Source organism: Numenius arquata, chromosome 7 (assembly GCF_964106895.1).
Source record: "Numenius arquata chromosome 7, bNumArq3.hap1.1, whole genome shotgun sequence".
NCBI lineage: Eukaryota > Metazoa > Chordata > Aves > Charadriiformes > Scolopacidae > Numenius > Numenius arquata.
This window is the reverse complement of record NC_133582.1, coordinates 56,864,070-57,008,248: the sequence shown is the minus strand read 5'-3', so window position 1 is coordinate 57,008,248 and position 144,179 is coordinate 56,864,070. Positions and strand designations below refer to the sequence as shown.

Genomic DNA, 144,179 nt, shown 5'->3' with positions numbered 1-144,179 from the left:
TCATGGGTGTATTTTTAAGTCATGTCCCAAAAGCATTGCTCATATGAAGGTGTGCAGGTGTGTAAGCATGACTGTAGCTTATACAATACAGTAATGACCTAGGTTTAAGGACTTTGCTGTTGGCAGAAGAAAAAAATCAACAGTTTCACAATTTAGTCCACAATTTAGGCACAGAAAATTTATAGCAGATGTTCCTTGTAAAAGCTTGGCTTTTTGGAGGGAGATAAGACTTTTGGATACATATTTCTACAAAATACCAACTAGCACCTTTTCAAGGCATTTGTTTGCTGCTACATCGGATGCTTTTCTTATCAGATACTTTTTCCTACATCAGATACTTTAATTGAAAGAGAGATGGAATTAGATAATTACTTGATTTAATCATTGACTCCTTGCAAAAGAATTGACTTATGTAACTTCTTGTGTTTTTCAAAACAATCTTCTTTTTAGGGCCTAGCCCCCAACAGTTGAGGTTGTTCTGAAGGGAATTCTCAAGCAGTGAGAAGCGAGGCACATGTTTTTCATACTTCTTTAACCCCAATTGCAGGCAGTTATTGCTTTATAAACTGTGCTGTCTCATTAGGCTGCAGATATACAGAGTAATTAAGGTAGCTATCTTATTACAAACATTTTATTTTTGTCTTAAAAATGGAAGTGAAATAGCTTGCTGATAAATTAATTGTGTAATAAGCGGCTTTATGGAAGCTCGGAATAGACCATCTTTGGAAGTGCTGAAGATTGAAAAGGCACGAAGAGTATATTCTTACCAGATGAAATGACATGGCTGAGGGACAAGGAGGTGACATGGCTGAGGTATGGCTATTCTCCATTTCTCACATGCCATCTGAAGCCTATGAGAAACAGAATATAATTTGAAGCAGTATAGATTTTACTCTAATTGAAATCAGAAACTCATTGGCTTGAAGGTGTCATAGTAGGAATTTGGGAGATGTGGTGTTGAATAATTTGATTACTCCTAGGAAACTTTCACAGACATTTTGAACTTGGGAAAACAGAATTTGCAGACACATTCAGAAAATATATAGAAGTGAATCAACAATAAGCAGTGCAGTCCAGCAAACTATTTTTATTTTCTGACTTGAGGTTTCATCTTCTGGTCCTAAGCAAAGTCTGCTTTCTCACTTTTGTTAAAATGGGAAGCCATTTTCTCTTGCTGTTTTTCAGAAGAGATTACTGGGCTTAATCATGAGTGTCTGGTGCCATCTTAGACCCTTCAGCACATCCCATCTTTTCCTGAAGGCTGGAGGTCTCCCAAGTTGTCCTTTGTCATATTGTAAGTCCTGGGTTGCTGAATCAGACGCTCAGGGATGTCTAAAATGATGCCATATGCCTATATTTAAGCACTTGAAAACTTCTGGATGTATTTGGTGATCTAGGACTAGCAGGAGGTTGTGAATCAGCTGTGATGTCTGATTGTACCAGGTCTGTAGAAACTGAGGACTCGTCTTTGCATCGGTGTTCAGTATTTTTAAACCCCATTTTGAAGCCCCATGGAAGGAATTTAAAGACACCGGGGAGAGTCTAACAATCCTTCTGTTCAGCTTAAGTTTTGAGTAGAGCAGAACACAAACTATGATTGCAGCTAGAAATCCATTTTTTCTTTCTCCAATCATCTGACTCTTTGTTAATGAAAAAGAAAAAGGGAAGTAATTTTCTCCTCTAAAATCAATAATCTATTACTCTGATGAAAATCGTGCTTCAGCTACCAGCCAGTTCCATAAATTGCGGATTCTGCTATGTAGTTTGCTACTAATTAGTGAGTAATACTCCATAAAAGCAATTGCGTGTGAACTCTTTCCTTTAAAAACACAACCCTCGATGGGAGTTGACTTCCTTACTCTCCTTTGAAAATTCCATCCCTGGTATTTATTATTATATTAGTAAGCAGTTATTATTCTGAAATTGTTACTGGCTAATTATATTAATTGGAGAAGGCAGATAAGGAGGAAACCTCGTGACGGACTAATTACAGTAAATAGTATGCATGTCTTCTTAATGGTGGGGATACAGTGAGTTCTGCAGGAAACTCTGCTCAGGAGCCGCAAAGGGTGCAGAAATTAGCAATTTCTTCTTCTGAAGACATGTACCCCGTTGAAAGAGCTTTTCATTTTTCACAGGTTTGCACTTGCATTTTGTACGCAGCTGATCACTCCCAAAGTCCCACACTATTGAGACAGTGTGGCTTCTGAGCCCATCGCTGCTCTGAGGCTGTCACAATGAACAAAACTACCTAATTTATACTCAGAATCGAGGTAAGAACAGGAAGAAACAGTACTGCTTATATTGCACAGACATTTATTGGAGAAAACACTTTTTTCTCCCAAAACAAATACAAGTAGTCAGAACTACAAGTCACTAAGGCATGGCAAATAGGCTCAGCCCAGTCAGGAAGGCTTGAAATGACTTTAAGAAGGTCACTGAGTCCCAGACAACATAACAAACGGGTGCAAATGTGCATTACGTACTCTCTGAATATGCTCTAATGTTGTTGCTCCAAATGCCTGCTTGGATATTTTTCTGATTGTTTTTGGCAATTTCTCTTGGCATGAGGCTATGATCTGTGTTGAAATGATAAAGGAGACATTGTTACAATGGAGTCAGTGGCTCTGAATCATAACCCCCTGCATAATTGTTCTCTCTTTTACTGGTAACCCACTAATACTGAGGATGCTTTTGGGTGTCTGTTCCCTGTTACTGAGGTATTTCCTATGCCCCGTGGTAAGCATTCTCATGGAACAAAGAGTCTGAGAAAACGGTCTCTTTAAAAGACTGATCTGTGGTATCTGGGGATGATACGGAAATAAATTAACTCGTATCCGCAAGTTGAAATACACCTACAAACCAGTTAAGTGCTGCCATTCTGTCTTAAAGAATAGTTCATTGCAGTATTAATGAATGTTGTATTAGAACGTAAGAGCCACCACAGTAGGTCAGAACCGAGGCTTTTGCAGCTCAACGTGCTCTTTCCTGTTGTGATCAATAGCAAATGACATCACTCAAGAGCGTACAAAAGGGAAAAGCATCAGATTTGAAAATCTAGTGGGCATTGCACTATTTTGTAATAGACAAAACTGAATGACATATTCTGTATAAAAAGCTTTCTGATCCAGATCATGTTGGAGCATGTGGTATCTTCAGCAAAGGCTGAAAAGGAAATAAACTCAACACGGTATCCCCGATCTGCACACCAAAAAAGTATGTCTGATGTGGATTTGGGTCATAAGGTCACATTTTGGGATTTTTTTCTCTTTAACTGTTTTTGAACCTGCCACAGGAATGTTAATGCCACAGAAGACTAAATTCAGAGCTTTAAATTTCCAGCCTCCTTTTCTAATATACGGATACTTTCGCTTCTCAGTGTAGCATTACTACTCTGGCAATTACATTAAAATAGGAGAAGGCATTAAACAACCAGGCTTGATGTAAATTTATTGAAGGTGCACCCTTCCGTGTCTTATATTTTTGATATGTATCTTTAAAAACATCTGGCTCATGCCAAAATTGTTTAAAAATAAACCAGAGAACACTCCCTTGCACAACTACCTTGTGCTCTTTGAAGGTATTCCCCAGTTGCTAAGAATAAAAAAACCATAATGGGAATTTGGATATGGATGGAAGCATAAACTGCATAAAGTTTATATTCGGTTTACACTAAGAAATAATAACTTGGGTTGTAAAAGATGTCAGCATTGTTGAACAAACAACTTAAAACCTGATGCTTCCAAGGAAAAACTAAAAATCCCCTACACAGAAGGAAATAATTCCTTGCAAAATGAATTTTGATACGAACATTCATAAACATTATGGCTACAGGATATTGTAGGAGAAGGCGAACACCACAGGCTTGCTACTCTAGTGATCAAAACATTTGCTCTAATACATAAAGTTCTTTATCTAAGTAGATTGCTTCTTATTTAAGGACTGATGCATATAAATAGGTCTTTATACCACCCACAGAAGTCTACTTTCTCCTACACGGAAAGTATAATTTATCCTATTTTTGATCTATAACCTACACAAGTCAGGTTATAGATCTTACACCTACAAAACAGTTGAGCTCCCAGTGGTATCAAAGGTGAGAATACTGTTTGCCTCAACGTAAGCTACACCGAAGATAATGAAAAGCACTTATCCTAAACAGTTAGTACCAAGCTTGGTGAAACTATATCAAGTAAAATTCTCACTTCATTTTCAGTAAGTAGGTACTGACCTATTTTAGTGGTGTCATTTGCTTGCTTATCTCCTAGTGTCTAACGATATATCATACACTGTGCACATCTGGAGAAATCATTTGATTTCTGCTAGTGCAGATTAAAGCAGAATTCGACCCACTGTGTTTTAGATATGTTGTAATACCTCTCCATTTGATCCAGAATTACTCAGCATTGAAGAAAATATTTGATGCAGCTAAAGTGAATTAATAGCATTCATGAGTGATTGTTTGATTCATAGTACCTTAAATGTGCAGGTTGATTTCACTCAATTAAACAAACACAAAACCAAAATTTAGAAATGCAGTTCTCAAGGTTCCTCTTGGGCTGAGGCAGACTGATCAAATTCAGACCAAATTGGTTTTTCTCCCTGCATCTGCTCTCAGTTTACATGCAAGTACATGAATTTGAAATCAGTGGAATTACGTATGTGTAACTGAGAACAGAATTTGGCCCTTCAGCTGTCTCTGCACCTCTCCTTTCTCATAAAATTTTATTTTTCTTAGCAAATGATTTAAATATGTTCAGTTACGTTGTTGTCCAACATAGATATCTGCTCGTTAGGCATCTGTGTTGTGGAGTAAGCTGTGGATCAGCAGTTAAACATGAGAGTTTAAGCAGATCCCTATAAACCCTGGTTTGTTTCAAGTCCAGCACAGATGTAGAGCTGTTCATCTTCATTTAATAGCTAGTATATCCCTGAGGTTTTGGTATTTAAATGGCATCATTTTCCCTTCTATGCCTCATAATCTTCATATTGCACCTCTTCATTAAATATTACTTCCAGGCCATGATACTCAGCTTACCGTTATTTTATTTTCCTTAAATTTTTTTCCCACTACAGCTCTTTCTTCAGAGCCAAAATTGGAGTGTTCTTACAGGCTGAAATCTTGGTGAAACTCCCACTGAAACTGATGTCCCCAATTTTTGGTGCTCTGTTTTCATTCAGACAGGCATCTTTTTGTGGCAGCTGGCTCACATTTAGGGAAGCTCAAGGCACCCTTGGCCCTTGTGTTAGTTCCACCGATTAAGACAAGGAAAGGAGCTCAGTGAGTATTTTGCTACTGCTCTTTTTGCTAAACCAGTCGCTCCCTAATGTCCCGGTTTGAAGTAAAACCGAACCAATTTTCTGTTCTGTAACTTTACATCCTAGCTAGGCCTCCTCTAACTCTCTGAAATTAACGGCATATTGTGGAGAAAACTGCTCGTTCTCAGAGTGATAAGACCAATGTTTGTGCTCCGTGCCAAGGAATGGTATGCAGGGAGGCCCTTGCTTATACTTATTGCTATAACAACCAAGGTCAGGCAATTTCGTTATTTGCCCCCTTAGAGGGTCGGAAACGGAAAAAACGTAGAGGGGTCACATCAGTGGGGAGGAGTGGACAGGACAGGTGACCCAAACCTGACCAACTGGGGTATTCCATCCCATCTGCCCCATGCTCAGTATAAAAGCTGAGGGATCAAAGGGTCAGCCCCCTTCCTGCGATGGCCGACGTCCAGAGAGGACTCTGTCTGTTCATCTGCCTTTGATCCTGATCCGTGTGTTCCTGACTCCAGAGCTGGAATCCAGTTCCCATTCGTCACTGAGTCCAGTCTGGGACTTCCCCAGTGCCTGCCGGTGATGTGACTGACATCCTGGGAACTTGATACGGTTTTGTATATATTGTATGTATTTCATTATTTTCTTCTTTATTTTTATTTTAATATTAATTTTTCATTAAAGTAGTTTAGTTCATTCTAAACTTCTGAATCTCCTTATCTCTTTCTCCTCCTCTCTCCTCTTTTGGGGGGGGAAGGAGGGGGAAGGGCCATCTGCCGGTCCGGTTTTGGTAAATTCAGCCAAAACCACGACACCTATGAAAATCTTTCTGCAAATGCTGTATCTGTTAGCACTCCATTCCCTCCTTATTGGTTCAAATCTGGTGACTGAGTTACTTCTCAGAGCACCTTAAGTACAATATAAACAGTGTTTACATTACATATTCGTAAAACAAGAATAAATTTCCATGACATTTATGCAAACTTCTGGTCTAGCTTGTGTAAATTGTACATTCACTGCGCAAAAAGAATGGACCTTATGATACCAGTGAAAATAGGCTGAGCAGTTTAAAGAAAGTATTACTTATTCCAACTCAATGTAAACATATAAGAAATCAAAATTAAAGATGATAATGTTTGGATCTTGGGGATTAGGTGGAGGGAAAAAACAAACAGCATTAATGTGAAAAAAAAAGAACAAGTTAATCTTAAATTCCCTGCTGGCGTCAGTTTGCACATGTGTTTGGCTATCGTGAAATACTTGAAATATGAGACCTGGCAGTGTCATGGTGCCAGACTTGGTTAACATTAAAAATATTCTTCCAAATTATTAAAAGGTGCTCTGAAACTGCTGCAAAAACAAAGAGTTCCTAATCCTAAAATATACTCCTTACATCTCACATATACGTGTTTTACTGTCCTTCAACATTAAAAGAAACTGAGGTACATTTACGCAGTTAGGATTGATTATCCTCCATCAAATGCAACTACAAGGTGGCTCCAGGTTGCAAAATCACTGGCAATTTGACTTTATAAAGCTTTCATTTTCCCCCACGATGCCATCATATAGACAGCTGCTACAGGCTGTGGTGGCCAAACAAAAGCTCTGTGTCGCTCAACAAGTCCTCCCTGCTTTCTCTTGCCAGAACTTCTCTTTTCTTACATTCATCATAAGAAAGTGAGTGGGGTCAGAATCCATTCAATTTTCATAATCTTATCAGGTTCTAAATGGCACTGATAAATAAGGTATATGTCTTAAGTGATTAAAGTACCGTAATTATTTTATTTCAAGTTTAGCTGATGTCAGTTCCTCTAGAATAAGTGTGTCCATCCAGAATGTGGTGATTACATGGAAGGCTGAAGGTCACTTAGAGGTAAAGTTTCCTATTTTTGCACAGGATTTATGCACATACACCATCCCATTTGCCTTCTACAAGTATTGTACGGTCTAAGAGGAACTGTTGCTTAAAAAAAATAAATCAAAAGGCTGGAGAACTGCAATGATTTGGATGAAAATTCACTTTGCTTTAAAAGCCATAAGTCAGGTAATTTGCAAGAGACCAAATAGCTTTTTTTTGGCAATATCAGAAACAAGCTTCTCTGACACCTTCATGGAATGATCCCTATTTCCTTTAAAATTACTTTTTTAATTAAGAAAACTCAGTTTTTAATATTGAGAGTGGAAACGTTTAAAATGTTCAAAACTGGAACATGGTGCTCTAATTTTTTTGAAATTAATTCCCTTAAAGTTATGGGTTTTGGGATTTTTCGTGGGGCATTCCTGCACTTTCAGTTTATATTCTCCTTCAGAAAGCAACAAAAGGGGAGTTTGCCAATGAAATGGGCAAGCTGGTTCCCTGGTTCCCAGCCAGCTTCATTAAAGTGTAACTAGAGATAGGCAAGCTAGATGACTTCCCAGCCTTTTACTGGTAATGTTCTACATGCACTTAAGGAATTCTACAGCCAAAACAGGGTGTAGAGAAAGACCCATAATATATTCTACAAGAAGGTAGTAAGAAGAGCACCAAACTAACAAAAACCTACGTTAAGCTGTACTGACAGTTTCCATAGTTATAACATCTTCTGTACAAAGAAATAACGTGAGTTCTGATATAAAGACTGTTCAATGTGAAATGGAAATACATTTATTTTGAAACGGAAATACATTTCTTTGGTGCTTTCCATAATTTCAACCTGCCCCTCCTTTGGCTCACTTCCTGGGCTTTCTTTGCCTGTGTTATGAATTCTCTCATGATTTTAATTTCCAGCCCTGCTCAGCTTGGTCACCCACTGACAGATGACTGCATCTGTAAATCTGTTTGCTCCCTGAAACGGAGGCTGAGGACTGTGCTAACTAAAGGCACTGCTACCTGTGTGACTGCACTATTATTATACGATAACACCGTATTTTTGTAAATCAAACTGTGAGTGTCCCTCGGGGATGTAACTCCTATAGCTTCAGGGAATACATAAGTAAATGTTCACCTGCTGAGGCTGAAACGATAGAATTTCGTGGGTCCTCTTCTGCAGTTAGGCTGCTGTGTTCTTGGCAACAGCATTCTCAGGTCAGTGGACCACTGGCTGGATGATTCTTCTTGTTCCCAGAAGTGTTTGTTATATCCTGAAGCTGTGTTATATCACGTGTCTGTACAAGTTCTTTTAACATTTCTACAGTCGTATGACCATCAGTACCTAACGCTTTGTGTTGTGGTGACATGTCACGTTTTCAGTTTCGTTGAGTAAGTTTCTGAATACTACAGTGGTCATTTACAGTTGTCAGCAAAGACAACTGCTCCTCACACTTGGTGTGTAGATGGAGTCAGGTTTTGAGGCAGAGTGTTGATCTCTAAAGACCAGGCACTTGCATTGTGCTGACATTTCTGAAGGAGGGAATGGGTAGATGCTTGACTGTTTCTTTTCCATGACTAGTATTTTATAAGCACGTATTTCACATACTGACTACAGCAACAGCTTGTTGAACTTGACCGAGGTAAACCTGCCTCCTGTCATCCCAACATTTTGCAATCTTTTCACAGCTTTTAGCGCTGATAGGTAGGAAGCTACAAGCTAACAACTTCCTACATACTGTTATTTTTTCTGGGGGTATATTGTAGGATGTTTTTTTGCTGTGGCCCAAGGCAGGAGATTTTATCCTATCATCACAAGAAACTCCACTTGCTCTGGAAGTTTCTTACCATCTATCATGCTAATTAGCTAAATTGTGCATGCCTACATTGCACAGTGCAACTCCATATAAAGATATTAAATGGGATCATGGAGGCAGTATAACTGTATGACTGTGTGATAGAAGCAGTATAACCATGGTCAACTGGATTGACTGCCCCAGTACCAAAATGTACTTGAAGTCATGCAGATCTATGGTAAAGAAGGTTAACAGCACTTTTGTAAAACAGTGCTCTATCATCTCCCATCTGCTCAGATCCTTTCCATCAGGTAGGTTGAACATGAGAAATGCTGGAGATTAGTGACCACCACTAAGACTTATAGCATATAAACCCGGGCACTGAAGAAATAACCCATGCTTTACCCATGCACTGCTGTCTAGCAAGGGCTAAGCGAAGACTATTGTGTGGTGCAATTCCTTTTGCCAAAAGCAAATTTCTGAAAATATCTGCTTATGCTTGCAAGGCATGTGGGCCTTCAGTCGTCTTTAAATCTGAAAAAGCAGTCCTAAGAGGCAGGCACTGTCTGCATGTTTAAAACATTTTTTTCCCCAGTATTTTCAAAAGAAGATGGGGGCAATGAACTATGGAAATACACTGTTTGTCCTCTGTCCCTTAAAGAAACTAAACATGCTCTAGGGAACAACAAATTTCTCTATTACATTAACAGCTATGGCTGTAACTCAGTAAATTCTTCCCTGTTAAATCCTCTTTCCCCCATGCCAGTAATAAATATGGTAGAAAGAATTTATCAGCTGAGAGCGTATTCCCTACCCTGACTTTTCTTCAGAAAACTACTCAAGGTTCTGGCTGTCACCTGTCACTCAATGTAGTGATCCTGGTCAGCAGTAGGTTAGTAAAGGGCCACTACACCCTGGTTTTGATCACTCTTTTTCCCTAACTATCTTATTTTTAGAAGATCAGTTTGAGCAAGGCATAGCAGGAGTAACTGTGCACAGCCTGTCTGGGATGGTGTACATGGAAAATAAAGATTAAAAATTTAGTTTAGTGATATAAAGCTTTTGAAGTATAGAGGAAGAGGGGGAATAGCAGTCAGAAGAAGTCCAGAGAAGTGCTGGAAGGAGGGAAGGAGACACAAGCCTGGTTAACACCATGCTACATCAACACTGCAGAGCTGTCAGCCTAGCCCACAGAAAGTGCCCACGCTTCCCAAATAAACTTATCTGCTCTACCCACTTCTGTGTACTTGTATAGCTGTGAGAACAGATGACAGACAGATGTGGTCACTGAATGCCAGAATCAACAAAACTTTAAGTATAGCCCAATTCTCAAGTACCCTCTCTGTTGAGAGACCAGTTTTCAAGTCTCCATCTATGACAGGGGGATATGCTACTGTCAGACTGCATGCAGGTTAAAGGAGGAGACATGATATTCATGACCACTATATTTGTGCACCTGGGGTCAATAATCAGCAATTATTCTATATGTAATTTATTATAAAGAGAATTAACTCTATAAAAAGACATACAAAATAGTATCTCAAATTCCCTGTACTGCATGTTTTGCATTTGTAAATCTCTCTAAGACTGTAAAGCATCTGTTATGTGGGTGTCTAAAATCTTGCTAATTTAACTGGCAAGAAGCCAGAACATAATCTGTGCAGAAAAAGTTGGTGGTCTCTTTAATTTAAAATTTCTTACACCCTCCTGCTGGTAATTTTTCCTGTACACCTTTCTCTTCTACTTCCTCAGAGCGTGATTTTCACCAGCCAGATTTTTAACTAACTCAGTCAGATTTAAAGTTGCTTGGGATAATGTGCGTGCTGAGAGTTGGAGGGAGGTTTAAGACCCTTTTATGCTTACCTAAGAACTTGGCACTGAGTTTTGAGGTCAGGTCCCCAACAAAGAGATCATGAAATACATCTACTGCTTCCTCTTAATTCAATGACAGACTCTCAGACTCTGTGGAAAATGTTAGCTTTTAAAGACCAGTCTGCCTTTAATTATGCCAATAAAGCCTGTATGTCTATCTGTCTATTAGGGAAAACATTGCTGGCATTTTTTTTAATACAATGTTTTTAATTTATTTAAAGGATAGGAAAATAGAGTTAAAACCATTGTCCTCCAAGCAGGACTTAGAAGAGAATAAAAAATAAGTGCTGGGTGGCTAAGAATGGATTTTCAGCAGCCTGACACAAATTTTTCCTTCTTTTCCTGCCAAAATAATGCAATGAAAAGTAGAAACACAAATGAAACACATGCTAAAAGTAGCAGGTCATAGGCCACATCCTAGAATTCCTATTAGTACTCAATAACTTCATAAAACTGGGAGCTGTGGTCATGGAGCACTCGGACAGGAGCTCACTGCAACCTTCAGGAAGTCACAGGGAGGGTTTGGGGCTCCAGAGCAGGGAAAAACGAGCGTGAGTGGCCCACCATCAATGAAACTGTAATCTGGGTCTCCACAGAAGCCAAAGAAGGAGGTTTGTGTCATGTCTGTCCCTGTTGTGTCATCGTTGAGGAGCCCCTGTTGGCTGGGCACGCACTCCGAGTTTTGGGAGCCTGGTTCCCTGCCTGCACTGAGGGAGGGATAGAGACCATTTTCCCAGCTGCCCACCTTGCTTTCCTGGTGAGGAACCTTCAGGACTGGCTCGGGGCTGATCCAGGCAGGGGGTGTGTGTGTGTTTTGCATGGGAGGGAGATGAAAATGAAAGAAGAGGAGGGAGCATGCACTTCCCAGGAATCCATTATGCCACTTATGGATAGACCTTGCCTGTCCCAGCATGGGACCATGCCCATGGGACTTCAGGCCAAGCCTTCTGCTGCCCAACCTGCCCATATCCTGGTCTTCATCCTGAAGAAATGAACATTTGTCTTTCAGTTTACTGAAGTTCATAAGCAACAGTGACCAGATGAGTCATACTTCCTTACAGGGCAGGAGGCTGAGTGTACCAAGCACTCAGTTCCCAGGCAGCTCAGGCATAGGTTAGGTTTTATTGCTTTTTCTTGTTCTTCCCCAGTGGACTGTTTTCTTTGTCATGTCTTCTCACGTTTCTGGTCTTTCTATTACATTGAAAATCTTTCACTCCATGGAAATTTCAGGATTTTTTTCTGTTCAAGAGCTGGTTTATCATTCAGTAATTAGTTCTCAAGACTTTATAGTTTTGTCTTAGCAGGGGCAGAGCATGCAAATGAAGTGTTGTACTAACATTTCAGCAAAGATAGTTACTGAAGGGAACCCCTGGAAAGTTGAGTCCCTTGGAAGCTTATTCTGTTTGACACTAGTAAAAGGCAAAAGTCCCAGTTAAAATAAAATGACAGTTGTTTATATAAGCAGATCTTAGTTACTTTAATTATTGCTTTTGGCAGGATCCTAGAAGTTTAATCTTTCTTAAATCCCACAGTAATGTCCGCTGGCTAAAGGATTTAGTTACCATGAAAAAATATTCAGCCACTACCTAACCTAAATGCAGCTATACACTAGGGCAATGTTACCCAAGATAGTTTCACTTGGATGAAATGGGAAGATTGTTCTCATTTACTAATTCAATTAGAAGCCTGAGGAACATGAGATACACATAAATCTAATTTCTTCAGCACAGCAATTTAAAAAGACTTTAGGTATTTGAAGTTAAAAGATCTTGTTTATATTTCCCAATGTAGGTCAGTCATTGCAGCGCAATTTGCACAGTCACTTTTTTTTGGGGAAGCCAGTTTTATAAGAACAAAAAATAATACATTCACAATATGGATACGATAGTAAAAATGGTCTGTCAGTTGGGAAGGAACTATCCCAGTATCCATCAAAGAAGATTTCACTGTAATTGCAGTTCCATGCCTTCAGCTGGGTCTTGAAAACACCACATAAAGTATGAAAAGCAGGGACGTGCAATGGACTGTGCTTTCTGGGGCTCCTGAGCTGCCCGGTGGGCGCAGCTTCATGATGAAGAAGGGAAAACCATCCTATTCAAGTTGACTCCAACCCCGATGGCCAAAAGGAAATTCCAGCTCACTTCAGTGAGATTTCTTTAGAGCTCTGATCTATTATTTTGAAATCTATTGTGACTACAGAATTAGCTGAAATATCTAATTAGTTCCTGTACAAGGGATGACTTAAAGCTATAATTTGACAGTACCTTTTCTTGCACCCCATCAGTACCGTCAGGTCTTAACAACCTTTCCTATTCTCCTGGCCTTCTGGTTCAATGCAGCCCCATTAATTTAAGAAAACCAGTGCTGTGACTCTTTTGGGTGGTAAAATTCCCTTTCATTTTTTATTGCAACTTAAAGTGGACTAATTCTCTTCTTGTAGTTCTCATAATCCAATTAAAATATTTCACTGAAAGTTTTAAGAAATAAAGATTATTTGCACATTTAATTTCTCTATTTTATTTCTTTTGCAATAATGTTTGGGTTTTGCAAAGATAATTGAAATGTGAAGTGCAACTCAAGGCATAGTTTCACTTATTGTTAAAAATAAAATAAACATTTACATTGGACTTAAAAATATTATATCAAAATAAAATATGAGATTAAAAAAACCTAAATATTTCTGGAAAGATAAAATTCTTTCTGGTGAAAAAATTCACTAATGGTAAGCCCTTACTTTTCAACTAAATGTTTCAGTCAAAAATAATCGATCAGATCTAGTCACCACACTATCAGATTATCCAATCATACAATCAGTGACTGCACGTGGCCAAGCCACATTCACATGACAATTCTGCTAGCAAGCAAAGCAGCTGGCCTGTATCCAGCCACGTTATGCTGAGATCATATATCACCACCAAATAAGCATTTTATTATTAGTTTAATACGAAGGAGGGTGACATCAGGAATAAATAAATGACTGCAAAACGTTTGACAGTGATCCTCTGTGAACAGCACTGTACTCCAAGAATGACTTAACCCCCTCCCTCAGTATTACAGTGCTTTGCATTCTTGGAGGAGCTCTTTTTAGTGTAAGGTATAAAACTCATGTACTCATCGCTTGTGGTAACTGAGGATTCCTTGATAACATATCTTTTTATAAAAAGGCAGAAAAACAGAGGAAAAAAAACAGATTTCTTCTTAGATTAGGTTTTCATGTTAAGAAAAAGTTTCCTTGAAAAAGATTATTTTGAAACAAAACAGTGGCTACCTACAGCTGTCTTCTAGAATGAGCAGGTGCAGTATATAGAAAAAAATATTTATTGTTATGTATACAACACATGGTACATTTTGCAAAAGCAGTTATTTCACCCACATCCAAGAAAAAATGTTTGCATCAAAACGTCAACTGACTTATAGCTACTGATATTATTTTTTTTACATTTTTCTATCATCTAGCATTGAGTAAAGCGGCCCATAAATATTACTTTTTTCCACTGTGTGTAGCTTTGAGTGGATGTTTTTGAATCATTTTAGAGAGCTCTGGCATAAGACAGTGAAGAAGTATAAAGAAAATATATTCAACACACAGTTCTATAACAGGAGTCAGAAATTATGACGGAGATAGCGCTGACAGTATTTTGGGTAATATAAGAGAGAAGGAGAATATGTATGGATGTTAAATGGAATTTAAAACAACAGACTAAGCTATTTCTTTCACATTAAAAATTAAATCTAACTTATCTCAAAATGCCTTTTGGGCTATTGGATATAGATCTCCTGACAGCCCCAGATGTAGTCACAGCAGTATTAGAAAAATAGAGATTTTTTTCTTCCAAAGTTCAAGACCTGAGCACTGCCTAAAAAGGGAGACATGCCTTCGAGCATTGAACTTTTGATATTTTTCTGACTTTAATGCATACCAACACTTGGAGTTCAAAGCATGGATTTAGTAACCCAAGGAAAAAAAAAACATTAATTTCAACCGTGATTACATAACAATGCACAATACAACATAACTTTTACTTGGGAAACCTTGAAAATGTTGGGCTGCTATTCTGTTTTTCTTTTCCTTTTGAGATGAAAGTGGAACAGGGAGATAAAAGAGTGTTATTCAGTGTCGCCTGAAACTTTTCTGATACGTGAAAAAGTGGAGATGTGTAGCAGGTAGCAACACGAATGCCTTCAACAACAATATTACGTGCTTCCATGCTGAGACGGATGCGTGTCCACCCAGCAATCCAGTCCATTTCTCTTGGGCCCCTGTAGTGATGCTTTGTGAAAAGCTGAAGCCAGAGGTGTTTTCTGGCTGGGTGGCGGGTTGGACCTCAGACTAAAGTTTCAGTTAACACCAACTCTACTATGATTGCAGCCGTACCGCTACTTTCACCCAGTCGCAGTGCAACCTGCTGAATTTGCTTTGGTTTTGCTTTCACGAGGTCACTTTTCAGGCAGACTGAATCCCCGATCTCATTCCCGGAGCAGTCACCGAAGACTAGAGTTGGCATGGAGAACGACATCAGCCCTCCTCTTTTCAGCGGTAGTGAAGATTGTCGTTGAATTGACAAGGCTGCGCAAGTGGACTCTAACTTTTCTTGCCAGCGGGGATTTGGGAAGATGACAAGGGACTAAGGAAGGGCCTCTTCTTTCAAGGAAAGAGTCAAGTGAAGGGCTGCTAGGTCTGACTGCAGCCACCAGGTATTTCTGCAGAAAAGAAAATGATAAGCACCAGCATTTTAATATTCTTTACCCAGTCTGACCACCAAAAAAAAATTAGATGTAGAGTAGAGTATTTCAAGATAATGATGGCACCTTAATGACAATCACGTTCTTAAAATTTCTTAAAAATATGAGCAGTTTACGGCATTGAGGCAAATGTCACCTCGTTAACATAGTATCTATAAATCGTCCTTAACTCAGAAAATTATCCTTAGCTCAGACTACAATAAATACATTACGTTGTATTTTTAAGATGAGCTTACAATAACTGATGCTTGGAAAGTGGAAAAAAAACCAAGGCATTCTTTGTAGCACTAACTGAAGGAAAGTTTCACAACAGGGATGTGCTGTTCAGCCTCCCTTCAGGGCATAAAAATATTATTGAGAAGACTCCGAAGACTGTGGTCTGCTCTCCCAGAAGTACCAGACCCAGTATTATCTTTTTTTCTATGGATGAAAATCCCTTTCTTCAGAAGAAATCAACAAGAAAACTTTACAAGTGACCTGAGACCAAATGGAGTCCTTTTCAAATGTAAGGAACATCCTCAGGTCCTGGATTACAGTGAAGTCCTGGTCTCACTGAAGTCAATAGAAGTTTTATTGTTGGTTTCAAGTGAACTAGCTAAAACTTAAAATTGTGTTAAGAAACAGTTACCATCTGAAAAATGCTTAACATTTGACACAGGGGAACTTCAAGGGAACTTGAACATGAAGAAAACAGAGCTTGGCTTCCAGCTGGACCACTGACCCTGCTGGCCACATTCACAGTTATAATTAGGTTCCTTTTTGCTTGTCTGGAAATGTAATGGGTATTTGAAGTCTATATTTCCTCCCTGCGTTTCTCTCCAACTCACTAAAGACACAGGGCTCTGATCCAGCCTTGCCTCCAGGTCTCTCACATAAGGCCATTGCTGGTGTGCCACATGCTCTCCTTCTCTGGTTGTCAGCACCCACCCAGCAGAGCCCCTGAGGTCCCAGACATGGCAGCCAAAAGCTGGCCAAGAGCCACTCGCTCTCCATTCTTCACACAGGTTCTTTTAATCTGCTCTGGGGCTGGGCAAATAATGTCTCTTTGCCTCGGTTTCCTCACAAGTTAAAGGAGGACGTTCATGTGTGCAGTAGACCATGGAAAGACAAGTTGTGGGGAGAAAGATGTTCTGCATCAGCACCTTGGAAGAGGACTCTGGCTTCAGTCATTGGCCCTTACCTAGCCAACTATGCATTGCAGTGAAACAAAACAGTAAAAAAATATTTTCTGGCCCCAGAAAGACACTATATTGTGCCCTGAAGAACATAACCTGATCTTCTTCTAATCCTTTCTCACGTTGCGGAGAGCCTAGCAACAAATGTTAAGCTTCAAAGAAATTTTTCTTGGTTATTATTCTATTAAACTATTCTTGCTTATTATCTTACTATTTACATACCTATCATTATTTATTATTCTTGTTTATTACACTTTTTATCTCAAGTGGATTTAAACTCCAAAAAAGAAAGGAGATTCATATTTTCTCAGATGAAAAACACTGAATGCACAAATAGGCATTTAAACCTTTTGTTGAAATCTTTTTTAGCGATTTCTGTGTATACATACGTATAAACATACATATGATTACAGGCAAATTTTATTCACACAGTTATGGGAAGAGAGAAATAAGTATCCCTCGTCTTCACATGGCCTTCATGTTTCTTTTATAAGTATTTAACAGTTAAAAATCTGTACAGCTTCTTATTAATATGCAAATAGCTTTTCTAAATACCATGTTTAGGTATATGTACTTTTCATATTGCAAAAAGCTATTGTATAATATGGTATTAAAAACATGCATAAAATGGGATTATACTTGGTTGCCATACTACTTGTATTGCAGAATTCTTCTTTCTAGAGGTACTCAGCTTTGATAGCAATTTAGGGAACTTTTAATTTTTAATTCTTGAGGAATGAGACGAACTATAAACAAAAAGTTTGAAAATATTTTCCCAATTATTTTCTAATTGTTTTTGACAAATTAAACAAAAACACTGTAACTTTAATGATTTCCTAGAACATGTTACTCATGGTTATTTTGAACCATAACAATGTGTTTGCCTCAGAAGGTATTCTCATTAAGTTCCCGTCTTATTACAGCCCTGATATTAAAGGAACACTCTACATAATTTCAAGTAGCTGGAACAACGAGAGCTAAGTCTTTGCTTAGAGTTAAAAATGTAAGTGCTTTGCTGGACCAAAGCCACCATATCTAATGTTGAATCTGGTTTGCCAAGACTTCTTTCTGCCAAAACACAACTTAGTAAAAACCAAAACATTTTGGTTTGGCAAAGAGAAATTAAAAAATGGTTAAAAAGAAGAAAAATTTCTAGTGAAAGTATGCCACAGAGCCTAGATTAGCCTGGGGAATAGGTTTTACTCTGTTGGTAGAAGATACAAATTTTAATTACTTTTGTGATTGTCCTGAAGCAAAGATTTTCTTTCAGGTCACTCTGAATTGAAAAAAGTGCAGATTTTCAGTGTAAAATTTCTAAACTCCAAGTTTGGCATAAGTGCTCTCCCAGTAGGGTGTGGAGCTTTCTTGCCCTCCCATGCTTTTCTTGAATTTATTCTATGCTGATACAAAAAGAGATTTCAAGACCAATTTTCTGTGTGCGATGAGGAAATGCTCCCACTGCAGATCTATCAAGCAGTTTTCAAAGCCCAGCCCTCAGTAAGCACAAGATCTCTAATAGGCAAACCACACAAGAAACCTTGCAATACTCTAAGGTAAATACTACGGTATGTAAAATAAACTTATTGTTTATTAAGAAACTATTTTTCTTAAGCCTTTCTTTCTCTTCTACAGTGATAGATGGAGATCTGTCTGAAGCCATCGAAGGAGATCACTCAGTGATTCCACAGGTCAGTTTGAAGAGTCCATGTGGGATTTCTATAAAGTTTTGAAATAATTTCAGGTGAACTGATTTTAAAGTCAGAAAGCATAGAACCAGTCTGAAATAGCTTTATCATACCAGGCTATAAAATCTTTAGCAAGATGTTTTCTTTGGAGACCAGTTGTTTGAGCCTAAAAAATGTCAGTTAAAATATGTTGGATGTCATTTCAGTTCCTTATTCTCATCTGGTGACAAGAATGCCAAGCTCACTGGCAAAGAATGAGATAAGGGAAGTGTTCAGTTAATTGAAAATATTGAAAAAGATTGATTTAATCTGTTTTGGATGTAAACCACATTAAAAATACAAACCCAAATGACCCAAAGCATTTTTTATAAACCAGAAAACCACTTTCAAGTACCTCCAATCTTACTTTATTTCTTGTTGAAATGGTTTCAGCAGTCAAGAAAACATTTCACTAAAAACCCATCAATCCCCTTGCACAATTAAGGATTAAGGGTTTACTATAGTTCAAATCACTTCGCAGAACCAATTTAACGGTTTTGCAGAAGACAGATTGGAAGCTGCAGATTATATCGTTCTTTTCCGGTGTGATTTCTAGCTGGCCACTGATAGCTCTCAGCCATAAAACTTAATGACGATATTAGGAAAACCAATTTTACACAGTTATTTTTTACATGAAGTTGGCATTTAGCAGTCATAAAGAACAGCAAAGCAATATTGTGGCTTGACACTGTTTTAGTTGTAGCGATGATGTGGTAGGAAGTGGGTGTCAAGTTCCCTTGGTAACAAATGGAGGATAAATGACACACTCTGAATCACCAATGAATCATTAAGAGAGTTCTGCTTCTGATTTTTGGCTGTTATTTCCAGATTCTGAAATAATGATAGTTTTAAGATGGTGGATGAAGGTGAACGCTTCACAGCATTCACAAGTGTGTGGTAAGGATTAGATTGTTACTAGACCTCTTAACGCCGTGAAAACAGGAAGCTTTAACAACCAGCATTTACTGTTTCTTTCAGATAATGTTATTTAGAGCTAAAGAGTGTCCAAGTTCTTTGTAGAATGACAGAGAGGATGAAGGTAGAAGCATGAACTCTCAGTGGTCAGCAGCAGAACCACTAAGTTCAGTGCAGTTCAGGGAGCTCTGGGTTTCACTCACAGACTTTACAAGAACTGTAAGCCCATGCTGAACTACACACTGTGCTGGAAAAGGAACCACAGTATCTTTTACTGTGAATAACTATACGGATTTTGATAACCAATCAAAACAAAGTGATAACATATGTTAATTTGAGCAGCTGGGATCTCCCTCAAACTTAAGACATGATGCCACAAGCGAAAGTAAGAAATGGCAAGCTGTTAAAGGGAACACAATTATCTACTTAGAGTATGTGTACACACGGGCATACATAGCTTCATTATGTGTGTGTATACTCATTATCATCAGTATGAGCGTTGAAATTGTTTTAAACAGAAGTTGCAAAAGCAATACCAGAGTTCAGACTGTCACTTTTGAATGGGTTTAATTACATAAATTAAAATATTTACTATAAAAAACCATAAAGTTTATTCTGCACTGATTCTTAATTCAATGGGACTTCATTCAATGAGACCTGGACCAGCTGAAGGTCTAGGGTCTGGTGTCTTGACACACTGGTTGGAATTGGACAGCAACCAGATCCACCCTGTCAGAAGCTTTACCCTCCCCTGCTTTTGTCTTGTTCAGTGCTATGTGACGAACTGCGCTCACCGGGTAGGGAGGACCAGAAAGAGCCTGGGAATGTTTCAGTACAGCAAGTGAAGAAATTTATCTTGCAGGTTTTCCATCTGAAGACTTCTGGATGTAAATATTTCCAGCAACATTTGGGTATCTATTGCTGAAAACTGTATTGGCTGTGGTTTTGTTTTCTGTTATTAAGTGATTGCATTGAGTTAGCAATAGTCTAGTAATATAATCTATACAGGCCTCTGTGGTGGTTATCACATACATTAAAACACTCCTGAGCTTATAGAATAGTTGAGTTACAATATGCAAATGATGCTGATTGATAGAAAATTGCTTTAAGATTATCTGGGGCTATGACAAAGTGACAGTGTAGGGGCTCTCATGAAAATGAAGTGTGCCTTATAGACTCACAACATTATGTGCTCTGTATTAACCTTTGCATTTCTACCGAGACAAGCTTTGCAGAAGAGAAGCACCATGCTGCATGTTGGACTGATTTATCTTTTTTATCATCTAAGCTCTAATAACCCCTTTGCGAAATGTTTAACTCTGGTTAAAAGAAAATTAACAAATTCAAAACTGGTTCTGGCTGCCATCCCAGGGCACAATAAAGAGTAGGATTAAATTAGTGTGTAGCTCATTATCTCGGGAAGGCCACCACCACTACTTTTCTTGACTTTTGACTTTTCTGGTGCATGTTTTAAATTACAGAAGCACATTCAACTGTGAAAGATCTTGTTGGGTTATTCCATACCCAGTTCTGTCTAAGTTGAATTCAATCATAAAGGTTTGCTTCCAGCAAAAGCTTTCAAAGCAAGGACACAATGTGCTTAACTATTACTCTCTTTCTGTCTTATGAAATTGTATATACATTCTCCCAACTTGGAAATCAATGGTTATTGATGTCTTTACTGGAGTTAAGTAGTTTCTTCTTCCATACCTATTCCATTGAATGGTGGTGAATGAATCTCTCTGCAGATGCAGGGATGAAAATTTAAGCCAAAATCTTCAAAAAATTTCTCAGTTTTCAAAAATTCATCGTGCAGCAAATGTATGTGCCTGTGTTGGTGGACTTCCCTTCCCTGTAAAGGTAAATAAAGCTATGGCAAGTCAGCACTAAAACGAGACCCTGAGTCAGGAGACTGATTCACCCTAAAGATTTTTGCTGAAGCTGGACACAGTATGAACGATTGGGACCTTCTGTCTCACCGTGCTGGTAGCCCATCTGAAGAAAGCTGGGGAGCACACAATTGCCCCATTCTGCACCAAAGTAAAGTTTCACTAACTCTGGATCAATGGTTCAATGGTGAGAAAATTTCTGTAAGTTTTGATGAACTAACCAAAACATATGTATTCAGCATTTACGTGTTTTCAAATATAGTAAGTGCTTATACTGACATTTACATTTCACAAGTACAAAGTTTCTGCTTTTACAGACTAATCTGATGTATCTCTAAAACAGACATAGTCTTTCCTTTGTGATATTGTGCAATATTTTTTCTCATTTTTTTGGCTTCTACTTCCTTAGTTAAGGAGCAAAATAAAAAGTATACCTTGGGAGTTTAGGAAGTTATTAAGAAAAGAAACTTATTCAGAAACGGAACTTCTTGTTTCTCAGAGATACCAGACTCAGACAGATGATGTCTCTTTTCTGTCTCTCTGTCTCTCTTTTTTTTTTTTTTCCCAGCTATAACATACACTCTGGTTATTTGTTTCATTATATTCCACCACAGAAATCGTAACTAAACATTGTCCTTGTGTTTACCTCCATCAATCAAAGTCCTATGTCTGAATATACAGCCTTCTCCAGACAGATGTGTTTATTTTACAGCTGCAACCTCTACAGTTTCACCTGGCCAGCTTCACCTCGGTATTTCATCAGTGTCACAGGTGGAGATCATTTGCAATGACTTCAAGGTTATTATTCTTTCTCTTTGCAGATGAGAGATAACAGATAAGGTATTATTGTCCCTGAGGGGAAATTATTTGTACTAGCAATGAGTCAGCAACGTTATGATGTACGCCATCATCTCACTGCATGAATTTTCAGGCAACTATACACAGGGTGTTAGCTTGTTTGCTGTACATTATCTGTTTCTTCTTGAAGTATTGCAGTCAGAGAATCTATCTGGGTTGAAACAACAACATAAATAAAATAGTATGAGAAAACAAAAAGAGCAGCTTTTATGCACAGCAGGAAATAGCATAATTCATTTTACCCAGACTCTGTCACATCTTTACCTTCTAAATTTGGGTTTTTGTAGATATAGGATGCATGTCTGCTGTGTGTTTGACTTCCACCACTTTTTTTTAATATCCTTGATACCTGGAACCACCTGGGTCCATGGAGGCGAGCAAAGCCTCCATTATCACCAGCATCACCAGAGAGCAATCCAGCGCAGAGGACGCTCCAGCTCTGGAGCCCATTGAGATCTATGAGGTACCTTTCCTTTTACTACTTGAAATTTTAGGGAAAATCAGAGAGGAGCATGGAAAATAGTGCCCAACTTTCAGATTTATCTCTGAAAACCAAATCAGGTGCTTTGCCATTCATATAATGTTACTGGATTTGGCTACAGTTACTCTGTCTTGTCATGACTGTCTCTTTACCTCCCTGTTTTTTCCTCTGTTTCATTTTGCACTTTGATTCTTACCCTCTTTCATTCAACATCCTCCCATACTTTTTTTTTCTATTTACTTTAGTCCTTTCTAGTCAATAAGGAAACCAGGAGTGATCAACATGGATTCACCAAGGGGAAATCATGCTTGACCAATCTGATAGCCTTCTACGATAGAATGACTGGCTGGGTAGATGAGGGGAGAGCAGTGAACGGTGTCTACCTCAACTTCAGCAAGGCTTTTGACACTGTCTCCCATAACATCCTCACAGGTAAGCGCAGGAAGTGTGGGTTAGATGAGTGGGCAGTGAGGTGGATTGAGAACTGTCTGAGTGACAGAGCTCAGAGGGTTGTGATCAGCGGCACAGGGTCCAGCTGGAGGCCTATAACTAGTCCTGAGGGGTCAGCACTGGGTTCAGTCTTATCCAGCATATTAATCAATGACCTGGATGAGGGGATAGAGTGTACCCTCAGCGAGTTTGCTGATGACACAAAACTGGGAGGGGTGGCTGACAAACCGGAAGGCTGTGCTGCCATTCAGTGAGACCTGGACAGGTTAAAGAATTGGGCGGAGAGGAACCTAATGAAGTTCAGTAAGGGCAAGTGTAAGGTCCTGCACTCAGGGAGAAATAACCCCACGCACCAGTTGGAGGCTGACCTGCTGGAGAGCAGCTCTGCAGAGACAGCCCTGGTGGACAACAAGTTGACCATGAGCCAGCAATGTGCCCTTGTGGCCAAGAAGGCCAATGGTATGTTGGGGTGCATTAAAAGGTGTGTGGCCAGCAGGTCAAGGGAAGTCATCCTCTCCCTCTGCTCTGCCCTGGTGAGGCCACATCTGGAGCACTGTGTCCAGTTCTGGGCTCCCCAGTTCAAGAAAGACAGGGAACTACTGGAGAGAGTCCAGCGGAGGATACGAAGATGATCAAGGGACTGGAGCACCTCTCTTGTGAGGAAAGGCTGAGAGACCCAGATCTGTTTAGCCTGGATTAGAGAAGACTGAAAGGGGATCTGATCAATGCTTATAAATATCTAAAGGGTATATGTCAAGAGGATCGGGACAGACTCTTTTCAGTGATGCCCAGTGACAGGACAAGGGGCAACAGGCACAAACTGGAACACAGGAAATTCCATCTAACATAAGGAAAAACTTCTTTACTTTGAGGGTGGTAGAGCACTAGAACAGGTTGCCCAGAGAGGGTGTGGAGTCTCCTCTGGAGATATTCAAAACCCACCTGGATGCATTCCTGTGCAACCTGCTCTAGGTAAACTTGCTTTGGCAGAGGGGTTGGACTAGATGATCTCTGAAGCTCCTTCCAACGCCTGCCACTCTGTGATTCTGAGATTCTGTGAAACTAACATGAAAATGCTGCCTTCGCACAGCTTAAATACATAATTATTTTACCACTTCCTCTGCCTTGGGTCTTCCCTTTCTATTTGCTTGATAAGCTTTACAGGAAACCTATGTGTCTATTTGTATAGGTGCTAGACAGAATCATGCAGGGCTCCATTTTATTGACCTTAAGGCACTACCAAATAACATCCTAATATATGTTCTTAAATTAAGATCTATGCTTTGCTGACAGAGAAACTCACCTGCAGAAGTGCTTCTTTCTTCTTTCTACTTTCCTCTCAGATCAACATGCAAACTTTTAAACTAAGGTTCTTCATCCGAAACCATGGAGTTATGTGTTTCACAGGCTAATCCTTAAACTCACATTTTGAAGCTGTTTTACTTTGTCCAGTTAATGACCAGAGGAGAGTCAGGCACGCGGTTTGATTATACCAGCATGCCAAAGCACTGCACAGCAGTGACACAGAGACAAAGCAGGTCTTAGCCTGTGACATGCATAAGGGAAAGCAACCTGGTGTAATTTCAGCACTGGTGAGCCCACACCTTGAATACTGTGTCGTTTTGTGCCCTTCACTACAGGACAGACACTGAGGTGCTGGAGCGGGTCCAGAGAAGGGCAACGAAGCTGGTGAGGGGTCTGGAGAATAAGTCTTGTGAGGAGAGGCTGAGGGAGCTGGGGGTTGTTCAGCCTGGAGAAAAGGAGGCTGAGGGGAGACCTTCTCGCTCTCTACAACTCCCTGAAAGGAGGGGGTAGAGAGAGGGGTGTCAGTCTCTTCTCCCAAGTAACAAGTGATAGGACAAGAGGAAATGGCCTCAAGTTGTGCCAGGGCAGATTTAGATTGGATATTAGGAAAAATTCCTTCACTGAAAGGGTTATCAAGCATTGGAACAGGCTGCCCAGGGAAGTGGTTGACTCACCATCCCTGAAGGTATTTAAAAGATGCGTAGATGTGGTGCTCAGGGTCATGGTTTAGTGGTAACTTGGCAGTGCTAAGTAAAAGGTTGGACTTAATCATCTTAAAGGTCTTTTCAACCATAATGATTCTATGACTCTATGATTTTAATTCTGTCAATGTTATGTTTTTCTTGCAAGTATTTGCTCTCACCTTTTAAATGCTTGATGATAGTAGGGTTTTTTTTGGGAAGATTCTGAGGGGTTTTTTTGGGAAGGCTGTTTTAGACAGCTCATGTAATAAACTAGAGCAGCTGTCATCAGCCTTATCTTCATTTTTATCATTATTCACTGAATAAAGAAGGCAATTAAGCTTAGCCAACACTGTTTGAAGTATGCTTATGTTCTGAAAAGTTGTGAATGCAATAAATCAACCTAGATGTCTGAGACGACTGTATTTCACATACCTGCCACAGGACTTGTCAGCAAAATAGCTAATAAGGGTTTGTTTTGTATAGTAAATGTAGCCCATGAACTACACTTATTTTTACTGCAACAGTCCACCGAGCCTTTAAAAAAACTGTAGGGCGTACTGGCAGCAGTGGAGGTTAGGGTGTAAGAAGAGACTGGAGAAGGAGACATAGCTGGAAGAAGAGCTAGGGGAAGGGGTGGAGGTGATCTCTGAGAAGTCTGATTGTACTGTGCAGACATTAGGTTGTCTGGCACTCTAAAATTAAAAGAAAAAAGGAAAAAAGAAAAAAAAAAAAAGCAGAGGAATGGCATTTCCTTCAATCCTATGAAACAGAATAAGCACAGCTATTAAGGCCATCCTTTAATCTGAGTTATTTCAATGTGAACAGAATTACCTGCATTGACTGCTTGTCTCTGGAATGAAAGGACGCAAAGGCAATAAAAAGTTGGGCAGCAGCTGGGCCCAGCTGGTGCCTGCTCTGAGCTGTCGGTGGGAACATCCCAGGCTTCACTAGGAGTTCCACTGAAAGTCTCAGACTGGTTTGCATAGTGAAACAGTAGCTTTTAGTTTCCGATATTTTTTTCTTTACCTACCTGTTCAGTTATACCTCAGGTTCCCTTCTGAGATGTGAAAGAAAACAGAGGAACTGGAAAGATTTTTCTTAAGTCAGAGGGGTTTGGGGGTTTATTGGGGAGGAGATTAAGTTAAAACGATGTCAGCTCTTACTGAGAGACTGTCATTGATGACAATTTAGAAATATCTGGAAATAATTTATTCTTTTCTTTTTTTTTCACTCCGTCCCTGAGGCACTGGGCTCTTGTGTCCCTTGGATACATTTGTAAAGCTTGTTGTCTTTTGTTATCAGTTCCCATTCTTTATATTTCCCCTTCAGGGAAGAAAACTTCTCTTCAAGTGAAGAGTCAGTCTTAAAACAACAGAAACAAAAAGTAGGTGGACAACTTATTTTAGATAAAAGGACATATTTTTGAAAGTAATTTTGTTTGTCTGTTTCTGTTGCCCATGTCAGACCTATTTACTTCACCTGCAGGAGTAATCTGACTTCAGGTATTTACAAACTTTGGGCTGAAATTCTATCAAAAGACAAGAGCACAGATGTGTCTACTACAACTCGTACCTCAGATTTGCAATAGGCTCAATAAAGCAGGTGTGCTCAGCTTTCAAAAAGTAAATGTTTAGCTCTTTGAGGACAAAAGTTTCAAATTTCATTCCTAGATTAGGAAGAATACATTTACAAAATAGCTAAGTAAACCAAAATATACTCATAGAGCTTCCTTTTAAGGATGAGGATTGATTGCTTCTACTCTGAATGACTGTAAAGACATGATCATTATTTTGGGGTTCTTATTCCCAAGCAAAATAAAACATTTTGCTATTTTTTTGCCTTCAGTGGAAACATTCTCCTGTAATGTAAAATACAGATTGTTACCTTATTTTCTTAATACCTTAAATATAGGACCTGACCAAGGACTTGTTCCAAACAGTATTTGTGTCACTGACAAACATATTTCTGTGATGTTTTCTTTAATCATGTGCACAGAATCTCCTGCTTCTCTTCATTCTGGAGACTCTGCAGACAAATTACCTGCCTTTCATCTTTGTGCTAGAGGGGGGGAAAAAAGATTACTAGAGGGAAAAAAAAAGCTTAGTAAGACTGTTTGTGTAATAGAGTTGGAATGTGAGACAATGATAACAATTTCAGGAAGACTTTTAAAAAAGCAGAATGAAAAAGGAAGATGAGAAGATAAGTTACTCCTTCTTTTACATTTACTTTCTCCCCTCCTTTATAAAATTCTTTAGTTTTTATTTAATAAAATATACTATTTATTAAATGTGCATTGATCAAATGTACTACTGTTACTATTAACTTTCTGATGGATGAACAAGTCTGAGGGGAGAATTTTAATTTGGCTGGAGAAGAAGTAAGGGTACATACTAATCTGTTTTTCCTTTCCTTTGAAGCAATGTTAGGAAGTAATGCTCAAGTAAATTAGAGAAGCGTGAAAATACAACATAGGATCTAGTTCCTTTTCCTTGCAGCAAACAGGACTAGCCTTCTTATCAGACATGATTATATAAGGAATTTCATAATAAAGTAGAGCAGAATCTGCCTGAATTATGCCCAAAAGAAGATCCGGGAACGTTAATTTTACTTCATCCATTTCAGGGGCTGCCAGACCTTGAAAATGATATCCTTAGATTAAAAGTTTCTGAACATTTCAGAATTTTCAGATCTTTCTTCCCCTGCCCCTCCCCACCCCCATTTGCTCACAGTGGCTGCCCTGGAGAGAGAGAGAGAGAGCGCGAGACGCCGACCTCCTCTTCGGCGTTCCTGTGGGTGGAAAGCTGCTTTACCAAAGACTTGCAGGAAAATCTGAGAAGTTTGATACGCTCAAGTGTGCAGTTAAGTCTGGTGGAGGTTGATGCTAACGTAGGAAGCGGGTAGTACTGGATGCTTCACACTGGAGAGAATTGAGCATGAGGTCCAGTATCTGTGTCCTAACCACAAGGCTGAGCAGTCGGCTCAGTGAGATGCTGCTCTGGTGGTTGAAGCTGATTCATCCCTGCTGCCAGGAATGGAGGTGTCACGGGGTAAAAACGAAAGCAGGTGAAAGAGAGCCTAGACTAGCAGTTAGAGTATCCTGATAAGGGAGACGGCTAAAATGCCATGGCCATGATTATGTATGCGTTTATATTAGATCATCACTGAATAAAAGCAAAAGCAGTCCTGGAAGTAGGGGCTACAGCCCCAACCTTTTGCTGAAATTACATCTGAAATAAGCACATGAATTAGACAGAAGGATTTCCATCACTGTTGGTTTCTTAATAACTGTGTTCTTTGAAATCCTAAACAAATGCTATAAACATATGTAAGTATACATATAAACATGCATGTATATAAAAGTAGTAATTTTCTAACCAGTATCACCTGCTAAACCATTAAGTCTTCATTGGATAAAACAGGAAACAAGCTAATCGCTCTGTGCTTTATATTCCTGTGACTACTCCAAGTTTTCTTGATAAAACTCTTGCCAGAAACCTGTGGTTTGCTTATATTTCAGAACTACATTGCTAGTTATTTGTATTACTCGGCAATGTTTCATTTTGACGGTCAGATTCCAGCATCCCTTACTTCTGTGATTCACTTTTACTAAAAGTACTCACCACCCCCCCTCCAAAGTTGCTTAAAATCACTTGCCTGAAATATTAAGGAATGCTGTTCCACAATATCACACGACTTCCCAATTCTCTTTCTTCAAAAACTACATCCTGAAGCTCCTTTAATGCTGTTCCCAGAAACTGACTCATGATTCTTTATTAATTATGAAAGATGTTAACTTAATGACTGCACTAAAAATGTATTTTTCTCTTCTCACCATAGCTTGAAGGAAATATCATTGCCAAGGTATTATCTCTGACACTGATCTTGTACTAGTAGCGTACATGTAACCTTTTCATGATTGATTCTTTAAAGCCTGGCCAAATGGGGTTTTTTAACATGTTAATGCAGACCTGATTTCATTTTCAATAGACCACATCTTTAATTGCGTGAATAATTGCAGAAATTTAAGGTTCAATATTAATTTCATTAAAAATGAGGGCAAAAACTCTCCGACTGTAGGGTGGCCAGCATTTAGCTCTGTTCATGCATGAGTTTCTTGCTGATATGTCACACTGGGTTTTTTATTATTATTATTTTTTGCACTGTAAAAATCTGAATAATACTACACTGGATGTAGCCTGCTTTTGTGAGTTTGATGGGTAGGTTATCCCCCTGTCAGGAAGTAAATGGGAGTATTGCAGTGTTAGCTTCAGATACATTCTCCTGGTATCATCAAGGGCACGTCTGGAGAAAAATCTTCTGTTTGTATAGAGCTGGTAAGTGGAGCAGTTCATATTCTTAGTTATGTTGTGCCCTCTGGCAAGCCTGCCAGGAGAGTGCTGTGCTTGTTTTGTGAAGAGAAACCTCCTCCACATTCCAGCTTGAGCACATCTATTGTTTTCAGACATAAACAGATGTGTTCCTTACCTAAGGGAAGCTCTCAGAAATATGGAAGTAAAACAGAAGAAACTGATGTGAAACCGCAACAGTATTTGACCTGTCTGCATGCATTAATAATCCCAACTTTAGCTGAAGGCAGAGGTCTGTTGCATTCAGTTTTATTTATTTGCTTGGTTTCTGCCCTGCAGTATGTAAGAACAATGAAGGATATAAGTATTAGCTTCATGTTTTTTAATTTTAATTAGGATTCTGTTAAATACATAGATGCTTATTGTGTCATTTCTAATTGTTGAATGAAGAATAATTCAGATTTGCTTAACAAGAGTTGCAGAAAGGAGGGTAAACATATTCTTTGTTCTGCCAAACCACCCTGTATTCCACAGGCCAAAAAATCTCAAGATGTGTGATGAGACCAAACTATAGATCCAGAATACAGCCTTTTCTAATAATTTGGAGAGGGTGGATGAATTTTATTTGCTTGCATCTCTGCTGATTGATTGCTAGCAAAAAAAACGTATATTTGTCAACGCTCAGATTTTTTTTCACTCCTATACATTTACTTTCTGCAACACACTGATCTGTGTCTTCTAACCTTAACCCAATGTCTGTAGGATGTTCAGAGATGTGTTAGACTTTAGGTGTCTGTGGAAAGTAAAATAATAACCTGCCAGTGGGTCAGGGTTACAGCTCCTTCACAAAGACAGGACACGGGGAACTTGTGTAACTACTGGGCGTGCACTTTCTCCTTTGAGCGCTGCGTCTCTCTCCTCTCCTCTCCCTCATCACCCATCTATGCCACAGTTGCAACACAGGCTGTATGACGAAATTAAAAAAATGCTAATATTGAGTAACTGCCACCAGTACCGAGGAAAAGTACTGCGTGTTGGAGAAGGAGAGCAGGATGAGCACATCAGCGAAGGGGAAGAAAGGGAAGTGTTGAACACAATGCAAGTACAATGGAGGGGGAGAAATGTTGGAGGGAGGTGCAGTACCCCCAGCATAGCACTGTGCGGGAGCCAGCTCCAGGCACGCTGGGAACACAACAGGTCACGGCACAGCACCGATCCAGCATCTCTCCAGCACACCATCCTGCACTGATGCTGGTGCTGCCTTCAATATCCCTGTCCTATTGAGAGTGGAGGCAGCTGTTCCTGGTTAGAGACCTCCCTGCAAGGTTACATCCATTCACAGAATTAGCAGCTTGGATGTAATAAACCTTATTTAAAAGAAAAGATGCCCAGAAACTCAGGTTTTTTATTTATTATTTTTCAATCCACAGATATGAGGTCATCAGAATAGAAGCCAGTTGTGAATCTCCAGTCCTGGAATGATGAAACTGTAGTGCTACAAGAAGAAAAGAATGAAAATCTATAAAACGGTATGGTAAAAAGTGATGGAAGGGCTCAAGAAATGGAAATTAACTTTATTGTTAAATCTTGTAAATTCCAAAGTATTCAATTTTAAAACTTAAGTGCAAGTAGCATCTCAGTTCCATAAAACTCAGTCAGACATAATTTGAAATAGGCTAAATATAAACTAGAAATACCTGCAAAAAAATTAATGGTTCAAAACCCTTTTACTCTGAGACGGAAGAATTTAATCAGTCTCATTCACAAGTAAACCGTAAAGTTTAATTTGTTCATAGAGCAAACAAGATTTCCTGTAGAAATTCTTAAGAATGATAGTTATCATGACAGACTGCTATCTTTGTTCTTTATTTGTTATTTCTGAATGTGCATCATATTAAAACCTTGGGTTTCATGCTACTGCAGCGTGATTCATATCTTGTGGTTTAAAAGACTGGCTTTTGTTTCCAAAATTTCTGCTGTGAGAAAACATCTGCTGAAATGTAGATATTTTGTGGTGTGTGGATGAAATATGTATTCTTTATAACCTCCTCTAGTAAGAATAGACTCATCACAAGACATGTGACAACTCTATTCCCACAGTTGCAGTTGAGTTGGCACATACCCACTAATTGTATGATCAAACATTTCTTCTGTTTAGAAAGAAAGGTTTCATGTGATGTGATATTTGCACTTGTATGATTTGCATAATTTCCAGGTTGCAGTTGTATACACTACTCTTGTTGCAGGACAGGCTTCTATCACTTAAAAAGATATAATCAAAATTATTATTCCATAAAATATAACCATTTCTGTTACATAGAGAAAAGGCTCCTTAAAATACTTAGAAACACTTGTTTAACTGGAAATCCAGCTTTAAGTCCTAAGAGCAGAGAGTTTTTCTTATTCAGGTGCAGTTTATTGGGCTGTAGCGGGAACTGGCTAACACGTTACAACATGAGTACTCATTGGCAGGAGCTACCTATTGCTGGTGGCATCTCCCAAGCTTCCAAACAGAGTTCATATGTCTAGACCAGATAGCCACATGTTTGTGTCCTTGTGCTTCTCTACCTGCTTTCTCCATAATTCCCAGAAGGAGTAGAAGATCCCTGACCTTTCTGCTACATGCTCCATGATGTCACCCAAGTAGCCACCTTACCCTCCTCAGTACCTAATGGCTTGGACATTTCTTTTAGATAAGAAATGCAAACTCTTACTCACCAAACTGAAGCCCCATCTCGTATTTCCAGTCTCAAAGCAGCCCAGGCCCTCGCCAGCATCCTGAGTGAGAAGTACAGGACCACCTGCAGGTTGCCTAGAAGTGCACTCATGCCACCTGGAGCGAGACAGAAATAGCTCTTCCTTGTTCTGTACGTGCATAAAACTGATTTGTTTCATTTGCCACCAGTAGAATTAGTACGACAGATCAACACTATCTTCCTGGAGAAATGGTGTTACTGTTTGCAATACAGGACAATGGATACTGATGGGCTTCCCAGAATCCCTCTGTGGTCAAGACAACACTGTCATTGGGTATTGTAACATGGAGAACTGAAATTCCACAGTTTTGGTATGAGAACTTTAACATGAAAAAAAAAAAAATTTAATATTTTGTGATGGAGAAGCAAACTTGTGAAGATTTTCAAATTCAGGCTGCCTTAATCGGGTCACCGTATATTGGTATATCTACAGGAACTTCAAAATTTTTGTATTCAATGCAAACACAGGTAATAAAATTATTAATATACTAACATTTTTTATGCAGAAGAATTTTAAAAAGATGAAACTGGTGGCTTTTTTTTTGGTGCCACAGAATTTGATATCATCAGCTGTTCAAACAGCTTCTATTACCTTCTCAGTTAAGAGCTTTGCCAGACTTTTGGATGTATCAGAAATACCTTCAAAATGTTCTTATTCTCTACTTCAGTCCTAATTTTGAGTTACCAGAAAAATTTTGCACCATGTAGGAGCTTATACTGCTTCTTTCTGTGCAACAGCTGTTTTATAGAGAAAGATGAGCCTCCAGCTTTCACCATGGGCAAGAGGTTCTGCTTGAGTGCGCTCATCCTGCTTGATATCCTGATCGCAGCTGTGCTGAAGAGGGTTGTCACTTTGTCAAAGAGAAAAGAAGAAACTTGTTACAGGATGCCACCGTGACTGTAATACTTCTTACCAATAGATTTCTTCTCCTACACATACATAGTCTTTGGGCTGTACATTGCTTCCTCTAAACAGACACTTTAATGGCACAGATATTGCGTGGCTATCCCATGGGAGCGTAGAAAGCATAATGAATTGCTTTCAGATTATAATTTTTTCCAACGAAACTTGAGTGTTGTGGTTTAACTGCATTAGGGAAAGAACCACGTATGTAGACTGGTAATGAAGGGAGGGAAGGTTTGCTTCTCTTAAGTGTTTATGATCTAGAAAAATCTGTCAGAGTTTTCTGGTATTATATATCTTTATTGGCTGTAGCTATTTAAGCTGTTAAATAGCTATTAAGCTATTTAGTTTACTTATTTAATCCAAAGGCATCTAACAAAGAAGAAATGTACTTCTTGCAGAGTGAAAGTGAAAAGAAATACAGGGGAAAAAAGACAATTTGTATTTAAAGACTCTTATCTCCCTGCCTCAGATTCATTGGAAAAACAGCTGGCAGATGCTTAACCACCTCTAAGGGTAAAATACCTCTCTGCAGCCTTGCTTAAAGACAATAACAAGATGAGCTATTTACAGGAGATGGTGCTCGTCCCAGTCAGTAACTGCATAAACCCACCCTTCTGCTACCTCAATGCGTTTTCCAAGTTTAAAAAATACAGTGCCCCCCTTCAAATTCTTCATGTGATCTAGCCCGAGTGAATTCTCAGGAGAAAATAAATAGTGTGGTAGCTCCTAGCAGAGTTCCAAATTTATATACTGTATATAAGTACTTATATACTGTACTGTATATAAGTATTCCTCGGTAGTTCCTAAGGCTAGCTTCTCATCTGCTTTGTTAGGTACCCCAAGCAACTCCACTGTAATTGTCAAGAACAGGGGGATAACGCGACATTGTTTGCAACAGACTTCACTCTAGATAACTAAGTACCCATCCAGTCAATGTACATACGTAATTTCATACTTAGCCTTCTCTTTTTCCTATTTCTTCAGTTTCACTCATTTAACAGAAATTTCACAGCTCCTCTTCACACTCCCCCTGCAAAACCTCAGATGCACATGCTACCCCTGCTCCACATACCATATAAAATACAGCTGAAAAGAAACTATTCCCCAATATCACGTTACAGGAAAAAGTTACATTTCTTTCACAAGAAAAGAGAGAAAAACAGAGTGGCTGAAAATAGCCCTTTACTCATATTTAAATAAGTTTTTAAATTCAATGTTACTCACAGGGGTAACACATAGTATGTTCGCTTGTCCACAGGAAAGCTCAACTTCACAGAATCACAGAATCACAGAATAATATGGGGTTGGAAGGGATCTCTGGAGATCATCTAGTCCAACCCCCTGCCAAAGCAGGTCCACCCAGAGCAGGTTGCACGTGTCCAGGCGGGTTTTGAATGTTTCCAGAGATGGAGACCCCACCACCTCTCTGGGCAGCCTGTTCCAGGGCTCTGCTGCACTCAAAGTGAAGAATGAAGGAACTTCATTTCTTAATTATTAAAATGAAACTGCAAACTGCATTCTATATTTTAGGGAATATGGGAAATAAAAATATGTGTTCGTATATCCTGGCTGGTTCTTTAAAATATGTGAAAATGTATTCCCACAGCTAAGTAGTTAATGTAGCAGATGTCTTATCTCCTCCTAGACTGATTTTTTTCTTTGGCTGCTTCCTACTACTGAAAAGCAGAAGTATATATTATGTTTAGTAAGCGGCGTGGTATTCAAAGACTGATGTATTCAGCTATGATCCTAAGAAAGATTATTTTGTCATCGGTTACAACTTTCCCCAGTGGTGTTGTGCTATGTTTTTCTCTAATTATTTTTCTTTGGATTTCTTTGTTTTTACAGTTTGAAATGGAGCTCATTTGTGCACAGGTTGTAGGAGTATTATATATGCTTTCTTGACAATAGCCAGCACTGAAAGAATGCTTTTGGTTTGAGATGCTTGAAGAAAGCAATCATGGAGTGAAGTGGGTGTTTCCCTGTTCTCTGACATTTTAATAGGCTGAGCTAAACTTTACAACCGTATATGCCTGTTATCTCCATGGGATTGCTCTTGTATGGAAGTGATCAGATGCTTTTAATAGGGAGCCTCCCTTGGACAGGGAACTGACAGTTTGATCAGCATAACATACACTGTCACTACATGCCACTGCGACCTCAGTCAGAGCCCTTTATGGAACTTATGGCATTAGTGACATTTTGAGAACTCATGTTTCCTTGATTTTCTCTCATTTTTATACACTTGACTGCTAACAGTCTGGTTATTCAATTTTAAATTTTTTTTTTTTTTTTTTGCTAGACTTGGGGGAAGTTGTGGAGGAAAATGATTCATTTAGCTGCTGCGCGTGGGTGTGTGAGCCTATGGATTTAAAAAGCCACAGGAGTACAGAAAGATACAGTGGGAGGAGAAATTGCGCTGAAGATTTTGTCAGCTTCAGAAGCAACAGGTGTAGTTTCAAATCTATATTTCTCTATTTGGCTGTATCAGTGAGAACTTGGTATTAGAATGAAAACATGATTTTTTCAGTCGTGGTTGGATTTCCGTCATGTTATCTGATTAACAAATATAGTAACGTCTTGTCTACCAAGTGGTTTAACATCTCTGTGGTATAAATGTCAAGAAATGGCAGAAATTTTCACTTCTGAGCTGATATGCCTGAGTATTTAACTCTGCAAAAAACAGTATGGGTACAACCCCTGTCTAAATTAGATGGATGAAGGGATCAGGAGAGTCAGCCTTAAAGCATTACTAGGCTGCTTTGGTCTGAAATGCGTCCAGGCAAATGCCCACTGTGCAGTGTCGGGGGTTGTATAAAAGCGAACGGTGTGCTGGGGTGTCAGCCACCCTTTTAGAGATATTTTCGAGCCTACCAAGAATGCCCAATCGAAGTGCCAACACCGAACCAAAAAATGCTTTGCTGCAGTATAGCAGACCTCAGCATCAACGCGGCAGCACTGAATGCCAATCTGCCTTAAAAGACTAACGTTTTCTGCTCACTGTACATGCCTTCAAATATAAATTTTAAATTAACAATAGTAACCACCCTGCCTGCCTCCCCTCCCCTGCCCAGAACACTGGCAGCACATGTGTTTTTAAAGAAGCTTTAAAGAAGGACATTTTAGAGACAAATGCTGCTCTTTCTTGCCAAATTTGCCTAAACTGGGAGCAATGGGAGCTATTCCTGATCCCTGGCTCTGTCAAGAGATGGGGGAAGAGGTTTTTGGGGTTTTTTTTGGGTTTTGGGGTTTTTTTTTTTGTTGTTGTTGGTTGGACTCGATGATCTCAAAGGTGCCTTCCAACCAAGAAGATTCTGTGATTCTGTGATTCCCTGAATACTGAGGTAAGGTTCTGGCTTTCAAAGCAGCGTCTGAACTTCTCCCTCATGAAGCTGATGAAGTCCCCAGCAGAGGGAGCTTGCCTGGGTGCTATGGCAGAGAAACCAGATTTCTGGACTATGAAGGATTTTGGCTGCAGGAAACATCTCACAAACGTCAGCCAAGGGTAGTTTCTTCTCTCTGTGAGGTGTAAACAGCCTCTTAGCTTTCACCAGGGACTACAGTGGCTTCTGGTGCAAGCTAAATCTGACAACTTGAAAGCAGCAAAAAGCTCTGCTCTCTGAATTCTCTGACCTGGCTCCTACACTGCAATGTCCCAAAGCAAATTCATATTTTCTTTGCCACCATTGAATGTTTACTTTTGAACGGTAGCTTGGAGGCTCTTCAACCTATACAGAAGCTGTGGACTTGGAGAATGGCTGAAGAAGACTGTATCCCCACACTTGCCTTTTGGTTTGATTTTTATGTTTCTTGTATATGTAAAGCCACCGACTTGTAGTCAGACAAAAAAGAAATATCACCTTCTCTTTTAGTCAGATAGATGGACTTCTGAGACCACCATTAACACCAATTGAGGAACAATGTTCATGTGCTAATGTTCAGTGCCCGCTTACGAATGTAGTAGACTTTTCCATGAGAAGCTGACCAGACAAAGAAAACGTGAGCAATCATTTGGTTAAAAGGCTAACACTAAAATCAGAGGCTAAACTGAAGAACTGGAAGGCGAAAGAGTAGAGAACTTGTTCTTGCTAAAGGCCAAAGGAGCCTTGCAGGCCATAATTAGATGTCTATCACCCTGTACAGTGTGGCAGGGAAGAAACCCAACACCAAAACCCAAAACCACAGGATTTACAGAAGGGAATCTTGGACCTGGTCTGGTGCCCCAGGTCAAAGGTTCTCTAACAGAGATCTAGGAGCTCACAATTAATAGCAGGTCAGGCTCTGTAAATTTTCAGTGCTTGCAATTAGGGAAAATATAAGGTCATGTTTTCAATTTACAATTTGTTCCCTGAAGTCTGGCATTGCTGATGATACTTCAGTAATGGTTCTTAGAATAATTTACTCATCATGCTCAGATTTGGCTCAAGACTTCTTTTGTATTTGTATACATTCAGAGTCTCCCATGCCTAGAGTTTGTTAATTACAGCTTTTGAATTTGTTCTCCTTAGCATTGCAGAGATCCTTTTATTTAAAATAACAGTAGGAACATAATAAACAAAGAGAGGAAAATAATCAAACGCAACTGCCTTTAAGCCGATCCACATCATGTTATATTGGATACTCCATCAAAATAAAAAACACTTAGAAAAGAGTGATTCTTTTATGGCAGTGAAAACCAAATGCATTCAACTTCTTATTGGAAAGATTAATCAAATTGCATCATGTTGCTGCCTTAATCCCGTTACGTTTTAAAGAACATTACTTTATTCACAGCCTCTTTTCATCTAACACTAGACAAAGCCCTATATTAAATCATTTTTCAGAGTCCCTTTAATGTCGTAGATCCCAGTTCCATGGTTCTCACTGGCACTGAAACTGGTTCATTTTAAGAACTGACACGTTAACATTCATATTTCCAGCAAATTAAAAATAACTTTTTTTCCTATTGTCATGTAATTAATAATGTATTAGTAATCTCAGTTGTTGTCTTTACTAAGAGAGATGTGTTTTTAGCTTATTTGCACACTAAGGCTTTGGAAAATGATATTTAATTCTGTTCAGTCATATTCCTAGCAATGTCTCTTTTGTGGTTCGCCCTTTTCCCAGGAGCCTCATATTTTAGCTTTTCCATATTGTTATCAACACGGAATCTTTCTCAGTCCCCAGAAGGCTTGGTTTTAAGCCACTTGTTTCCAGTTTGTTTCAAATCTTTGCCCACAATATCCTTCCATGCCATACAGAGCAGCTATTCACCAGATGCCACATGCATAAAGTGCTCTTCAGTTGGCTCCTTTCCTCAAAATTACTGATTTCTGCGCCAAACTAATTTGTAATTTTTGGACTTCATAGCTGCTGATTGTGCTATTTCCTCAGGGCAGCTGTTACTGGAAACAGTCCCAGACATCAGTGACTACTGTCACAAAACTTTTGGAAAGGTATCTATGTATTCTCCTTCTCACGTATTTTTCCTGGAACTTCTAAGGGTGAGCAACCAAACCTTGGTAGCAGTAGGTAGTTGTGTAACCCAGAACTTGCTGCAGAGCAAGTCACTTATGAAAGTGTCACTTTCATAATCTATGAGAGCTACATTTCAACAGCTGCTTTCACATCCTAAATAACATTCTTCTAGCATTTTTTCCCCAGACATTATTTAAATATATATGACAACGTAGGTATATTCTATGGGAATGAATTTTGCCTGCCTACTCTATTAGGCCTCTTGGCATTTTTTCTCAGACGATGAAAACATGCATAAAACTACATCACAGTGTCAAAGTTGCTTCAGAGCTGATGTGTCCTACAGCTGACAGTTTGAGGGCTATCCCAAGTTTTATGAGATATAGAACTGAAATGTTTGAAGAAATGACTGCTTAGTGCAAAATGCTACATGCTATTGTGTCTAGAACACAGGCTTTATAGAGCAGGGAAACATACCAGCAGTGTTACGCTGTGTTTGGATATACCTATTGCAACACCACCCTCAATTAAATGGTCACATGCTGTCTTATTCCATAGCATTCTGTGTTTTTTTCTGATTTCTCAAGAATTACTTAAGAAGGAAGACTTAAGATTTCTCAGACTACTAAATCCTAGAATTTTTACTTTTTGCTTTACAGTAAGCTAAATTTTGTTATATTTTTGTATGTAATAATGGTACATATGAGAGAAATATCTTTGGTAGTTTACAAAACTACATTCAAGGAGCATGTTAATACTGCTTATCCATTTTCTAGGATTTGTCTTCTCCCTCATTCTTCTTTAGGCCTATCTAAAGCCTCTTTTCCTAACTACCTGGTAGCCTACAGCAGATGTTTTGCTGATCCTTTTCTCAGAGAAAGAAGAGAACATAAAAGAGAACGCAATCTGATCCCTTTAAGGACTTACTTTAAGCTTCCCATCTGAAGGATTTTGTGGGAAAGCACCTGAGTGGAGTGAATACTTCTGATTTGCAGGGAGCTGCTTTCGCTGGAGAAGTGATGATTACAGCGAGATGCTGAGGCGACGGCCATCCCCCCCACTGTTCCAGTTACAGGAACAACACAGAACCACAAAATAAAGGCCAGAATATCATATTTGACAATATTTACATAGTGAAAAGCACATGCAGAAGCCCCATAGGTGATTTACATACATACCTGTGTTGAGTAAATCATTGAATAATCCCTAAGATAAGGATAAAGGTACAGGTTGCCAAAATAACTATTATTCATTTTTCTTTCTGCATTTTAATTCACTTTACAGGAGATACTCTTCTTGTATTAAATATATTTTAGAGTATCTCAGGTATCTTATGTTTTTTATCTGCTACAACCTCCATCTGGTGACTATACCATACAGTAGCATAGTGTTGAATTCTCTAATCTATAACCTGTTTCTAACTACTATGGTAAAATAAAGTTTCTTTAGTTTATGTGCTGGCTATTCTGCTTTAGGGTGTAGCTTCCTCCATGCTAATGGGATGGTTACAGTTGTCCAGTCTTCTCACTGCCAGTCCTGCAAGATTAACTACATCCAATGATTTTGGACACAGATGAGGACAAAGAGAATTCAGCTTCCTCTTTGTATGATTTCTTATCAACAGTCAGGTTGCTCTTGGGTGATGGTTAAATAATGTCCGTTTTACACATTCCCTGGCATAATAGACAAGTTAAATGGCACGCTAATTGAGACGTTGCATTTGCTGGAGAAACTCCTGAGAGTCTTCTGAAATCCATCCCTATTTAGGAAAATGTGGGTCCAAATGTGGTTGTTGGAGATTTTTTATTATTTTACTTTTTTCCCAAAGGTAAATGCACACATGATCAGTATTCTTGAGTGGAGGAGCTGTCCTCATTCAGGACTTCAGAAGGGTCTCCTGCAAAGCAAGAAGGTTAATGTTTTAGATTCTCAAAACTATAATAAATATCATTAAATACAGATAGACCTTAGCCATCAGTTTGCATTGTGCATACCAGCTTCTTTGAAGTGAGTGTTTGGGTTAGGGTCCATAGACATCCAGGGATTTTCATGTCTGGATTTGAATGTATGCAAATCCTGAGAGTGTTTGAATAGCAGGTGTGGATCTCAGCCTTCCATCTTTTCCTGTCTTCCTGAGTATCTGTCTCGTATTGCTGCACAATAAAAAAAGCTAACATCTTTTTCAACCACTTAAGCTACAGTAGAAATCTTTTCAAGGTTAGGAAAAGACTATAATTTAATAGCATATTTTTCACTTTTTATTTTGTACACCCCAGCCACAGATACTTGCTGAATTTCTTGTGAAACTGGTGGACTGGAACATCTTTGTTATTGTTGTTACTATTCTTACTACGTTAAAGGGAAAAGGGAAGTAAACCTGAACTGACTGGACTTGTCAGCACTGCCAGCGTGTTTCTGTGTGGACTCTGTGTGAAAAAAAAAAGAGACAAAGAAATTCTGAGAATAAAGAAGTCTGACAAAATTCGGGAAACACCTTATCTCACTATTCTTCCTCTTTCTTTTTTTTTTTAAAAAAGAATCTTTGCTTGGTTTCCCTTGTTTTGGTAAAAATAATAAAATGACCAAATGTATCAAGTTGAATGAAGGAATGACTATAGTCACATACTTTTTTTTTTTTTTCCTTTTTTCCTCTCTCCCTTGCTAAGTAAAGCAGTGAGGAGAACTGGAGCCTTACAAAATTAGCAGCATTTGTTTGACATTACAGTCTCTTTAGATGAAATACAGAAGTATTATGATGGATACTAAAGTGGGACAGGCCAAATTTTCCCTTTGAAGAAGAGGTGAAAGCCTCTTCTTGGTGGAAGCCTTTGGTTCTTTTGCTTTAATCCTCAAGAGAGCTGACACCCTTTCCTATGACATTTCCCTTACACCCTCACGTTGGTTTTAGGACTATATTCTGGTTAAATATGACCTTTTTTCAATATCTTCCCAACTGTCTAATGCAAAGAGGGATCTATGCCTCTGCTGCTCTGTCTGGAACAACCTTCAAACTCAATATTTCCCCGTAAGTTAGTGCCCAGTTTCTATACAGGCAGTAAAAGGAGAGACAACTGGTGTCTTGTTTGGGGATGGGAAGTGGTTGAACTTTGTCACACCTCCTAGTCAACTCAAAAGGTCTGCAAAAGTTTTTTTTCTCATGCACTGTGGGGCTCCAGAAGTTTTCCCAAAAATAGGAGCCTGTATGAGTCAAATGTATTTTTCAAATGTCAGCTCAGCAAGTTGCACAAGCGTGAAAACCATACAAATGGGTTTCATTTTTCTGTAGAATAATTCACACATGCAAAACTGTACAATTACATCATACACACATACACAAAATACTGAAATCTTCAGGTCTGTTCACAACTCTGGTATTTTCTATTCTATTAGACAAAGGAAGCAGCTTAAGAAAAAAAAAAGAAAAAAAGGAAAATAAAAAAAAAGAAAGCAAATACTGGAGAAGGTACACTGGAATGCAAAATATACCTTCACTTCTAATAATCCAAAGTATGATGGCTACCTAGCATAGGCAGAAAGTTCTGTTATTGATATTTGAAATAGTCCTACTGGAACTGATATTTTATAGTAGCAGAGGAGAAGAGACTCTCAATTTAAGGAAATTTAAGAAAAGTTTTTAGGAAAAGAAGTCCAGATTCAAAAGATATTGTGAAAGTATTTTAATAATAGTAGCTATACTCCAAAATAAATGGCTTATTTAACCATATAATATCAATGCAAATATTGATCCTTATGGTTAAACAAGATTTTAAATATATATTTATACATATAAAATGTTTCTTTTAAATAATAGGCTAGCTGCCTTTTCACGGGAGACTTTTCAATATACTTAGAAGTCACTTTGGGATTAAAAAAGAGATAAACAGACCTAATGATACTTTGTGTTTTTATATACTGCATACCAGCTACAGATAGCCTTCAGCATTATGATAAAAACTTATCTATGAGCTGTCTTTCTTCCCCCATTTTCCCCCCAGAAAGCATTACTACTGAGAAATGTTCACAGGTGGGAAGAGAGTAAAGAACTGTTTGAGGGTTTTTATTTTCAAGTCATTGATAACTTATTTTAACTAATTTGTCTAAATTGGAGTATTTGCACATGATGGTTTATACGATGATGACTTACTCTTCGCATGTACAGGACTCTGTACAGTTCTTAGGTTTAGCACTGCTATATAAAGCATTAAGCCTATTACACCCAAAAGAATTAAATTATGCTGAGGCAATTTGATTAGTTGTGTCCAAAGGAAGACACAACTGTAATGAGCTAAAAGCTTGACGTGAAAATGGTTAACAGTAATACAACGTAATTAAAGAAAAATATTTTCTTAACTGTTTTCATTGCATCTATTTTCCCTTTTATTTGGTCCATTTGCTGTTCTTGTAAAAATGTTATTTGCCTTCCAGAGGATTCAAACCATGAAAGTTGATTGACCTTTCTAACCTTATTTCAGTGTTTATACACACTACACACAATCTTGTGTTCACAATCTGTATCAGAAATTCTGGATTTGTTTGATTTCTTTCAAAATGTTAAATTATAGGCATCTTAATTTAAATTTTCTTGAAACATCCAGGCCTTTGTATCACCTGTGATATGAAAATTAAATAGCACCTACTCGTTTCAGTCTGGCAAACTTAGACCAGTCATAAATGAAAGCTAGTTGATATTCCATTAGCATTATTTTTAGCTGAAGTAAATGGAAAACCTAGAGGCCTCGTGGTGGTCTGCTAAATGCTGAAGAAGAGAGAAGACGACTGAAGCAGTGAGGCAACACACTGGGCAAATCAATAGATTCCTGCAGAAGCAGGTTATTCAAAATCAACACGTTGCCTTCGGAAGTAGGTGGTGATGCAGTAATGGCAAGTGTTGTCCCATGGGCAGTCTTCTCAGCACAACTATTTTCAGCAAAATATGATTTGATAAGCATTTTCATCTCAGCACAATTTAGCATATTTATTCCTTCATAAGTTTTAATTCTTCTTAGGAGGAATGATCCTATCTTATCAACATAAAGGGGTCATAAGGTTTGCTGCATGATGAGATTATCCTCCCTTCTACTTCATTGCCTCCAAGCTTTATATCAATCCAGCTTGATTTTAGAAACAGTTTGTGTGCTGTTTCTAGGCTACTCTTTCAATTTTATTTTCATGATACTATATTTATTTATTTATAGCTATTGCTTTATTTATTTACATTAATATTTATCGGCCCATTCCTGCCATACAGCCTGGTTCTATGAGGATTATGTATCAGCACTATGTTTTAGTACTTTTCTATGTATTCATTTTTATAACTTAGTTGTACCATACATATAACATGGATTTACACTGATATTAATAATATTCTCTTTCCTTCTGCACAAACTGAGGTGAACAAGCACCTGTTAATAATAGGAGTTTGCAGTATTTATGCTGAAATCTCAGAGCCATCGGAACTTCACCTAGAGGCAAAGGCTACATGGATTTATGAATCTTAGCTCACTCCTATAGAAGTTTTTAAATGCTTGCTATGGTGGTTGATAGGATTGATGTGGATGCTGTGGTCACCCTCTGAAGTTGCTTACAATGACCCCTAAAATCCCATGCTCTCTCACTGCCTCCGTTGAGCCTGAAACACCTGATTCCTGGAGATTCTATGGGGAGAACTGAGAGAGGAGGCTGACTTTGTTTCCCTCCAAGGTGAAAATATGGAATGAAGGCAAACAGGCATGGCTTAGGGTTTTGCCTAGTCAGGGTTTGTGCGGTATGTTTATGGCTCAGGAACTATTTATTAGTTATTTAAATTAGTGTTATTATTATCCATATGATTGCTTGTGGCATAACCACTTCAAAGTGACGATTCCCTAAAAACAACATTTCCCTGGGAAATTTTCTACTGCTTTTCATTGTTTTCCACCCAATAACAATAGTTCTTCAGGAGCAATTTGGTAATTGGGCATCAATATATTGCTACTGGGGTTTTATTTTGGTTTTATTATCACCTGTATTGTGTGCTGTGTTATTTTTATTTGTAAAGTGGTATGTTAAGGAATGTGAGGTATTCCATTATTGTTAGATTTCACGCAGGATGTTCAGTTTAATTCTGACTTTTCAAGACTCTACTTCTCAGGATAACTCAAATGTGATTATTAATTTTGATACAGAATATAAACTGAGGCCTATTTGTTTCAGCTTGATAGCTTCAAATGGAATAGGTAACACATGGAAAGTATGCCTAAGAGTCCATTTAAAATCTGGGCCTGAACTGTGTTGCATTCATTGTGTATGGTACTGTATAAACCCATAGCAAAAAGTAAATTTGCATCCATTTTGAGTAGAGCTGGATCCAAGTAGTTTATTTATTATGTGTATGAGATTCACTTATTTCAGCAAATCCACTGTGCATTAATCCTGACTTTGTTTCAACTGACATTGAAAAAAAAAAAATATTTCAGTGCTTTTTAGTGTTTACTCCGAAGGCTGGACACATTAACCCATGCCTAAATGAAGGAATTTTCTTTTGGAAAAGCAACTTGGAGGTAAGGAAGTGTTCATTTTTTCTAGCAAGTCTGAATTATTGCTGTTTCAGTTCAGCCCAAATCAATCTCTTTTCTGATTCTCTCCCACTCAACCCCTCTCCCCCAAAATACATATTGAGTCTACATCATAAGAATAGGTGTCAACTTACACACTACAGCTGTAATTTTCCGTTGTGTTTACAAGTCAGTATTATTGATTTCAGCCTCTGCATTTGTCACAGTAGGTAAAACTGCATTTAAGCATTGCCATAAGAGCTATTAAAAAATAAGTCTTTATTTCAATTACATGTAATATCACTTCCCATGTATTTAATTTTGACACTTTAAGCATTCATTCTTGAAGAATACAGTTTAATTTCAGTAAGAAAGCAATTAAAGAAGATATTTCTATTCCTGAGGGTTTTTTTTTTTTGTTATTTTGCTCGTGTCTTGTTTTCCCCATGCCTTCAAAATAACCAAAGTTGTGTTTCATGAATGTGTCTTTGTGCAGCGTACAGCTGCAGAAGAAACAAAACACATTCTGATGAAGGGTGATGGAGGTACTTTCAATCACTAATCTGTTTAGCTTTGTATTGTTGCCTGCTTGTTCAACAGCTAAGAGTTAGATAAAAAGAAAGCAATAAAGGAAGACTTAAAAAAGTGAGAAAGAAGGGAAAATAATGGTGCTGCTAAAACCTCCCCATACCTCTTCAAAGCTATAGAGAAAAGTGCTTGCAGACTGGGTATATTGGGATAAGAGTGTTTGGGAGGAACAAAACATAGATAAGTCAGTAATCCTTGGATCAGGGGAAACAAAAAATCTCAAGAATCCTTCGAACAGGAGGAAAAGAAAGGAGATGCTATCAAAAATGCACCATTGATATCTGTTCAAAACAACAAAGAGATTTTTGTTTGTTTTCTTTTCGGTGGTGGGATTTGCTCACAAAGAGGATTTATTTATTTATTGCTTTTCCTAAAGGCTTTTTACCTTGCAAAAAGTAATATAAATTACTCCGTTTCTAAAGCCCCCTGTCAGCACAAACATGCCACGACAAGTTCCCCCAAGGAAAGTCCTGTAGGGTCCAAATCCCAGCTGAAATTCCTGCGTGAGCCATGCTGAGTGTTTGAGACTCTTACCTGATTGCTGGTCGGAAGGGCTGGATTGCAGAATACCGACTTGAAAGGTACAAAAGCCTGAGGATCTGTACATCTGGCAGTACAGGTGGCTGCTCATCACACCATAGAGCACCACTGGGTTGGGTTTTTTTTTTTCTGAATCTTATCACTCCTTAGAAAAGCATGATGAAATTGCAAAATCATTGGTTAGCTTCTGTTAACTTTATATTCAGTAATATCTCTCTCTGGACTGCATTTAGATTACCGAGCTGGAGCAGTTTGTGATTGATCCTGCAGTTCAGCTACCCTGATGCATTGCACATACTGACTTTCCTTCTTATTGGTGTTCCTTCCAGTGTAAACAGGAGTATAAGAAATAAGGGACAAGGAAGAGAGAATATTATATTCAATTGCAGCTCACCTCATCCCGCCTGCACCCGGGCTCAGGGACTAGCAGCACCCACAGTTTGGATGAACCATTAATTTCAACAGAAGCCCTTGCAAAGCAGTACGCTGCTCAGAGTTGATGAGGAGAGACACTTGTTCTCTTAAACTGAAGTGTTTTCTGAGAATAAGATAGACTGGATACTAGATAACCCACATGGAAGCCATAGTTTTCTAGACATTAATATGATTTTTCTTCCTATATCACCATTGCAATAGTTTCAGTTATGAGAGAAGACAGGAAAAGTCTCATCAGCTTGCTGTCCTGATTATTTCCTTGAACAACAAGCTTGAAAAGGACTGATTTGTTTCCATCTGTGTGCCTCTATACATCTGTTAAACTAAATAGATTGAAGGGGTTGGGAAATACTACCAGACTAAACACTGATTTCTGTGCTTTTTATAGATGGAAATGACTTAGCTACTCAAAAATAATGTTTTCTTTCATAAAGAAGACACAGGTGAGTTAGAATATGGAGTACTGTTCAAAGCTTACTCTGTAAATTGTGTCATTCTTACCAAGTATTTCTGAAAACGTAGTAACTGTTGTTCGCGTACATGCAAATACATTATCAGTGTGAAAGAGGCTCAATTCAATGAGCACAGTGTATCAAATATTATCAATATTAGTGTTCTTACACCATGTGAATACCAAGAAACTCTATTAAATGCCTTGTGTTAATAATAGTAATTCAACAGCAAAAAGGATATCGTATTCTTTCCTTGCCCCCTGCCCCCATGGCACAGTGGCTTAAACCAGAATAGTTTGTTCATTTGCAGAAATTTCTGCTCTAACTCTGGATGTAGCTTGATGCTAGAGATTATTGTTTTTCTGACTGTATGTTAGGCATATATAAATCTTTGTAGGATAGGTTGATGCATATATATACACACACACATATATATATATATATCATGTGGCTTTTACTGCTTATGGACTGCAGTTGACTTGGAGCAGGTGACAGTAGGTTGTTCTAACCACCACAAGCCTAAGCTATCTACAGCTTCATCATCAAGTTCAATGTCACTAATCATGCCTGTGTGAAATTGCTTTATGGTAGCAGCTACTCAGCTGCTTATGGGTAGACTGTATATAGATGCTGAAGGAACAAACTCAGCAAAGTCGGAGCATCAATAACCATAGCAGGAATAGGATGGCACAAACGTACCTGGAATTCTTGTACTTAGTGCTATTTTCATCTAATAAAAGCGGTTCAGGTGACCTGCAGCCATGATTTTAACCATATTTCTAACCATAAGAACAGTAAAATTTTAGGCCAAAACCCCTAAACTGGCAGTTTTCTTTATTCTGCTCTGCCTACAATAGAAAAAATTGAGATGAAGGGCAAAAAAAAAACCCACCAACAAAACAAAACCCGAACCACTGAGCTGTGTTTCTTCCATCTGTGTAGCTACAAAGGGAAGGAAAACAAGGGGAAAACACACACACGGTAACTACCAGGTTCTGCCCTGATCAAGATAACTGCCTCATTGTGTCCTTTATAAATGTTGTCATGACTTTAGTTCAAACTTTGGCCTTAAACAATGGAGACCACGAAATACATATTTGCTACATATGGAGAATGTTATGGGAATGACCTAAATATTTTATACAAGGGTAGCAATACGTCTTGAACAAACATTATCTAGCCATAACATTCTGGAACATGGACTGCTGAAACAATTGTGGCTGGGGAGAGGTTCCTACAGGAAGACTAATATCCCAAAGTAAATTTGTTTTGAGGTCTCCTTTTAGAAAGGCTTTCTTTTTTTGGTTTACTACAGAAGGACTGTGTGGTGGGGGAGGTGGAGGTTTCCCTGTGTATACCCTTCCCTGGAGAAGAATTATTGTAAATTCACAAGATGTTCTGCGGAGCCAAAGGCCACCAGAAGACTCTATGGGAAGAAGCTGAAGATTGTTCCCATATTTTTCCCTTTCTTTGTTCATTTTTTTGACCGACTAATTCTAGAGCATGGGCGTAAAAGGCAACATCTATATGGACTATTAAGTAGAGCCTACATGCTGGCAATACCCAGATACTGCAGCTCAGACATACATACACTGTTAAATTTGTAGAATTCCTTGTATGGCTCTCTGCCACTGTAACTACTGCCCGGAAAAACTCTAAAAAAGATCCTTTTAGTGTAACAACGTATTGACCACTATATCCTAGAGTAACTTTCCTAAATGAACTATTAGGAAATAATAGCTTCCATGGTTCTATGAACTATTAGTGGAACTCTGATTTTCTTTTTTGCCTCCTTTTTTCAGATTTTTTTTTTTATATCTCCTTTTTGGTCACAAGTTTCTTTTTAGCCATTGCCAGTTTTCTCTTCAATAACCAACTCTTTTAACTATTGGCTTATTTTTATTTCCAGATTTCCTTGTCTGCTGTGCTTATTCTCTTTATTTTTCTCCAGATTTGTCTTTCTGTTCAAATCTGGTTGCATTTCCAGGAATCTACCATATGAATCCCACTTTTAGAGAGTAAGACTTTAAAAGGTCTGTGACTGATAAAATGCCACAAGACTTTTTTGTTATTAAAAGTCTCAAGATTGTATAGAGATGCTTAATTATTTTTAGCAGATAACGAATATATAATTACACTGAGAACAACATGGTGTTCTTTTATTACTTAGCGTGCACAAGACTATTTGCCAGATTTTCTCATCTGATGGAATTAGGAAACTGGATGAAACACAGACTCAATTCACTGCATATTGTTATAACTATTTATATTTTTAGTAAGGATAGTAGGAACGTTTACTAGAAAACAGAAAAAAGAAAATGTAACAGAGTCATTGCATTTTATTCAATAAGATAACTTCAGTAACTGAAGTAACCTTCAACTGCAACTCCTGATTCTTTTAGGATTGAGGTAGCAGCAAGACCAGAAATTATTTCTTCCATCTTTGAAAACATGTTTAAAACAAATCACACCTGTCTTGGGCCATTATGCAGACCACAGGCCACCTTAGGCCAAGCCTGAAGGTCAGCTGAAGGGTTCAGACAGACCAACTTGCAGCTGCTTGTTTGTTTCTTAGCATGGATGAGACCACCTCACACAATTTGTGTGCTTGTTGTTTGGCCTCTTTCCAAATCCCACTCTACTTCAAATATTGTCATGTGTTCCATGAAAGGATTACCAACTCCTTTTGAAGGACCATCTATCATGCTGCCCATTACTAGAGAAACCTCACCTTTAATTTTGCAACCTGAAAGAGCCCAGATCCAAATTTACCAAGTGTAGAGTCAGGGAATTCTTATAAGAGAAATCCTGGATGAAAAACTCATGCTTGCTGGAGTCTTGCTGCCTCTAGGATATCTCTTTTAGTAAGCCTTCCTTACGAAAGAAGCTGTGAACTGGCTCCAGATATACGCCCTCAGAAATAAACCAGCAATATTTTATACCTCTGAAATGAGCAACTTTTAATCTCTGGCAGATAGATTAGATAGCAGCTCCATTGACTATTTAGGAGAAATGCTAAACTTCTAAAGCTTCATGGTCTCTTGGTGATGCAATCTATTGTAGCTATAGGGACGCAGTAATAATATGTGTGTGAAACATTGAAAAGACAGTTCTGAACACTGTTGTGCTGAGATCACTGGAATTGCTACGAGCACTGGCGGTCATAAAAACTGGCACCGTGCAGGTTTTAAAGTTGTTTTTATCTACCATTTTCTAGAAGATTAAAGACATACACTAAAAAAATAAGCACTTATTTTTAAAGGATCTTTTATTACATAGAATGCCCATAATAGCTTTTTTTTCCCACTTCAATATTTTATTTGTCAGGGACATTACAAAGTTACGTATATAATATAGAACACAAATTATAAATAAGGCAACTTCCTTTAGAAGAAACAGAACTGCTTTTTCCACCGGACAGATAGTTTTCTAATTCAGTATCTCCAATAATGTTAGTGTAAACAGAAAAATATTTAAAGAACTTTCTGAACTGCAAAAGAACACTCCAGACATTGGTCTGGTTTTTTTGTATGTCTATAATATACAAACATTTAAGAGACAGCTTCTGCATAGCTGAGATTGTTAAAACTTTACTTTTCAGACAGCACCTGAGGCTCTACATTGAAGCAGATGCTACATAGCTAGTTGTGAAAATTAACAGGCAAGTTATTATAATTGAGGAGCTCACAGGAACATCTCACAGGCAGGGCAAATTGATTGGAAGGTTTTCAGAAGACTCTTTACCAGCAAGTGTTAAATACTACAAGATACTCTGCGGGCCAGACTGAATTCAGAGAAGCGGAGATAATGGGACTATAAAGATGATATGTAGCTAGCAACAGTTGTGCTATCTTGGGGATACATGTAAACACAGTCTGGTCAGGACACTTAACAGGATAAATGTGGAAAAAAAAGGAAAGGATGAAGCAAACAATATATCAAACAGTTTGTGGGCAGTTTTCAGTACATGCGTGTTCTCCTGTTGTGCCGAGAAGAAATAACATGCCGTGACTGCTATTTGTAGAACAAAAGTGTTCAAGTGTTTCCCATAGCAAAGATACCTGCTCCTGTTACCCTTTCTCCAGTGTTATTGTTTGCTTTATGCAATGTGGTAGCTCTCTAGATTCATGCTGGCTTTAATTCTCCAGAGACAGTTGTTTCCCTGCTTACCTGCCCTAACAGACTCACTGTCCTCCCTCCTCTCTTCACTTCCTCAGGTGTCTCAGTCAGAGCTGAAATCAAAGAAAATTTATTGTTGGAATAATGGAAAGCTGTAGTCACTCTGGATGGGAAAAGGTGTTACAGGTCTAAATCACAAAACCTACGAAAATAACAATCACTCATTGAGAAACAGTCTCCAGGAGTAAGCCCTGGAGAGGGGAGGATGTAGTCTCCCTGTGACAGAAGGCTGTAAACGATGGGTGTGAACAATTAGCTGTCAGGCGTGACACAGGTACAGCTCACTATGCTTTCAAGAACTATGGACTCATTGAACAATGGCATTTTATACCATGTCAATGAAAACGTTTTGAAAGGAACTAACTCATAACACATTTTTGTTCTCAAGCAGGCAATTCCTGAGTAGGTATTAAAACCACTGTGTTCTTGTTTGTGTGTTCTTTTTTATTATTAATTACACATTATGTGCATGGAAATGTCTCTATGTAATTATACAGATTTCGTATTGATGTTAGCCTTGGTCTTAGGCGTCCAGACATCTGTGTATCTATTTGTTATTTTTTCCTGTTCTTCTATATGTATACCTACTACATTTGATAGGAAGTCCCATTAAAAAGAGAGAGGATACAATTGCCATTAATACAATACCTGTAGCTTGTCTTAATCACAGAAAGGTTTTATAAGGCTAAATTTAGCTATATTTAGCTAATATAATTTAGCTATATTTATTAAAATTAGCTCAGGTTTATTGGTACAGAAATTAAACTCTGGCTTGGTAACTGCATTGTCACTTCTAATTTAGATAATTTTTTTTACTCATTAGTCTTACTTTGTGTATACCCTTTCCTCTTAATGAGAGCAGAAAGAGAATTTGCAGCCTACTGAGTTAGCCATCATAATTGTAAGCTCGTTTCAGGCCCTCTCAAACCACAGGTTTGGTTAATATTATAAGCCAATTTAGCAACAAAGCCCTGTTAATAAATATGGTGCAGCAGTGGTTTTAAAGCAGAAGTGAAATGATCAGCTCTTTATGTATTTGTTCCGTGTGTAACAGCACAGAAGGTCTCGGTGCAGCAAGATCGTATGTTGGTGCAGCTGGATCATATGCTGCCCACATTTGCTGATTGTCATGGTGATTTACTGTTGTGATCAAAACTTTCCTGCTCCTGCATACTAATAATTGGAGGCTACTTGTAACATTTATGGCCAAAAGCATTGCAAATGTACTCTAAGGTTATATCTGTACTAGTAAATTTAACGAGTGCTATGGAACTTCCTGGACATTAAAACTCAATCACCGGTAGTCTTAAATGGTGAGAATCATCCTTTACACAGTTTTGGCATGTTCCCACGTCATTCCCAGGGGCAGTTCAGGGGTTAGCATACAGCCACCTTACTTTGGAGACTAAGAAAATATAATAATATGGATCTGATTCATTGTGTGCCAGTGCGTTTGGTGGCAGGGAAGGATCCTGGGAACGGAAGGTACTTCTTCATCCTGATAGTTTGACTGAAAGAAATACTGTACAACCTGTGGAGAAACAGTATTTTTCTTTAAATGGGTTTGTAGTTGCAAACATAACTCTTTGTATATTCACGTAACAAACATAAATTTACCCCTTCAACAAGGAAGGAGAGGAGAAGAAAGGGGTAGTGGTTCATCATATAGGTGTCTAACTGCTGGTGTCTTGGTGAAGAGGCTCTACCAAGTCCTCCTGACTTCCCCTTGGGAAGAGATGACTTGTTACCACCGATTACTTTATGGCTCTCAGTACTGGATGGAGAGTGGATTACATTGGATTAAAACAATGAGAGGTTCTTTACTTTTCTGGACCAAAACATGAAGCTCATTGGGAATGACAATGTGAGACTATTTTAGCTATATAATAAAATTTACTTTTAATGCTTATGGTGGAAGAAGGTTGCTGAATGTTTTAGGCAGACAAGGTTAATTTAAGTTTCTTTCTATATCTGTATAGCTCATCAGAACTTTTTTTGTTTTAAATTAAAAAAAAGCATTCTCTTGAACTGAGAGGCAGTTTCTGTACAAACTTCTCCTCTGCTCATTTCTGCATATGAGAAAAAAACCTGAAAATAGTAAGCGATGTCCTGGTATTTATACTTACTCTATAATGATATTGTTCCTTTATTCCTGTGCTTACTGTTGAAAAATACTTTTCATTTTACATATCATAGGATTCGAGCAGAATCATGATCCTGCCCCACAGATGATGCGTATTCTCAAATTTTCTCAAAGTCGAAAAATCTTGAACACTGTCTCTAAATGTCTTTTTTGTCTACTTAGGATTTTTTTCTGGCCCCTGTTGGAACAATTAATACTATAGATTGCATTGGATTAGTGCAAATCAATGAATTTTAAATCCTTAAAATACCATTATTAACAAAGACCCTTCAGCACTAACCATTAAGTGACGATCATAGTCTACTTGCCCAAATATTAGTGATGTTTCATGTATTTCATCCTTTATATAGCTCTTTGAGTTCTGGAAATGGTCCCCAACTTAAACACTCAGTAGAAACTCGAGTGACATTTTAAACACTGGCATATCGGAAGCACCTGTAAGGGTAGTGGGAGTTGGGGGCCAGGTGGGGGACGGGAGAAGAGAAAAAGAATGTGCTGGTTCTGTCCGGTATTGACATAACCACAAATGACAGGAAAAAAGAATAAAAAGTTTCCTGTCAATCTAATTCGCATTAAAACTGTATCCAGTTCAACTAGTACCTGCAAATGAGGCTTCTGTAAGAAAGACCATCAAAAAACAGTGTACTGTAAGTTCCATTAACAAGTTTCTTTTTTGTAGATATAATTATTTCTGTTTAAGTTTTAAAAAGTGGGGCAGAATTTCCATCAATGTTTCTGGTTCCTCACAGAAAAATATTTGTGAGACCTCCCCAGGTCTCACAAACTGATTCTGACAAGAGAATCAGTATGTTGGCTATTCACTGCCTCTAATTTAAATTCCCTAGATTATTAGTTCCCTGAAACAAGTATGAAGAGTGTCCTCTGAGTTACCATATATATTCCTCTTTGGCAGAACAAAGGTACGTGGAAAATAATGCCTAAATCAATGGTAGTTCTGTATATTCCCAAAATTTGAGCTGAATAAATCACAATTTAAAATCACAATCCTCTTTCCTTGCCTCCAGGGAAGGCGAAAAGAAATCACAGATAACAAACCCAGATTTCTTCGGCATTATTTGCACTGGAAGCAGCTAGAACAGTCAGCACACAGAATTAAGCTGAGGGAAGTAAAATTTTGGCCATGGACAAAAAGAGTAGGATAAAGACTAGAAATGAGTCAGAGATGACCCTAAGATAACTAGCAGTGTTTGTAATTCTTACAAATTCCTCCCAAATGACAAGTTTTTTGTTGGTCTCGTGACAATCCTGTGAAACTCCAGCCCACTCAGGAATTTCTGTCTGTTTAGTAAAAGTCCCCCCTTCCAAACAGCTCGCACCTTGTTAAATGAGGGAGGAACCAGGAGACAGAGCTGGGGAGGGGACTGTGCAAGGCAGGAGAAGCAGAGATGGGGCAGAACAGATGTGTGGGGCAAAAGAACATGGCTCATTTTGGAGTCAGGGCAGCAGAGGTGACTGCTGACAAGCGACAGCTCTGGAAGCTTCAGAGGATGATAACCACAAAGCATACGGGATACAGAAGAGTGTGTTCTTTAATGTGGCACCTCACACATGCCAGGGGTAGGGAAAGGCAAGGTTCGCTTATCATTGGATGGCATCACAATTCATGATTATAAAGGCAAAACCGCTGGATTTGAGCAACGAGGAGAAAAGCGATCACTAGTGGTTCTAGAGAATTTATTAAGGGAAGATGTGGTCTTTAGTTTAGACCTAGTAAAGCCACCTGGGTAGTAGCCTAGAGATAAAACGAGAAGGGACTAGTTAAGAGCCGCACAATACACGTGGAAGTGATCTGCAGAGGAATTAAATCCTTTTGATTGTCCACATGACATCAGCCCCAGTCATCTTTCGCAAGACCAAACGTGTTGTTAAACCTGACAAAACAGTACTTTAAAAAAGAATAATAATAAGAAGAAAAGCCCAACCAAAAACTTACGCTGTAAAGAAGGCTCTAGAATTTCTGAATCGCTGTATAGTTTTTGCTTGTTTTACACTGAATATGAAGCAAGATCTTTATTGCACACAAATTATCAAACAGAAAAGAATGAAAGAGTAAGAACATCAGGTGAGGACAGATTTATGAAAGCTGCAGATAATGTGATACAGATATTTTTAGGTAACCATGTCTGGAAGGCCCCAGTGACACATAAGGAAGCTCTCCATGCATTCTGTGATTCTCTGTGTGCTGAACATCTGAAATGTCATGTTTGTTGTTAAAGAGGTGGCTGATCCATAAGAGTGGATTTCCAATCGCAGGCAGTGGATTGCAAATGTACAGAAGATGTGGTTTCTGCGCAGCAACATGAGTTTTCCTTACTCTCTCTTCCCAAATTAGGGAGTTGAAGAGTAAGCACAGTACCTCACTGGTACTGTGCAAGTTTCTGTGGCCCCGGAATGGAACCGGGAGATGAAGTCCATCATGGGAGGCTAAAGCTACATTTCCCTCTTCAGGTAGCCCCCAGTAGATTTGGAACTAGCTGATGCGACAGCATAAATATGGGTGTCTCTGACAGTATCTAAGTAGAACAAAAGGTCAAGAGGTGTAGATTTTGAGGTCCAGTAAAGAATAAGAAGTTGTTAGAGACTTTGTTTCAATCTCAGTGAGGGAGTAAAAGACAGACTGGAAGGAATTAAATTAAAAATTAGAAGAAGAGGAGCCTTAAACAATGCCTGCAAGCTTTCAACACAAAGATAATGCAGCTGAGGAGAAGAATGAAAGCAGAGCAGCAATTTATGTTGTGTATGGAGTCATCACAGCACACTTGTGTTGACAGAGGAAGAAACCAGTAAGCAGGGAGAGGCTAGGGATGAAAGGAGTACTGAAAGGGACTGGGAAGTTTAGGCTGGAAGAAACTGAGTGCTTGGACAGATGGGTGGGTTTGGAGTGAAGAAAATGCATTTGTTTCCAGTTTCAGCCCTAAAATTGAAAGAAGAAAGGGGCTGGAGAAGACAAGGAAGCAAGACGTGGTGCACAGTATTGCCCACCTTTTTTCCAGGATGCTGGTAAGAGCTTGTGAAGAGAGAGGAGAGTGAAGAGGGAAGGGACTGAGGAAAGACAGAAGCTAGTGAATAGTCGATGTCCCCTGCAAAGGCATTTGGGCAGGAATGTGGCAGGAATGTGACTGCAAGGCACCGACCCCATAAGGTGTACAGTTCTTTTGCTACATTTTTTTCATTAATTTTGTTTGCCGGAGACCTATTTTTCAGAACATCATTTGATCAGCTCCTGGCGCACTAACAAGCGCACTAGCATCGTTAAGGTTTAGTCAAATTAATTTTATCTGCATATTGTGGCTTCAGCATACTCTGCATCTGGCATAGCTTCCCAGGCAATTATACCCGAGCAATTAAGCTGGTAAACAAGCGCGGGTTATGCTGCCTAATCCCAGCCGCGGGCGCCCGCGGAGGAGGAGGCCCGGGCGGCGGGACGGCCGGGTTTTGCCCAATCCCACGGTTTTTTTACCGCAGGGTAATCCCTGGCCCAGCGCTCAGCAGGAGGGGAGCAGGAACGCTCCTCTAACCGGGGCTCCAGCATCCCGCGGGGGAAGGTGCGGGCTCCCAGACGCTGGTTACGATGCTGGGCCAGCCCCGGCGGGCGGACAGACCGACACCAGCACCAGGGACACTGCCGCGGCCTCCCGGCACCGGCGGCTGCGGGGGCACCGAGCGGCGGGGGGCCGGGGCTGCCGTGGCTCTGCGGGACGCGGGTGCGCGGGGAAGGGAGAGAGGGGGGAGCAGTTTGCCGGCTCCCCGTCTCCGCCGTGACCGCGGACAACGCGTGTTTACCCAGGGCGACTCCCCGGCTCCCGACTTTAGCGATGAGACACAATTTATTGCGGTTATTCCGGGGGAAGGGCTCTGATGATGATGATGATGATGCTGCGAAGGGAAGGACCGAGGAAGAAAATCGGGCGGGAGAGGCGGCGGGGGCTCAGAAAGGCACCGGGGGCTCTTCTCGGATGGTTTTATTTGTCAGCAGTTTGGCAGCACCTCTTACTTTTTTTTTGCCTTTTTTTTTTTTTTTTTTTTTTGCGATACTGCTCCGCTCCTTTAAAATAAGTGTTTAGCTTAAAAACGTCAGGGCAGTAACTCAGGCGTTTATCCCCGAACGAGACGTGTCCAGGAAGCCCCGCCGGTCCCCTCGGTGCTCGCCTCCCGGGGTGGCATCCCCGGTGACCTCTTTTCTTTCCCCACGTGTCCCGCTGTCCTTGTCCCCGGCGGGGCCCCGGTGCCTGCCCCCGCTCCTGGGTACTGCCCCCCAGGGCTCCCCCCACCCCGGTTTAGGGCGGCCGAGCGTTATTATTCCTGGTTCCCGCCCGGGGAGGCGGGGGAGGTGGCAGTCCTGGGGGTGGTGTGGGGGGGTGACAGACACGTCCCTCACCGTGCCACTGCGGTGGTGTCATTTTTCTTTCACCCGACGCTGTGATTTCCCCCCGCCCCCCGGTTATTTTCTATTATTATTAGGGCTACACGGGGCGCTCGGAGCGCACCTTCCTTCTCACTTTGCCGCGGGGGCGCCCCTCCCCGCTCACCCCAGGCTTTTTCCCCTCTCTCCGGCCCCATCCCCATCCCCGACCCCCTCCGCCGCGGCCCCGGCCGGGCGGGCGCCCCCCGCGGCGGCGCCCCCTCCGCTGCCGCCCCGGTCCTCCCTCTCCTCGCCTGACCTTCCCAACATGGCGGCACAGCCACCCCCCCCCCCCTCACTCCGCCCCGCCGCCGCCAGGGGCCTGCTCGGCGAGGGGGCGGCAGCGGCTGTCAGCCGGGCGGGGCGGGACCCGGCCGGGAGAGCTCGGCGGCGGCGGGAGGAGCGGTGGCGGGGCTGGGCCGGGCGGGGCGGGGCGGCGCGGCCCGGCCCGGCGCCGCGCACACTGACAGGCGCTCGGCCAGCAGACGGCGGCCGCGCCGGGGTGCAGAGGCCGCCGCGCACCCTCCCGCCGCCTCCGCTGAGGGAACCGGCGGGGAGTCGGCGTCGCCTCGGCGTGGTAGACGCGGGGCGAACGGCGCTGGAAAGCCCCGGCCGCCCCCACACCTGTGCCCTGCGGGGGCGGTGAGTGGGTGTAGCCGCCGCCGATCACCTGGGATCCCCGCCCCGTAGCGCCTCCGCCTCCCGTCCTCGCCCGGCCGGGGAAGGCGCCACCGCCGCTGCTAGCGACCCAGCGCGCTGCGGGCAGCAGGGCCGGGGCCGGCGGGCGAAGGGAGGCGAGGCGAGGGCTGCGGCGCCGGTGGGGCTCGCCCCCTCCCGACAGCCGGGGCCAAGGCGGGCAGGAGGGCGGCGGCGTCGTCCCCCGGCCGGCTGCGGCGCGAGGCGCTGGAGCCGCGGCAGGATGAACCCCAATGTCACCTACGCCAGTCGCAAGCGGCGGAAACCTGTGCAGAAAATGTAAGCGGCGGGGCGGGAGGGGAGAGAGGCGGGGAGGGAAGGAGGGACCGGCTCCCCCGGCGGCTGGCCGTCCTGCCGCGCACCGCGCCGGGGAGGCCCGCTGGGGGCGGCCGGTGGCGCGGCGCGGTGCAGGGGCGCCCGGGAGAGGGGGTGCCTGGAAGGTGCCGGCGGGGGTTTTATTGCCTTTTTTTTTTTTTTTCATTAAAAAAAAAGAGAAAGCGAGGAGGGTCGGGGCGGTGGAAGGAGGGAGCGGTGCCGGCGGCGCGGCGCAGCCGGCTGACCTACATTGGGAGGCATCTGAGGTGACGGCTCCCGAGCGGCGGCTGCGCTCGCCCCGCCGGGCTGCGGGTCCGGCCGGTGGGTGCCGCCGGTGGGTGCCGCGCCGTCCCCGGGCGGGCCCCCGAGCGATGGCTACCGCGCCCCTGCGCTCCCCTCCGCGCCGCTCCGCACGGCGGCTGCCGGCGGCTCAGGTGTCTCTGCGGGGAGCCCGGGGTGGGAGCCGGGAAAGGCTCGGCCGATTCCCCGCCGTTTAGGGTTATTTTTAGCCAATCCGGGAGGGCTGCACCAGCTTTAACCCCCCGGTATTACATTAGATGTTTTCATTTGTTCGGCTCCAAACAAACCTAAGGGCTGCAGACCGGTCGAAAGAGGGGGAAACAAACAGACAAACAAGGAAAAAAAAGTCTGGCCGTATGGTGGCTTTCTGTTTATTAATTCCTTTTTTTGAAACTCTGGGAACAGCGTAGTACCTGAGTAATTTCATATTATGCACCTGCTGTAGGTTTGACTCCGAGGCTTTGCATGCTCTGCTAGAAGGCTGGTCTCATGAGAGCGATTTTTCAGGCTGGAGGAGATGCTTAACTTGCACTTTCGACTGAAAGTCGAGAACGTATAGGTCAGAAAAAGTAGCAAAGCTAAACCACCGAGTTGCAAAAAAAATAAGCTAATTGCGATGCAAAGCTCAAAAAATCCCAGTGCGTTTCTGCGGGGTACTTCTGTAGATTTGAAATAACTGCCAAGACTACAAAAGCATTAAAGGAGAGAATGACAAATATTTAATGGAATTCTATTGTGAATGATATGTTTTTAGATTTATAGCAGACAACTGTCTTGGGGGCAGGGGAATTAGCTTGAGTGCTTGTTTCTTTAAGGTTGGAGTTGTTAGAATGAATGCATGTGCATAGCTGGGGTTTCACCCTATGAATTAACACAGGAAGTCTAAAGATGCGTTTAAAAAAAATAAATCCCTTGCTGGAAGATGCATTCATTATGAAAATAGCAGTGTTTGCTTTTCTGACCATTCATTTCCAAACAAAAATGTAGAGGTACTGAATTGAATTCACGCTGTAGATCTGGATTATAAGAATGAAATTAGTGGGCTTTTACTGAAGATAAAAAATGTATTGGTGGTGTTTGTGGACTGTTAATTGCTAAAGGCAAATCTTAAGTTCTGGTTGTGAAAGGGTGAAGTGTTCTGCCTTTCTGGTAAGATCAGTTAATGTCTGGCATACTACTAAATTCTGGTTAGTCTTGATTAGAGGATGTGAAATCTTCTCTTTTACGTTACTATAGTATCTAAGTAAGTAATCCTTTTCCATGTATCTCCTCTTTATGTAAGTTGGCTGAGCTTCTCTGATTAGTTGAGCTTGAAGCCTTTTTCTATTATTAATGGGAACCATTAATCTATTGAGGGACTTTGCCCTTTAGGACTGAAGGAAGAAGTCAGTGTTTCTTCTTAAAATAAAAGTATTCATGTTACAATAGTTTGCTCACCTGTAAACTGAGGTGGAGGCTGATTATTAACCCACCTTCCTTGGGTTACTAGAAATTACTTTTATGAAAAACAAATCTATCTTGCTTGTGTGTTTTTTCTCCTCGTGATGGCTACGTTCTTGCGTTGCTTCTCCTGTTAGACCAACCTTACAGAATATTGCTAGTGGATCAGAGGGCTCTGGTTTCTCACATAACTAATTACAGACCGTACCTTTAGGCCAAAAAAAAAGTGAGAGAGGCAGTAAGCTTTTGTAACTGATTGGGGGAAGAGAGGGAAGATATACTTCCTGCTGGTTAATAAAGATTTCAAACTTTATGAACAGTTCCAGTGTTGTGTTTTCTTGTCTTATGGTTTGACACTACCGTGATTTTAATCCGTTTGAAGTTGGTATTTCCTCCCCCAAGTAGAATTTATAGCTCTTCGGGGGGAAGAAAGAAAAAAAGGAAGATGTGACACATTGTTGGGGCTAGTATCTTTTATAGAAGAGATTGTTTCTGAAGATAGTTCTAATGTTTTTGAAGATAGTTCTAATGTTTTGTCATATATATAACTCTGAATGGAGCATGATAATTGGTTACCTGTGGCAATAAGCAGCTAGTTTATAGAAATGGAAGAATCTATTCATATAACACCATATTTGCCACGGGGAAAAAAAAATGAAGTAGAAGAAATACTTCTTGCTTCAGGTGCAAATAACTCGTTAAAGCCATGGTGGTAACTCAAAATTAGTTTAAGAAACTTCCCCTGTGCAACTCCCTATTTTTATTATGTGCCAAGTAAAGAACTGAATTTGAGAGGGAATCTCGGGCTATTGCCTGATACTGCTGAGTGTTGAAATGTGCTTTTTTGATTCCGTAGAGAAATACAGTATCCCAGCTGAAAAAGAGAAGCGACCATGAGGAAACTTAATAGGCAACTGTTTCTGCAGTTCATCTTGCTATCTTGTCATCTGAAAAAAAAAAAAAAAAAAAGCCCACTAAACCATGTGTACTCCAATTGCATGTAATATGCTACAGAAATCACTCTTAAAACCTTGGAGCCTTTAAATTTCCTCCTCGTTTAATGTTTGAACACTGCGAGTCCCCCTGGTGGCAGCACGTCTGTGGGGTGTTTCACTCGCTCCCCACTGGAACTTGGGGAGCAATAGGTGGCCCCTGCTTTTTCTTATTTTTTCTTTTTTTTTTTTTTTAAAGTCTTGAATTCCTTTTCTCCAGTGATTAACTGCTGAATTAATATACTGGTATTGGAGTAGGAAGGATAAAATGCAAATTTTATGGAAGTGGGTTTTACTATAGATAGATTCTAACATTAGGTGAAGGATATTATATAAATGTAGCTCCACCTTGTAGTTTTTACATTTTTTTTTCTGCCTACTACTGATTTTCCTTGGTTTTGTTTATTTCAGTGTTTGGATAGGAATTGTTTTCTGTAACTGTATAAATGTTATAGACAAGGAATGGGGGGAGGAGATGTGAATGTTTGCACCATACTATACAGGCACAAAAACCATAATGACGTGTTTCTTTAGCAGACTAAATAAGAAGTTATGATATGGCTTTGTTCTGTTAGCTTAAAGGTATTTATGATATTAAATACTCCAGAGTAATACATTTGACTAGTTGATCCTTAATTATGAGTAGATATGTTAACTTCAAAAAGCGGTGTAGAAATATTTTAATTTTAAAAATGAAACTATTTATGGTTTCTTTAAAGGCAAACAAACAAAAAGCACCAGAACAAGCTTTCAAAATGGAAGTTTATCAGAAAAGAAAAATCGTCATTAAAAGATTCTTCTGTGTAAAGCATTATCTGCTACAAGCAGCAGTTTGCACCTCTTATTTGAAATGGAGGCAGTAAGGCTTCTGTTATACGTAGAATAAATTTATTATATATAAATGATAGCTTTGCCAGTCTTGGGGTACCTGTATGTTACACGTAGGCTGCAACTTAAAAAGAAGGTTTGTGGTTTTTTTCTGTTGGTTGGGTTTTGGTCAATGCTTCTTGCAAAAGTAAACTTTCTAAAAAGAGAATCAGCAGCAAATAGGGGCACACGAATGTAGATAACATGGTCAGTAGTTAGGAACATTGGTGTGGGTTTTTTTTTTTTCTTTCTTTCCAAATGGCCTTGGCTTGTCATCTTAAACAGTAATGAAATATTAAATTAAAACTGAGTGTGAAGCTTTCATTTTTGGTTGGTGTTCTGGCTGTCTCTGTCACTCCTGCGGAGTCCTTCGTATAGCAAAACACCATAAGCCAGCTAAAACTCTGCTTATTGCTGGAGGACAAACTGTTGCCCAACAGCAGACGAGTAGCACACCGCTGGCTGAGATTTTTTAGTAAAAACGACTTTATTCCTTCAGCAGCCTAAATCTTTTCTGGTTTCATTGCCTGCTGAAGGAGCCACTGGAAAGGATCTCTTGCCCATTCAAGATAGGTTGACAACAACTTTTGATCAAAGAAGTCAATAGTCTGTTGCTTCCAAAAGAATTGTCAGCTGAATTTTCAGTAATTGTAATTTTGGTGTGGGAAACAGAAGAGTAAATGCTTAGAAGTATTTTTCAGTTGCTAAAGTAAATAGAGAATTTTGGAGCATGTCACCTATTGTAATACGTGCTTAGTGGTAACTGATGCATTTTATACATCTGACCTACACTGAATTAATATACATAAGAATAATATATGTTATTGCATGTACTATTAAATATGATATGAAAAATATATGTAGCTGAAAAGATTAAATCCATTAGCCAGGTCACATGTAAAACTTCCTTATGTCCCTTTTTCCCAAGCAATAACACAGTTCTGATAGCTTTTAATTAGTTTTTTTAACAAAATTAAAATTTTAAAATGCCACTGCATCTTTAGTGCTCTTCTTGCACATTCTTTTATTTCCTGATTTCATGTCACACTTCAATCTTGTTAATAAGGTATCATGCTTTTCAATGCTTGGTTGCTGGATTTTTTTCCCTCTCTTCAAAGTTTTTGTTGTCATATTATGAACAAAATAAATTTGTGCTTTCTTTTCATTTTCTCAAAGAACTGCTTCAATTTCCCTTTAAAAAATACTAATTAGCATTTAAATATTGAAACTTATTTTGGCCTCTTGATACTAATTAAGACTCAGGTACTTGTGCACTTTCTTTTTAATAATTTGGGGTTGTTAATGTCTGTGAAGGCGCACATGGTAGGTATGGTTATGAGAGCTTCTGATTAAGTAGCCTGTAGCAGACCTGTGAGAATAGTAGTCAGCTAATGTTATGATGGTAAATCCTTTAGAATTGTTAAAACAAGAATTAAGAGTGCTTGCTTGTCTTGCAGCTGTTGGATGATAAGGATTGTAGCTCAGTTCGGAGACACTGAGTGTACAGAGACCTCTGGCCTTTGATTAGGGAATTCAAATTTCCTGTGAAAGGTAAAAGATCAAGAACTGAAAGATCAGCTTAAAATCCATTAAATCCATTCCCACCTTTAGTCTTTTTTTTTTTTTTCTTCCTTTTAAATAACACACATGTGTGGCTTTAATCTTGACATAGCATGTAGTATTCCTTGAAGGTAGTTTTCTACAACACAGGTAGGGCTGTCTTTAGCAGCGAGGGTTTACATAAGTGGATGGAAAAAGGTTTAGCTTCCTACTTATACCCCTGGCATTTCCGCCCTTATTCCCTTCGTCACTAAGGGATCCATTTTTATATAACGGATTTTAGTTGGGTGACAATAGGGAAGATTTGGGAAAATCAGTTCTTGGTTTGGAGTGGGGGAATATGGTGAGATTTATGCTGTGAGTGCCAGTAACAATATTCAGAAATGTTGTACGCTACATTAGAAAAACCTTATGCTTTGAACTAGTTGGTAATAAGAAAGAGAAATCATTAGTAAGTAAAGCAAAAACAATTAGGTCTAACAACTTGATGAGGTACCTGTGCAGTTGCATATAGTTTCAACTATGTTGTTGAAGTGCTTATAGAAGTTTGAAGCAAAGCGCAGGATAGTTGTGAAAATGGAAAAGTTGGTATTTAGTGCCGATTTACTTGGAAAATATTGTGCGTTTTGAATGGTTTCCATGAGGACCTCTGCTTTTTGGAAGCAGACCTGTTTGATTCGATAGTAGTGAGCTGTTCACTGATTGTTATATGCCTGTTATCTGCTTAAAGTTTGGAATTTATTATTCTGTCTCTACATTTATGGCAGTTGAATGCATAAAAATATTTATGAAGTAGCTTTTAATGTTACTTGTAATGTTTGGTGATTTTTGAACTTTATTTTGTTAGGGTTATATTTAAATTGTGTTAATCAAATGGCTTGTACAAATGAATATTCTGCTAGAATAAGAGAATGTGAAGAAAGTTGTACTAAATTATTTTAAGTTTAATACTCACTTGGGGATAGGCTGAGCTGCAGGTCTCAGTCAGGGTCTGTGATGGAAGCACATATCTAACCAAATATTTAGTTTGTCATCCACTGCGGTCGATGATGAACCTATGTTTTTTTTCAAGAGAGAATTTTCATGTTTCCTGACCTGTTTTTCCCACTTTTCCAATGTTTTTAGGATAAAGCTCTACTCGAACTGTGTCCTAGATAATCTTTACCCCGCAGCAAGCTTAACTTTATCCGTCTGGGGAGTAAGTAGTTGCTGCTGATATATTATATTTCTGTGTGTTAACAACACTTTGTATTACGGCATCTTCACGTTCCCAGGCTCCGCATAAGGAGCCTCCTCTAATGTGCAAAAGGGCAGCCGTTGTGGTAGGGAACACGCAGCCAGACTTAAGTGCAAGCCTTTGGCAAGTGACACTTGAATAAGCAATGCCTGTGAAAAGAAAGGCTTGAATTTAAACTAACAAGAAGCGTAACTGAAATACAGAATAAAAACAAGCTAAAAGTAGGGATGTGTACTCTATCACTACTTCTTTGACTGGAAATACAAAATGAAATTATTTTTCAGTATGGTTTACTTTCAGCAGTGGCAAAACTAACTGTTGGAGCTTTTGCAGTTTCTCATCGTAAAATTGATGTAAGGATGAGGCTTGCAAGCAGACTCAATGAAATACTGAAGAAATTAACTGCTAAAAGTCTTTATGCTCAGTATTTTTGGGGAGCGATACATCCTGCAGAACCAACGTTCCTATGAGAGCAGCACAAATTGATAATTGCTGCAGAACTGCAATACTGGAAAAGTGGGAATGAATCACTCTTTAATTAGAGAACTGTTTAATAAATATCGTAAAATCTACTATGGCTTGTGCAGATAAATTATTTGGTTTCAGTATTGGCTTGTAATGACTAATTATAATTCAAATGAGTAGGGGTTTAAACCTGTTCCGAGATTTCTGCGTACATGGGAAGGTGTGAGTATCCAAGTATCTGGAATTGGAGCTCAGGGTGGATTTTTGCAAAAACTTCATTATGTAACTCATAACAGAAAGCTTTTAAAATTGTGCTTTGTAAGGTACAAAGCCATGCCTGTGTTATGTTGTACTCACATGAAATGCCTTCAGCTGAGAGGTGACTTCAAGGATGAGTGTGGTGTTCTAGTGTTTGGCACCAAGGTTTTACCTGCTGACTGAGCTCTGTCTCATTTTCTTGTGCAGTTTGGGATGCTTCGTTGTCTAACAAGTTACTAAAACTTTTGTTGTATTCAATTGACAAAAGCCTCTTCCAAATGTTGACAAAAATTAAGGACACCTGTGAAAACTTGTAATTGAAGCGAAAAATTGTACTGTCAAATGCATTTCTACACAAATATTACTAAAAGTTATTGACTTATTTGTAATATTAACATTTGGAAGAATTCAAGTGACATTTGAGTGAAAGTGTAGGAGGCTTTTTATAAAAACCATTGAATCTCAGAGGTTTCAAGTGTTCATTACCTGTTCAAATAGCCATTGTAGCTTGAACCGCTTCATTTAACAGCATGTGTGTTGGAGGGGGGTGTTAAACCGTCTTAGATATTTATTAAATTTTTTTCCCAATGGAAAACAGAAATACTTCGTAAAAACATTTTGCTTGTTAAAGTTTAAAAGACAACTTGTAACATTAGGTTTGGCAAATATTTACCTTCATTTTTGGGAAGGAACTTCTATTTATATTGTGTTTGGTTGGTTTTTTTTTTTTTTTTTTTGCCACAGAGTAAAGCCATCCCCAGCTGAAGGAGTCAAGTCCAATCCATCCAAGAGGCACAGGGATCGCTTGAATGCGGAGTTGGACCGCTTGGCCAGCCTCTTGCCTTTCCCTCAAGATGTTATCGCCAAACTGGATAAGCTGTCTGTGCTTCGGCTTAGCGTCAGTTACCTGAGAGCCAAAAGTTTTTTTGACGGTAAGAGCTGGGAATTTATTTGGGTTTGGGCCGCTTGTAAAATCCTGTTCGTGCTGTATGTTGATTTCAGCTGTTTAAGTACTTAAAACTGTTAATTTATCTGTATTTTAATGGATCATCCAGTTGTGTGGGTATATACAATGTAACTGTATAAAGTAAGCTTTCCAGTTTCTTGAAAACCAAATGTGACTACTTATATTTCACTTAATCACCAGTCTTTCAAAGCTTTGCATTTGGAAGTAATATTGCCCTTAATGAATCTTCCAGTCCTTTTCCCTAGGCTTTCAAAGACACTGAAAAGATTTATTTCTTTCCCCTCTGAAAATCGACTTCATAAAACCATTACTGTTCAAAACATGGCATATGAGGTCCCATCAGCTGTATGTTTTGCTTAATGATGCATGAAAAATGACTTTGTTTTGATACAAAGTAACTGCTAGTGCCCCTTCCTATAGTTTATTGTAAAGGTGACTTGTAAAGAAATAGAGGCAGAGTCTTTCCTGTGCTCAAGCCCTGATTAATGCAGGGCATGAGGCATTAAGATGACAGCTGAGGTTCTCCAGTGGCTTATCCTTCTTTTTATCAGCCAGGGAAGTTTTACAGTATTGTACTGAAGATGGAATTGTATCGACCAGCTGTAGCTAAGGAATTTTGCTTGCAATGGAGTTGATAGTAAATTGCAAGTGTGGTGTGTGTTTTGTTTTGTTGTTTAGTTTTGGTTTTGTTTTGTTTGGTTTTTTTTTTTCCTAAGGTTTTTGAACATTAGAATAACCCCTGTCCTCATCAGTTTAAGATTTAGTGTTTCAACCTCTTGATAGTGACTCCATACCGTGGATGAAAGGACTGAAGGAACCAAACTGCCTAAGATAGTTCCACTTCATCCTGGAGGAATACAGAATGCTTTTTTTCATTTATTGTGTCTAGTGGCTTCACTTTAGTAGTGCTTATAAATCTATAACCTGTGTTTTATTGTTTGAAGAATATATGCAAGTGTCTTGATTTCTGTGCTCGTTCAGAACAATTCTTAGTACGGAATCTACTGAGATTGGTCAAATATTTCTAGCAGTGTTTTTTCAGATGAAAATATTTGCTCCCATGAGATGAAAGAATTCTCTTGGCGCATCAGTTTCATCAAAGTCTTTTGTAAGACATTATCTCAGGTTGACTGCTGCAAAACAAATTATTTGGCTTGTCTGTGCTCTTGGTGAATTGAAGAGGAAGTTCTACTCTCTGTGAAACTTTTTTTTTGAAAAATTATGGATTCTGAAACAAATACATGATTGCAATTTTTTTGCCTTACTTGGGATGGGGTGATGATAGCAAATCTCACTTTTTTTTTTTATGCACTGGAAGTGCCTGGTTTTTGGTTCATCCCCACTCAAAAAAAAAAAAAAAAAAAGCGCTTGAAGGCTGTGGAATAAAGGGATTTAAGACTGTGATTTCTATATAGGAAAAAAAAATGCACAGCTTTGGCTGTAAAGAGACAGCCAGAATCACTTCACACCAAAACTTACATCAGTGGCTCATTTCTAATTTGAATGAAAAGGGAGCTTTCAGCCATTTAGAGTGGTGATGTTGGGCGTGTGGTAGTGGCAAAGAAGTTATATTTGCATTTCAGGTTGCAAATAAATTACTCCGGATCAGAAATGGAGCAAATTTAACCTGTATTTTCAGCTCAGTAGCATACTATTAGGATGGTATCCACATCAGTCTAACATATCTAGCTAATGCTACCGTACTGGACCAGAGCTGTAAAGTATAGGGTATTGTGTTATAATGAATTAAGTAGCAGAATTCTGATTTGCAACAAGTAAGTGCGTATACTAGGTGCATTACAGCAGAATATTTTTCCTATAAAATAAAAAAGCTTGGTAAATATGAAAAGATAAATAATTTGATGTTGCTTATCTTGTGCAAGATACTTTGAAAAGTGTGAGATGAAGCAAGTTTAATTTATATCTTCAGATAAATAGCTTCAGTAGAAGCTGCCTTAACCTTTTTTTAGGGGAAAAGGATTTTTGCTACTACTTTTCAGACCTTTGAACTGTAGGACTAAATCAGGTTAGTAATCAGTATTTATCTGAAGGTGTTTCAAGGCTAACATCAATGACTAAAGATATAAACAAGAGTAACCAGTCTATAACTATGACAGATTTAGTATTGAAAATAAGATCTTTTATACTATTTTAATGTACTTCAATAACATGGAATCTCTTTCAGTTGAAACTTAATCTCCAAGAGAGAAATTAGTGCTTTGAAGTACAGAAGTAACAAAAATACCCTGAAAAACCCCTAGGTCAGAGTTTCACGATCTGTCTATATAGTGCTTCTCACAAAACTGCCTCTCTGAAGGAATGATTTGTGTAGTTATTCTGTAGGCCTTTCTGCATATATTCAAATCTGACGAATGCAAGAATGAGCACTGATTGTCACCTTGAGTGCCTGGGCTGAGCCAACAGGTCCAGTTTATTAACGCAGCATGCTGAAGTGAAGGGAAACGCTAAATGAATAACAGGATGCAAATGGGGGGTGTGTAAATTCCTGCGGAAAGTAAAATATAAACGCGTAATCATATGATCTTGCTTGAAAGGAAACCCAAGTTTTTGCTGTAACAATAGATATTTTTTCAAAGAAAACACTTGCATTTTTCCAAGTTTAAATAATCCAGAGTGAATGTCTGTTTTCTGAAGGCGGAAGTCTGGGGGAATGGGGGAGAACCTTGTGAAAGACATCTCAAGAAGTTTCATGAATTTAAATAAACGTATCTCAGTTAGATGTCTATAATGGATGTTTTTGTTAGTTTAAAATCTAAGAGTGTGTGTATATATATATGTGTGTATATATATATATATACACCAAACCCAAACAAAAAAGCATCTTCCCCTGCCCCCAACCATTAAGATGGTCCAGAATTGTCTCCACAGCTAATGACAGATGAGTTTTTCCATAGTGTCAACTGAAACGTGGCACACTTCTGCATGCTTACCATATTTCAGGTTGTAGGAAATAGGTGTATGTTTTTTTTTTTCTTCTTCCACAACTTTAGGACATCTTACTTTCTTCTGTTCCTGACTGTATTCTGCAAAGCAGTTGCTTTTGACTGTTGTAGTTCGTTAGTGAAGTTATTGTGCTGTTAAGTGATCCCTCTGGATCGATACCATTTCGATACCCCGATTCTGTGGGGTCAGGTTAGTCTCAAGTCCACGTGGTGTCAGGCGGCTTTCTTTATCCCCATGTCAAGCACTCTGGCATGCTTTTATATGTATGAATTTGACCTTGTAGTCAAGAAGGAAGTTTCAGTAGTGGCTTAAAATAATTTCTCAGGTCTGTTTCTTTATAAAGTCAAAGTTCTTGTGTGGTGAGTCAAAGCTAGGAAGGGATTTAAGGTGGTGTCGCTCCTCAGCTGTGTGGTGCTACCTGCCTGTACTGAAGTGGATTAGCAGCCCTCAAAGTCAAGCAGGTTAGCTTAAATCACTGCCGGAGTGTTTATTTTGTGCATGTAAGATACTTTCTGAAAGTGGCTTAAGGCAAGCTTTTTATTTTTGAGAGACTGGGATAAATCAGGCAGGTGTCTGCTGACAGTCAGTAACAAAAGACTTTATATGTTGTCCTGGTATTATTTCACTCCGTTTTGATGTGTGCAATCAGTGGTGAAAAATATAAAGTGGAATATGGGACAACAGCTCTTTGTGTGGGTGCAGGTTACTGTGAGTTCATCATCTGGAGCGCAACTGGATGATCATTTAGGCATAGCCTGTGTTCCCCGTGCATGCTAAAGAGAAAAGCCCTTTTGCCTCTAGCTTTAGTCCTGATACGATAAATTAATAATCATTTAAGTACTTTTCTGCTGTAAAGAACAACATTTATAATGAGTCTTCTCGGGGTTTTGGTGAAGCGGTTAGATTAAAAGGATAAAAGTAGAGTTTGTATGATTGATCACTTTTTTTTTCATGTTAGAGGCATGATTTTTCTTTTTAAAGGTATACTGAGAATTACGGAGAGACTTGCAGAATCTAAAATGAAGTAGCTGTGCTGTGTGTGTATCTATATATTAGGAACAAAATTTAACATGTTGCTTATTAATTATCCTTTCATCCATTTCACTAAGAATTCCTGTGGTTTAAAGTATGTGTTTTTTTTCCCCCTCCTGCTTATTGGACAGTATTCTGCAATTACAGAAGAAAGTTTCTGCTCAAAATGAGTTTAGAATTGGTTTCTTATGTTGTATGCAAGTGATTCTGGCAAGCACAGCAATAACAAAATAATTAAGAATTTTTTCCAGTAAGTTTGCATTGCCTAATTTTACTTTGTAATATAATTAACACACATTCCTTGGCATAACATAGCTTAAATTTGCAAAGCACCCATTGTCATCACATACACTATATCAAAGAATAGATTTTATTTTTCCTGTGATGCCCGCTGTTCTATCATACTGTGTGTTGGAGAGAACAGACTGCACGTGGTTCCTGCTCTGGAGAGTATAGCTTAAGATAAGATGTACAGATGGGAAAGGCAGGCAGAGTGGGAGACAATGTATGTATTCTGTCACATTCGAGAAGGGCTGCAACGTATCTACAGTCTAGTGGATATAGATAGCCCTTCTGCCAAGTGTTAGGTGGTGGTCTGAAACAGAAACCTGGAAGCACAAAAGCAACTGATTAAAACGCAACCCATTAAGGCCAGGATAATACAGCAGATCTGGCCTGACTTGCGTTGAGTTCAGACTGTTTCTATATTTACTTACCTTGTTTCCCTTTCATGTTACCCTCTTTCCCTGCTCCTCCTGCTGCATCTATACAGCCTGACTCCCACGTCAGGAAAAGCCAAAGCCCTCCAGGATAGAGCGGTGGATTTGGGCTGCACTTACTGCTTTCAAGTGTTTATGTTGATGGCATATAGGAATTTGCTGTTGCCAGCAGCTTCTGGTGGGCTTGAATACTCTTATTTGATTCATGGCTCTGTCTTGAGCTGGTTTTCTACTTCCACATAGAAAGCAGCTCGTAGTTTGGGAGAGATTGTTTGTGGTTTTTGTAGAACACCATCCGATTTTGATGTGAAGTAGTTAAATGGAGAATCCACTGCATCTCTTGATAATTCTTCTAGCAGATATATCATCTTGTTAAATATTACTCAGATTTAAATTTCCTTGGTTTCCTGCCTTGGACGTTATATCATTCTCTGTCTAATTAGCTTTTCTGTATTCAGTATTTCTACCCTGCATATGAATTCATTTTCACGTTTTTAAACGAGCTGCTTTGAATCTTATCTGAGAGTCGGAGAAAAAAAAATAATTGAAAAAAAACCCCAAACAAACCAACTGTGGTTCCTTTTGTACTGTCTTCCCCCCTGGCCCCAATCCAAAATTATTACAAAACGTTAACCTTGGAATTGTATGGTTATTTCGGTATCAGACTGTCGTTCCATTCAAGCTATTTCCTAATCCATGCTTGTTCTTCCACACTGCTGTACTTGTCTCTTTTTTTTTTTTTTTTCCTAACTGTTTCCCCGCCTGCCCCCAGTCCCCCGAGAGTCACACTGAGCATTTGTGACTGTCTGCTACAGGCTATTTTAGCCTGTATTTTACATAACGGAACATAAGTAGGGATTTAGACTTTGCAGTCCTAAATTCTGATCCTCAGAACTGATGATTAGAGCCGCGTAGCTGCGACAGCACCTTAAATCTCAAAATGTGTATGTTTTCATTGTTACATGCTCATTCTTAGCTTGCTCAGAAACATTTTGTTTTTAGGAGTGCTGCGCCACTAGGCATGTCATGCAGCAAGGCAGCCCTATACCCCTATGGATTGATATAATTGATTGTTAATGTATATCCCAAGCCAAACATCTAAAATTGAAAATTCTTTTTATAGCAAATAAGACCTTAATATGTCAGTATATTTGTAGGATAAAGAGGAGAAACTGGGCACAAATAGTGATAGTTAATGTATTCTTCAGATTTTCTTTTCCTGTTGCACTATAGCATTTCAGTGATTAATGTTAATCATTGTTAGAACTCCTTTTACAAGGAAGAGAAATAAAAGTTTATCTCGTCTTCTCTGCCCTGTATGTATTATTTAATCAAAGGCATATGGAAAGTCAGTGTAGGAGCCTCTTAAGTCCCACAAAGCTGTTGTAAAATTTCTTGAAAACCCTGTCCCAGTATGCAGAGCATTTGTCTTTTCTCTCTAGCCCTTGTTAACGGGGAGATTAGTTTTAAGCATACTGGGCTTTGCTCTGGATATCTGTTGCAGTGAATATTCTCTCATTTGCAATATCAGAGCCTAAAATATAATTAATCCTGTGCTAACCGTGTAAGTGTTCTGGAGATTGGCATTGTTAGGGTAAATATGATATTCAAACCCAGAATGGGTAGCAAGATAAAAAGCTTTGGCCTCGGGAAGTACTGCTGCTTCTCTGAATCTGTGTATTCCAAATCTTGTAATCCTAAACTTTATTACTATACTGTAGCACCTAAAGATAATGAGATTCAGAATTTTTTTTATACAAATCACAAAAACTCTTGATTCTTCCTCCGAAGATAGTTTGAGTGGAGAAGTATAATAAGTAGCACCAAGGTCTCAGCATCTGTCTTCCATGGACTTCACGATTTGTTATTTGTACAAGTATCATTTGTTTGACTGTGACCTTAAAAATATGTCCTGGTAATTTAAGACTTCAGTGTGAATACACTTCAAAAATGTGTATAAATAATCTATTAGTACTAGAATAGCTTTTAATGCTGTTTGTGCCATTATGACTCAGAAGTTTTCCTCCTGTGTGTGCCTGTTGGTAGGAGAAATGCCCTAGCTTTTCCTATTTGACTTTATGTGTTTTCTGATAAGGAAATAGGACTTGCTTGTATGATTAAGCTCTGTAGATGTTTACAGTTCTAGCCAGTTATAACACTTTATTTTTCCTGAGTAAACAAAAACTTTAGCTCTATTAAACCAGTTTCTGCTCCATACATGCTTTGGTAGAGCACGAACTGGTTAAAGAATGATTACTTTGTGAGTCATTTTGGAAATCTAGCTAGATAGCTAGTAGTTCTAGTTACCAGAGCTCGGTGGTTGTAATGGATTAATTTGTAATTTCTTTTTAAGAGACTCTGAAAAAGCTAAAAGAAATAGCTAATTTAAAAAAAATGCTCTTCAGAGTCTCAGATGATGTGTTGATAAATGTTTCCTGGGAGAAGCCTTCCAGGTGTTCCTGCCCCTCAGTGCAGTGATGGACTTTAACAAGGCATTATGTTAATGATAAAACTTACCATAGTTATTCTAGAAACTTAAATGAAGCAAACTGTAAGAACCAGAATAGACTTATATGAAACTGCCTTAAGAAAATGTAGGTTTGCTGTTTGCCAGCTGTGAACATTAAAGGGGACATACAAATAGGAATTAGTTGCCTTCAGTGATGCATGCTAAACTCTGTTTTTAATTGAACAAAGGGATGCTCGTTTTTTTCCACTGAATAATTGCCTCTTGAAATTCAACCCATGTGCCTTTTGAATTGCTCAGTACTGCACACTTTATGCGTGGCATCATATAACATCTAATAAGCTGAAAGACATACATACTTGGCCCCTCAAGACAAATTCTAACTGATTGCATAAAGTAGGAATTTACTGGAGCGAGTCCATGGCCTGGCTGGTCAAATATTCTGACTCCCCCATCAGATTCCATTGTTATGTCTTCAGTGGTACAATTCCTGTGGGCCAGCACGAGACACCAGCTTTTCATGCTGAAGTATTCAGTTTTAGTGAATTAGTTTTGGCCTGGTGTCTACATCAGAGTTATAACCTAAAGGATACTGTCTTTCCTTTATTGGCAAACAAGTCAGTGGGGCACACAAATATTTCTTATGTTGGGAGGGAAAGATAAGGGTAGCCCCCAGTCTCCCCCTTACTTATATCATTTATTGTTTGGTGCACTTTCATCAGACGATGGTAAGAGGTGCATCTAGAACAAACGATCCCAGTCTTTCCTTCTTGAACTTCTCACAACTGCTCTTAATTTTGCTTTGATATGGTCAAGCTCTGTATGATGCTATATGTAATATCTTACCAGAGACCAGGCTGTTGATTTCATCACGTTAATGGATGCACCTGGCATCACACAGCACACTGATCCCAAAGGCTTTTGTTATATTCTTTCTTGACCTATTTAATGAGAATCTTTGTAGACAGGTGGAGCCTAATATATAATTGGGTTTTGTAGCTGATCCTTCAGAAGGATAGTAATGCAAATATGAATTTCTGGTCAGTATGCTAATCTGGTGGCATAAATTCTAAGGAGTTATACCTAGTGATGTGGAAGGAAAAAAAGTTGCCCCTCTTCACGCACTTCATCAGCATTTGAAGGTAGAATGCGAGGGTTATGCTCTCCTGCAGGAAGGGTTTGAGCCCTGTGGCTGTAAGAACTTTTAGGAATGCATCAGCCTGTGTATTTCTGAAGTGTCCCCATTTCCTTTGCTTGTCTCCAGCTGTATTAGCCAACTGGGGGCCCTCTGCTGGGACACTTGCAATTCCTTATCTTCAGTGTTAGGACTGTCAGCCACCCTGAGTCCCTCAGTGTTCCTTGTAACATGAGTATACTACTCTGAACGGCTACTGCCTTAGTTAAGTGAAGATGTTCTTCCTCAGCTTTTAGCATGTGGGAATACCAGTCTTCTTCATCTGTAGACTATGGGCAAATCACGCCTGGCAAACCTGACTACCTTTTATGAAGGGTGCCTGGTTTTGTGGACAATGAGAGACTGGTAGATATTGTTTCCCTTGACTTTAACAAGGTCTTCAGTGTTGACTCTCATTGTTTTTGTATCAACAAACTGGTGAGTTAGGGTCTCTCCAGAGCACCTTTCTGGTTCTGTCCCAAGAGATCCATTCCTCTTCCCCCCTGTGTAGTACAACTGAAATCAATCTGTGTCAACCTCAATGGCAACCTGTGAAGTGCAGGGGGTGACTAGAGGCTTCTGTAAGGGACAAGGAAGGACTCATCTTTCAAACTGAGGACCTGCGTGTGGCTTTAACAGGATATGTCCATGGGCCTTGACAGTGAAATAAGCTGGGAATAAGTCCAACAACCCAAGTAGAGAAAAGACAGTCTTGGGCTGGAAAGGCAGCAACCCTCCAAAAGCCTACTTGCCTCCCTTGCTGTGCTTCAATCAGGTACCTCTATGCATCTAGGCTCAACTTCCCATAGATGTCATTTTACAAGGAAGTAAATCACTTCCCTCACCTAAAAAAATTTAGCAAGCTTTTTCTTTTTTTTTCTTCCCCTTTTTGTGGATAAGGCAGCATCATATTAATAGGTCTGATGGTAAGTTACAGTTTAGAAGGATGTACCTCTTGCTCGCTTTTTTTTCTGTACAAGCAAGGAAGATGTACCCAGACAAGCAATTGAATGGGAAGTACCTCAGACGAAATGCGGGTGTGCCAGGATATGGTTTTGGTGATTCAGCAGGTGACTGTCATCTCTGTTATAGTTATGGAACCAGAGTTCATTGCCTCTAAGTTTTGAAACCACAAGCAGCATACAGTTTGGTATGTGGTTGTTAAGCTTCAAAGCCCAAGTGAGAGTTGACAAATGTGAACAACTGCATGTTTCCTGAGATTTACTTTTCTGTTTTGAAGTAAATGATAAAAGCAAAAGTAGGGTTATATTCCATATGTGCGTTTGGGGGGAAAAAAAAAAAAAATCCTGAACTAAAATTGTGGCATAAGGCGAGCAGGTACAACTGGCGAGCTGTAAAAGCACTGTGCACTTTAATTGCTGTTCTGCTGCATCATAGCTACATCATGTAGAGTCGTTCCTCGGGGTTGTTTTTTCTCAACTCCAGGCTGTACTTTAAGTTGAAGAGAACTACCACTGATGTATTAGAAGCTCAGAAACTTCCAGATGGCATATAGAAACCGTTGACCCTCTCAGACAAAGGCATGTTAGTTTATTCCTGATCCTACACTTCATGGTCTTATAATCTTCTGCCTGCTTCTTGCTCTCAAAAGTGGCTGCTTGCCTTTCAATTCCCATATAAATCTAATTCAGTCTCCCTCCTACGTTCTCCCAGTCTGGGAGCCCAATGGGGGATTTCTGAGCAAGAAGAACTCACGTGCTTGTAGGCTTTAAGGGAATGAGCTATTATTGCATAGCAGTTGTGATGGCTTCTGACTTTCCTTTTTTCTTCTTTACTTTTCCCCACTACCCCAGCTCAGGACCAGTGGCTCCTAACACCTACCACACACATAAAATAACTTCGAAGTGTCTTGCATAGTGCAGTTTAGGAACATCTGCTTTAGGTAGTGCAAGTGTTTGTGTGAACAAGGACTTGAGTCTTCCAAATGCAACGACTGAAGTCTCATTTTTTGGAGGTAGGCACGTGTTGACTTAATCCAGTGTTTCTGGAGTGATTAATTAGTCCACTGTGAACTAAGTTCAGCATCACTCAGTCACTTAAGAAAAAAAACACACAACTTGGTTGTTGGTTTTTCCTTCTACTTAAGAAAACAGCAGTGTGTTAAGTACCACTTTGTGGCAACTGAAGATATGTCCCCCATTTAAGGGAGACTACTGCATAAACACTTAACATTCCACACTTAATAATGCTGTTACTCTTTCTTTAAAAAGCAACATTAAAAAAGGTAAGAACATACAGAAAAACTGAGTTCAGCTGTCCTGTTTAGCAGAGCTTGAGTTGGTTTTAATCTATGTTGTGGGCAATTCAGTGGTGTATAATGTTTTTTCAGATCTTTAACAGGCGATTTTTTTTTTAATTTATTCTATTTATTTTAATCTTTGGTCGTGAGAGAAACACCAGTCTGCTTCAACAAACAGTTCAGGGCTTGCTGAGCTGCGCCTTGAGAATGGATCAAAAAGTATTGTATGAAAGTTGAGGAAAACGTCATACACAATCTGGTTTAAACTTCAAGTTCTTGGGTTATGTGAATGTTTTAAAACAGATTTTTTTACCTTTATGGTATATATGTTAGGCAAGTCTAGTGAAATCTAATGTCTTCATCCTGCAAAGTGCTTTAAAATTCAGTAAGTGTTTCTTCAGTGTCATAACTTCAGCCATGTTTAAGAATGCCATAGCTACTGTTAATGCTCTTAAAAGAAACACTGACTCTACGTGGCTGTGATATTGTAGGGAAAAGAATTCAGTTACTCTGCAACTTCCATTTTGCAAAGCATTTTGCTCTAAGCACACAGCCGGCATTTTTGCATAAGCCGGTAGGGTCGATCAACATCATTTGCCACGTAACTAACTTGATAAACTGTCCCTCCTCTGATGTCTCACATGAAGGACTAGAATATTATGCAAGGTGTTGAAAATAGAATTAATGCTACAGATGTGGGGGGAAAAAAACCCCAAGATTCATTACTCGGTCATAATTTTTCTGTAGTTGCTAATACAGCTTTACTGTTTGGTAGCAGTAAATTTTATAGATGGTAGCAGCTGTGACTTCAGGAGTGGGATTTAGCCAACAGTTTGTAGATATTTTGGGTGAGAGGAGAAAACAGGCAGTAAGTGCTTGGGCAACTGCTAATGCTCATGCTAGTTTTCTATTTCAGAGGGTCTAGCACGAGAATGTTGGGGTTTGTTGTTGGTTTGTATTTTTTTTCCCCAGATCTGTGATGTTTCTGGTACCTCAGAAGTCAAGAAATCTGTCAAGAATTTTTTTGAGGATAAACTGCTGATGTTATGAGATTTGTATAATTCAGCTGAATTAGGAAAAGTTTAGCAGAACATGGTCAACAGGCTTTCCCACTGCATTTAGTCTGATTTGTGTATTTTGAAAGCATTTCAAAACCAGCACTTAAATATTTAAGTCCCTTCAGAATTCAAGAGTGAAATAGAGGTTTGCTTGTCTCAAACCGTATCGGAAGAAAAGACTACCAGGCAGTTTCAGTTCATGATAAGTTACGGCATTTCTGTTGCTGTTTTGTCATTTTTTGCAATAGTGATACAGAAAGAAACAATGAAAAATGTTTAAAAGAACCCAAAAGAAACGTGGCTAACTGCCTGGACTCTTGAGTATTATGTTGTGCAAGGTGGTTTCCTTCTCAGACACAACTTCTGCTTGCTTAATTGAAAGTGCTTGCAGTAGTGGGAACAGGCTTAAAAAAACCCACCCTGATCTTGTTTTGCTGTACAGGCCAAGTAAATGTTAACTTTTGTAAACAATAACAGGCCTCGATTGTAAGGAAAAAAAAAATAATAAATTTGTCCAAACAGATCACCCTTCACCAAATGGATCCTAGCTGGCTGCTTATAAAAATGTGATTTAGGGTATGTTCAAAATCAAAAGTTGGGGCAAAATTTCAAGAAGTGATGGATGCATGAAATGGATTAGTTGGTGTATTTCTGACCTCTTCAGCAAATCCTTTTCCAGTAAAATATAGACTGAAAAAAAGGGACGGGGGGGAAGAAAAAGAAAAAGAATTGGAGCCAAGACTGGATAAAGGCAGAGGACGCTTGTACGAAAAATCATTAGGATGCTTGGTCGGAGAATTAAATAAGACACCTGGTAAAAGAGAGGGAAAGCTATAAAACTTGTGTATACAAATGAGAAGTTTAAAAGCACAGTTAGACTAACAAAGAAGAACATTTTAAGGAATAAGGAAGCCTGGAAAAAGATGGAACGGTGGAATAGTGTAGTAACTATTATAAGCTATATAGGAAAAAAAAAAAATTAAAACATTTGGATTACTACTAATGTAAAAAATGTAGTGAGCCTTAGACTGTCTCTTCTAACTTAAAGTATTAGAGGTATTAATGACAGAAGAGGAAGTGCCTGAGCAGGCAAACTTTTAAAAATAGTATGAAATCAGGCTGTACCTGTTACGTGTGCACACGAGTGTTGTTCTTGCAGGATTTGAACTTGCCTGAATTAGACTGAAACAGAAGAATGCGACAAAAAACTTGCACAAAATGGGGGAAAATAGCAGTGTTTTGAGAGGAACCTTCTCAAGTGTTTATATTTCACACCTCCCAACTTCAAATTAACTTGCTGTCATTTTATTTCACTTGCAGCATCCATTCCTGTCCTATATTTGTCTAGTGCAAAGGAGGCGTGTTTCTGGTGCTACCATTTACTTACTCAAACTGATAAATGGAAATGTAGCGGTGCTGAGGAGCAGCTCAGGTTATGAAATGCATCTCATTTCTGGAACAGTATGGCTCAAACGAGTCGCTACATCTATGTAGACATGTTTTTGGGAAGGCTATTGCATCTTACAGGTTGTCTTTATTCTCTCTTTTAACGGAGAGAGACACTATCTGAAGTGCAAGAGTGGGGACAGGTTATCTGGTGTCCTTTTGTGCCTTCTTCTGAGGTCTCATACCTGACTTAGTGACTAGCCTGGTGATGAATAGCTAAGACTCTCCCTCATTTTTAGCTCTTCACCTTATTTTCCCAGTTTAAGCTGCTAAATGTCCTAGGAAGGAATATAGCCATGTTCATTTTTGCCTCTTCTCTCCCAGGAAGCCCGTATGTAAATTACTTTCTGATCTCTTGGAGAGGACTTGTCTGGTTAAGGGTCATAACTGGAAATGAACAGGAAGGTAAGGTGATACCAGGTGGAAGGGGGCAGATGGTTATAACTGTTAGAAAACACTTCTGCTTTAGACCCATCTTGGAGAAAATGGCCTTTGCAGAGTCTTTCAGTGTTGTTCAAAATCATGTGCTGTTTGAAACCTTATGGGATCTTATCTTTGTGAAGTCGGACAGGGAAAGATCTGTCTCCCTGCTGGTAAAGGCCCTCAAGCCTACGGTTGCTCTCTTATGTAAAGTGGGTCACATTCCTTTCAGGATGAAAATAAAACATGGGAATTTACACTGTATATAAATATTTTCATACTAGAGTTACCTTTCAAGTAGTCTGAAGATTCTTTGGCTGCATTAGCCAACCCCATACCCACAGCCATATTAAAGTAAATGTCAAATTAGAGTCATATTAAATTAAATGGAAGGTACAAGAGACTTTTGGAGGAATTGCCTTACTTTCTCTTTTTTTTCTTTTAATTTTATTTAGCAAGCTTCAGTGGTGAGAACACAGCTGGCTTTCAGACATTTTCATATTTTCTAACTCAGGGTTTCACTCAGGCCACTGTCTGCACAGCTACGTGATTCTTACAGGCATCCTTCTAGGGCTCCGTGGTCTTTCCCTGGAGGGAATTCCTGCCTTTATATAGGTGTTTACTGTCTATGTCATGACCAGATTATCTCCTTTCTGTTCACCTTCTCTGACAGAAGAACCCAGTAGTTGCTATTAGGACCCTTCCTAGCACCCAGATTTTGAACTCCGTGTTTGAGGGACTTCTAATGTGCAAGTCATACCATTAAATGCTCATAGGCATAATTCAAACCTATAGATATATGGAAGGTTCTCTGGGAAGATGCGCAGTCAAGATTATTGCTTTCAGTGTTACCACCATGATACGACACAGGAGGATTTAATCTCCCTTAATTAGAAACTTAATGCTTAACAGAGGGTGTAGCTCTTTTGGCAGCATCTGTGAGATGTCTAGGGACTCAGTTCTGGATTTTAATAGCTTTATATTTTTGTTTGTGATTTCATCATTACAGTCAGTAGGAACCAAAGCACTAAAACACAAGCTGGACTCTTTTCCTCTCAAGGTATTGATTTACACTTAAATGATACTTGTATAAGTTCTGTATATAATGTACAATTGTTGTATAAGGAACTCAAAAATTAATATCAACCTTATAAATTGTTAGCTGATGCAGTAAGTTCAAATACAACATTGCTACAATGTCATCTTTTCCATGTACTTATCTAAAAATAAATGTTGCTGTCTCCTTTTTGAATGTTATAGTGGACTGCACGTTTCTCTAATTGAATTTAAAGATGAATCGTCACCTCACTTAAAGGCTCAGTGAAAGGAATTTACGTGCATAAGATTGAGCGAAGAGGTGCAAATAATAAATAATTTTATAAAAGCTGGGTTTTTTTGTATTTTTCTGCCATGCAACAATGAAAGTTGTATTCAGCTGCGATGCCCAAATTTTATTTTTAGTTTTATGAGCAAGATGAATTGTTTATAGCAGAAGCTTTTGCTGTTTTGCTTGCAGACTAAGTTGCTTTCAGGGAACAGGTTGGATGTCAAGTATTTTGTCGCTTGAATTTATTCTGCAAAGCTGGCAGCTCTATATTTATGTATGCATAGTCAGTGTAATACTGCTAAATGTTTGGAATGAAAGAGTAGATTTCTTGGCACTAGGATCTAAAGATGGAAATGCCATTTGGTACATAAAAGCAGAAGGTTGTAAATTACTACAGTACTAACTAGACTAAACACCCATAGTTCCTTAAGAAATACATTACTGAACTCCATCTAGTTTATTTATAATTCACATTCAATTATGCCAGTTATGTTTGAGGAGAGAGACAAGTTTTGGTAGTTTTCACAGCCTTCCATGTCTGAAGAGCAGGAAAACAAATCTGATACTATAGACACTGCTTTTTTTTAATAACTACTTTTGTTGCTAAAGCTAGAAGTAGGCTAGGGAAGTTCATAGCAATGTGATAACTTCTTGTGTGCCCTGGAAAGCCAGGCTGTCCTGAAGACGCAGTGCCTGGCAATTTTTGTGTCTGTCTTTTATGAGACTGAACAAGATCAGTTCCATCTCAGAGGTTCTGGATATGCTTTGTGCAAAAAAGACCATGTCTATTTTTGCTTCATACAGTATGGTACCTTCCTCTACTCATGCATTAGTATAGTCATCACAAATAATATGGCTTTTTTATTCCCTTTTGCACTTGAACTTTTCTGTTTAAACATACCCGAAAGACCAGTCAGAAGTTACACTTCTGGGTGACTTTTGGTTTTTTTGCTGAGTAGTTGATACACATGTACCACAAAACTGGAGACAGCACAGGCTCATTTCGCTTTCCCTAAATTGGTAAAATAACAGAAATCACTAACTTTTTCCAGCAGCCTTGCACAGCCTAGTTTTAATTGAATATGTTTGGGTCGGAGAGAGTTAAGAGCCGTTTATGGAATATTAACACTCACAGGGAAAAGATAGTAGTAACATCTGCCCTCTTTGATGATAAATGTAATATTGGATTCAGCGATGTTTAATATTTGGCCATCACTAAAATATCATTTAGTGTATGCAAAAGGGGTTTACAAAATTGGAGGTTGAAGCTGATGTTACTAAATATGCTTTGTTAAATTTTGAGTCTTGTAGTTCAGAATCCTCCTGCACAAAGGCCTGGGATGCAGGAAGGAAGTGGGGTTCCTCTTAAGAACAGTCACCGTCTGAATCCCGGGGAGAGCTCCATGTCATCCTGTAATCTGTTCTCTATGTGTTTCCCTCAGTAGCGTATTAAAACTAATTATAGTTTCTCATTCTGTTTTATCAAAGCTGATCTTTAATCAGATGGATTAATTTTAGAACTAAAGCAAATGTCTTAAGTTTTATGCCCATATTTATAATTTAGTTTCTATTAAAAGATTAACAGAGATGGTGGATAGTTGCAACTGTGCTGGATTGTTTTATATAAAAATATACCTTGTCATTAATGGCAGTTGTCAAAGGAATATATTTATAAATGTGTTAATAATTCAAAAAGCCTAGTAAAGCGGATGGAGTCAATTGAGTGAAACTGTCAATAGAGTATTTCAAAGTATTTTTCTACAGTTTTCTTTCCTCTTAAACTGTTCAGCTAAATGCATATATTTCTGGAGTTACATTGGGTTTTTCTGGTGAACATAATGAACAGAAATAGTTAATATGAATCTCCTTTATCTAAAAATAATTGTGCAAAGATAACTTGATGCACGTTTTGAGGAGGAACTGCTCAACTACCAGAAGTGCTTTTGCTTTTCTTCCTGGCTAAATTCCAAATATTCTAACCATATGGAACAATTTAGCAGAAAATACATAATTATGAAACAGATCTGTCTTTGCCACCTTGAACATTATTTCTTGTGGCAGGGTAAGTGAAACCTCATGTTTAGATTTTATTTCATTTGATCTTCTGCTGTATTGGCAGAAGATTACAAAAAAAGAATGACAGATGGCACCATTAAAATATGAGTTGATTTGTGCTTACTCTAATATGAATCTGAGTATACTTGATAAAGGCATGGCACAAACTTCTAACTGAGATTTCGAAGCAAAGAAACCAAAGTAAATTTATCTTGGTAAGAACCTGAACAATCTATGTAACTGTAAAAACAAGTTTAATATCATGCAGGTGTTCCACAAGCAAATGTATGCACGTTATTGCATTCATTATAAACAAAGCTGCCATCAGACTCTGGCTCTAAGCTTGTTTCTGTTTTTCTTTTCTATGCAGAGGCCAAAATCAGTTAATGCTAATTCTCCATTGCAGTGTCCACTCTGTGGGCAGATGTCCTTACTCATGTAGCCTTATCTATAAGAAAACACTTTTTACATTGTAAGAAATGTGCTGTCAAGATTAATTCAGTATGCTCTCCGTTAAATGACTTTTGATTTCTCTTAATTAACTTACTTTAGATCAAGTCCTTTCAAAACTGAGTTTTCTGGACTAGATTACGCGTTTCCCATGAAGCATTCATCCCGTGAGAGTGGAATGGCCGTTTCAGCGGGGACTGGACCAGGGACTGAACTTGGCCTTTGTGGTCAGTGCCCCAGCTGGAAACCGGCTTCCTGATTTTAACTTCCAGGCTTTGGGAAACTTTTTTATTCTTTTCTGTATGATAGAAAATTTTCAACAGAAAGAGTAGGCATTACCTGTGCCCCCAGCTTTAAGGCTTAATTCTACTGCAATGGAAGAGAGGAGTGGGAACCACCTGTAGCAGAGGGGGAATGAAACCTGAGTTTAGCATGTCCTGACAGTGTGAAAAAGGGCTGTGTAACTTTCTCCAGACATATAAAAGAATCAGGGGCTACCAGCTGTCAGAAGAACCTGGATTTATGCCATATGGGGGAGAGTCAGGAGAATACTTAGTGTCTGGACCATGTTTGGAATCAGGGTGAAGTGGGTACCAAGCCATTCTTTCCCATCCGGAGGGAGGTATGGCAGCTCTATGTGGTGAGGCTTACCATGAAACGTAGGAAACTGAAGGATGCATGGTATTTAGGTTATGAGGTTTCTAAGTAATATATTGGGTATAAAACCCCAAATTCCATGAATCAGGTCCTTTATATGGATCTGGCCCACTGGAGTTGAGTTGTAGAGTACTCTGGCCTGGAGCCATGTCAGTCTCTATTACAATTGTCCATGTTAAAACAGTATTTCCTATGATGTAACTGTTTTCAGAAGTCTGGGAGCCAGACAGTAACTGTTCAAACCACCTACTAAAATGTTAAGAATGTTTTTCACTTCAGTAGCTACAGTTAATAAATAACGATGAGAAGTATTTTTATAAACTTGTAGTTGTTTTTGTTTCGGCTTTTCTGGTAGGACTTAAATACAGTGATGGGGAAGACTGGTCATTAAGTTGGACTACTTGTCTTTTGTTTCTTCCTTCTGAATGCTTTGGTGGAGTCTCCTGAAGCAGTCTTGGAGATAGTATTGGATGGTCTGTTCCCATAACACATGGTTACTCCATTTATCAAACTCAGTTTAAAACAACTGAGATTCTGTAGAAGATCCGAGAGAGAGGTGTCACTCAGTTTGTAAAAAATCAAGTTAGGGTCTTATGAATATAATTGGAACAGATGCAGAGAAGGCCTAGACAGTGTGTATTGTTACACGAGATGACTCTTGAGTTTGCCGTGTTTAGCTTGGCAAAATGAAGGCTAGGGGTTATGACTGCTGTCTGTGAATATACCAGGCAGGGTGATGTTGTCACAGGAGGACATAAGAATAGGCTGGACATGATAAAATGTGCACTGGAGATTGGAAGGTTTCTAATAGCAAAATAAGCCTTCCTAGAAATTCAGGAAAAAAAAAAAAAAAGAGGAGGGACTAAGTATTCTTAAGATTTACCTTGATATTTACTGTGATGTCGTCTCTCTCAAGTCTTAAATTCTTACAGCAGTTACTGACTGAAAATGTTGCTTTGTCTCCTTTAAGACATTGTACCTTCCAGCTTAGCTTTCTAATGGCATTTCAGCTGCAGTGAAGGTTGAATATGATTCAGAAAGTGTTTCGAGAGGAAATAGTAATTACTTATGTTCAGCCTTTCAAATGTCAAAGTTTCTTTAGAAATAAGAATATAGGGAATTCCCAAACAAGGAAGGAATGTGTGTGAGGAGTCAGTGAAATAGGCCATTCTTTCTGTGCATCTAGCAAAGTCTCGTAGTTTCTGTAAAACTGTGGAACAAAGTGATGCGGAAATGGATGGATATACCTTTTAAATGGTGGCATAGAATTGTCAACTCCAGAGATACAAGATACTGCAACAACTCGTCATGGCTACCTTACCAGCTCCATGGCCAGGTAGTGTCACAACTCTGGAAAGGTCCCTTGTGCTGTCAGGTTCTCACAGTAAGTTGTATGTTGAAATAGTCTGAAAACAAACAAAAAACCCCACAATGCAAACGGAAAACAAACAAAAAAATCCAAACCCTTAAAATCCCTCAACCTCTTCCCCCCCTGCCCCCCCCCCCAGCCAAAAAACCTCTGCAAGTCCACACAAGTCACGTAGCTCTTCTAAAGAGTGAAACTGCAACAAGAAACTGAAATCTTGTATTAGAAGTCTGAGATACTATCGCTCATCTCTTGTTTTTGTGTGGTTACCCTCCAGGGCAATCTTCTCAAGGCAGGAGCTTGCTTTATTTACATGTATCAGTGGGTCAATTAAGTGGTGATGCTTAATGAATATCGTTTGAGTATCTGTCTTGATTTCTGAGGCAGTTTATTAACAGTAGAATGGAAGTATTGAAAATACTGAGACAATTTTATGTAGTTTTTGGTTTACTGAAAATCTTGTGCTCTGAAAGGGATGTATCATTTTCGTGTTTAGAATTATTGGGAATAGAGCCTTAAATGGACCGGTTATTTGAATCGTAAGTAAAACTCTAAATTTTGAATCTTAAAAACATAAAATGTTAAAATATTTAAGGCAAAAAAACCCCAAAAGGTTCTGTCTGTGAGAACTGGTAGATGAGCCTGGCAACACACTAACCAAACTAGCCTTCTGCTTTATCTTTACTGTGGCTGTCTTCATACACCTTCCACTCAATTGAGCAGTTACGTTTCTGAAAGGCTGGTAAATGACTTGTCCAGTAGGAAGCGTGTGTTAAAACTCAGTGTTATGTATCTAAAGGATGTTTGAATTTTTTAGTATCAAATCATCTGATGCTAGAATTAATGGAATAAGCTTTGCAAAGCTTACACCTGTGGTTTGTCTGCAGCTTTATCCGACCCCTTCTGTCTGAAGATGGGCATGTTCACAGGTTCACTGCGGGGTGGACTCACGCAGACCCCTGAAGTACAGCCCTGTGGGAGAGAGCAGATCACAGGAGGCAGAGGTTCCTGTTCACCTTCAGTCCTCTTCTTCCAGAGTTAGCCTGTTTGTTCCAGTTCCTCTTCTTAACAGCCTTGCCTGCCTTTCTCTCCTTCCCTTCTCCTTAGGGGTGTAATGAATAAAACATAGTTTCCCTTTGCATCGCAGTCTAACCCTTAGCAACATAAGTTTTATAATGCTTGCTGCTGTTAATTCTGTTTTGATCCAAACCTCAGATGCTGTCCTGTGTGACCCTCCAAAGCAGAGTCCTCAGTTAAACTGCCTGGGGTGAAATCCAGTCCAACCTTTTTTTCCCTTTTTCTGCTGTTTGTGTGGAAAGCCATTGAATTTCTTACCTTGTTTGTTATATTTAGACTATAACCCTTCATAGGTCTTTAATTCATAACCTTTACAGTTCAGTATAACAAGCTAAAGTTGTCAGAAAAGATGATATTGAAATACTGTGCAATCATAAGCTTTCAGTAATGTGTTATCTATTATGATTTTCACATGAGGCACTAGGATCTCTCCCAGTTAGAGATTCTGAACTTCTAAATCTTTACTGCTTTTGTCCTTGCAGTGCTGCTGGAGTTAGAAGTGCTCTTTTTCTGGTTTCATAGTTAAGGAAATGAAGTGTATGGTGGTGCCTGTATGATTTCCACCACATCGCGTAGGAAGACAGTGTCAGAACCACAAAACCATACATCCTTTCAACTTTTAGGGGTCTATTTGGTAACTTCCTCCTGGTCTTCAGCCTCTCTGGTTTTCTCTTTCTCACCTGCCCACCACACATACCTTGCCGCATGTATATGCTGTGGTGTAGCATATACGTAAAATCCTGTGTTTACTTGAAAAGTGTAACAATGTCTGTTACCATGTGAAAAATACACCCAAGGCACAGGCGCTCTACCGGTTATGGCCTTTCTCATTTTTAGATAGTGGTTCTGCTGTCTTAAAACGCTGCCATGACTCAGGCTGTGGGGAAAGACAGCTATCGCTTTTGGAGAGTCTTGCAGTTAAAACGTCATTCTTTTAGGATATTTAACCATGAAGTTTGTGATGTTTCTCCAAAATCACAGTGGAAACCCAGTGTCTTGTCTGGATTCTGGCTCAGGAAGGTGCAGTACGTTTAGCCCATCACAAATAAACTCATTAGATAAGATCTAATTCCCGCCCTGGTTACCTGCTGTTGCCTATTCAGCTTTCCGTAGGAGAGAGAGGTTAAGGTTCATTTCTTCTAAGAGGCTTTTTGCTGGTATAAAAATAATACCAGGGAGAGCCGGAGCTTTTTCATAGGGGCTTTCTCATATTCCAGGTGCCAGAAAGAACGGGTTTATGGTTTTCTTCTTACTCCTGTTTAGTATTTACCCATGGAGGTACACACTTAGAAGAAAAACAGATTGTCAGTACAACAAACTATTAAAATATATCTCCTAGTTTTATTATAAATGAGTTTTATGACTGAAATTGCAGTTCAGTAAATGCATAACTTTACATGCAGTAAAACGTCAAGGAAATGACTGACTTGTTGGTTCACCTTTGTGTTACTTTAAGACACTTTTAAAAGTTGCTGATGTTATATGAATTTTTTTTTACAGATATGCCATTTAATAAAATTATTTGAATGACAAAAATGATGAACTTAAATAAAAATCTTCTTCCACAGAAGACACATATTCAAATACATACTGTGTTAATGTACAACATATCAGAACCAGACTGAAGGAAGGGAAATGAAAATATTATGTTACAGTATTCCAGGATAAAGTGCTATATCAACAAAAGCTGTACAGAAGGATTTTGAAAACTTTTGAAAGCTTTTTTCTGTTTTTGTTTGTTGGTGGTGTTAGTAAATTTTACCAAGCAGAAATATTAATTTAAAAAAAAAAACAACAAAACTTATTTTGCAGTAGAACTGTAAACTCATTTACTGTCTCATAAATAATCTTGTGATCCAGAAATGTAATTTCTGGGAAATTCGCGGCTCCCTTTGAGTCTTGGCCAGTGAAATTTGATTGAAGTTTAGATAGAAAAAAAGGTGATGCTTCTGCCAAGTTTTTGTCCGTCTAATGATTTATAACTCTGAACATTGGAAATGCATCCTTGCCATAGACCTGGAAACCAAGAAACACTGGTCTGAGCTCACAGACATGTCAGTTTTGAAAGGGCAAGCAACAGACTTCCTTATGCCAAAAATACCTCTTGTGCTAAATTATTTAAGCATAGTATTTGATCACAGATAAATGGAAAATGATACTTTTTGATCTTTTTTTTTATATCATGGGGGAAACTCAGGGTCATCTTAAAATTAGGTGGGTTTTCTTTGGTGGATGTGAAATATCACACATCCAAAAGCCATGTTACTTGGCATAGAGAAAAATGTTGTGTACAGTTTTTATTCCTCATGTATATTGTTTATATCTTGATTTCAGTTAAGAGACTATTTTAGACTCCTGCAGCAGCTGAAGTAATGTGTACCACTTCTGAGCTTTTCTGTTGTTGAGTGTAAAATATGTATAAAGATATGTCTGAAATGTAAGTACAGTGGGCCCTTGGGAAGTTCTGGAGCTGTACCTTGAGTAATTTCACTCCAATACTGACAAAATATTTACTGGTTTATTTTTTGTTTTTAACTGTGTTTTCATCCATGGTCTGTGAAACCTTCGAGGATAGGTCTTAATAGAACTTTAACATTGGGAGTTCTTTATCTTGTTTATACCAATAGTGTAAATGGTTCTTTTTAGTCGAGCAAACAGATACAGCTTTATTTTAGTAGTTGCTTTTGTGGCAACCCCTAAAGGTTCCTGGTGACTTCTATTGAAACCTTTTTGCTTTCAGGCAGTTTTAACCCTCAGAATCATCCACTTCTGGAGATGAAAACTTCTTTTTTCCTTTTTCTCTCTAGCTGAAGCATTTTGGGGCAAAGCCTGCATTTCTTCTTCCCTTAAAGAAAATTTCTTGTATACTTGAACATCCTCACAGCTGGGTGTACTTGTTCTCTCTGCTGTGTCTGATTGCATTGCTGATGATTTTGCCTTTTACTTGACTTGAATTTGGGTTAAACTAGAAAGTACTGGATGACTGGAAATTGAGGAACGCAGATGCGCAGAGCTTGCATTGTGTTCAGTGCAGGTCTGTGGAATGAGGGGGCTCTGGTTTGAGTCACTTGCACAAAATCCACTTTGCAAATGAGATGCACACCTGGAAATTGTCTATTTCTAGAGACTTGTACACATTGGTAGGTGATTTGTGTCTGTACATCAGCTAAGTTATTGACTTGCAGGAGCCCAGGACGTTCCCAGAACCTGACCACTTACTTTTTACCTGTTCTCGTTTCCTTTTTTAATTAGTGGAAATAATTTTTCTGAGGCTTTTGTTTTCCCCCCATCTCTCTTGTTAAAACTTGTTCTTGTGAATAACCAGCCATAACCTACTAATAATTCTTTGAAAGTATTCATGGTGGTATGGCTTATCCTCTTGTGATAGCTGCTTCACAGCATTTTCTCTCCCTTGGACCATAAATAATTTCTTTGAGGCCAAATGAAGAAATGCCTGTCTCCCATGCCTCATAGGTTCTTTCACTTTTCCTAAATACATAGACATGTTTATGTCTCAACATTAGCTGAAAATATGCTCGTGAATCAAAGCACCATGTCCTCTGAGGTCGAAGGTTGGTTGTTACTATTTTTTTTAACCTTTGTTTGGCTTTTGTTATGGAAATATCAAAATATAGGCAGCTGCTGCATATGTTTTATTGGTATTTTCTGCTTTAAAAGTACGATATATTCTTTGAAAGCAATTCTAGTATTGTCATAATTTGGTAGATTCAGTCATTCACATGTTTACAAAATCCGATTATTCAACTTCCATCACTAGTTTTCTAGATTGTTTTCTGCATGTATTGGTTAGGACTGTGTCAGAATAGTCGTGTGTTTTTTTTTACATTTTTATTAATGTATTTATATCTTGGTGTTTTGATACTAATGGAAAATACGTGTTGTTATACATCCATCCACTGTTTACTGTAACTTACAAGTTGTAAAGTGTAATACAGCTTGTGACCAAGACTGCCCTTAAGTTGTTTCCTCTTCAGACATGTAGGAAATAAAAAATATCCCAACTTTCAGATCTAATTGTTGATAGATGGCACAACAATTGGAGGCCAAGATAATGAAATTAGAAGATGAAAATGTGAAACTCTTCAATATTAAAAACTTGTCAGCATTTAGAAACAAGGATGTGGCAAAAATCTGATCATGTGGAAACTGAGTGCGCAAGAGCCAGCTGACAAAATAAATGTCAAAATTTTGGTAAATTGATGGAATAATTATAAATTTAGTTGACTTACATGAATTTGTGTGAACAGAGAGAAATTGTCTACCATACATGGCTTTTTCTTTTTTTTTTTAGTACTTTGTTGTAAATACTCGCCCAGCTGTTAGTAGGGTATTGATAAAAAGTATAAACAATATCTTGAAAATTATTCAGAATTCATAAATGAAGGGATAGGAAATGTAAAACTTAAGTATGCAAAATATGGTGAAAACTTTTTTTCACCATATGTAACATGTTTCACTTGTACATGCAGCCTACACAGAAGTCTATTGTACCTCTTTGTGTAACATAACTAAAACTTCAGGCATACACTTATGATAATGCTGAATTGTATTTATTTTCTCTTGTACCTCTTAAGTACAGAGTAATCCTTAGCAAGTTTTATTAATTAAATATACAGCTTATGCTATCTAGTACAAGGATACCTATTTACAAAATTTGTAATCAGTGCATGTTTTATCTTTCTAAAAAAAATCAGTAATTGGATTTTTTTCCTTTGTGTTACTTAACTTTCATAAACATTTTTCACTTTACAGTCTCGGAGATAGCAGGTGCAAAATGTTCTGTATAATCTTAAGTAATGTAGATGGCTAAGGTTGCATATACATGGATGTATATAATATTTTCTCCCACTTAAAATGGATCTTTCACCAGTATAAACAGTTTAGTGTATGTTAATGATTTAGGCAAGAGTTTAATATTAAACTCCGTTTTCTCAGTAGTGCCCTCATTGTCTTGTTTTGGCTGGTGAACTTCATGTTAGAGGTTAGCATTTGTTGCTGAATCGAGTAAAACCACCCTCCTTTATGAGAATGGTTGTTTTTTGAAGTAATTTGGAGCAGATTAGTTGAATTTGTAATTCTACTGAAAAGGTTATGAAACTGTCTAAATTGGCTCTGACTACAAACTTTGACCTGTTTGGCTGAATTGCGGGAACTGTGCCAAAATTTGATAGAAAGCAGTTCTGGGAAGCTCTTTACGATTAAATTCCAGAACTACATCACTGATGTGCTAATGATATACTGGTGATATTATGCAAGTATTACTTCCATACAGTTGTAGGCTTGAACAGGTCAGTCACCTAAAAGTAAAAACTATCTCCAGCCTGATTTCAGTAATTTTTTGCCTCTCAATATGATTTTTTTTTTAAAAGGTCCAGTTAAAATTTGACATCTTGATTTTTCCTTTCTCTGCGGTGAGCTACCCTGGCCCCTCAAAAACTTTTTGCTATGCTTTTTCTTTGGGGAAGAAAATGTAGGAAAGAGAAAAGGTTCTAAGGGTTTCCATGAAGCTTTTCAGCTAGCAATTCCTGAATCGGTTTGTATTCAGCGCTCTGTAACACGTGTCTGGTTTAGGTGAATTTTGAGATGGAAAGTCCATTTAATCATACGTTTCTTCACCTCTTCAATAACAGTAAGAGACATTTGGTGTGTGAATGCTCAGTTTTCAGTTGAGAATGATCTTTCCATCTTCCACAGCTGAGCACCAGCAAATGTGGTATAATTTTCTTCATTTATGGTAGGAAAACTTCTTTATTCACTCAACACAGAAAAAAGTACCTGTATTTATTTTTGCTTGTTTATTTTGTTCTTTCAGATGCTGTGCAAAATGCACGGTTTTTTCTTTTGGTTTTTTTTTTTTTTCAAATTAAGTAGTTTCTACATTTGAGGAAAACGGTATAATAGAACTTGGTTTGGCCGAGTTGAGTATTGCCAGTGTCCTGATATACACTACTGGGGGGGTTCTTACCTCTTTCTGTAGCCAGACAACTGAATATTCCATAAGACAGTAGTCACATGCAGGTTAAAGCCATTTTTATTAGATTTCATTTTTACTGATGTTCTTCTTGAATATTTGTCCAAATATTGTAGGTGTCCGGGACCTTACAGTCACTTCTTTCATGGAAGGGGGCAACTGGAACTGTTTTTTAATGCCTCTCTCTTAATTTAAGCAGTTTAACTGCCAATATTGTTTTCTTAAAGTAAAAGTAGACTAGTATTTGTGTCTTAAATCGGGCTTCTGTATGAATGTCCATCAGAAAGTTGTCTGGATAGTAGTTGACACATACCTTTGCTGAATTCTCTGCCTCTCCAGTTACTTTATTAACTTTGCAACAATTAGTACGAGTACTGTCCTCTCAAGCATGGCAGTAGAGTGTATTTGCACTTGCTCTGTGACAATTTTACGGCATTCTGGTGGTGTTAACTTCTGGTAAACAGAGTAAGGAGTCATGGTTTCCAGGATTCCTGCTGAAGGTGCTCTGGTAGCTACAGGTGACTGCACGGTCATTGATTTTACAAGATGAAGTGGATGAAATGGTGGAGATGGGACTCTCAAGTCAGGAAGTAATGGCAAAAGTTGTTGCTGAGGTCAGAAGTGACAGCCCAGAAAGAGGAGGACACCAGTTGTTGTGGGTTGCAGCTGGGGGGAGCGTACCTACCAAAGAGAAACCCTGGAGATAAGTGTTTGGAGGTGGGAGGCCTTTGTCACTCTAGTCAAGGACCTCTCTTGGAGGACAGCATGGAGATTAAATGCGTTGGTGGATAGACCAACCAATTTTCCTCGTATTCTTTGCTATGCATATGTATGTTTAGGAGTGAAGATTATTGCATTACATAAAATCTGTTAATTTGGTCGCTGCTCACAGCTAGCGGGGGAAGGACTTGAAGGTTTTTTTTCCAGCTGGATACACTGAGTAGTCACAGTCGGTTAAGTGTGTCTTGGTTCAGGGACCTGGTTTGAATAGAGGAGGAATCTGAGAATTTTCTCCTGTGAAAGGTAAAAGTGATAGGTCTAATGTTGAGGGAAATACATTTTAACAGGCCGACAACGGTGACAACCTAGATGTGTTGTTCTTCCTACAACTCCAGCAGCTGCGAACTGCACTGATTTTTCTGCATCGTAACAAAGAGTAATTCCTGAGTATCTCAACAAATAGTTCATGAAATTCATCTGTCATGTATTATCAGTTGATTTAGCACGCTGCTTGTAACTCATGCAGGTTAGGATATATCCCAAAGCGCTTTCTCATACTGAATGTTATTCCCTGGGAAGAAGGGAGACTGCTTAATACCTGCTCTCCTTGGGTATTGAAAATAATTTTTCATTGAATACTTACATGTGTTTAAAATTAAAGATGGCTTTTGGCAGTACTTAGAACTCAGTTGCTTGAATTCTTTTCCAGACCTGAAGAAGTAGTTGTATGTCAGATTTTTTCTTTCCCAGATATGTTGTTAATCTAATCAAGTACACTACATCTTTGTATAAATATCTCATCACCTGAATGTAACGGGACCAGAGATAAGGAGCTGGTAAACACTGATGTTACCATTGTTATTTAATTTCTCTTTGTGGACATGATGTAAAAATTAATCTTTTTCACTTGCTGGTTTGGGTGCTAAAGCATTTCACAATTGTAAAACAAATGTACTAGAAACTATAATGTTCTGTGTCTAGAAAATCTATTAAAGGTCACTGTCTAGTTTTGTAGTCTTTGGGATCCAGCTTTTACTTCAAATCAGGAAAGTCCGGGCAATGGAAATGATGCTTGTTGCTGCACGTAGGATTAAGTGACAGTCATTAACCTACTTGGAAACCACGTTCTTAGAATCTAGCCGCCTTGATAAAGCTGCGTAGCACAAAATCTTTCTTTTTCTCTTTTTTTTTTTTCCCTACAGGTATAAACAGTGGTTTGTTTTTTTTTCTTCAACGTTATTCATGGGAAATTCTGAGAAGTAATTAGATTGCGTCTTTCGTGTCTTTTAGAGTACATATAGAGATTTTTTTTTCTATTGACTCTATGGGAGTATTCATGTTTTAATTTCCTGTGGTTGAAAATTAAGAAGGGATAGGCTGATGTGTTGTACTTAATTCAGTGATTCAAAGATTATAAAGCAGTGAACTACAGGGATTATTTCGTCTGACTACATGAGTACATAGGCTGGGAGAAGTAGCAGAATACGTGGCTGATTTTCAACTGGGTGATGTTGGCTGTGGTATTACCTTTGGATGAGTTACCCTCTTTAGGTTTAGTTTTCCTTATTGTTTGTTGCTGTATCTCTAGCTGGTATTTCAGAGGCCACAGCGTTGTGTGCTGTGACTAAGTCTTTTCAGAATTACTGCTTTGCAAGGTGTCCCTCCCATACTCTAAAGCCAGTTGTTGTTGGGATCTGGTAGCCTCCAGTTTGACTGTATTGAATCACACCTTGAGAGTTTGCAGCCAGGGTTGCTCGGTGTCAGGGACCTGTGTTGTCTCTCTTTGTTACTCCCATTGTATTTGTGTCAACCTAAAATCATACTATCAATGTTTTTTAATGTTTGCTTGAAGAATATTGATAAAGAAGTTTAATCACGCAGGGCTGGTAATTACCATACCTTAATTATATTAACATTGTAAACTTTACAACTTACATTTATAATTTCTTTAATAAAACTTTATACTTAGTTTGAATACTGATTTATTTTTTAATACTACGTTTGTTTAAATATTTCTTATTCAGAGTTCTGTATCATTCATTCTTTTGTCTTGTCTCCCCAGCAGGAAATTCAACAAGCTGTTTTTAATATCTTGACTAAAATTTATCAAATCTTGTTGATCTAAAATATACATGTTCAGTCACTTCTGTTTAGCTCAGTAGGACTAAAAGGACTGTCATTGTGACATGTGAATATCTCGCTTGTTATTCTCAGAAGTATTAAATGGAAATACTTGGTCATCTTTCCTGTTGGTTTTTTTATTTCCTACAGTATTATTTATATTTTTCTCACTTCCACCTAACAACAAACCAATTTTGTTGTTGCGATTTTTATGTGCTTCTAGCCAACTTGATTTTTGTGAAATTGGTCTTTTCAGGACCAGCTAAACAAAACTTGGCTTTTACTTAATAAATGCAATTTAGTTTTTGTGAAATCAAGGGAAGACCACACCTACCAAAGCAACATCTGCACTTCAGTTTTGATGCCCCTTTAATTGAGAAGAGGGATGATAAAAATTTTCCTGTCTGTAGATGGAACAGTTAACCTTTTTCCAACTTAGTCTGTAAAAGCATGTGGGTGTGTTAGAGCTGTCAGTTAGTGATGACTCTCCAAAGTCCCCTGTAATGCCATCTCTTCACCCTGCTGATGGGTGTTGGGGGAGAAACTCCAACGACTGGGTGGCTTGTAGCAGGCACTAGCAGGCCTGTGATTTCCGTCAGAACAAGGTAAATTTGTGTTTGGTTGTTTTTTTTTTTCCAGGAGTTGTACACATCCCATAATGCATACAGCTGTAATTTCCACTGTGTCTTCCTTTTTACTTTTAACTCAGCAATTTTCCATCTGTTTCAGTTTACAACAGCTTGATTTCATCCACATTGTGATTTCTGCAAAGGTGTAGGTTCCAATTTAGCAAAATATGTAATTTCACATGTACCTATTGCACGGCTTTGAAAATTAGGAGGAATATAGCTTTACCAGGGCATAGGCTGTGTCTGAGCTCTAGAGCTCTGGTAATTGATAGATGTAGAGCAGAACATCATTCACTAGTCAAGCACCTGTTAATTCCTCCCCCTCATTTATTATTTGCACATTATAAAAGGAAAAAAAAAAACACCTGTGTGTATTTGTATATGATATTTTTCAGAACGGCATGTGTGATTAGGTATCTTTACTTGCAACTTCCAAAGCCAAATATGGGCTTTCTCAATAATCATAAAGTATAAATTAAAAGGATAATAAATTTTCTTCTACTGCCAGTGGACTTGAGGGGTTTTTAGTGAATGTTCTAGATATCCTTTTAAAATAATGCTTAGGGAAAAAAGCAAAACAAACACTGCTACATCTTCCACTCACTTGAATTTAAAATGGATTTGCAACTGCAACTCTGTGTGGCCTATTACAGGACTTTTTGGCTATCTGGTAGGAAGAAGAGCATTAAGGTTTTAATTTCAAAGCAAACACTCAGATAAATTCCTGACTGATTAATCAGTTAATGTCTTTTTAGAACGTGTTTTTCCTCTGCGGTGCCTTTGAGGGATATTTTAATGAAAACTGTCTGGCTTGAAAGCTGTTAGCTGCAGTGATGGCTTAAAAAAACCTGAAAGGCGTAATTTATCTTTCAGTTAATATACTTAGTGTAAAATATCATTTAACATAGCTGAAAAGTGAGTGAGCAGGAGTTCTTTGGGATTCTTGACTACAGTTCTGAGCAGCTGAAAAATGAAGGCTTTCAGCAGGTAGAAAAATCATTTGGAATTTAAGGTGAATATCTCATCATTATGAGATAAACTGTTGTTATTTTACGGAAGTGCAGTTGCTTCTATAAATTTCTCTTGCTTTGCAGTTTAGAAAATTTGGGTTTAGGGGGTTTGGGGTTGGTGTTTAGGTTTATGGTAAAGGTTTAAGGCACAATTACTCAAGTAATTTTAAGCTGTTTAGACTCTACAGACCCCTCAGACACATTTGAGGTTTGGAGACTTTGTTTTCAGAGCTGTGTGGACAGTAGATAAATTCCGAGTTATGGACAGTCTTTGAGTATCTACTATTACGTGACAGCATCCTGTTTATTAGAAGACACTGCAGAGATGGAAGATAGTATGTTTTTTCATGTACTTTGTAGCAATGTGGTCTGAGTCTTCATCCCTTATTCACTGAGTAATTTTTCTCTTTCAATTGGATTTATTTGTCACTAATGGTGATTCCTAGTTATAGTATTTTATCTGAAATTGGAAAGTATGCTTAATTGTTAAAACGGTTAAAATTTAACTGTGGCAGGGGGAAAAAAAAAAGCCTTTTTGTTTGAAATACCTTTCTTTACTTTGTTTTCTTTATTGTGTAATATGCATTTAGGGTTCCTGCGTCTTTCCCTCCTTTAGGTCTAGAGCATGCTTATACCTGAGGTACCATGGTTTGACGTCTGAAATTAGATGGGATAAGAATAAGTGTAAGTGTTGTCATACCGTAAGGCAGAGTTTTTATCAGGTTGTAGGAGGTTGTTATATGAAAACAAAAATGCCCTTTATTAACAAGAGTGACAAACTAAAAGTGAGCCTTAAAGTAAAGAGCAGGGAAAAAAAAGGAATAATGAGGTTTGCTTTGATTTCAATAATAGTGACTCTGTCGTGAAAGTATTATAATTTAGAAAGGAGATGGATGACAAACTTGGGGGTATCCCTAAAGGTAAGGAAAAAGTCTGACAATGAAACAGAAATCTTTTTCATTAGTTTGACTTTATAAGTATTTTTAAAATATAATCTTTTTTTCTTGCACAAAATAGCACATTAGCAGATAAATGTCTAGTGAGCCTTTCAAAAATCTCTCAACTTTTTTCTTTCTTTTTTTCTAGTTGCATTAAAATCTTCTAGCTCTACAAGGCCAGAAAGAAATGGCATTCAGGAAAACTGTAGAACAGCAAAACGTGGAGAAGGGATGCAGATCCTGGAAGGAGAACTCTTATTGCAGGTATGTGTTGCAGTGGATGTATTATACAAAGATTTACATTTTTTAAAAATAATAATATCATATTTAATATACCAGTTATTCACTGACGAGATAAAAAAAGGAAATTTTCCGATTGTCAAATTCTTTCCTCATTTTCTTTAGGTTAATATTATACAGCTCTTGCACTTTTCTCTGGTGGTAATGGTGACTACAAAGAGCAGATGTTAGACTACAGAGTCCTCTTAACTCTGAGTCATTTCTTAGACCTGTTTTTTCCCCATCTTTTTGCATCTATTAAAGAAACAATTTTCCTAAAGGTCAGATAGGTTAGTCATGTACTGTAAATTTGGTGACTAATTGTCTAAAAAACCCCAATTTCTCTTTAAAAGACCTTGGACTTGCTGGGATGTCTTTTCTCAGTGCTTCGAAAGCACTCAGAGTTTGTAGTATAGATTCAGGATGAATTTTAAAATACTTTCAATGAGTTTTGGCAATGTGAACTAATGGAAAGTATTAATGAAAAATAGGGTTTTTGAAATTATATAGTCTGTTTTAATGTCCTTGAGCATGTGAAATGTAGTGATACACTACTAGGTCCAGATTAAATTAAAGAAATTACTAATAGAAGTATTTCAATGTTCTAATTAGTTTCACAAAATAGATTTTACTGTGACCTGCAGATCCACTTGAAATATATTGATAATCTGTCTTGTACACAGGTTTCACAATGACATATGTCAGAAGTGGCAAATCATTAGGTCAGTCAGAGCCGATGCTTTGCTTAGAACAAGATTAGTTTAACTGTTCAAAGGGTAGAAATGAAAACAGGTTCTAAGAATCCCATGAAAAAATTACTGTCAACTAATGCTAGTTGAAAATTGATTCCTAACTGACTAAAAAACTAGTAGGTAATGATACTAGTATGTAAAAAAAATACGTATGTAATTTTTCTAACATTAATAACGTATGACAAAGGACTGTTATGGAGTTACTGCAGCTGAAGAGCTTTTAAATGGAAATTGTCTAAAAAGGTACAATGTATGGTTTCTATGGGAGGCATTGATTTGATGCGAAACAGTTATTTTTTTTATGACTTCTGAATGGAAGTTATGTGAGGGAATTGCTATAGCAAAGTGCATTCCGGTATGAAAATGAAATGGGTGATGTATTTCTTACTGTAAATTCTGTGCCCCTTGGGAAGTAACTGAATTTCGTATATGAATTTGTTTTGTAAATATTTTATAGATATAAAAAAAATTCAAGAATGGATATGCAGATAGAGCTTTCTTAGGGAATGTAAGAAATGATGAGTGATGAAACTGGGAATTTTCTAGAAGATACTGAGCATCAGTAAGATGTAAATATTGGTAAAATCCTTCCCTTGTGCCTAAGCTCAGAGGTCTTTCATGTCACACGGATTTCCATAAATTATAACTGATAATAAACATTTCCTTCTTACTCTGTTTTTTGCAAAGGTGGTATGAATATATGCCACATTGTTTATTTTTATTTGTTCATCAGATGTTTCTTCTTGTTTTCCTAACAAACAGAAAATTGTCTTTAATTTTGCAACATAGAAACTGTCTCACCAATTCAATATATCATGGAAGTAGATATCAAATACATAGATGTGCCTCCATTAAAATTAAGCTACTTGTCCTTTAAAATTATTTAAATTATTTCAAGTTCTTATTTTAGATACATAATTTGTTACAGTCTAAGCGAGTTTATCATACAAAGTGCAAGTCAAATGACAACGTCTAAGACATTTTTAAAACATTTTTAATTCTCACCGGTAATGAATAGTTTTGTAATTGCCCTTGTATTTGGTATATCAAGAGTATTTTTTTTTTTAGAAGCACAAATATTGTCTCCAATGCTCCAGAAGAATAAACTCGCTAGAAATTTCATAAAATAATTATCTTTAAAGGATTTAGGATTGCATTTTGCCAAAACCTCCATCAGAACGGATCTCCGATTTATTGGTATATCCTGGATACCTGCATGTTTTAAGGAACTTCCGGTAATTTGTTGTACTAGATTTTTGGGCAAAAAACTTATATTTTACAGAATATTTGGCTTACAGAAAGCATCTGATTTCTGCAGTAACAATCCTGTTTCAGGATGGATGTGTACCAGAGCCACTGTAAAATGTGATTGAATTCCAGGTACAAGAGCTGTAGTTTTGTATGAAACAGAGCAGAATAACCAGTTTTAACATGTGGGCCAGAATTAGGTTCTGTGCAGTTTGCAGGCTTTTTATATCAGCCGCTTAAGGTGAAATGCCCTGCAGAGTAGGTCAGCAGAGGACATAAGAACCTGCCATTGCGGCATTCTGCTCCCTTGGAATTACTGTGAACTTCATCAAAACCAAGGATTCTACGTAACTACTTAAGATTTCTCAGACTGTCTATGCTATCTAGTTTATTAATTTTTATTAAAAATAATAAAAATTAAAAATAAAAATTTATTAATTATTAATTAATTTAAATTATTAATTTATTTTTTTTTAGCTTGTGCTGCATTCGGGTGAAGTTCACTAAACTTATATAAGGAGTTTTTATAGAGCTCTCAACTGTTTATGAGAATAGGTTAAGAAATGTCTCCACATTAAGTAGGAGTGGTTCAGAGCATTTAAAAACCAGTCATTGAACTGGATATTTAACTTGACTTAATTAGACTGTATTAGTAAAAGAAAAGAAATAGTATGGAAAAGCAGCTATGGTGGTTACCGTAGTGTGGGGCTATGGGAGTTAATGTTTATGGAAGAATGATGCTTGCTTATAATAAAAATACATTATTATGTTGTTACAGTAAGACAGAGGATTCCTTCACTTGACATTTTCTGTGTTACGATAACTTTGCATAATAAAGAGTTTTAAAAAATGTGTTTCGAGTGTGCTGGCCAAATTTGACTTTGAATGCAGCTGAGGAAATTAAGTGGCACAATATACTTAATCCAGTCCCTAGAGACAGCCTTTTGTTAAATCTTGACTGAAATCCATAGAAGTAAATCAGCACCTTTCAGATGAGCTGCCAAGTCACAAATGTACTGTTTGCTATCACAACAATTGCCATGAACCGTATTGATTGGGAGTTCAGATAAATGCCCTTTGCGTGACTTTGAGTCAGGAGCCGCTTAGTCTGCTGCTTCGTGAAGGGGGAAATCTCTTCAAAAACATTGTTTACTTGCAACAGCCCGCTTGTGCAGAGGTCTTCTATTTTAAGTAAGCCATAAAATGTTTTCTTGGACCATATAGGGGATCTTGATGGCTTGATTTCCTGTCCACTTAGGCCTGTCTGTGCTATGAATAGAGCAGATTTGGGGAATGGGTTTGTGACGTGGCTCCCGTTTGTGCATAGCATTGTGAGCGATGGTTGATATCAGATAAACTTTAGTTGTTCATACTGGCGTCCCTCATCTCCTACAGTAATTCAAAGTCATCAACAGGGTATGGTTTCTCCACTGAATTTTCCAAAATAACTTTTTCTTTTCATTAGATGCAGTTTTCTTCGTTGTGCTATGTATACTCTAGAGATGCAATGAGTGAAGAACCCTTCTGTTTATGCTGTTAGATAATGATACGTTTTTGCATGCTTCATATTTTATTGGGAGAGTAGGCTATAGGTAGACTTACAGCCACAATAATTATCCGGAATTTTGTCTCTGAAGCTGACAGATTGGTGTGTTTCCTCCCCAGGCATTAAATGGTTTTGTATTAGTTGTTACGGCCGATGCTCTGGTTTTTTATGTCTCTTCTACTATTCAAGACTACTTGGGATTCCAACAAGTAAGTTTATTTTTTTCCTCTAATTTTTGCAGAGTTTTTGCAGAGTTTTATTATTATATTTTATTCTTTATTTTGCTTTATTTTATTTTGCTTAATAAATATTTATTTCTTTATTTCAGAGGGCATCACTGTTCATATTTAGGACCTGCTAGTTTGTGTAATAAAAATCTGTTAGGTACTTTGGATTACTTTGAAACCATAATACTTTTCTATCAGTTTACATAGCTGAAATGGGACCTCAGGCCAAGCACAACAGGAATATAATTTCCAAAGCTGAGTTAGGCAAGATAGGAAATTTTCACACTTAATTAGTCTTTACTGGAACAACTGTTTGAAATTTATACTGTGGTGTTACCCAGTTTATGATGCTGAGTGAGACGTAATTCAATGGGAAGGTAATTATTTTAATAGAAACCTTTCATGCAAAATTAACTCCATATGCCTTAGAGTTTTAAGCATCAACAGTGATTTTAGTATTTTTAGAATTTTAGTGATCTTTCACTCGTATTTCCTCTATTTCAAAACAAGTATTTTTTATTTACAATTTATGGTGCAGATCACATGTGGATAACTTTCTTGGGCTTGCAAGCCAGGTAGTAGTAAAGAGTAGTAAAGACCAAGACTCAGTGGGCCCATGTTGCCTTCCATAGAAAACTCTTGGGATTAGTTTATGTTAAGATGATAGAAGCTTAGTTATTGATGCATGTCTTAGGGTACTGGATAATGATGGATTCAGTTGGTGTCTAAAAATAGGGAGAAACTCTGCTTGGTCTGCAGTTTTAGCTAACTGATAAGAGGTTGGGGAATGTTTGTGTAAAAGATCCCCAAAAAAACATTGTTATTCCTGGGGTTACAGATTCTTTCAGTATTGGGGAATGAAGGAAAAAAAAAGCTTAGAAAACAAATTGGGCGTAAAATTTGTATAGTAATGCCAATCCAAGTGCATGGTATAGAAATGAAGTCTTAAAGTTACAAAAATTTTAATTTCTGGCAAATTGTTCTGGAAAATACAGATTATTTTATGAAATTCATCAGAGCAAAATTTGAGCTAGGCTTCACTTTTGCAAGCTCATCTTATTTTCTTTAGATCTCTGTTTTATTTTAAATATTTTCTGTTTTATATAGTGGTTGGATTTTTGATCCATGCAGAAAACAGGCAATTTAACTCCCCTCAGTTGACCGAGGCTGCTCTTGAATATTTTGGGTGGGGTTTATTTCCCCCCCTTAATTTCTTCCAACCACTGATCCTCGCTGTCGTAGCTTTGCCATTTAGATCATATTCCTAACTGTGCAATTGGTGGTGATGTGACAACTTAATAAATACAAACTTTAATGCATCCTTAAGGAATGACAAAGCTTTCAGGCAAAGAAAACCAATGCTCATAGTTTATTTGGCTTAGTTTTAGAAGCTGTTTGGTTCTGGGTCTTTGGCTGCTTTTGTATTTCTGCAGCACCTAGAATGGGTCAGGTCCAAGTACCAGCTGGCAAGGACTTTATCTACCAGTATGTAAAATTAAATGATTTAAAGAAAACAAGCATAACAGTTCCAGGCTTGCTTAGGTAAAAGTGGGTAAAGAAATACCTGATGTAATGGGTTTTGCTGTATCCGTAGCAGTGTTGTCAACCAGACAACTTAAATCATATTGATATGTTTCTTATTCCCACCTTTTTCTCTTTTGTACATAGTCTGATATTATACACCAGAGTGTGTTTGAGCTGATTCACACAGAAGACAGACCTGAGTTTCAACGACAGCTACACTGGGCATTAAATCCTGCCCAGCCTGCAGATTCTGGACCAGGGGTACAAGGTGAGAATACAGCCAACTGATGTGTTTGCTTGTCTGATTTAGTTGGGGTTTTTTTAACTTCTGTATGTAAAAAGTTCAGATTCTTTTGCATGGACACAGGAAGGAATAACATCTTTTAAACTTATTTGAGTTTTATTGATATGTTTTACCAACAGTGGGAATTACTGGTTTTTTGCACTTTAAGCACTGCTATTCATAGCACAGCACCATTAAAATACTAATTTTGCTTTAAATTGGTAGACTTTAATTTGGAGCATAAGTGGCTGAATGTCTCCCATGTGTTGATCAATCAGTAGTCCTGTGGTAAGTAGCAAAGCAGGTAATCCTCCTGCTTTGGTGTGTTGCAAACAGGGCAGTCAGAAGTGGACAGTTTCTTTTGGTGACATAAGAAACAAGGAAGTTTTATTTTTTTGGTGTTTGCTCTCAATTATACAGCTCGTCTTTAATTGCCATTTGAATGAGGAAGTGATTTTTCTGAAGTAATGATCTCTCTTTTACATCTGTTACTCCGGTTACAGATCACACCCCCAAATTTATTAGCTTAGGAAGGCCAGCAGACAGTTGGGTACAACAGCTTCTTTAAGCTCTTCAGGCTGGTAGATCCATTCCATGACTAAGAATGAGCTCCTTACAGTATTAGTATATGGAATAGTGCATTCCCTGTCATGGAAGAATTTTACTCTTCCACATCTGTCACTGTTACATGCAGGCTGCCACACAGACCAGTACTTTTCTTGGGAGTAAAAAAGGAAGAGGAATAAAAGATTAAATAGATGATAGAATCATAGAATGGTTAGAGTTGGAAGGGACCTTAAAGATCATCGAGTTCCAACCCCCCTGCCACGGGCAGGGACACCTCCACTAGAGCAGGTTGCTCAAAGCCCCATCCAGCCTGGCCTTTAACACTTCCAGGGATGGGGCATTCACAACTTCCCTGGGCAACCTGTTCCAGTGCTTCACTACCCTTACAGTAAAGAATTTCCTCCTAATATCTAATCTAAATCTCCCCTCTTCCAATTTAAAACCATTACCCCTTGTCCTGTCACTACATTTCCTGACAAAGAGTCCCTCTCCAGCTCTTCTGTAGGCTCCCTTCAGATATTGTTAAGCTGCTATGAGGTCTCCCCGGAGCCTTCTCTTCTCCAGGCTGAACAACCCCGGCTCTCTCAGCCTGTCTTCATAGGGGAGGAGCTCCATCCCTCTGATCATCTTTGTGGCCCTCCACTGGACCCGTTTCAACAGGTCCATGTCCTTCCTGTGTTGAGGACTCCAAAGCTGGACACAGTACTCCAGGTGGGGTCTCACGAGCGCAGAGTAGAGGGGTAGAATCACCTCCTGTGACCTGCTGGCCGCACTTCTCTTGATGCAGCCCGGGATGCGGTTGGCTTTCTGGGCTGCCAGCGCACACTGCCTGCTCATGTTGAGCTTCTCATCCACCAACACCCCCAAGTCCTTCTCCTCAGGGCTGCTCTCCAGCCATTCTCCGCCCAACCTGTATTTGTGCCTGGGATTGCCACATCCCAGGTGCAGGACCCTGCAGCTGGCCTGGTTGAACTTCATGCGATTTGCACGAGCCCACCTCTCAAGCCTGTCCAGGTCCCTCTGAATGGCATCCCTTCCCTCCAGCTTGTCGACCAAGCCACTGAGCTTGGTGTCGTTGGCAAACTTGCTGAGGCTACACTCTATCCCACTGTCCATGTCTCCGACAAAGATGTTGAACAGCACTGGTCCCGGTACCGACCCCTGAGGAACGCCACTCGTCACTGGCTGCCAATTGGACATTGAGCTGTTGACCACAACCCTTTGAGTGCGGCCATTCAGCCAGTTCCTTATCCACCGAGTGGTCTATTCATTGAACCCATGACTTTCCAATTTTGAGACCAGGATGTCGTGCGGGACAGTGTCAAATGCTTTGCATAAGTCCAGGTAGATGACGTTTGTTGCTCTGCTGTTGTCCACCAAGCCTGTGGCAGTATTGTAAAAGGCCACCACATCTGTCAGGCACGATTTGCCCTTGGTGAAGCCATGCTGGCTGTCTCCAATCACCTCTTTATTTTCCATGTGCCTTAGCAGAGATTCCAGGAGGATCTGCTCCATGATCTTGCCAGGCACAGAGGTGAGGCTGACTGGCCTATAGTTCCCTGGGTCTTCCTTTTTTCCTTTTTTGAATATTGGGGTTATGTTCCCCTTTTTCCAGTCAGCAGGAACTTTACCAGATTGCCACAATTTCTCAAATATGATGGAAAGCGGCTTAGCAACTTTGTCCGCCAGCTCCCTCAGGACCTGTGGGTGGGTTTCATCAGGTCCCATGGACTTACGCACCTTCAGGTTCCTTAGGTGGTCTCGAACCTGATCTTCTCCTACTGTGGGCAGTTCTTCATTCGCAGAGCCCTTGTTTTTGCCTTCCGTGACTTGGGCAGTGTGGTTAGAGCCCTTGCTGGTGATCCTTTAAGAAGACCAATAGTGTGCTTGTTAGAGCATCAGATTGTCACATGTCATTGTCTGATGCCTAAGGGACCCGCTATATTGAGAAACACGCTTCTTACGTATTGATCCAGGGCTGTGTTGGTACAGATAATTACATGTAATATGGGAAGCATATGCCTGCCTGATAATAATGACAGCTGTAATGCTCCGTTTTGCACAACAGTTGTAGGTAAAGCTCTATGTTATTCTAAGTTATTTGGTTATAGATAAGTTTCTTTAATCCATAAAAAGTCCATATTTTTTAATAAATCTCTCATTCATAAAGCAGCTTGATTTAAAACTCTAACAGTTTCCTATTTGATATTTTATAGTAGGGAAAATGCCATAATTTGATAGAGAAATAAAAAAACAGCAAATGTTATTTACTTGTTTGGCTCACAGCTCAGGATATTTCACTTTTTCATTTAATGGTCAACACTGTTATATCATCTATGGATCAATCTGCACAATCCAGTTGAAAACATGCTACAGAACTAGTTAATATTTCAATTTGGTTTAGCAAACAGCTGCTGGTACTCAGAAATCAGGTTTTAATGTGGTGGCTTACTGTTTGCTTTAGAGTGAAATGCTGTTCTGTAGCACTTAAGCAAGTGCATATGAATTTACATAAGGTTGTGTTTGAAAAGTACGATGCCAGGTTGACTTGGCATCAGATTTGACTGACTGACAGGAAGTGCTGAGCAGGATTACAGAAAATCGTTTGGTTTATATCTTGTGTTCCTAGCTTACTAAAAGCTGCTAATTATTTTTGGGCCTGAAGTAGTGTAAAATGTTTGGATGCCGAGGATTTTTAAATAGAATTGAGGTTTATAAGGATAATGCTATGATCGTAAGGATCTGCTCCATTTCTGCTAATTTAATTCATTTCATTTTTAATACATGCAGCTAGCATTAGGTAGATATTAAGATACTTTTTTCTTAAAACAAATATATCTATATATCTTCTGATTTTATCTGAAAAGCTGGATTAACTCAATATTCTTGTTGGATTTATATGGCCTTAGGTTGCAAGGCCTCTTGGTGAGCCATCAGCAATCTTATTTGATGCCGGTTCAGTCCCTTGAATTAATAGATTAAATTGAACTGTCTTTTGGTGTTGATTTGTTTTCCATTGGGCTTGATGTGCTATTGTAAAAACCAACTAGCCTATCCGTAAGTTTTTCCAGCTGTCCAAGAGACAGAATTATGTTCCAAAGATAATGTGGTGTGTGATTAAGTGACCAGGTCTCCCTGACTTCATCTCCAAGTCTGGAAGGTCAATATGGGTTCTTTCTTAAAATCTGTGTTCTTCTTTCGTCAGTACATGGCAGTCAGTTCTCTCAGAGTATATGGAATACTTTTTAAATTACAGAGTATTTAACACTCTAAGTAGCATTTCACACTTTTTTCTTAATTTTCTGTGTGTATGAATTCTTGGGAATGACCAGTTTGTAAATTTTTTTGTATGTATTACAAAGAAGATCACTTTGCTAAATTTGCTCCGAGTACATGCTCTGGTATCTTTGTATATGTAGTCTCATGCAGAACATATGTATTCTATCAGAAGTTTATAGATTCACCTTCTGTTTTTACTTTGTATTCTAAATGTTTAAGTCTGTTTTCTAAATGCCACTTAGCAGCAAATACTTGTCCTGAAGTTGCAGAAGAACATCAGGTTGTTATCCTAGTTGTCAATCATGTTTTTGAGTCTTTTTTTAAAAAAAACCCCGAGTGCTCCATGTTCTTCTGGACGGGCAACTATGGTGTTTTCTTGATCAGCACAGCCCAGAATATTTGCACTATTTAGTAGGGGTTTTTTGCATCCATTAGAGAAAGTACTCACATTGATTTATTGTGGTGGTTCCGTTCTTTTTATTTATTGCTACAGCTTTCACCTGGCTATCCGGAAAGTAACAGTTTCATGGTTTGATACCATCTACTGAGCTTTTGACTACTCAGTTACTGTGCCTTTTGCAGATCCTGCCAATTTTGCAGAAATGTGGGGGTGCTCTCAGCTGAGCACTCGGCTCTCTACAGCTGAGTCAGAATCTGGATTGTTGACAAACATAATGAATAAATTAAAAAAAAAAAAAAACAACCAAAAACAACAAACCCCACAACAACCACAAACAAACAAAAGCTCAAACCAAATTACAACAAACCCCCACCAATAAAAAAAAAAAATTGCAGTTTTTAAATACCATAGCTTGTAAAACATAGTCCCATCAGAAGAACTGATACTTTACCTAGTATTATAATCAGTATAGGTTCTGAGGATGTTTCCAGTTTACATTGTTCTTGCTCAGGTCATGACCTAACACTTTGTTTATGAGACGGAAGATGATTTGTTATAGATAGCCTTTGCTAGGTGTTCTTCTAAAAATAATCCTTATAAATAATCCTTTCCTGTAGGAGATAATGGCTTTTCACAGCCAGCAACCTATTATAACCCAGACCAACTTCCTCCAGAGAACTCTTCCTTTATGGAAAGGAATTTCATCTGCAGGTTACGATGCCTCCTGGATAACTCATCTGGGTTCCTGGTGAGTATGGAGTTATGTAAAAACTTCCATGCGTGCTTGGAAATTGGAAATCTACATTATCCTTATAATATGTACAGCAATTTACTTTATTTGATAAATCTCCATAGATATCAGAGCTGCTTGAACCAGTATGTTTCAGTTGCTGACACTGAATGTGTCCCCGTCAACATGTTGTTACAACCAGGTGCAAGTTCTCTCATTTCTCGTGGCTCAGTTTCCTCAGTGAAATACGAATAAACATCTGCCTTTGTAAAGTGCTGTGTGATTTGCAGATGATAACCAACAGAAAATAATCTCTGTAACGCTTTTATCTTGCGATGTATGAGGCATAATAACGAACAGAACCGTAGCTTTCCTTTTACTTGGGAAAGTCTCTGCTCTTTTAATACGTTTTTTGTTTGTCAGTATAGTAGATTATAAAAGAAAATATAGGTTTATCACCCTCTAGGTGACTTCTTACAAATAGAATTGTTTATATATGATTTTGCAATTGTACATATTTGCATACTTTATACTAATGACTGACAGAAATGCAAGAGAAATAATCTTATGTTAATTGTATATATGTATAATGCCATGTTCATTAGAATATTAGAAGATCCAGTTGGCATTTGCTATTACATGTTTGGGTTTGATTTTTTTTTTTTAAATAAAATAACCTTCCCATTAGTTCTTTTTTCAGTGAGTTTATTAGTAGATCTCAAAGCTCAGGGATATAAAAACAGTATTTTGTACTTATTAGCTGACTTCTGTGTATGCCGTGTTACAAAGCTTGAATCTGATGGCTCTTAAAAAAATAATATTTTTACATCATAACAGAAATATCTTACTCTTAAATATCTCCAATGTATAACATTTACTTTTTTTCCTCATCCTAAGGCTATGAATTTTCAAGGAAGATTAAAGTTTCTCCACGGACAAAACAAGAAAGGGAAGGATGGCGCTCCTCTGTCTCCTCAGCTCGCTCTGTTTGCAGTAGCTACTCCCCTGCAGCCACCATCTATCCTCGAGATACGAACCAAAAACTTCATCTTCAGAACAAAACACAAACTGGATTTCACACCTACTGGCTGCGATGCAAAGTAGGTGCACATTATTCTGCGTAATACTCTAATAATTTGCTGATGACATAGGTGGCGAGTATGTATTTGAAATATAAAGCTGGCTGCTGTTTCAGTCAATGTTGATGATTGTTTAGGAACTGTTAGGAATTTTGTTTTCAGCCCTGCTGAGAGAGAAAAAAATGGGATTGTCATAGTGCACTTCCTTGAAAGACCATATTGCTTTCTGACTCTCAATCATTTATAAGACAAAACAAAACACTCCCCCCTCACACCACACCCCCCCACACACACACCCTCAAAAAAAACCAAACCAACCCAAATCCCCCAAAAGACAGAATATCCCCTAAAAGACAGAATACTAATGAATTAGGGAAGAAGAAAAGTTTAATGTTTAAATCTAGTTGAAATTTGGTTTTGGAACTGATAGAACAAGTGTTTCATTTTTCGTTTACATGCCTATTTTTTCCTTCAGTTCAAATAGTTGTAAAGTACAATGGAAATATTATTAACTCCAAAATATGACTTTTACCCATTTCTAAACCGTTCTTTTCCCTCTATAAAAACTGGAAATGCTATTCCATTACTAGATCAACATAACATAACTATGCATCAACATGGCAAGAAGCCCAATTAAGATGTGTCTTTGTCAAAAGAAAAACCTCTGGCCTCTTTTCTTCTTTCTCCCCTCCCTCTTATTTTTGACCAATAATGCTTGCATCTTTCAGACTTATTTTCAGTGGAATTTCTCATATGAATTTCTATTCCTATTTATAGAATAATATAGAGTGAAATTTCTGTCTACTGATGAAGCAAAATGTTTTTGTTAGGTTGTATAGACTCATATGAGTAAAAGTTAAAATGTTAATACAGGCTTTTCTTTCCTCTGATTTTTTTTTTTTTCATTATACCTCCCCTGCATCCTTCAATTTTGTCCCTACTTTTTCTTCCCCCCTCTCCCCTCCCCCGCATGTTTGTATCTCCATTTCTTTGTTCCAAGTCCTGTTTCAGTCTCTATTTCAGTCTATCCCGTATCTCATAGTGCTCACACAAATGCTGTTAAATTGTTCATCTCCCTGACCTCTAGTAAAGTACTCTAATTTTATTTACCAGGGTCAAACATGACTCTATTGCCAGTACTCCTCTGAGGTGTATTTTAGAAGGCTTATATGCAAACACAGGGATGTAGTTTGGACATATGCTGTTTTGACTTTTAAGCTACTAAAAATACTAATTTAGGCAAGAAGCTTTAGGTAACTAAAGTTAAGGCCCTTCTTAATTCTATACGCTAGCACTTACACGTAAATGCTATGAAACAGGGCGAGGCAAACTGTTTTTCATTGCAACAAATGGGAGCTGCCTGCTACAAGTGAATATGTTCAAAAGTATGCAATTAAGAGTCCAGCCGAACTGTAGAGACACTCTCCTTTTTTTTAATAATCTAATAATTTTGTGAACCTGTTCCTGGTCACTGAAGGCAACTTGGGGGGCTAGTAAAAATTTTATGATTTGTTGACTGTATTTTTTTATTAGGACTGTCATGCTTCCACATACAATTGATATTGCAACAAAATGTAGTTAGCATTTACGTCTGAAATGTTCTACCCATAATTAACTTGCTTGGCACTTGTTCTGTGAGTTGGTTCATCAGCGGTGTTGCAATTTTTTGTTTTTACTTTCCAGAGGAAAGATTGTCCTGGGATACACCGAAGCAGAGCTGTGTATGAGAGGAACAGGATACCAGTTTATTCATGCAGCTGATATGCTTTATTGTGCTGAAAATCATGTCCGAAGTAAGCTTCGTTTCCTAATAAAGACTGAAAAATCAAAGCATGGATTATATTCATACTGAAAACATGCCATGAAGTACTCCTTTAAAAAAAATGGTTGTTAACAAAATGCTATTCAGTTCATGTGATTTTCCCCTCCCTATAAAAAGTTATACTGGATGAAGAAATACTTAATATTCCTATCTAGACCCTTTTAGGTTATATATTCCAGTTTCTGTCACATCTTGCTCTTCTCGCTTCCTTCTCTGCTCAAACCAACTTCTGCTATTTCTACAACTTCCTTTGGGCAAAGGGACTGTTTCAAAGATAGCTTTCCTGTTAGGAAGTTAAATAAAGAATTTTCTTTTGATATCAGTGTAAGATTTTTTTTTTAACAGAAATTAATCTCTGATTTAGCGTGCTAGCATCCTATAGGTTTCTGGTTTTGATTCTTGCCAGCTTGATTTGGTTTAAGGAACAACTTAAGAAGAGAAGTATAATGTTTTAAGCGAAGGAAATATGTATCAGCTATCTGATACGTAACTATTTAGTGGACGACTTTTTGTACTTTTTTTGTTAGCTGCAACACATTTTTCTTTAGAAGTTACAGAAACATCTTCAGGATCTTTTGGTGATGCTTCTTTTCTACTGATTTCTCTTGAAAAACTGTTTTTTCTTTTGGCCCTTTATAAACAATTAAATAACCCCCCTCAGTAGGTTAGTTTAGTATTAAGCAGGTTTTCTGTTTCAGGTAAAGCTCAGTCACTGTTGCATATCAGTGGTTTTGTTTATTTGGTAAGGAGTGAGAAAGAAAATATTTCCAGAACAGAAAGGGATGAAATTTGGGTTTGAAATCTGGGTTGAAACTGGTTTTGCTCCATTTCTTATGCTAAGATAAAAAAAAAGTCTTGTAGCAAAGATTTTTTTTTTTTATTAGGATTCTTAAACTTTTGTAATATTTTTGTATTTATTTCTTCTGTCTAGAAATGCAGTGTTTTCAGCAACGTATAACAAAAGTGTAGTATGTTTATCAAGCATTGCTAGTGAAGTGATAGGGGGAATGAAAAATAATGGATTTTGAAGTATCTGCATTAACTATTCAAAATGTGAAAGAATTGGATTCAGAGCTAGTGTGTTGTTTCTAATTTTTTAAGTAATAGTCACATTTCGGATATAAAAACACTTGGGCTTTGTCATTTACATGTTCTAGTATTTATTAATTTCTGTTATTGTAGAAATAATGGATGAAGCTTCATATAGGATCTTGCCAATCTGTAGTAGATACAATTGCTTGCAGTTCTGGCTTTCATTTTACCAGTAAATTAAAGTAGACATCTTAAAGTGATTGATCACCCTGTTTCACTAGGACTACTTTAGTGCCACACGGAAATGAGTGATTGAGAACATGAGATTTGTAAAATTGCTGTACAAATGGGATTATTTTCATGACATGCCAGATATGCCTGTTCTTGTTCACTGGATGGTAAACAGTCTGCTCACTCTTTAACTCTAGTGATGAAGACAGGTGAGAGTGGAATGACTGTATTTAGGCTTCTAACCAAAGAAAATCGATGGGCCTGGGTACAGGCAAACGCACGTCTTGTCTACAAAAATGGAAGACCGGATTACATCATTGCCACGCAAAGACCTCTCACGTAAGTCATCAGCACGTAAAGCAGTATACTTCAAAAAATGAAAACTTTTGAGCTCGCTTATATTCAGAGAGGAATTCTTTATTTTTAAATATATCCCCTTTAAATTCTGAACTCCAAAAAGAAAAGCTGTTTCAATTCATGAACAACCATTGAAAAGAATTCTGATCTTTCAGTACTGATGTGGCATAGTCCTTTATGTGTAAAACTTCAGACATTTTAATTTCTTATAAAGAAATTAAAAAAGCAGTGCTACTAGCACCAAGTTATTCTATCCAACCTATTTTTAGTTCAGCATCCTCTTTAGTAAAAATTAAGAAATCCAACTGCAGTTGTGTAGAAGAAACAACAGCTAACATAAAGCAATTAAGTCATTAAGGTGCTGAACTAAATTCTACATAATATGGAATTCAACATTATTATGCAGATTTTTGCTGAGGAGTCTGTAAAATGGAGGAGAGAGATCTCTGTAAAAAAGAGACACTGATGTATTGAAGTATTCATTTACTTTCTATGCCAAGAAAAACATAATGCATGGAACAAAGCCCACTTATTTTCATTTCAGCTCATAATGCACAGAAATTGGTGTACGCTATCTAGATTTAATTAGAAATGTAATATGTAAAGGTGGTATTACAGTCATAAGCTCCTTATTTCGTAATCTGCCTCTCGGTTTAATTTAACCAAGTTGAGCTGGAATAGCTGGGAATTTGAAAAATGCCTACAAATAGAATAGTTTGTTTTTTAGATATTAATTCCAGGGGACAAAAAGATTACAGTAACTGTTTAGTGTTGCAGTATCATGCTATATATATACACAATTTATTTCAGAGATGAAGAAGGGGCAGAACATCTACGGAAGCGTAACATGAAGTTGCCCTTCATGTTTGCCACTGGTGAGGCTGTGTTATACGAGGTGTCTTTCCCTATGTCGAGCCTTTTGGATCCCTCTCAGCAGAGGAATAAAAGCACGATGGGAAAAGGCCCCAAAACAACGTTGCACAATGATTCCGTGGATCCAAACTCCCTCCTAGGTGTCATGTTGAGGCAGGATGAGTCTGTGTATCTCTGCCCTCCAGCACCACATAAACTGTCCTTTGAGCGGAACCTCTTTGCAGACAGCAGGGATGAACTGGGCGGTGGTGTTAGCGGCGGCTGGACCGATAGTCTCCTACCTGCTGGAAATCACAGCGTTCTCAAACAGGAGCTAATAGAGTGTTCCCAGGACAGCACTCTTCCGCTTCCTGAAGACAGCGCAGCACTCTTCCTGGACAACAAAACCAGTGATTTGTACAGCATCATGAAAAATCTGGGTATTGACTTTGAGGATCTAAAGTGTATTCAGCAGGATGAGGAGTTTTTTAAAACTGAATTATCTGGTGTGGATGATATTGGGGACATTGACGTAACTGATGAAATCCTGACTTATGTTCAGGATTCCTTAAATAAGTCTGACTTCTTATACTCAGGCTGTAACCAGCAACAGCCCCTGGTCCAGAATGAAGGTTGCATGGTACAGCAAGAGTTAGATCCACATCAGCTTCATCAGCACCAGAAGCAGCTCGTGGAGCAGCAGCAGCAGCAGCAGCAGCTCTGTCAAAAGATGAAACATATGCAAGTCAATGGGATGTTCACAAATTGGAGCTCTGGCACCAGCGTGCCTCTTAACTGCTTGCAGCAGCAGCCCCAGCAGTATGTGTTCCCTGGCATGCACACCACGACACCCGAGTTCTCTTACAAATCAGAAGCGAACACTTCCCCTTACGCGTGTAGGCAAGAGTTTATTCCTTACAAGCAGCCCACAGCCACTATGCCACAGGCTTCTAATTTTCCCCCAGTGGATTTCCCTGTTGCAGGTTTTGACAGACCGACCTATCCTGCTTCTTCCAACTTGGAGGATTTTCTCAGCTGTTTGCAGCAAGTCCCTGAAAATCATGAGTGTGGGATAAACTCCGAGCCGGTTATGCTGAGTCCTCAAACGTGCTATGCAGGCGCTGTCTCTATGTACCAGTGCACGCAAGAAGCACAGCCCAGCTGCGTGGATCAAATGCAGTATGATCCCGTGGTGGCAAGTCAACAAACCTTGTTGAACAAGGTAAGGTAAACAGCGTTGCTGCCTTGCTTGCATCTTGAATCGTGTTTTTTGTTGGTTTGGGTGGCTACTGGGGTGCAGAGCTTTTGATAACTGAACCACTGAGTTTGAAACTGATGGGTTAGCACTGTGGGAATGCCTTTTCCCAGGAGGAGCAAAGTAAAAGTAGGTTGTTCAAAAGCTTGGAATTTGCTTATGTATCTTTTTTAGAGGAGTGACGATGTCAGTCTGGCACAGTTGTTTTCACTAAACTTGTTGTAAGGATCCAGAAAAATGTCTTGTTTTTAAAATGTAAATGTTCTCTAGCTACTCAGATTCTTCAGTGATTTTAGGATTGCTTACAGTATCAGACCGTAATATTTCATGCTATTCATGTTGTTATAAGCTATTGCATTTCTACACATGATACTGCAGAAATATTTTTACATATTGCTGTAAGTGAAAGTCAGCTTGTTCCTCAAGCTGCTGTCTAAATTGTCTGCTGAAGACAAAAGAGCAGGAAAAAATTATATTCGCGATAGGTAAATTGGACCTTATTCACACTGGGCTAAGGAGAATGCACAGTAAAAGCCATAGGAGAGAGGAGCCTGGCTGTAGCAGAAACTACAGTTTCAAGCACAGATCTTTATAGATAAAATTAACTTAGAAATAAAAAAAATAAATTACTAAGGTGTTCCTGATTCTGAATAACCTGTGTTGAGGTACTTTAAATTGTACCATTTACTTCTATTAAGCTGCTCAAGTACAGAGCCACAATTCTTTTTTTTTTTTTTTAACCTCAGTGAGTTAATGTTCTAAAGTACTGTTCCTTATGCACTTCATAAATCCTCATGCACATGCATAAGCATCTACAGAATTAAAGTATTAACTGGCATTTAACCTACACGAGACAGAGGTGAAGAATGTGAGTAGAATATACTCAGTTTTTCAGTATGCTTAATACAAGTACAAAACATACCCTTTTAAAAACTGCTTCAATAGTGGAAAAAAACTATAATTGCAGAATTGCAGAAATTTACCTAAAATATAGGACAGTTGAGCAAGATGAATAGCTTCTGCCTGAGTGCCCAAGGGCTGAAATAGCATAAAGAGACTTTGGCAAACTGCAGTGCACAAACTTGCACAGAGCTTGGCTGTATGTTGCCTGGCTGTGGTCAGTGCTATTAGTCCTTCATAGTGCTTGATAATAGGGTTCCAGGGTTGTCCAAGTTCGTCCCTGTAATAGTATAGAACAGCTCTTTTCACAAAAGCTATACTGTGTGGTGCATCAGTTTTGAACTGCCACCGCATAAGCAATTCCATTTCTTTCTTTTTAATGGCTGGTTTCAAATACATTTATTTTGTAGATTATTTTGTTGTTATGCTGCCTTAGTTATTTTTGTTACAAATCCTGTTTGTTATTTTCTTGCTTACTTTTTCTTGTCATTGATCTGTAAGAAGTTTAGTGACTAATGACTAAGACAGCATCTCTGAATGCAATAAACCAATATGTCTGTCTTCATATTTACTAGAATGCTGTGCTGCAGTAATAATATTGTGTTTAGCTTGTTTATCATTATAAAAAAAAAAATGAACAAAGGCTACTTTGTGGAAAAGTTATCTTTGAAGCTGTTCAGAGCCAAATTCATACTGTGTTATAGCTACGCTGCATCGCATAAGCAGAAGCCTAGTGCAGAACTGGTATTCGTTGCCCTCGTGCACGTTGGCTCCTGTTTACCTCTGAACTGCTGAACATTTGTCCAAATGAGCTTAAAAGAGGAGCTCCCTTCTTGGTGAGATAAGGAAGGATTATTCCCCCAACCCCTTTTGTAAAAGAGTGATCGTAGATGGCCGATAGCTCTCCCCAAGTTCTGGTGGGTCCAAAACTTATGTGTGCCAACTGGGTGCAGTGGGGGCTGGCAAGAGGCTGCATGTTCCTAAACCACATAGCATTGACTTTTGCAGCCCATACTGCTATATATACTGTTGACATGAAAAAATCCAGCATCTCTTGTATCGGACTGTTTTGACCTCTAGGCACATCTGCTGATTAAGATCTTTATAGATTGATGGCAAAGGAAGTCACTATGTAAAGCAAAGCTGTTATGTTAAGAAATGTTTTAGTGTAGAAACATTTTTTTAACCTAGAAATTTCATTGCTCCAGAAAAAGATAACCTTATATAAATATATGTTTATATCTTACATAGATTGTATTTAGTCTTGTGTCAGAGTTAAGAACTCGAAAATATGTGAACCCATTGGAACTAGTAAATCAGAAGTATAGCTGTTGCACTTGAAATAATCTTGTAAAATATCACCTGTGCCAAAGCCACGATGGCAAATAATACACATTTCTTTATTGTAAATAGGGAGAATGTATGACTGCTTGTGGTAATAAACTTAAGGTTTGATTGTTACCGCTAATTGGTAACTGTAGTAAGGATGTGACCTAAGCAGGTAGGATCCTGCTGTCTGAGCCTGCGTCCGCACGGCCAAACCAAAGCAGGGCAGTCTCTGTGGCTGGATTTAGCACATCCCTATCAGTGGTTGAAGTCTGGAGAGAGGGCAGATGTTGCTACTCAAGCCATGGTTGCTATGCTTTCCTCAGCCTTCGAACTCCCAGCAGTTTCTATGTGAAAAAGACTAGGGGGTTCGAAAGCCGGAAGGGTCTATTGTGGTCATCTGCCTTGACCTTCTGCCGAACTTGTAATTGCAGCAGGATCATAGCCAATGTAGTCTAAGAACACTTTCAGTGATGGAGAAGGGGAGAAAGGTCTTAGATAATTTGATTTCTTGATTAAGGTCGGTATTCTTTATTAAACAGGAGAAACCTTGCTAATTACTAGATTCTGTGTTGAGAACTTTCTTAGAAATTTTAATGAGCAGGCTCATCTTGTTAATGAAGAATATTGAAATAATCTGCTTCTGTCAGAAGTAATCCTAGCTTACGTTACTGTAGCTGTCTTTAAAAAAGTATGTCAACTTTGACTAAAAACATTGTTCACGTGGCTATAGTCTTGTTAAAAACTTTAACTGTGCACAGTTCTTCTAATTTCAATGTTTGCATAGAAGGAAAAAAAAATTTCCAAAACCCAGCGTATTTTGATAGATGAATGAAAGTATAATATATGTTTTTAAGGACAAAGCTTGAATGAATGAGTACTTAACAATATAAGCTACTCCCGAAGAGATGATGGAAATGTTTAAAATACTTTGTTGTATTTTCTTTGCATGACTGAATGGGGCGTTTTGTAGATAAAGTGACTTTTCCATAGCATGACAGGAAGCATTACATCAGATGATTAAAATAATCCTATGAACAATTATGTCAAGACTGATGAAAGCCATTCATTGCTCTTACTTGGCATTGTCAATATGAAGACTATTTGTCAAAAAAGCCCACCCTGCAACAGCTCATCCCGTGGACTGAACGCGCTTCAGTTTACGAATAGGACCTGCATGTGCATTCCTGGAAGAGCTGTAAAGCCTGGATCCCATTGCAGACATGAAAATATGTAAATAGGTTGCTTTTAAAACATAACAGCTGGATGTGGAAATCGGGAGCGTGCAGTCAGACTGTACTTTCTGCAAAGGGAAACTATATTACGCTTTAGATAGTAGCGATGGTTTTTTTACGTAGCCAGAAATAGGGTTCCCATTGGCTTCAACATGGGTAAGTTTCAATGATGATTCAGATGCTGTGTTTAATGCAAATTAAATTCTCATCCTTCATCATAAAAAGGTTTTAAAGCTATTAATGATATTTTAAGATTATTTCATCCAATCTGTGTCTTTAGGAGGATTTTTAAAAACTTACAAATAAATCACTTTCCCATACTAACCATTTATATTGTCTTTTTTCCTGCCAGTTCCAAAACGGTTTCAATGGAGGAAACGTAAATGAAGCATATCCCTCTCAGTTAGACGTGATCAGTAATACACAGGCTGCCACACATCTTCAGCCTCTTCATCATCCGACAGAGCCCAGATCCTTCTCAGATTTGGCATCTAGTGGATTTATGTGATTCGGATCTAGAGCTCCGTCTGTGATTTTGTCTGGGTGTCGGGCTGCTCTGAGGAAAAACCTTGACAAGTTTTATCTTTGAGCGTCAGACTTTTAACAGCTAAATTACATTTTGAGAGTGAGGTTGGTTGCACTATGTACTGGTGGGTATGTAATCCAAGACCTGGCTTTTTAAAGTGACGGGTGGAATTAAAACTTCTGACTAAGAGTATGCACGTGCTGTTTTCCATCAGCTCGACTGCGTCGTTGCAGTGTGGATTACATATGTACTACAGAGTCTGTCGTGCTATACAACATAAGATAAGGCAAATGGTTTTGTTGTTTAGAAAAATAATTGGGCACTTTACAAATAGCATCAATGGCACAAGGAAGATGATTTCACACATGGATTATTTCCAGACTTTATTTTTAAAAAACTATTAAAAAGCTCTAAATTCATGAGAATCAAAAGCACTTAATTTTAATGCATACTAAGCTCTTTAATCACTTATTTTGTATTTAAATCCTTTTGTTTTAAGTCTCCATTTCTAGCACTTTAATAGAAGGCTTAATACAAGGATATGATATGCAACTTCAGGTTTTCTATGGAACAGATCCCTTGCATTCCTCCTTTTCTTGTCAACCTTAAGTGCCTCACAGTTTAGCTACCTTGTTTCTGATGGGAGCTTATTTTAGCAAAACTCACTATAAATGTCATCCATATTATATGAATTTTATCTAACATCTACAGTGCTACTGGCTGTATCTCCCCCCACCCCCCCCCCCCCCGCCAAGAAAATTTGTTTAGAGAATGACTTAATTCTTTATCTGTGGATTTGTTACACTATTATCAGAAGTTATTAATGTTCTGAATTTAGTTCAGCTAAATTTAGTTCAGTTTTTGTTTATTCTGTACTGATTTTCTGCTTTCTTCAGGTAATACAGGGTATATTAAAAAAGCAGATTTTGCTGAGGGGGAGGAGCAGATCCTCAGGATTAGTTTTAGCTTATTAATGCTGAAAAACATGTGCCTTATCTTGTGTTAAAATGCTCATAATGTTCTTTAGAAATAATACAAGGCTGCTCTATGCAAATACATTGAAATGGATATTGAAAAGGATTGCATTTTAAATAAGGGGGAAAGGAGTCTCAATAGCGATTGGTATTCACGTTTACTTTGACTGCAGTTTAGGATATTTGTAGTGGGGAAAGGGTCAGTTTTAGTTTAAACTTTATCCCTAGCAAATTGCACTGGAAAGTACAGAGAGGTTATTCTTTTTATGTATCTTGATGCATTTGAAAAACTTTGTGCAAAATATGAAATTGGGAAAAGAAAAAAGTTGTTAGAGAAATTCTCCTTGCAATAGGTTTTATTTTCAGGAAAAAAAAATCCCCACATCCATCCTGGGGTTTTGTTGTGGTTTTATCTGAGAGGATTGTTAGAATTGCAGACACCAATGTTTGGTGCAAAATAATAATCTACGTGGAAAATACCGAAATGTGTATATGTTCAAAATATTTCATACTCTTGTGCGTTGTATAGTTCATATATAATAAAATGTCTTTGTAAAATATTTTAAACCAGTTAATTTTAAAGTGTTACATCATTATATGTTAAGAACGATTTTATTACATTTGTTATATATAATATAAAATGGCAGTTTAGCCAGTTTGTTTAAAACAGGCAAAAGTAAATTGGGTCCCTCCAGATCGTTGTTAATATTGTTTAATACAAAGGCAATCACTTAAAATTGGAATCTTTTCATAGCTGAAACATGAAGAAGAGCGTATTTTCTTCCATTCTGTGTGATGTGATATATGTGAGGCCAAACTTCTAATTCAGTTACAACTTTTCGGTTGAGTAACTTCAGCAGTTCTTTAAAGTGAAATTACCATATATGAAAGGGACATTAAGGAAGCAGTTACTATTCGGGAAAAGCCCATAAAGGTCGCTTTTTTTTTTTTTAACATTTCAGATTTTGTTTTCAGTGCAAGACAGCAGTAACAGATTTAAGTAACATCATGTGAATTAAGTTGCAACTCTCTCATTTTTTTTTTTTTATTGAAGGTCTTGTTTTAACCCAATATCTGAAATGTCTTCCATATCTAGCTAGTGTATCATGTTTGCATCTCAACTTGAAAATTAGAAAAATGCTATAAAACCGGAAGGTTCAAAGGGATAATGTATGTTTTACATCTTACAGACCAGTATATATCGTGTTTATGAATTTAGTTTAAACCAAATACATGTTGTCCTATCACTAAGTGCCAAGGATGCAGCACTACAACTGTGTTGCCCTACTTACTGTAAACAAATTAGTTGTTTATATGCATATCAGCGTATTTTGTGCATTATCTTACGCGTACAACATTGACTGTATTAGCGCACTCTTGATCTGCACCAGACTGTACCTACAGTGCACAGATGTTTCTAAATTCAATCTCTTATTAGCCCTTCAGGTCTGTTATAAGTAAGATTATAACCCAGTGTTCGTCAGTATTACTATCCATTTTTGTACAAGTTTTCTTAGCTTGTTTTTCTCTCCAGTTCCTCTCTCTCCTTCGCTCTGCCTGCACATACCATGCAATACACCTCTTGCGTTAAGGTATGGTTTTGTAGCGCTCTTGCTCATCTCCAGTAAAGTTTGTAAGACATAATATATGGTAATAAAATAATCACTTGAATGTAGCTGAAATGTATGTTCTTTTACTGCAAAACTGTTTGATTTCAGCAGTATACAAAAAGACAGTGTCATGCAGTTACTAATGTCATTTGAGAGTTCATCTAATAGTTTACAAAACTATTGTTATTTTCGTCACTGTGGACTTTGCACTTCTCTGAATATTAGATGCAAATGCAATGTATATAATTTAGTGGTGAACAAATGTGTATTTGTCCATGGAATTAGTATTTTATACTTGCATGAGAATGAGTTTATAAATAAACTTTGTAAATAGTGAGCCACAATTAGCAGTTGAAAGGCTTCTATATTCATTGCTTAGTGACAGTTGAACAGTGCTGAGGCAGGAATAGATCTCTGCATGGAGATGCTGCTAAAAATAAGAAGCATATTCTCTTTTGAGGTTACCAATGGCCAGCTACAAATCTATTTACTGTTTATTGCTATTTCATAAATAGTGATTTTAAGTTAAGAAAACAACTATTTTGGTTTATTTCTAATTACTGCTATTACTGATTTCTATGTGCTATATTGGCTTTATGTGGTAGTCTTTTAAAATCAGTTGTAGAGTGGAATCGGATGTTTTACTGGAATCCCCTATGCAGTTTACCAAACTTATAATAGTTCTTTGATTTAGTGACACGATGGACGAGAGCTCAATTGGTTTTAACTACACTGTTATCTTGTAATGTATTAAGACACGTCTTACCCAGAATCAGTACTAGGCTGTGAACTCTGTGTGTAGGTCCTCTGGTTTACTCTTCTTGCATAACACAAAGAGATAAGCTAAGATTCATGAGTGATTCAATAAGGCTGAAATCTGGAAACAATCAGGCAATAATATAAGCAACACAGGCCATCCTTGTTTGGAGTCTGTCACACTGGTTTTTAACCAGTGTTTTAACCAGGGTACCTTTGAGCCACGTATCAGCCTGTTCCCAGAAGTGTAGGACCTCACTCTCCAGTTTTGTTTGAAGGAGGGAGACACTTTCTTCTGGACTAAGCCATTTTCTTTATGACTTATGAAATTGCACTTCTATTTCTAATTTAATGTGAAAGTTAACAACCATGGTGGTACCTGACCTGCAGTAGTCCACTGCATCATGAGCTCAGGCAGTTTGTTGATGGAAGTCATCATCTTACTCTGTCAGAGAGAGGCTTTCCCAAATAGCTCTTTTGGAGATGCATTTTCCTAGTGAGGAATCACGTTTCCCACTCATACACTTAAACTGAGAGCTGTTTTATTTTAAGGTGATTTCGTTCACCTGAGAATGGGCTTATTAAGCTAGCTTAAAGTCTAGAATAAGAGGCTGATTTTACTTTTAATATTTTTATTCTTTCCATTGATTAAGTTGACAAATGATCTTCCTGCCCTCTTCCCTCTCTGCATCCTTCCCTGCAAGCTGTCACTTCTAGTGATAGTGTTATTAGCATTAAACAAAGCTGTATGCAATTTAGTTTCTAAAGTAGCCAGGCTTTGAGAAAGGGAGAAGTTCCTCAACATTAGAGCTACTACGGCTTCTATAATTTATGCTAAAGCCAACAGGCTCTTATCTTCTCTTGAATCCAGCTTGGCTGCAAATAAAAGCATAAGCAATATTCAGAAAGTAATAACTTCAACAGATTTTTTTTTTTTACACTGTTTTGAAGATTGTATATGACCATAACTGGATGTCTAAAAGTCATACAAATAAATTTGAGGAGTTTAATTATAAAAAAATTAAATTATGAATACAGAAGATGAAGCCAGAGGGATATTGGGACTAATTGCAATCCTTCATACTGCATCATAATAATAAATTCAATTTTACAATTCCTCCTGTATCTACAGAATTACTAGGGAAAAGAGAAAAAAAAATTGTCAAACTTCCTGCTTTTTACTGAGTATAGACACAAAGACTTCCCTCAATGTGCAGTAGTGGGCATCTGTCAGTAGGTGGTATGAGCCAGAGGAACTTGGCTCCTTGCTAAAAAAAGTAAGAGCTAAATTAGAAGAAACTGTTGAATTTACTTTATGACACTAGTCAGTGAAGGTTTGAGAGGGAAGTGCAGGAAGAGAAAGGGTGGTCTCAACCTTAAAGTACTTGAAAGATGTCTGAGGGTATTTGTATTCTTTTCTGCTTTCTGAATCATGATCCATACCTTTTTAAACAGCAAAATTTAAACCTTCAGAGTCTTAATTCAGCTGCCAGCTGCCTTGATTCTTCCGTAACTGCTCAGATCCTGGCAGTGCTGAGCTACTTGGCTACCAAGCCCTCAAGGAATTGCATAGCAGGTGTTTCCTTCATCTCTGTGGGGCCTAAACTAGTAAGTGGTTTCAGAACATACTGAAAAATTTTGTCCAACAAAGTCTTCTGCCAAAATGAACCAATGGGCAAGGGAAAGACTCAAGTTAGTTCCGTCCTCTACTTTGTTTAGATTTAGGATGTGAATTAAATCAAGGTCTCTAAAGTGGTTCATGGGATAATGCTGAAATGAAACAAACTCTCCTTTTAAATTGTTCCACTCGGAACAATTAGTTCCTTAATAACGTGAGAGAGTAAGGGATGTATCGTGTGGCCTAGGAGCTAGGACATCACTTAGGACAACTGAGTTCTTCAGTAGAAGGTGCTGGGTGCCCTGGGCTGTGGCCCAGCAATTAGGACACTCATTCTGCTCTTCACCAGCATCTTTTTCATTCTTTTGAGGGGAGAAGGGACATCAATCCTGGATGGAAGTTTAAATGTAAAAGCCTCAAAACAACAACAACAAAAGTCCCTGGCCTGACCTTCATATTTGGTTTTACACCTGCAGTAGATGAAGGATCTCTGTAGCTGAAATACGCTATAGATGGTCTTATCAGAGAGGTTATTCACTTTGATTTTAGCTGTCCGTCCTGCTGTATATGGCTTTTAAAGCACATATTTTCCAAGTTCTCTTCAACAATATAATCATTAGTGTCTCTGAGACCTGTTTCTACAGAAGCTGCAACTTGCTCTTCCAAGTCATAAATGAAGCTCCAGAGAAGAGGAGAATGACTTTCTACCATCGGAGCCTCAAATACCATGTGAAGAGCTGGTCAGGGCTTTGCAGTAGTGCCAGTCATCATAGAAAATAGAACAGTCCTTTGCTTGCGGAAGTCCCTAAAACTATTGGACAAAATGGTCCTGCATTTGTGAGTCCGTGGTGGGAGGTGGTGGCGTTGCTGTGTAACGTGCACATGGCACACACACAGAGCAGCCTGTGATCATGAAGGCACATGATTGTGTGCCAAAGAAGGTTCTAATTACACTGGCATCTAATCAAACCTTGAAAGGGTAATAAGAGCCTGGGACACCTTATTCAATATAAAGAAGGATCTGCGTTAAACTTCAGACCTAGACTTGTAATCGGCACATAAACTTTCATGTACTTAGCTTTAAGGCTCAAGTCAACTTCCAGTCCCTCAGTAGTTCTTAATAAAATAAATAAATTCTCAGGAAAAGTTTTGCTAACTTAATGCTTCAATTTTAATATTGCTAGGTAAAACAACAATGTCAAGAACTTCAGGCCAAGAATATTATTGTTAAGCAGCAAAAATATGGAAACGATCAATTAAAAGAATGCAGATAAACCTCATTAACATGCTTATAAAGTCATACTTTTCCCCCCAGATACAGCTGTGTGAAGTCACATTCATCAAGTTGATTCTGTTCCCTCTTTGTTTTGCAAACATCTAAACCCAGCATTTAAAATGTTTCTTGCCAGAGACAGATTTTCTGATTCAGCTTTGACTTCAAAACTTGTGGAAGTTCAAAGTGCTTTGAAGTCAGCATGGCAGTTGCTCCCTGATGATAAAATTTGGACAAAAGTGAAACATGTGGCAGAAGATCCAGATCTGAGTGGATGCACCACTGGAACATATTTCAGTGCTTTTATTTATTTTTTTTAAAGTAGGGTATTTGTGTATTAATGGAGATGTTTGCCTACTTCTCTCAAGAGTCACGTAAACCTTGTATAGAATCTACTCCAATAGATGCTAATGGAATGAGACCAATTTAAGATCACCATTTAGATGCTATCAATGTTTTTGTAGCTTCTGCTGCTTCCTAATGAAGGCAGCTGAGTAGCTTCTGCAGAAAGAGCCAAAGCACAGTATGAATGAATGTTCAGATCACCGTGTCAGGTTGCTCCCACCCAGCCAAGGCAGAGGAGGAGTTTACATGGGAATCTGCGTCTCAAGAATGGTTGTTTTATGGCTGGAGAAGTTGCTTGTTTCCTCAGGGAACAAGGTAGCCAGGCTTCTACCGCAAGCTGAAGTTGCGGGCCAAGCGAAAGAAGATACGGTTCAGAATTGCTGCCAAGGCTCTTAACCCCTTTACGGGTACGGGGGAGAGCTACGTTGTTAAGTGCCGCTCACACCACAGAGCCGACTGTAAGCTCCTAGACCAGACTTGTCTGGGACAACTGTGGAGAAACTCATAACTCCCTTTTATGCAATAGCCTGGTAGTTCCAGCAGGATCCTTCTGCCAGGGCTTGACTGGCAGCGGGAAGGACTGCATTCAAATGTGGAGCATCGCAACAAAGGCACCACTTGAGCTCCCACCCGGGAACTTGGATGAACCGATCTGTATTAATGCTCAAGATAAGCTGACTTCCCTGCTTGCAAACACGGATCACTTAACAGTTGTCATTTAAGGGGGGGGAAGAAAATTCCAACAAGTTGGGTAAACAGGATGATTTATAACACCTAATGCCTAAAGCAAATACCAAACTATTTTAGAATCTGTTTTCCTCTGATGTGGCAACTGTTGGGTCAACTCTTGTCCACTTAAGCAGCAACCCTCAATTGATAAAACCTGTTGGGTAACAGGACCCAGTTTGAACAGCTGCTCAGTTGCTTGTGTTACCCGCTTTTTGCAGCTTTGCCACGCTGCTTTGCTGCTGTTCTTTGCAACCTCTCACGGCTCTGCCAGCCCCTCTCTTTGCCGTGGCGCTTTGGTGACTGGTTCCTGCTCCAGCAACTCAGAGGAGGTAACACTGAAAAAACCACACACAGACATCTAACGTATATGTTTACGTGCGTTGGCTTAAACAGCTTCTCCTACTTTGCAGCATACGGGGAATTTTTGCATAATAGTCCTAAATTCACGTTTAGTGGGGAGACTTTGTTTTTTTCAGGCCTTGGTCATCGGTCTGACGGCAGAGTTGGCAAGTAGGATACCTGCCTTGGGGCTGTGCCTTGTCACCACCGTTCCTCCTCTGCCCACTGCGTGCTGGGAACGGGGACCTCGCCCCGGTGCCAGACTCAAGGCAATAGTTGAGTGCTCCCGTTGCCAGTTGCTTCTGAGTCATGTCTTCCCTCAAAGCAGTCTTTCCCAACGTTTTGGCCTTTCGGTCTTTACCCAGCCCTTGAGTCAATTCTTCTGCCCGGGAGGAACCGAGCCGCTGCCAGCAGTGAGAGGTAGGTAGCAATTCCCCGGCTAAGATAAACATACCCAGCCAGGTATTACAGCCCACTCGTGTTCCCTCCTCGCTCCCCGTGTTGGAGGAATAGAACTTCTACACGCTTCTTCCACCCATCACCTCTTTGAAGCCTTTCATAACTTCCTACTTGTAACCCAAAATTTGAGAAACGCTACTTTAAAAATAGCATGCAACAAATGATGAAGGACCTCCTTCCACCCCTCAAGAGCCAGTATTTGACCTTTCATTTACCATACTATATTTTTAGTAGTATAATTTCAGATACAATTACCTACACTCAGCTTCTTAAATCATGCATGAAATGCTTTTTCAGAGCCACATTAACAACTAGCTGCTCAGCTTGCTGGAATTAGAAACCAGATATGTTGTTTTATTTACAATATAAAATCAGACTGCGGTTTTGGTGTAGATTGCTATAATAAAGAGGAAAGGTCCCTTTGGTATTCTTTAATTTATGACACACTGTAAAATGTCCAGGCGCATTTTGCCTAGTAGCAGAAGGAGGAAAAATAGTAACTCCTGGCTGGAGATTAAAAAAATCTCACCCACCACGAATGTATTTTGAGATCCTGCACATTTGGGAGCAAATCAGCCACTTATCTGCTTCTGAAATCATGCTCATTTGTAACCACAGTGCAGGCTCTGTGGCTTTTTAGATTTTTTATTTTTTTTTTCAGTCTACCTAAATAAAATCATTCATATCAGATGAATGTCAGTAGAGTGCCATTAAGATCACATTAAAGACATCTTTAGGCTAACATTCTTGGCCTTGCAGGATAAATTGCATCCTGTTCTGATTTTTCTGATTCTTAATGTCTCAGAGCCTGCTTTTTAGGCACACTAGAAACTAAAAATAGTCAAGTGCTGTGAATTCCAGCTATATTGTGCTCATTACCCTGCTCATGTAAAGTCTTGTCATCGTTCTGCTGGAGTGCTTCCTGGGGAGCTGCATAAACAAGCTATGACCTATGGCTTTCTATAGCTTGTGATCAGACTGTTTAATCTCTGCTTATCAGTCAGGAACCTTCAAGATTGCTATTTCACAGCAAAGCCCTTAGTAGTAGTACATCACCTGTTTAATTCTAATCAACTGCATCAGTAAACAGAAATATTATTAGTGAATCACAGAATGATGCAAAGAACCTCTTGCATCATCTCTCTCCGACAGAACAGGATTCCTCGTTGTATAAAAACTTCATCTGCCTGACTAGGGCGACTGTGGCAAATCCTATTCACTCCTGAGTGCGGTCAGCCTGCACAAGCTCTCCCAGGGAGAACGATTTCCCTTAATTTATCCTATCTTTTCCTGCTCTTCATTTATTCCTGCCAGTCTCTTTAGGTAGGTATCTCAGCATATCGCCTCCCAGACAGCCACACAACAAAATATTTCTTGACTACTACCCTTAGTCGATTTGTAGTTGAGCAGTATGCATTCAAGGACTGGTATTTCCATACCACATGCAATAAAATAATTGGTATAAAGAGACAAGTTAAAAGAAATAGACCAATCAAACAGAAGTGGCAGGTGACCACCTGCTGTTTTTTCATGAAAAGAAAGCAAGTTCTTAATCCTCAATCCTTTTCCTTGTAACACAAGACCATTTTTATTATTACATTTCCAAAATCCTTCCATTTTAGCTGGGCTTTTGGGGTTTGGTTATTTTTTTTTTCTTCTGAAACGGAATACAGTCTATCATGTCAGTGCTGGACAAAGAGACATTAGTTGAACCCATTGCTCATCATATTAGGGACATACACACATGGGCAAATTGCCTGCCTCCCTCTTTATATGAGGAAATTCCTCATGCATGCCAGATTTCTACTGGTTTGGTTTTTCTGAACGTTATGTCGCAAACTCATGTCGAATGTCTTATCCAGCGTCTTTTTCACCGTCACTAAGAATTTTGGTTTCTTCATGCTTTGAAAGATGTGACAGTCTGCATTGCCCAGACAATAAAACCAAAAAGGGACGGCAGAACTGTTCTGACAGAAGAGGATGCAGCAGGGAGTTCTTAGATAAAACAGTGGGAGAAAGATAGACCAAAATATTAAGGAAGGTTAGGTGAGTAATAGGAGATCCAGTGATGGTCCCTTGGGGGTTAATTAGGGGTGCCATTGTGCAGGGGGCTCTCAGACCTAGACGGAGCTATCTTGTACTCTGGGAACAGTCTATATGACTTAATGGATTTCTCCCATCTTTTATTCATGACTCTGCTTAGCCAGTCCATGGCTGGAGCCTTTCATTCTATGGGAAAAACACGTATGCACAGCCCAAGAGTTGATGTTTGCCTGTGTGTTTTTAAAGGGCTCCTAGTGGCCTGCCAAATTGCTTTTTTTTTGGTTTCATGTATGTTTGAAAATCACACAAAACCTTTGGAAGTGACTCACCTGAACATTTCAAAATCCATCCAGAAAAATTGGAAAGGGAAGGTGTTTACTCCCGAGCTGACAGGCTTTGTGTGTCGTATCTCAGCCTGCAGTGGGTGTTCTCGGCTGTCACCAAGATGCTCTCATGTGCATCTTCCTCTGCTCATGGTGTTGTTTTATCTCATGGAAGCTGACAAACTGCAGTGTAAATTGTCTGAGATTCTATACAAAAATTGCATGCAGATCCTATATTTGCTGCTTCTAAATATTTCTGCAGCGTTTTGTGGAATCCTTTTGGCCTGTGGGAAAAATAAACAAACAAGCACACAGTTGGATTTACCCGCTGACTTTGCCTTCCCCTCCATCCCTGCCTGTGTCCGTATCCCGACTGTTCTTCCTTACCTGGAGGCCCGGTCACAGTGGATTTAGTTCAGTCTGCAAAGTAAGACAATTAGCTTGTTTAAAAGTGACAGTTGAGTTTAGAAGTGGCCTACCGTACTTAGAAACTATATGCCTCGGGAAAGAGATCACTTCTGCCTGTCCATGTAGAAAAATACAGACCATATTTGTGAAAATAACCGTGCTCTCTGCATGCACCTAAAGGAGTTCTGGCAGCCTCTGGCTCTGAATTTTGCCTCTGGATCTCCTGATTTTGCTCCCATCCCAGTGGTAATGGGTACTGCCTCTGAAGCTGGAGATGACTGTCATTCATATAAAACACAGAAAAGCTCTTATGTCCATTTTAAAAATGAATATGGATCAAGCTTGGAAGACACTGACTTGTGGGCTTTTTTAACCTTAGTTTTCTGATCTACACTACAGCCTTTTTGCCAACAAAGCAGAGAAGATAGAAAATATCACATTAGAACAAAACCAGGGCTCTTTCCATATATCAGTCCTGCCATCACTTGGTCCATTAGACAGATATTTTTCATAAATGATATACTATTTGAACTGGCTGAGGCAATAGAAAGAATTTTATACTTTATTTTCTAAACACCTTTTGGAAGGTTATCTTTCTACAGGTGGAGAAATCAGCTTTTGTGCTTTTCCTTCTTTCTATTTTTCGCCTCAGCCTCTCCGCAGCATCTGTGTAGTTTCAAAGAATGTGGTCCCTGCCCTTCACTGAGAAATTGAAACCTTTGCTGTATTAGCAACCTGCTGACATGGTCTTACTGGTATGCATCTTTTCCTTCTCGCTCAGCGATAATGTCATCATCCGTTTTACTCTTAACTCTGAGGAATGAAGAGTGACTATTTAAAATACTTCACTGCTGCAAAGGGAAAGGATCTGTTACCAGATGTAATGCTAGATGTAGCTTTCTTCTCTATTTTACAGAATATCAAGAGCATGACTAATGTACAAGATCAAGATTAGCAATTTAACTACTCAGGGTATTCATAGCTAGTGGTTACACAAATAAATTTTGAAATTCTGAACTCGTAAATTCAATCTCCCTGCCCACATCAATGAATGACACATTGGAAGATATTCAGGGACCTAAACACAGGCATCTAGTGCCATTTTAGCCATAGGCTATCCAAGGCATCCACATAAGCAATCTCACAACCTTTTAGAGCAGCATTCAAACAGTTTGAATTACCTACTGCCTCACAGACTTGGGAATTAGGAGGGCAACACTGAATTTAGTAACATCTTATCTTTCTAATCTATCACCAGGTTGTAGTCCTTTTGGGCTTACAACTGGTTCATGTTGTACTGATAAAACTTTTTAAAACTTAAAAAAAGAGCTAATTTTATCGCCAAAGCATCTGGAATGCAGAAGCAACTTATACTTTTAAGTGCAAAAAACTGCCACTCTCATCTCACTAAAGAAAATAGTGCATTTGTCTAAACGTGACAGCCTGATAGCACATCAGTTCTGGCCTCTGGTGCTCGGCCTGCAATACAAAACCATTCTGATCAAGCAGCCAACACATTCAGCGAGGTTGCCTCCTGCTTCTGAGTATTTTGTGAGCGAGAGACCTTGGGAATCATCCATTTGCTGCTGCCGGTGGCACCTTGACTGTTCCCCTCTCTGTGACAAGGAATAAGAGAGTCAGCCAGAAAGCTTTTCCAGTGACACGGGGCAGGCTGTTTGCCGGTACCACTGGGTGTTACAGCCACCGGTCCAGGCTGCCTTAGGCAGACACGAAAGCCAGATAGAGTGAGCACAGCACTTCAGCTCTGCGGGAACTGCTGGCACTCAGCTCGGTTTTCTATGCTAATTCTTCTTCCTCCAGGTCTCTGGCCTGGTGAGGGAGGAAGAACACTTCTGAAGAGATATTTTCGAAACAAAGTCTTTTAAAGCTGATTGTGATCCCTCAAGCATATGCTTTGCATGTATCTGGGCAGCATCAGCTGGCTGGAACAGTGCTGGATATTTTTCATAGATGATGCATCCACTTCTCCAATAGAAGCTCTGCCATAACTGCTCCCCTCTTATCTCCTATTTCTCATTCTGAAGAGTCTTTCTGTTTGCAGATGAGGTAATGGGCCAAAGACAAGCTTGCTGACCAGGCCAAAAATTCTGTGGACAGTTCTGCACAGTTTTACAAACTGGTTGATCTGTGAATCAAAAACTCAGAGAACTGTTTGGAAAGGCTTGCCTGGGACATATGTACAATATAAGGCCTCCTATTAGCTGTTGTAAGTGATTAGATCGGTCAGACTATCTATCCAAGAGAAGATTTTACTCTAAATAAAGTTAAAATATGAGCAGAGAGGTTTCAGGTAGTGTATTGAGAATCTGCGTCTCCCCCATGAAGTGAATGAGGCCGAGAACTCCTACCACGCACCAAGGTCTGGGCTTATAGGAAAACCAAGCAGTTTTAAATATATATATATAAAAACACATACACACATGTAAACACAGGAACCAAATTCCCACTGAAATCAGCTTGCTGGAATAGATGCGGTAAGAGTCACATGCACAAGAATGTATTGTATTTTATAGAGTCCTGATCTTTAGAAAACTTTCCTGTCACTTCTTCCAATAAATCTGCTCCTTTTATAGATTTCCTCCTGGCTAAGTGTGTGTATTGTCAATATAAGAGGTATTTTATTTTTAAGACACATGCAATTTACCTGATGCTTTAAATTGCCTTTGAGAAACTTTTGCTTCAAAGAGGTGCATAATAATTATCCCACACCCATCAATAATAACTTCACTTTCTCTGAAAAGCAGTGGTGCAGCATTTTTCTTTGGCTTTACGCCAAATGCAGAGGCATTCATTAAGGTTTTACTGCATTTTTTTAAAAACACGGTCTGATTTACTTGAAATACCAACGTCATCTTTGCCATAAAGGTCATTTACTTAAGGGGTTTTTAGTACAACATGTTTTCCTTGAGGTCCTACACACTGAATGACTGTCCTTTGAAGCCATGCAGCCACAGACCATGTGTGCCAGACTCGCAGCAATACATTCTGATATCTGAGTCCAGACAGATGCTGGGTAGGGTCAGGTCTTCAGATCCTTCTTTGTTTAGTGTAATGATAGCACAATATTTTGTTTTCATCCCCTTGACTCACTTAGTTGTCTTTCCCCGTCACTTTGATTAGTTTTTTGAAAGCCCCCTCTTCTATTTGAGTCTATGTTTACCATGATTTATCCCATTTATTTGGATTCTGCTGTCTGCTGAGAACCACTGACTTATATAGAGGAAGAAAAAAAATATACACATTGTCACTTCGGGCAAAGTGCTAGCATAATTTCATTTAGTTTCATAGTCTTCTTTTAGGTACCAAAAAGGGAACTAGAAATGTACGGTCACTTCCTCTGCCTACTGCAGTGGAAAAAGTATGCATTGTCCACAAAAAGAGAAAATGAAGGTCTAGGGTATAAACATGATTCTTTAAGAGTCTTATCCAGTTTGAGATATTCTACGATTCTATGGTCTCCTGTATCAACCTTATTTTCAGTCCCAGGCTAAAAATAAAATGTAAAGTAACAAAATGTAAATGTAGACTGATTTTGGGTCCTATTACCTATATTTCATTTTTTTATCAGACATTTCTCGCTTTTTCTGTCTTCACAAATGTGTCAAAATAGATTCAAAGAAATGTGTCTCGTTTGATGTACTCACAGAAGTATTCTGGTCTTTCCTCTCCTGACAGGATCAGGCTCAGCCAGAGAAGCTGCTGGGCAGCAGCAACAGGCAGTCATGGGCCGGCACATGGAATGTCAGGGCACACAGGGCAGCAGCAGGACTTCCAAAACTAGGTAGAAACTGAGTTGCCAAGCACCTGAGATGCTGGTTATGAAGCCACACACAGCAGGGCTGGGACAGGGATACTGTGGTGCTTGAGCAAGGGGAGATTTTGGACGAAGGTGAGCAGTGAGAGAGAACTGGAAAAAATAGAAAAAAATCCCTATCCGTGTTGAGGTGTGCTGGTGTCATCCCCTTATTGCTGCCTATCCCCGTTCCCTTTTTCCCATTGCAAAGAAGTTGGCATAGACCAGCTCTGGCACATTGCTGCTGAAGTCAGAACTGCTGAGGTTTATTTGTAAACTTTCTGGTTTTCAAGCCTGCATAGGCAGACGTTGTCAATGCCACCTCGTGGAATCCCGTGGGAGAAGGGGCAGGCAGGTATTGCTGACGTGAAATGGCACCGGCTCTGAGCAACCCCACACAACTGCCAGAGATGGACCTTTCTGGTCTGAGCAGGGAGAATTAGTGGGCTCCCACAGAAAAGCTTAATTGTTTTTCTTTTACTGCCTTTGCAGGAGCAGATTTCATTCCAAAGGGAGCCATTCACCTCCCTCCATAATTATAACTAAATCTTGATGGAAATGAGGAACCTGCAGCCCTGGTTGCTCTCTTGTGAAGCTCTGAGTCATGTAATGGGGCTGACCCGAAGCACTGGAGATTACCCCGGTGATAAAATGTACTCTCTGGTTCCCCACTTAAATATGAGGCCCTTTATTTTAATTAAGTCAAATGAGTCGGAAAAAAAAAAAAAAGTTTTCATACTCCCTGTATGCAGACCTCAGCATCTGAGACCATTTTACTGAGCGTTTGAAACTTCTTTTGATTTACAGATTCATGGATGAATCAGAATAATCCGTGCCAGCTAGTCTGCGTGGTCATAACTTACTGCTGCCTTGACTCATACGGTTGAAAAAGCACAACAGAAACAACAGCAGAGTGAAAGGGTGGGGAGGCAGCACCACGTGAAGAGGCCTAATTTTAGAAATCTACATGTGAGCTTGGTGTGAGTACTGCAGTTGTTCTTGTCAGCAAAGATCTCGACCTACAGTCAATGAAGCCTGGGGAGTGATTCAGATACTGGAGCCTGGTCTGGTGTAAACAGAACCGGTTGAGGAGGACTTCTGGGTCGCCAGAGCCAGCCCTTCAGTGTTAAAGGAATCTGGTCGTATCATCCACACGCAAAGTTATCAAGCACCACTGAGTTTTTCTGATGGCTAGGACAAATTTTCTAATTACTGGCCTAATCATGGTTGGCAAATGACTATCCTCCAAAGTAAGAGAATCTAGATCATACAGTGATAGAACGACAGGACTTAAGGGCTTGCCTTTCACATCATGCAGTCACTTAGGTCCAGCTTAGTACTGTTTTGACTGCTACAGAAGTTTCAGGCTCTGATCTGACAATATGTTCTGGATGAGTTCCTGTTGTAATACCATTGCCTTGCACTGCACAGAGCAACCACACATTCTTCATCAGAGGAGTGGGAAACTGTGCTGTTGACTGTATTAACTTTCACCACTTTACCTCTTCCTTTGGACTTTCTTTGTGCTGGCCGGTGATCATAATAACCATGTATGTCACCCTGTGCTGTAGATATTACGTTTGCACAGTGATACAGCTCGTGTACCACTGTGGACATCATCTCATCTATTCTGCCTTTTCTGAACGTTCCAGATAGTGAGATTGGCTTCTGTGTCAAAATATGTTGCTGAGACTTCTTTTGCACTGTGCTTTTAGGTTTTTATTTTGCCTTGGAAGGTCCAGAAAGCAACCTGACGTGCACTTTTTCTAAACCCAGTAATTTTTAAAGCTTAGGAAATGTTTTCTGCCTTAGTCTATTCTTGAAAATCTGAAGTTCTGCTAAATTTTTCCTTACTGTTGTAAGTAATAACTTTCTTGTAAAAAAAAGGCACAGGACATGTCCTGCAGCTTTCATGTTGCAGATCAATATCTCTTCCCAATATAATACAGTATCTCTAGAATAGGAACAAAGTGAAAGTTTTGAATCAATTTCTTCAGTGACAGCTGAAGATAGCCAACTGTCAAAATGGAGAATAAAATAAATGGAAGATGACCAAGAGAGTTCTGAAACATGCTCTCAAAGTGTATTTTTACAGTTATTCTATTTCATTCTCTTTATGTTTTCATACCTTGAAACATTATACCGGTTGTTATATTCTTAAAGAAGTTATTTGAAGAATGGTTCACAGTCCATTTATTGTTATTCTGTACAGAAATGTGATGAAATCAATGTACTCTGCACTGCAGGCATAATATAAAGCAGATGGTTTTTCCTCAAGCAATGAGTACATTAAAATCCAAACTATAATACAATGTATATAGTGCTTCTAGATTAAAGCTCTTGCATGCCAGATTTGTAGCTTTGATTCTCTCTGATTTTTAGCGCTTAGTAGGATTTATTCCAGTGATTCTGCCCTTGGGCCAAAATGAATCAGCTTTTATCTAGGATGATCATATATTGGCTAAGCCCTGTAGCTTTTCTTTTAATAAACATGTAACTTTAACCTACCATTACATGTACATAAAACATTACAAATCAAGCTTGCACACAACACTATAGCCAAAACAGAATCCATTAGAGTTCAAAATGGGGTTCATTTGCAGAATGAACCCTTTTAATGTGTGTCCTTTTAATTTCTCTGATTGCCTTCTAGTCAGCTTTCTTATAATCAAACTCGTTCTTGCCCAAGCTTAAGCTTATTTGTGGGCACCATAGAAAAGCATCTTCAGGCTCCTACCTTCAGAGTGAAAAGTTTTCATAGAGTTGCAATTTCTGACTAGAAAGTGACACTGTCATGTGTGCAAAATGACTCTCTGATTTTCTCATCTTCCTTGGTAGCATGAGCTGCAACTTTCAAAAAGTGGTTATGTAGCTATTTGGCTTATTTTCTTAAACCTCTTTGATTTTCAAGACTTTCAGGGCTTTGCCCATACTCTAAAAGATTAAATTTCCTGAATCTGGAACTGTTATTATTCTTCTCCTAATTCTCAAAAAACACGTTTTGCACTTTGAAAATAGTCAAGAAGATCCTCTTGTCCAACATATTTTTTTACTACTGTTCAAGAGCAAAAGCAGAAATCTGTCTCTAAGGCTCCTGCTTTGGGTATTTGTGAGAGACATATCAGTTACAGAGTTTACTTCATATGGTCCCCTCTTCTTGGTCCCCTGGGCACATGATGTGACAGGGACATAAAAACAAGAGGGCAAGTTGCCAGTCTCCTCTAGAACATTTTGGTTTTCTCGGCAGATGGGAATTTCCTGCAGGGTCATATTCGGGATGCAATTGGAGAGCGGAGGGTCGTAAGCAATCCTGGCCACCAGTGATGTTTTCAGTGATTCTTTGAAAGCACCCTGAGATCTCTGGGAATATGGGCTGGTTCTGATTGGGAAGATATTTACAGAATCTGAAGTTAGAAGAGAATAAATGAGTATCAGGCATGCAGTCCAATCTGCTGTCCAAAAATGTAACTGATTAGTTCCAAGACAATTAGAAAATAATTCCCTCTCGCTCCAAATTGCTTTTACGTATCTGCCTAGATTACCCAAAGAGGCAGGAGGAGTCTGACCTCAGATATCTCTGTGACATCAACTATATGCTCCAGTTTCACAAATTTAGCTCATTAACTCAGCTATTGCCTAAGCAGTCCCACAGAGAAGCTCTCAGTAGGAGGAACATCTAGATAGGGCTGAGCGATTCAAGATGGGGTGAAAAAACTGTTTCAGCCAATCTACCAGTCTACTCTGTTGAAGGCTATATTTTACTCAGGCAAGAGTCCCGTGTCTATTTGTTCAGGGATGTGCACTGCTCCTGCCCTTCTCTCTTCATCACCAGTTTAGCTTCACTACAGGATGTCATCTCCACGACTAGAACATCAGCTCCTTAACATGACTACCATGCAGCATGGCAAAACAGAGACCCTACCATTTATACAAATAAATTAGAGGGAGTTTCCCTCCCACGTTTTTCTCCTACATGCAAAGCAGAGGCCGACTTACCATTTCCCGTAAGCCTTGCAGCTTTGAGGTTTGTATTGACTCAGAGCAAAATCATTTACACTAATAAAGAAAAAAGGCAAAGCCTGCTCTCTAAATTTAATGCAGACTTTTTCCTGACTGGTTCAAGTTCAGAAACAAGCAGTATAAGGTTCTCACCGAGTGCTAATATAACTCACTTACGAGAGACAAACCAACAGAAATAGTGCAGAAGGTGAAGGTAAAGCAGAGTCTTCCTACGCTCTCTGGTTTCGTGTTAAGATCATTCAGCATGTGACTTACAGTACGTTTCCCGCAGCCTGTAAAGATGCTCAGCAGGTCTGTAGCAGGTCTCAACAGGTCAAATTGGAAAAAAAAAGAATAATTTGAAACAATTTGTATGTTTTACATGTTAGTTTAGCATGGGTGACTTTAACACTGTCTGTCCTTCAGCCGTTCCCACAGCAAGCTTTCCCAAACCTGTCCTCCAGTAGAATATTTCTCAGGGTGAGAAGTAAGAGTACAGTCCTGAACACTATATTCCTGCTCGGTGTTTCGGGACAGCCCACAAAGAGAGATTTACTGGTCCATGGAACTGAAACTGCTGCTTCATTTCACTTAGAAAACAGACTCCAGAAGATCTTTATCGAGGACAATAAAAACTTTTGGTTACTACTAACCTGGGCTGCTTCAAGCCAGCCATAGAAAGATGAAAGACTGCTGTCTCGCAGTACTTATCTACTGAAACCTTCCAGTCTTTTTTAGGTCTGGATTGAAATATGATCGTTTTTAATCACCATATTGTTAGAACTTGTTCACCCTGCCACAATTAATGCAATGAGAATGCATCTGCACAGCAAATTGTTTGATCATTATTTCATTTTAAATGGGGGATATAAAATTACCGTAGTGCAGAAACTCCCATATTTTTTTTTTTACTGAAGAACTCATTGTTCTCTGTGAGATTAACTATGACTCTGCCATATTTTTGCCAACATTTTCTTCTCCAGTTGGAACGGTGTTTTTTTGTGACTGCTAGGAATTCTATTAACCTACACTTAGCATTTGGCTTCAAAGGAGTGATAACAAATGGGATGTATGACTGACATCTGCCTGCACTAATAAATCCTATGTCTAATGCAATTTTAGATAGAAAAGTATTATCTTCCTAATGTATGGAATTCACTCCTTCACAGAAAGAAGAATGACCCTTTTTTTTTTTTTTTAGAATCTCATGTGGAATAAAATACTGGATTATATATTCAGATCTTGTTTGGGGTTTTTTGTACTGTGTGCAGTTTGTTTCCAAACAACTCAGAAATATGACTTTTGGACAAAATTATCTGTTTAGTATAAACTTATACTAGAAAACGATAGAAAAGAAATGCTTTTTCTACTTTTGAAAATTTCACCAGTTGTTTAAATCAATTCAGTCCTCCTTCCCACAAAGGAATCATTTTTTAAGAAGAAAAAAAAATCACAACAGAAATAAATAGGAAGTTCAGCATCAACAACATGCGTGTTACAGAGGCTCCATTTGAGAACGTGACAGTATGGTTGCCTGTTAGTGGTAAGGCATGGTCCTTCTCTGACTTGTACTGGCATAAATCAAAGGTAACAGCTGTGTAATCAAGGGTATTATAAAGAGAAATAAAGTTCAAGTGATATTAGCCATGGTAGGCTAATGGTTATGCGTAGGTAGGTATATCGCATGTATAAATATATTTGTATAGTCTCCATTGTCATTTTGCTGAAAAACGTTCACAGAGGTCATTTTCATTTTATTCCATCACACAGGCAATGTAATGATTCTGTGGGGCAGTAATGGTTCCATTTGGAAATATGCTGCGGTTTAGTGCCAAGTTCATTTACTTTTTGTTTAAATTTGCTTTTCATTGTTTTACTATGTAGTTAAACATGTATTTGAATTACAGTACAGCTTAGTTACGGTGGCTTCTATATTCAGGGAAAACAGGGATAAATAAAACTCAAAATAAAATAAAACCATATGCCAAGTATGAATGCTTTGAACCTTTGCAACAACAGAGGAAGCGAAATGTGAATTCTTTCCTGTGAAAACATTTGGGGAAAGTATGAAATCTGGGAACTGGCTGGGTTCTGCTCCCTGTTTGTTTATCTGAGCAAACACATAATTGCACCGGGTTACGCAATGCGCTGCTGGGCCTTACCTGCGGTCCCTTCACAGAGGAGACTTCCAGAAAGGAAACACTTAATCAAGGAAAAAATAAAGATCCCAAAACCCCGCAGTTCCCACATAAAAGCAGCCCTTTTCTTCTGGAAACCAGTGCTTGCTCCACAGCTCTGGGGAAGAGCGAAGGTTGTGGCTGGGACTGGGAGATCCTGGAGGGATCCTGACTGCAGCCTTAGAGAAAATTGGGAGATATTTGGGAAATAGTCTGAGGAAGATCCGCTGGAGGTTGTTGTGTGTGGCCGGAGCCAGGAAAGGCCCTGGGGAGGGAAACTGGGAGGTAAAGCCAGGTTTGGACAAGGTCCTCCCAGGGAGGACTGGAACCGGCCAGGGTGGGACCGGGCCTGTGAGTCAGAAAAGGAGGTTAAGTTTAGGGGCCAGATAAAGGGATGGAGTCAACAAGAGGTGAAATAAAGGAATGTAAGAGGACAGAGAGGAGAAGACCCATTTTAAAAAGGGAAGGGATGACTCTGCGCACCAGTTAGTGCACTCTAAGTGGGTCGGATGCAACCAGACCTTGGATTCAAGCTGGGGACCTCAAGCAGAATTTGGGTGGTGAACGCAAAATTAAGACACCAAAAATACCACCGCACAGCTGTCATGTAAGCCTGCAGGCACCTAAACACCCCCTTTCGCTGCCATTCCCCGGTGCCAGGGCTGACATCTCAGCACATTCCCAGAACCGGGGCCGCTCCTGACGGGGCCGAGCAGCTGGGAGCTGGGGAACCCGGCATTCCTCTGCCTAAATCCCCGGAGGGGCACAATCGGAGAGGCATTTGCAAAGCATGCTGAACGCACCCGTGACCGCCACTTTCCTTTAAACACCGCTATGAGCAGAGGGGCCCCTTTTGCGACACTGGTGGGGTTAAAGCGCTTGCCCGGGCTGCAGAAGAGCACCTTTGTTTCCCAACAGCTATCTGCAGGATCTGGGAACCCAGCCTAGACCTACACTTATCTTTCCTAGGCGGGCCAGCAGGCAGGCTACAGTCCCTGGAAGAGGTGTTGGAAATAAGTTTGCATCCAGTTCATAGAAGTATGTGGGCCCCACCTGGAGCAGTATCTGATAGAGACCTGGGGGAATCGCACGGCTGCGCGGCGGCGGAGACAGGGAGGAGGACGTTCTTGCGAAAGAGGGGATGAACCAGCACGGCCTGCGAGCCCTGCTGCGAGGTCAGTGTCTCTCCAGGCTGCCAGCCAGGCTGGCTCCCATCGCCAGGTGTCTACTGGCCCCCAGGCACTGCCGGGGAGCCCCGGTGCAGGTGCCGGGGTGCCGGTAGATGGATTAACATGAAAAAGGAGGCCCTCAGTAAGTGTCAGAGCACGGTGGTGGTGGCAGGGACAGACCTTGGCAGCGAAGGTAAAGGTGGAGTTGTGAGCCCTACCTGCTGTTACATCCCACACAAGCCAATTCTTATTGTTATTTATTTTTGCAGTAAAAGCACCAAATAAATCTGACTGGTGCTTTACACGGTGTTGAATCATAGCTTCACCTTCTGAGACTAATTTCCTTTTTTATCTCTTCTTTATTGATTTTATTCCCTTCGGTTGCATACCGTAGATGAGAACACCCTAATATTTATTACACCCACATATCTCTATCATACGTCAATGCATGACTACAGTAACAGAAGGCAACAACAAAAGAATAGTGTTATAACAACCACTGTGTGTATAGTTACTGTGATAGCTGCTTGATTATGTTATTAAGAACATGCTTTACTTAACCACATATAAAACGCAGTCTGCATTCCCCATGTGTTGTAGTCTCTAAAACCTGTATCCTCACTCAAAACAGAGATGCCTCAAGCTCTGAATTTCTGGCCATGTCTCCACTGCACTTGGACCAGGCTTTCTTCATGGCCGGACTCCTCTCCACGTGCTGTGTGCCTGCAGACGTGGCCCCGGGCATACCCGGAGCCCGTAATCCGGGGTGCCTGCCCCAGCCTGCCTGGGGGTGAGCGGGCTGCCAGGCACAGCCAGGCAAGCTGCCGGCGAGACAACGGCTGCGGCAGGAGGAGGCTGGCACCTGGGCACCCCTCAGCCCCTGCTTGCTCTCATGAGTCTCTCGGAGAGATAGTATTTTTCCACTAGAAAAATATTTCCCCACTTCCTCTCGACTCACATGTTGGGTTACGCAGAATAGGAGCCCATTCTCTTTGACAAGCGCTTTAATAAGTTAGTCATTTATTTCCTTGTACTTTCACCAGTCTCTCTATCCTGAGATAAAAGTGAACAAACAAAGAACTTTTTTATCCCCTTTAAAGACCGTCAGTTATTTCTTGCTCAAGCTACTGTTCCACCGATAGTGCTAAACAAGTGGGAGGAAAAGATGAAAAAGGCACTGAGGTGGGCTTAGATTGCAGCTTGCCCTTTTATTTGTAAAGGGGAGGAAACACAGAAAGCTGTGAAGCATCTCAAACCAAATGTATGTATCCCAAATTAGGGATTGCCACTGGGACCACTCTGGGAAATGAAGAGGTCTGGTCCATGGAGACCCAACAGGGCTCACACATCTGTTACAGCCTTTGGACTGAAACACCTTATTTGTCCCCTAGTAATCCTTGGAATCTCATCACACATGGATTCATTTTAAACAAAATCAACAAGGAGTCTCCCCATCACCACCTAGCACACAAGTGCAAGATAAATCCTGATTCAAAGACATGAGAAGTAATTAAAACACAACTGTAAGAGATTAAAGTACTGAGGTGAGGAACAACGTATATGATCCATGAACAGCCCAGGCCACCTTCCAGGTCTCCAAGCAAAGCAAGACTCTGGAAAAACTCTGATGGCCCCAGCGTCCATATGTTTAAAGCTACTCAACAGCCTTTCCAAATCCAAATAAGTGTTAAGTTACAGCTCCATCCTGACAGTATCCCTCATCATATCTCTCTGTATATTCAGTGTCCTGAAAAAATAACCTAAGCCATATGCTACAGACACTGTGATCCTTCCTCGCTATAAAACTTGTTTTTGTTGTTGCTATTGCAATCCCATCAAACCAGCCCCCCCTGCACACTCCTCACATCATTTTCCCTTGAATTCCTTTACTCTATTCACCTCTCTTTGCATTTACTGCTTCTGTATGTGTCTTGGCATTGGACACAACACACAATAAAAAAAGATTATGGAATTTCATTCTCTTTT

The 144,179-nt window shown here is 39.0% G+C and overlaps 1 protein-coding gene across 1 annotated transcript; it reads left to right on the top strand.

Annotated features, from left to right (window-relative positions):
• The first annotated feature begins 58,647 nt into the window (after positions 1–58,647).
• AHR (aryl hydrocarbon receptor) lies at positions 58,648–120,139 on the top strand. The gene is made up of 11 exons (XM_074150758.1): positions 58,648–58,703; positions 66,603–66,790; positions 98,856–98,971; positions 102,652–102,741; positions 104,428–104,551; positions 109,430–109,560; positions 110,440–110,642; positions 112,305–112,414; positions 113,904–114,045; positions 114,874–116,137; positions 119,984–120,139. The coding sequence occupies exons 1-11, from the start codon at positions 58,648–58,650 to the stop codon at positions 120,137–120,139; spliced, it is 2,580 nt and encodes an 859-aa protein (XP_074006859.1).
• The last annotated feature ends 24,040 nt before the right edge of the window (positions 120,140–144,179 follow it).

What these genes read in the sequence shown, in the direction of transcription:
- AHR (XM_074150758.1), top strand. Translation starts at nt 58,648, where the DNA reads ATGAACCCCAATGTCACCTACGCCAGTCGCAAGCGGCGGAAACCTGTG. An exon ending in ATAACTCATCTGGGTTCCTG is followed by an intron (nt 109,561 to 110,439) that starts GTGAGTATGGAG and finishes CCTCATCCTAAG; the next exon opens with GCTATGAATTTTCAAGGAAG. An exon ending in GCCACGCAAAGACCTCTCAC is followed by an intron (nt 114,046 to 114,873) that starts GTAAGTCATCAG and finishes AATTTATTTCAG; the next exon opens with AGATGAAGAAGGGGCAGAAC.